At 43.5% G+C, this 144,179-nt stretch overlaps 1 protein-coding gene and 1 pseudogene across 2 annotated transcripts; one reads left to right on the top strand and one right to left on the bottom strand.

Moving 5' to 3' along the window:
* The first annotated feature begins 40,637 nt into the window (after window positions 1–40,637).
* Window positions 40,638–114,819, top strand: LOC147438878 (3-oxoacyl-[acyl-carrier-protein] reductase 4-like). 2 transcript variants are annotated; one of them, XM_086484844.1, is made up of 10 exons: window positions 40,641–40,940; window positions 87,258–87,400; window positions 112,111–112,164; window positions 112,720–112,800; window positions 112,883–113,023; window positions 113,123–113,155; window positions 113,224–113,358; window positions 113,883–113,976; window positions 114,079–114,161; window positions 114,237–114,819. In XM_086484844.1, exons 1-10 carry the CDS (start codon window positions 40,781–40,783, stop codon window positions 114,267–114,269), a joined length of 957 nt encoding a protein of 318 aa, XP_086340970.1. In that variant the 5' UTR covers window positions 40,641–40,780; the 3' UTR covers window positions 114,270–114,819. The 2 variants fall into 2 exon arrangements, with proteins under 2 accessions (XP_086340971.1, XP_086340970.1); XM_086484845.1 differs by lacking the exon at window positions 112,883–113,023 and having other exon boundaries at window positions 40,638–40,940.
* On the bottom strand, window positions 79,770–81,833 carry LOC147438879 (uncharacterized; annotated as a pseudogene).
* Window positions 114,820–144,179: the final 29,360 nt, after the last annotated feature.

The raw sequence follows: 144,179 nt of genomic DNA on the forward strand, positions 1-144,179 counted from the left end.
TTCTGCAGTCAATGCACCCCATGAGACGACATCCAGAGAAGATCAGTCCTCAAACCCTTTTTGCTTGCCCACTTTCTCAACTTTCACCCCTTCCTCCATGGTGTACAAACAAACATAAAACCCCCTATCACTCAAGCACGAGTCTGCAAGCTGAAATGTGGTGTCATGCAAGTCATCCCCTATCTTGTTCGAGAAGGGAACTTTATTGAAAAATCATCCCTCGACAGCCACGTTAGACGGAAAATCTGCAAATATGAGGTCTACGTACAAGTCTAGCTAAGTGCCCTTCACAGTGCCTCGGCTACAAACTACATTGAAGGCCTCTTAACACCTCAAGCCCCATTTTCTCTGCTTGTTGGGGATATTCAATAATATGAACAAGCTCTTCAATAAAAATGTTGAAATCGTAAATAGTGCCTTCAAATCAAAGAATTTAGATTTACGAAAATGTATCAACAATGAAAACACTCCATGGATCAGATCAGATAGACAAAGCAAAGGCATCAACACTACCTGTAGGCCCCAATGTTTCATTGATTATGTCATCATTTTCTCTTAGGCATCCACTGCTACTTGCACTTTGATGTTGCCCTTGCATCTTGCCATCCTCTATAGCCTTGTTTGCTTGTAATGCCCTATGCACAACTTCCCTACCAAGATTTATAGGAAGTGTCTTACAAAATGATGCTGATGTAGTGCATGCTACTACTTGAGAATTTGTTGTCATTTCCTCTTCCAAGACACTATTCATAGTAGTCATAAGTTAAAGGGCTGCTTTACATTTGCGAAACATTTCCAACTCTTCATCCGACACATGGTTCCGACAACCATGTCTAGCTACCACGGACACTTGGCTTTCTCTATGGTGGGCAAGGACTAAACACTCAACAACTATTATTTAGCATAAGGTCCTATGTGTTAAGGGCTAACCTAAAAAATGCAATGTAATGCATCACTTACCCTTCCAAGTTTCACATTAGAATACATGAACGTTGGGTTATCTGCATACGTCCACACACTTGCCAAGGGGGGCATCCCATCGAGCATATGTTGTGCAATCTCCTTGAGTAGCCATCTAAACACACACCAACTATTGAGTACTAGTTTAATGAGGAATTAAAAATTGAACCATACAAATTAACAAACCTGTAAACAACTCTATGGGCTGCATTGTGTAAGCTGGGATGCTCATTCATGGCATTGGTCAACTCAATGCCACCTTCCAAAACATGAAATGCTCTATTGAAGTACTTTCTTCAACAAAGCATGACAAAGTTGCTAAATCGATGTTCCAATGACAGCCTTACTTGATCAGCATTTTGAATGTCCAGTGAGAGACCTAGACCATATTGATTGACTTGCAACCAAAAGCAATACATGTGGAGACAGTCCCTAACTTTTGCTTTGTCATTGGGAAGGCACTCAAAGGATCAAATTTATACTTGTGAGCTATCTAGCAATTTCACAATTTGTGCCTTATCCACATCTGTTATGCAATAATTTCCAATCATGTTGAGTTTCTCTTTAGTCGCAATATGCGCACTCGGTTCATGCCAAGGCAAGGACAGAGTAGCACACCAAAACTTCTCTCCATTTGGATGATCTGCAATCCTTGCATACTTGGAGGTCTTTCCCCTGAAGGTAATTTCCATCTTCTTTATCAGCTTGGCCCTACCAACTTCATCCATTCCCTTAGCCAACTCTTCAATCTTCTATTCCATCTCATCCTTAAAGAGAAACCATGTCATTATTTTCATAGGGAGTGTAAACCAACTCCTTTTCCCCAAGATGATACAATTTGTGTTTCTTTCTCCACCCATGCTCTATCTTTGATAGCTAACCATCCAAGAGAGTAGTCGCGTTTGCCTCTCCTAGCCTTCTCACTTGGAACAACCTATCTCCAAATGTGGTTAGCACATATGCATAACAGTGCAGAATTAAAACAAAAAACAATATCAATTATTAAAAAACAACAATTAAAATTTTCAAGGAGAATAGTAGATGCCCAACATCATTCTTACTTGTTCAATCTTGCCAAGGAGAACATTAGTTCACCTACATCAATCTTTGCAAACTGCAAAAGTGGTACCATAGAGCAATGTCTAGACAGGTCATTCTCAAATCCTGTATTGCATAATTGTACAATTATATTGAAATAGCGCAATCAACAAAAGATTGCAACACAACAAAAGTTTTTAAAGGAGATTAAGTTAAAGATTACCTTGTCTAATGCATTCCATCCATGCATGTAGATGATTGTTGCCATCTAAGACATGGACCATCTTTCCTTTCAAGTAGGGCCCCCACTCTGTCTCTAAATCAAGGGACCTCTCAAATATTTCATTAGCTATTTTCCAGCAGTCATCCCAAGAATCTATCCTTTCTTGAGTGATTGGTGTCTCCTCCCCCTCTAGGTCAATAAGGGAGACAGTAAAGCCCCCTTACTCTCAAGATATCCTCCCATCTTAATAAAACTTCTTGTGACTGATCTTTTGGTGGAAGGGCTTGCTTTCCTAATGGATTTACTAGAAAATAATGTGCATAATGGGATCCTAGGGGATGGTCCAGAAAACATGACTCTGATTCTCTCAAGGAATGCTTGTGGTGTAGAGGTCTCAAGGATCTTAGCAAACACCTCTAATTTATTTTTTCTCCCCCTGCAAGATTGGACATATCCGGGTTTTCTGTCACCTCATCATCTCGTTGCCCCTCGGTCACCTCATTATCATGTTGCCCCTCGTCCTCATCATGTTGCCCCTCAGTCACGTTGTCATGTTGCTCAACTACCAGCTGAGTTGCTTGAGTATCAGCTCCCTGCTCCTCTCTCTCAATAGCAACTTGATCCACTACCTTCTCAAGGGTTTCTTGCTCCAAGTCATGAATAATACTATCCACCAGCTCCTCATCACCACCACCATCCTCATTGAAAATAACATCCTCATTGTCAATAACATCTTCAACATCCTTTTGAATTACTTGAGAATACTCTTGAGTACCTGCTCTTGCCATTGACCTATTGAAGTTGGCCTGGTTTGATGGTCTACCTCTTCTCTTGTATGTTGCTCTAGAATTCCCTGTACCCTACCTCAATTTTCCTTCTCTTAGGCATAGTTACCATACTCAAAATATATACCTCACACTTGCCATCCTCACAATTTGATCTTGTGAAGTGCATAAACACTTTGAAACAATAAAAATTTCCAATTATATGAAATTAAGATAAAAGCCCCTTGGATGACTGAACCGGACACATTGAAAAGGATAACATCGGCTTTCTAATTCACTAGATTATAGGCATTATGGTCAGTAATTGCCATTAACTAAATTGTGGGTAGTTGTGGTGTGTTAGAGTCATTATGGTGAGTTCAAATCATTACCACCGGCACATTTATCACTACAAATCTTGCTCCACCTCTATACTACCATTTATCATTTTGCTCTGCTCCATACTATTGGAGCTTTATGTCGAGAATCTATGTGTCTTGCAAGCCTTCTCCTACAAACAAGTAAGCTCTCTCTCTCTCTCTCTCTCTCTCTCTCTCTCTCTCTCTCTCTCTCTCTCTCTCTCTCTCTCTCTCTCTCTCTCTCTCCCTCTCTCTCTCTCTCTATGTGTGTGTGTGCGTGTGTGTTGCTACCACAACCCAGTACTGATGCATGCTTCAAAAAAGCATTGGTGTCTTCTCTCTCTCTCTCTCTCTCTCTCTTTCTCTCTCTCTCTCTCTCTCTCTCTCTCTCTCTCTCTCTCTCTCTCTCTCTCTCTCTCTCTCTCTCTATGTGTGTGTGTGTGTATTGCTACCACAACCCAGAAGTGATTCAAGCTTCAAGAGTTCATTGGTGCCTCACGTTTCTCTCACATGATGGGTTGTGGTTTGTGTGTGTGTGCGGAGTGTGCAAGAGAGGGGAGGAGAAGGGGGGAGGGGATGAAGCAGAAACTACATAGCACAGAGAGTTGGGTTAGTGGAGAGAAAAGTGAGAGAGTGAAGTCAACTCTCTACTTTCTCTCCCTATATTGATTAAAGGGAAAAAAGTAAGTAAAGGGGGGTTTCCCACGGCCACCTGGCCTACACTCCAACAACCTCCCATTTGAAGGTCATGGTGGCCAATAGTGGCATCAATTTAGTTAGTCCATACAAAGTTGATGAAGCATCACCTAGGCTTCATCCTACACCCATAAGTTCTATGCCATGTGTAATTTGTTCCGAGGCTAGGCTCTTTGTGAGAACATCTGCAAGGTTGTTGTTAGTGTGGACCTTGACAAGCTCGATGCGCTTGCCAGCCAATGCATCTTGTACGACATGGTATTAGACCTCTATGTGTTTCGACTTTGAGTGAAACACAGAATTCTTTGCCAAAGCAATGGCACTCTAACTATCACAATGCAGTACTGGAACCTCGTGAATGCCAGAATCTCCCACTAGACGAGCTAACCATATGGCTTCCTTGCTTGCGTCAGACGCATCAACATATTCTGTCTCAGTGGTAGATGAAGATGTGCAGTCTTGGAGAGACGATCTCTAAGAAATATTTGCTCCAGCGAAGATGGACACATAGCCAAATGTGGATCTTCTACGATCCACACAACCCGCATAATCCACATCCGTGTAACCTACAATAGATACGTCGTTGTTTTTGAAGCGTAAACACTTGCTAGTTGTACCCTTCAAATATCTGAAGATTTTCTTCACTGCTTCCCAATGCTTCTTGCCAAGGTTTGCCATGTACCTACTAACCACTCCTTCTACATATGCAATGTCTGGTCTTGTGGCTACCATAGCGTGCATCAAAGTGCCAACTGATGAAGAATATGGCACTTTCACCATTTCCTCTTTCTCAGCCTCTCTTTTGAGAGAATCTTCCTTGCTAAGTTTGGAGTATGCTTGCATTGGGATACTCAATGACTTCCCCCTTTGTTAACTAAGACAACGTCAGTTATTAACAGAAGCTACTTAAGACCAAAGACGTACGAATGCACATCAAAGATCAACATGGAGAAGCAGTAAAGATTGGAGTTACACATTTTCCACATTTTCCAAAATGGTCATGTATTGTAAATTCCCGATTTATTTAGCCACTGTGATAATTGTAACGTGTTACGGGCTCAATAAGAGTTCCAAGATGTAAAGCATAGGTTAGTTAGTGTACCTGGGTTGCAAATACAATAAGTGTGGAGTCTCAAAGGTCTTGAGCATTGGACATTACACATTTTAGACCTTGGCTAAAGTATAAAAGTCAACTTTGTAAAGTTTTAATTAAGTTTTTGGATAATAGAAACACGACATGAGCTAACGGCGCTCACTTCTCTCCTTCTCGCGCTTCCTACTCCCTTCCCGGTTGTCACATTGCAGTGCCGTCTGTTGCGTTGCAACCGCAGGTAAGAGCTCTACGCAGTGACGTAAGCATTTCATGGTAATCCGTAGCTTTTGGCGTCGCCGACCCGCGGTGACCCGCGGCTTAATTCATGATAAGTAAGAATATAAGCTTTAAAATCATAAACTAGGTATAGACGGAGTATTGGAGCATCATTGCTAAGCATTTAAATGCATTTTGAGTCGAAAAGGACTAGGTCAAAAACTCACTGCTGTAAATAATCACATTTTTTGCATTTGGCTCAAAACGGATCAAGGTTGATATCACAGACTCTATGCATGATTATAAACATCTTTTGTAAAGACTCATATAGTTTGGATCACAAAACATACCAAAAACTTGACAAAAATTGAAATCTGTACTAATTGTTGATAAATTGTGTCTGATTTGATAAATCTTGTCCAAATTAAGTTTTGACTTGACTGAAAGGCTTAAAACAAGTCATAAAAAGACTGTCTAGTGAAAAATTTGCAAAAAGCGTTCATTTTAGGTCAAATGTAAATAATCGCATTTTTTGCATCAGGCTCAAAATGGATCAAGGTTGATACGAGAGACTCTATGCATGATTAAAAAACATCTTTTTTAAAGGCTAATAGAGTTTGGATCACAAAACAGATAAAAAACATGGCAAAAACTGAAATCCGTACGAATTGTCGAGAAATTGTGTCTTACTTGATGAATCTTGTGCAAATCAAGTTTTGACTTGACTCAAAGTCTTAAAACAGACTGTGCAATGAAAAAATGACAAAAAGTGTTCATTTTAGCCCAAAAGTAAATAATCGCATTTTTGCATTTGGCTCATAATGAATCAAGGTTGATACCTGTTGGAATTAGGGTTGCAGAGAAACACACACAGCTTAGAGAAGACAGGAAGCCCAAGGCACACAATAGAGAGTGTGTTACTTAGTGTGCAATGGAAAGATAGATAGCCCTAGAGTGATGGGAGTATATACAATGCACGGGGGGGAAAACCTCCTAAAGAGGGAAAAAATGCCCCGGCAGTCCTAGTGTGTTCACACACATCACTACCACATGTATATGGTAACAAATCCCCCCTGGAGTGATGCGGTGAACGAGAGCTGGCACATGAGTAAAATGAAGTGCCATGCCCTGAGGACAGGATCAGTCCACATAGGGGAGTAAGCCCAAAGCTTTGCGGAAAGCTTCAAGCTTCTCACGAGACAATGCCTTTGTGAAAAGATCTGCAAGGTTGTCCTGTGTTGGCACATAAGCCAAGCTGATCTCTCCTGCTGAGAGCCTCTCCCTGACATAGTGGTAATGCACCACAATGTGCTTTGTGCGAGCATGAAAAACTGGGTTCCTCGCAACTGCCAATGCACTCTGACTGTCAGTGTAGATAGTGTTGGCAGTGTCCTGTCCAACACCCAAATCAACCATAAGGCGTCTGAGCCATACACACTCAACCGTAGCTGTGAAGACTGCCCTGTACTCAACCTCACAACTCGAAGTGGCCACAGTAGGTTGCTTCTTGCTCAACCATGATATACATGAACTACCAAGCATGAAACATAAACCACTTGTGGACTCTCACATGCCAAAACAACCAGCCCAATCCGAGTTCGAAAAAGCATGTAAATCTTGCAGCAATGATCCTCCCTTGGGATAAAACAAGCCAAGATGTAAAGTGCCACTAAGGTAGCGGAAAATCTCTTGACTGCCTGCCAATGCTTAGACCATGGGCTATGCATAAATATGCTAACCTGTGAGACTGCAAACTGAATATCCGGCCTCGTGTTGCATACATAAATGAGGCAGCCAACAAGAGTTTGGTAAAGAGTGACATTAGCAGGATCGCCAGCATCATGTAGACTCAACTTCAAACCTGTTTCCATGGGAGTGGCAATAGTTTTGCAATCCTCAAGTCCAAACTTACATAGCAATGTCTCTATGTAACTTTTCTGACACAAGGCAATACCACCATCACACTGCTTAAACTGTATACCCAAGTAATGCTGCAACAGGCCCAAATCTTTCATCTTGAAAGTAGCATTCAAATCAGCCTTAAATTCAGCAATATGTCTCTCATTTGGTCCAGTGATCAGTAAATGATCAACATAAAGAACCACAATCAGAAGTACATCACCCTCACACTTTACATACAATGTGCTTTCTGTTGGACTGTTACGAAACCCTTGTTTGACCAAATGAGTGTAACCTTTCTCATACCAAGCACGAGGAGATTGCTTCAACCCATACAAAGCCTTCTTACATCGGCACACTTTGTCCTCTTGTCCTTTTATAACAAAACCGCGAGGCTGTGTTACATAAACTTCCTCAAATATGTCATCATTCAAGAAAGCAGTAACAATGTATGATTGATGTACATCCCAACCAAAATGAGCTGCCAATGCACATAGAAAATGCACAGTAGTCATACGACAAGTGGGAGCAAAAGTCTCTTCATAATCTACGCCTTTTTGCTGTGCATAACCCTTTGCAACAAGTCGAGCCTTATGGCGATCGATCTCACCATCCGGCTTGCGTTTCAACTTGTAAACCCACTTCGTACCAATGGCCTTTTTGCCAGAGGCAAATCACATAAAGTCCATGTGTCATTTTCTATAAGTGCATCATATTCTGATTGCATGGCAGCCATCCAATTTTCTGAATTTTGTGCGTCATCAAAAGTCAGAGGCTCCTCAACATCATGTAAGCTAGACACAGCCAAAGCATAACAATCTGATGCATAAGATGCATGGAGAGAGCCTGAACGAGTACGACTAGACAAAGGTGCATCCAATTTACTGTCACGCAAAGTGTGCAGCCATTTTGGCATACCTCTAGCCTGCTCATTTTCAACCCTTTCCTCATCAAGTACATCATGTACATTTGCATCAGTAATAGGCTGATCTAGAACATTTTCAGAAACCCCCATAGGCTGTACATTTGCCTCATTGGAACTTACATTCGTATTTCCACCACTGAAAAGAGGCAACAAAGTGTCATAAATGTCCTGTGAGCATACATTACTGTCTCTAGTACATGACAGCAAGGGCTGAACAGAATCTTCCACAAACACTACATCCCGTGAAACTAGAATACGTTTTGTTTGCGGATGATACAACAGGTAACCTTTGCTTTCAGCACTATAACCCACAAAAATACATTTGACAGCCTTATCATCCAATTTTCTGTGCTACACTTGTGGCACCAAAGCATATGCCAAACAGCCAAAAACAAAAACACGCATGTGCTCAATAGAAGGCTTTCTATCATGCCATGCTTCATATGGAGTAATAGATTGCAAAGCTTTCGTAGAACACCTGTTAAGTACATAAGTGGCACACATAATGGCCTCAAGCCAAAAAGAATGCGGCAAAGCTTGACTTTTGACCATACATCGTGCCAATTTCTGTCAGTGACCTGTTTTTCCTCTCAGCAACACCATTTTGCTAAGGTGTATAAGGCACTGTACATTGGTGTTTTATCCCACGACTAGCCAGAAATGCATTAAATTCATGAGACATATACTCCCCCCCTCGATCAGAACGGAGGGTGCCCATAGTACATTTCGAGACATTTTCATCCATAGCCAGAAATTGTTTGAAGCACATAAAAACTTCGGACTTCGCTTTAAGCGGAAATACCCATGCATGCTTGGTGTAATCATCAATGAAAGTCACAAAGTACAGGTAATTGCCCAAGGACGGAGTTTGCATGGGCCCACAAACATCACTATGCACAAGCTGCAACCTGCATGTGGCCCGAACTGAACCATCCTTTGGAAACTTAGAACGCTGCATCTTACCCAAAATACAGCCTTCACAAACATGTTTGACAAGTGCTACAAGAGGTGGCAAGGAAGCAACCATATCAGATTTCTGCAAACGCAGCAAACTTGCAAAATTCAGATGACCAAAACGTGCATGCCAAAGTTTTGCATCTGAAATAGCCCTTGAATCTGCAACAGCATTTGCAAAATTTTGTCCACACTTGTCATACAAAGTGAGCTTATACAACCTATGGCACAAAAGCCCAGATGCAACAATTTCATCACCAAAACTGAGATCATGAACTGTACATCTGTCATCCACAAATTTGACTACAAGTCCAAGCCTAGCAAGTGCGGATACAGACAAGAGATTCTTCTTGATCCCAGGTACATAAAGTGCATCAACAAGTGTGAAGGAATTGCCATTAGCAGTAGTGAGCACAATCTTTCCAACTCCCTGAACTGGATCAGAGGCGTTGTTGGGACAAGTGACTGAATTCCCATGAGGGACACACTCAAGAGAGGTAAACAATTCACGATGTGAGGTAATGTGCTTTGTAGCACCACTGTCGAAATACCACACATGTGAATCTGTAGCAACTGACAAGCATGCATCATGGACAACAGGATTGTAAGTGCACTCTGCGCTAAAAGCCCATTCTGCATCAACATCAGCAACACAGTCTCCTTTCACAGAAGACTCAACAATGGCTGCATTTGTAGTGGAACCAGCATTTGTAGTGGAACCACCCTCTTTCTTCTTAGCCTCTTTGGCCTTCAACTTAGGACACGACTTGATCAAGTGATCATTGGATTTACAATAATGGCAACGCATCTTCTTTTTGCCCTTATCACCAGAATTACCAGATGCAGTACTGCCAACAGAAGCACTAGGAACAGAATTTTTGCCACTCGCAGCAGAACCATAAGAAGTGGCTGCATTACTGTTACCACCCTTTCTTTGAGAAGCAATAAAAGCCTGTTCAACTGCACGCTGCCTAGTCCTATTTTTTCTAGAAAAAGACTCTTGCAACAGCAATGTGCATAATGCATCAAACTTGACAACTTCAGAATTTCCTTGGGTCATCAGTCTCCAAGTACTAGCGAAAGTCTGGTAGGAATCTGGTAAGGCATCAAGAACAGTCTGCACAAGGGAATTGTCTGAAATGACTTCACCTGCAGAAATAAGCTGCTCATTGATATCCTTGACACTAGCAAGGAAAGTGTCCATATCATCTTCCTCATGCATAATCTTCGACTCCAGCTCTTTACGCAGCAAAGCAATTTTAGCCTCATTACGGCTTGCATAAAGACCTGCTAAAATATCCCAAGCCTGTTTTGCAGATTTTGCTGTACGGATGTGAGGAACAATGGTGCGCTTCACAGACAACGCAATCAATGCATGAGCCTGCGCATCCTTAACATCCCAACGAGCTTGTTCTGCCATAGGCAAAACAACTCTAACAGCTGCAATCCTTGCAGCAAGACCTGCAACATCCTCAACATCGCCTACATCCTCAGAACGAGGACGTACATCAATGCCCTGCACAATGTTCCAGACACCCTTTGACACAAGAACATGTTGCATCATATAAGCCCACATAGGGTAGTTGTCCCCATCCAACCTGTCCTGAGCAGCAAACATCTTGACACATCTGTGTTGTTGTTGTCAGCCATGGTAAATGCTGCACCTGATGTGAAAATTGCCCGAAAATAGGAGAAACGGAGGGGGAACAACCTGTGCTATATAGCACAAACCGTAGAAGACTATAAGGCACCTCTAATGCAGAAAACGGCACTGACAGAAATTCTGCACAAAATGAGGAAATAGCATGTGCAGTACTGCCTGTAGTGGAAACGGAGGCCGCCCAAATCAAAATTCTGAGCAGACCAAGCTCTTCGAGCTTTCCCAAAATTTTTCTCGACCTGCGAACGCTCGCCAAAGCTCACTGAAATCGGAGAAAATGAGGTGGCGTGAGCTGGAGCAGCTGGTGACTAAGCCCGGGAGGACGTGACCTGCTCTGATACCAATTGTTGGAATTAGGGTTGCAGAGAAACACACACAGCTTGGAGAAGACGAAGGAAGCTCAAGGCACACAATAGAGAGTGTGTTACTTAGTGTGCAATGGAAAGATAGATAGCCCTAGAGTGATGGGCGTATATACAATGCATGGGGGAAAAAACCTCCTAAAGAGGGAAAAAATGCCCCGGCGGTCCTAGTGTGTTCACACACATCACTACCACATGTATATGGTAACAATACCACAGACTCCATGCATGATTACAAACATCTTTTGTGAAGGCTCATAGAGTTTGGATCACAAAACAAACCAAAAACTGAAATCCGTACTAATTGTCGAGAAATTATGTCTGACTTGATGAATCTTGTTCAAACTAAGTTTTGACTTAACTCAAAGGCTTAAAAAAGATCATAAAAAGACTATCTTGTGAAAAAATTGCAAGAAGTGTTCATTTTAAGTCAAAAGTAAATAATTGTATTTTTTGCATTTGGCTCAAAATGGATCAAGGTTGATACCACAGAGTCTATGCATGATTATGAATATCTTTTGTGAAGGCTCATAGAGTTTGGATCACAAAACAGACCAAAAACTTGGCAAAAACTGAAATCCGTACTGATTGTCAAGAAATTGTGCCTGACTTAATGAATCTTGTTCAAATTAAGTTTTGACTTGACTCAAAGGATAAAACAGGTCATAAAAATACTTTCGAGTAAAAATTTGCAAAAAGTGTTCAGTTTAGGTCAAAAGTAAATAATCGCATTTTTTGAATTTGGCTCAAAATGGAGCAAGGTTGATACCACAGACTCTATGCATGATTACAAACATCTTTTGTGAAGGCTCATAAGAGTTTGGATCACAAAATAGACCAAAAACTTGGCAAAAATTGAAATCCATAATGATTGTCGAGAAATTATGTCTGACTTGATGAATCATGTTCAAATTAAGTTTTGACTTGACTCAAAGACTTAAAACAGGCCATAAAAAGACTGTCCAGTCAAAAAATTGCAAAAACTGTTCATTTTAGGTCAAACAAAATGGATCAAGGTTGATACCAGAGATTCTATGCATGATTACAAACATCTTTTGTGAAGGCTCATAGAGTTTGGATCACAAAACATACCAAAAACTGTTACCATATACATGTGGTAGCATTTTTTCCCTCTTTAGGAGGTTTTTTCCCCCGTGCATTGCATATACGCCCATCACTCTAGGGCTATCAATCTTTCCATTACACACCAAGCTCTCTATTGTGTGCCTTGAGCTTCCTTCATCCTCTCCAAGTTGTCTGTGTTTCTCTACAACCCTAATTCCAACAACTGGTATCAGAGCAGGTTGCGTCCTCCCGGGCTTAGTCGTCGGCTGCTCCAGCACACGCCCGCTCACTTTCTCCGATTATAGTGAGGTTTGGCGAGCGTTAGAAGGTCGACAAATATTTTGGGATAGCTCATGGAGCTAAGTCTGCTCAGATTTTTGATTCGGGCTCATTTCTGCCTCCGTTTCCAGTACATGTAGGTCTGCACAAGCAATTTTGTCATTTTGTACAAAATTTCTATCAGTGTCGTTTTTGCATAACAGGTTCCTTATAATCTTCTACGTTTTGTGCTTTATAGCACCTGTTGTTCCCGCTATGTTTCTACTATTGTCGGGCAGTTTTCACATCAGGTGCAGCATTTACCATCGCTGACAACAACACAGATGTCTTCAAGATGTTTGCTGCTGAGGACAGGTTGGATGGGGATAAGTACCCTATGTGGGCTTACATGATGCAACATGTTCTTGTGTCAAAGGGCGTCTAGAATATTGTGCAGGGCATTGATGCATGTCCTGCTTCTGAGGATGTAAGCGATGTTGAGGATGTTGCAGGGGTTGCTGCAAGGATTGCTGCTATTAGAGTTGTTTTGCCTACAGCAGAACAAGCTCGTTGGGATATAAAGGATGCGCAGGCTCATGCATTGATTGCGTTGTTTGTGAAGCACACCATTGTTCCTCACATCCGTTCAGCAAAATCTGCAAAATAGGCTTGGGATATTTTGGCTGGTCTTTCTGTAAGTTGCAATGAGGCTAAAATTGCTTTGCTGCGTAAAGAGCTCGAGTCGAAGATTATGCATGCGGAAGATGATATGGACACTTTCCTTGCTAGTGTCAAGGATATCAATGAGCAACTTATTTATGAAGGTGAAGTCATTTCAGACAGTTCCCTTGTGCAGACTGTTCTTGATGCCTTACCAAATTCTTACCAAACTTTTGCTAGTACTTGGAGACTTATGACCCAAGGAAATCCAGAAGTTGTCAAGCTTGATGCATTATGCACATTGTTGTTACAAGAGTCACTTTCCAAAAAAAACAGGATTAGAGAGTGTGGAATTGAACAGGCTTTTATTGCTTCTCAAAGAAAGGGTGGTAACAGCAATGTAGCCACTTCTAATGGCTCTGCTACGAGTGGCAAAAATTCTATTCCTAATGCTTCTACTGGTAGCAATTCTTTTGGAAATTTTGGTGATAAGGGCAAAAAGAAGATGCATTGCCATTATTGTAAAGCTAATGATCACTTGATCAAGCAGTGTCCTAAGTTGAAGGCCAAAGAAAGAGGGTGGTTCCATTGCAAATGCTGGTTCCCATACCAATGTAGCCATTGTTGAGTCTTCTGTGAAAGCAGACTATGATGCTGATGTTGATGTAGAATGGGCTTTTAGTGCAGAGTGCACTTGCAATCTTGTTGTCCATGATGCATGCTTGTCAGTTGCTGCAGATTCACATGTGTGGTATTTCAACAGTGGTGCTACAAAGCACATTACCTCACATCATGAATTGTTCACCTCTCTCGAGTTTGTCCCTCATGGGAATTCAGTCACTTGTCCCTCATGGGAGTTTGTCCCTCATGGGAATTCAGTCACTTGTGCCAACAATGCCTCTTATCCGGTTCAGGGTGTTGGAAAGATTGTTCTTACTACTGCTAATGGCAGTTCTTTCACACTTGTGATGCACTTTATGTACCTGGGATCAAAAAAAATCTTGTTTGTATCTGCACTTGCTAGACTTAGACTTGTAGTCAAATTTGTGGATGATAGATGTACAATTCATGATCTCAATTTTGGTGATGAAATTGTTGCATCTGGGCTTTTGTGTCGTGGATTGTATAAGCTCACTTTGTATGACAAGTGTGGACAAAATTTTGCAAATGCAGTTGTAGATTCAAGGGCTATTTTTGATGCAAAACTTTGTCATGCGCGTTTTGGTCATCTGAATTTTTCCAGTTTGGTGTGTTTGTAAAAATTTGATATGGTTGCTTCTTTGCCGCCTCTTGAAGCGCCTGTCAAACATAGTTGTGAAGGCTGTATTTTGGGTAAGATGTAGCGTTCTAAGTTTCCAAAGGATGGTTCAGTTCGGGCCACATGTAGGTTGCAGCTTGTGCATAGTGATGTTTGTGGGTCCATGCAAACTCCGTCCTTGGGCAATTACCTTTACTTCCTGACTTTCATTGATGATTACTCCAGGCATGCATCGGTATTTCGCTTAAAGCGAAGTCCGAAGTTTTTATGTGCTTCAGAAAATTTCTGGCTATGCTTGAAAATGTCTCGAAATGTACTATGGGCACCCTCCATTCCGATCGAGGGGGGGAGTATATGTCTCATGAATTCAATGCATTTTTGGCTAGTTGTGGGATAAAACACCAATGTACAGTGCCTTATACACCTCAGTAAGATGGTGTTGCTGAGAGGAAAAACAGGTCACTTACGAAAATGACACAATGTATGGTCAAAAGTCAAGCTTTGCCGCATTCTTTTTGGCTTGAGGCCATCATGTGTGCCACTTATGTACTAAAAAGGTGTCCTACGAAAGCTTTGCAATCTATTACTCCATATGAAGAATGGCATGATAGAGAGCCTTCTATTGAGCACATGCGTGTTTTTGGTCGTTTGGATATGCTTTAGTGCCACAAACACAGCATAGAAAATTGGATGATAAGGCTGCCAAATGTATTTTTATTGGTTATGGTGCTGAAAGCAAAGGTTACAGGTTGTATCATCCACAAACAAAATGTATTCTGGTTTCACGACATGTAGTGTTTGTGGAAGATTCTGTTCAGTCCTTGCTGTTATGTACTAGCGAAAGTAATGTAAGCTCACAGGACATTTATGACACTTTGTTGACTCTTTTCAATGGTGGAAATATGAATGTAAGTTCCAATGAGGAAAATGTATAGCCTATGTGGGTTTTTAACAATGTTACAGATCAGCTTATTACTGATGCAGATGTACATGATGTACTTGATGAGGAAAGGGTTGAAAATGAGAAGGCTAGAGGTATGCCAAAATGGCTGGTGCACACTTTGTGTGACAGTACATTGGATGTACCTTTGTGTAGTCGTACTCGTTCAGGCTCTCACCATGCATCTTATGCATCAGATTGTTATGCTTTGGCTGTGTCTAGCTTACATGATGTTGAGGAGCCTCTGTCTTTTGATGAAGCGCAAAATTCAAAAAATTGGATGGCTGCCATGCAATCAGAATATGATGCACTTATACAAAATGACACATGGACTTTATGTGATTTGCCTCCTGGCAAAAATGCCATTGGTATGAAGTGGGTTTACAAGTTGAAATGCAAGCCGGATGGTGCGATTGATCGCCATAAGGCTCGACTTGTTGCAAAGGGTTATGCATAGCAAAAAGGCATAGATTATGAAGAGACCTTTGCTCCTACTTGTCGTATGACTACTGTGCATTTTCTATGTGCATTGGCAGCTCATTTTGGTTGGGATGTACATCAATCAGACATTGTTAGTGCTTTCTTGAATGGTGACATATTTGAGGAAGTTTATGTAACGCAACCTCGCGGTTTTGTCAAGAAAGGACAAGAGGACAAAGTGTGCAAATGTAACAAGGCTTTGTATGGGTTGAAGCAATCTCCTCGTGCTTGGTATGAGAAAGCTGACACTCATTTGGTCAAACAAGGCTTTCATAATAGTCCAACAGAAAGCACATTGTATGTAAAGCGTGATGGTGATGTACTTCTGATTGTGGTTCTTCATGTAGATGATTTGCTGATCACTGGACCAAATGAGAGACATATGCTAAATTTAAGGCTGATTTGAATGCTACTTTCAAGATGAAAGATTTGGAGTTGTTGCATCATTATTCGGGCATACAGTTTAAGCAGTGTGATGGTGGTATTGCCTTGTGTCAGAAAAGTTACATAGAGACATTGCTATGTATGTTTGGACTTGAGGATTGCAAACCTATTGCCACTCCCATGGAAACAGGTTTGAAGTTGAGTCTACATGATGCTGGGGATCTTGCTGATGTCACCCTTTACCAAACTGTTGTTGGTTGCCTCATTCATGTATGCAACACAAGGCCAGATATTCAGTTTACAGTCTCATAAGTCAGCATATTTATGCATAGCCCATGGTCTAAGCATTGGCAGGCTGCCAAGAGGATTTTTTGCTACCTTAGTGGCACTTTACATCTTGGCTTGTTTTATCCCAAGGGAGGATCATTGCTGCAAGATTTACATGCTTTTTCGAACTCCGATTGGGCTGGTTGTTTTGGCATGTGAGAGTCCACAAGTGGTTTATGTTTCATGCTTGGTAGTTCATGTATATCATGGTTGAGCAAGAAGCAACCTACTATGTCCACTTTGAGTTGTGAGGTTGAGTATAGGGCAGTCTTCAAAACTACGGTTGAGTGTGTATGGCTTAGACGCCTTATGGTTGATTTGGGTGTTGGATAGGACACTACCGACACTATCTACACCGACAGTCAGAGCGCATTGGCAGTTGCAAGGAACCCAGTTTTTCATGCTCGCACAAAGCACATTGAGGTGCATTACAAGGGAGAGGCTCTCAGCAGGAGAGATCAGCTTGGCTTATGTGCCAACACAGCACAACCTTGCAGATCTTTTCACAAAGGCATTGTCTCATGAGAAGCTTGAAGCTTTCCACAAAGCTTTGGGCTTACTCCCCTTTGTGGACTGATCATGTCCTTAGGGCATGGCACTTCCCTTTACTCATGTGCCAACTCTTGTTCACCGCATCACTCCAGGGGGGATTTGTTACCATATACATGTGGTAGTGATGTGTGTGAACACACTAGGACCGTCGGGGCATTTTTTCCCTCTTTGGGAGGTTTTTTCCCCCGTGCATTTCATATACGCCCATCACTCTAGGGCTATCAATCTTTCCATTGCACACCAAGTAAAACACTCTCTATTGTGTGCCTTGAGCTTCTTCGTCCTCTCCAAGCTGTGTGTGTTTCTCTGCAACCCTAATTCCAACAAAAACTTGGCAAAAACTGAAATCGATACTAATTGTCGAGAACTTGAGTGTGACTTGGTAAATCTTGTTTAAATTCAGTGAAACTTGACTCAAAGGCTTAGATTGAAGTGTTAAACGTGTGTATTTGCTCAATTGACCAAAACATGCAAAAATTTACCAAAGTAAATAATCGTGATTATTTACTTTTTTTTGTTCAAATTTTTTGACCAACTAAGCATACCACCAGTGTTATCATGTTATATTGAGCACTCATATCAAATTTGGTCATATTTGGATCTCTTAAGTGGAAATTGTGCCTTGAACCTTGCTTGAGGCCATAGAGTGCCTTTTTAAGTCTACAAACCAATTCTGTCCTCGTTGGTTTTTGGGTTTCACATACGAATCCCTCTGGTTGTTTCATGTAGACATCATCATCTAGATCTCCGTGAAGAAATGCTGTGTTCACATCCATTTGGACAAGTTCCATGTCTTGGATAGCAACCAAGCCAAGCACGGTGCGAAGTGTAGTCATCTTGACTACTGGAGAGAAAATCTCATCAAAATCCACACCTTTTTGTTGCTTGAAACCCTTGGCAACTAGACGAGCCTTGTATCTAGGCTCGAGATCTTCCGCTGTATACTTCTTCTTGTATACCCACTTGCAAGGTAAAGCATTTTTGCCTTTTGGTAATTCAACCAAATCCCATATCTCATTAGCCACAATCAAATTGTATTCTGATTGCATAGCCTACTCCCACTTAACACTATCCTCCATTTGTATAGCTTCTTTGTAGCAGGTTGGCTCTCCATTGGATGCAGTCTCAGGGTTACATAAGAAGTCAAGAGGATCACTGCTTATACACAAAAAGATTGAACAATGGTTCTTTAATCATCTTGATCTTGTATGTAGATGATATGCTCGCAGGCAAATCAATTGATGAGATCAATCAATTGAAAAAGATGCTAAGCACTCATTTTTCCATGAAAGATTTGGGAGATGCCAATCACTTTCTTGGTATGCACATCAAGAGAGACAGACAACGTGGAATTCTTGAATTATCTCAAGAAAAGTACATTCACAAAGTCTTGCAACGTTTTAGTATGCAGGGGGGGGAAGTCATTAAGTACCCCAATGCAAGCATACTCCAAACTTAGCAAGGAAGACTCTCCCAAGACAGTGGCTGAGAAAGAGGAAATGGTGAAAGTACCATATTCTTCAGCAATTAGCAGTTTGATGTACGCTATGGTAGCCACAAGACCAGACATTGCACATGCAGTGGGAGTGGTTAGTAGGTATATGGCAAACCCTGGCAAGAAGCATTGGGAAGCAGTGAAGAAAATCCTCAGATATTTGAAAGGTACAGCTAGCAAGTGTTTACGCTTCGGAAACAGTGATGCATCTATTGTAGGTTACACGGATGCGGATTATGTGGGTCGCGTGGATCCTAGAAGATCCACATCTGGCTATGTGTTCATGTTTGCTGGAGAAGCTATCTCTTGGAGATCGTGTCTCCAAGATTTCACGTCTTCATCAACCACTGAGGCAAAATATGTTGCTGCGTCTGACGCCAGCAAGGAAGCCATATGGTTGGCTCGTTGAGTGGGAGATTTGGGCATTCACCAGGTTCCAGTACTACATTGTGATAGTCAGAGTGCCATTGGTTTGGCAAAGAATTCGGTGTTTCACTCAAAGTTGAAACACATAGAGGTCAGCTACCATGTCATACGAGATGCACTGGCTGGCAAGCGTATCGAGCTTGTCAAGGTTCACACTGACGACAACCCCGTAGATGCTTTCACAAAGAGCCTAGCCTCGGAGCGATTTACACATTGTATAGAACTTATGGGTGTAGGATGAAGCCTCGGCAATGCTTCATCAACTTTGTATAGACTAACTATACTAATGCCACTATTGGCCACCGTGACCTTCAAGTGGGAGGTTGTTGGGGTGTAGACCAGGTGGCCGTGGGAAACCGCCCATGTTTATACTTTCACCTAAATGAATATAGGGAGAGAAAGGGAGAGAGTTGACCACTCTCTCACTTTCCTCTCCACTAACCCAAACTCCCTGTTGTGCACTGTGCTTCATCCCCTTCCCCATTTTCTTCTTCCGCTCTCTTGCACACACTCCGTACACGCACTACACGCGCGCAACAACAGGGAGTTGGGTTAGTGGAGAGGAAAGTGAGAGAGTGAAGTCAATCTCTCTCACTCTCTCCCTCTATTGATTAAAGGGAAAAAAGGTAAGTAAAGAGAGGTTCCCATGGCCACCTGACCTACACCCCAACATCACACACAAATCTGCTCAATACACACACACCAACAAGAATCTCCCATTTCTCTCCCACCTACCCTCAACCCACGTGCTCGCATTTGTTGTCAAATTCACCTTCCCTTTTCTCGGATCTTTAAGCACGCTCAACTTGCTTAAAGATCTGAGAAAGATGGTCCTGAAACCAGAATGTTAGGCTTACCTTTGTTGTTTGGGGTGGAAGTATTTGGCTAGTGGCGACATTGCAAGAGCCTTGCCTTCCTCATGGTGTTGCAATGAATATGAACGATTAGAGATGAATAGTGTGATTTTTAAACGTTTGTAAACTCTGAAATAATTTACACCTAGCTTTGCAGGGTCTTGAGGAGAATAAAAATGTTTTGAAAAGTTGGAAGATAATTAAGAAAACCGAACTAACTTTTCTTCAACCATTTCTCCAGATTGACGTTTTTTTTACATTTCTCAAGATTAACATTTTTTAAACATTTCTCCAGATTATCATTTATTTTAAAGCTCATGAAAACTTGGATTGACATTGGTGTCTTTGAATGGATTGAGAGTAGTGTCTTTGAATGCCTTTGAACACACTGACACAAATCCTGCCTGTGAAATTATTAACTTTTAGAGAGTTGTTGGTACAAATTGACTTGCCCGTGTTCAATGTACTCAAAGTTATTAATTATGGATATGGTGTTGATTTGATTGAAAGTTTTCTTTTATGCAGGGAAGCTAAAATTTTCTTGCACTATGTGCTCGGACAGTCCATCAACATTCCCTTCATGGAAAATGCCTCCTTCCCCTCAAGCTCTTGCAAGACAAATTGTGTGGTACAACTAGGGTCATTGTGGAGGCTCTTGTTCATGGGGGACAAGAGTTTAAGGTTTTGGCACCTCTTCCCACCTATGCGGCGGTTGATATGGAGGCATAAGTCGTCTTGGAGGAATCATTATCAAAAAATTACATTGCAATACTAAAAGACATCTTTCAGACCCCTTAGTCATCTCCAATAGGTCCACTTGCACCAATGTAAGTCCAAGATCATTCTTGAAGGTTTGAACAATTCTTCACTATTTTTGTTGTTGTTATCTTGCAGACAAATTGATGATGACGAGGACAATGAAGATCATGTTGAATTTGATAAGATAGATGAAGAAACTCCAGATTTTGAGGCAACAGTTTTTGCATTCTAGATTATCCGTATACTCCCTCCCAATGATGTGCTTCACACTATTATGCAAGAGTGTGAATACAAGGGCAAGGTAAAAGATCTACCAAAAAGCTATGAGGAATTTTGCATCTATGAAATGATTGAGGGGAAAGGCAATGGAGGGTATGGAGCAAAAGTATGATGGAAATTTATGGACAAAACCACAAACTCAGACAAGAACTAATAAATCTTTTGTCCTTAGGAAGAGTTTTTGTGGAGGAGGTCCAATTTATGAATGAGCGGTGCTCATTTAGGAGCAGGACTAATCAAACTAACAAGCAGCATTGGAATGGTCAATTGTCCAAGCTCCCAAAGAATGGATGCCTAGCCATGGGAAGCTATGGAAATTTGGAGTGCCTTTTTTGCAAGCATGTTCCCATGTCTGTGAAAGACTATCCAACAATAGTTTATTACTTTATGCCTAGGGATTCTTGCCATAGTATGCTATTTATGCACCATGGCAAGCACAATCACATTGTCCCTAGGAAATGTCTAGACCATGAATTCATAACATAAAAGCCTTAGTAGCTAAGGCAGTGACAATGGACAATAGAGCAGGCCCTAGGAAGGTACAAATGATGTTGGCTAGGGACATGGCGCTCAAGGCCTTCACAGATGACAATATTACAAGTGGGGAGTTTATAAGTGAGAAGGAGGTCCATGAGATGTCCCAAGAATTACTTACCCTTGTCAACATAAAGAAGTAAGTTTTCAGCTTATAAGCACCAAAACACTTGTTTCCTTGAAAAATTGGTTCACCCATGATTATGTATGTTATAGGGTAAAGCAAATGGAGATGCAGTTTAGAAGGACCACTCGACCGATATGATGCAATTATTGAGCTAAAGAGAAATCGCCACTTTCACTTCTTCTATGGCTCTCATTTCCATTGCAAGCGTCAACATCACAAGAGTGGTCCTTCATATTCAAGATGTCTACTACTGGCCCAGGTTCAGGAGTAGATGTGATCAAACGGATGGATAGAGATGGACATGGAGACCTCTGACTATCATGGGTTTATTTTGACCATGTCCATCAACTAGAAGGAGGTTGGCACACAATGGGAGCACATGTTTATGATCACATGTAAGTAACAAATAAGAATAAGGATATAAATAAGTGGATGCAGATACTAATTATGTTAACTATTGTACACCTTGGCTCATGGCTTTGTAATAATATTAGTCTTGGAGAGCTTCTAAAAATTGCAACATGTGAGTTCAGAGAAGAGGATGAGGAATCACAAATAATGTTTTGGGAATCTATGAACCAGGTTATGATTGAGCACACAGGTAGGCCAGCCAATTTCCAAGGATTCATGTCAAATGAGGCAGGAGAAAATTGGAATGCAATGAGATATGTGTATGGGGAGAAGAAGGAAATGGTGGGTACGGGAAGGTCTTGTCTCTAGCACTAGGAGGATAATTTGAGGGTGCACACATAGAGGTATATCCACTCCCATTACCAATCAAAGCATAAAGAGATGTGTGAGAAGTGGAGATTGTCTGAGACAACAGATGCGCCACGAGAGAAATTCTGCATGCAAAACAACATATAAAAACATACCAAAGCTAGATAGTTGGTTGAGTTGGTGGCATTTCAGGGTTAGTCATTGGGGACATATGATGGTCAAGGATGGGGAGCCCATAATGAATGCATTGATTCCAAGGACCAACCTCTCTACGAGCAAACAAGCAAGTTGGTTGGCTAGAGAGGGGTACAAGTAAAAAAAAAGAGTCTTTGATGCATGTGTCATTGATCCAATTAATGCCTAACTTCAGTGTGCCCGCCACCTAGCCTTCTTGAATGATAAATATATTGGAAGGGGTCCAACATTGGAAATTTTAGTTGACAGAGTCATATCAAGGATGCATACCAGTCCATCACCAGCAGCCACCTCTAGGGCAGTGGATGATCCTGCCATGGGTACTCCAATGTTCAATAATAGAGTTAATTTCAGGGTGAGAAGAGGACAATGCATGCCAAGCAACCATTAATGGATATGGATACACAGGCCTGAGTATAATTATGTCACTCAAGATAAGATATCAAATGCAGCACATGAGCAACCATGCAATCAATTGTTGAAAGCTATAGAGGAAAACATCCATGACACAAAGTGGGCTATTTGTAGGATACCAACATCAAGTAGAGTGGAGTAACCAATAACCATGTGGTAAGAAGTGTGGGTTGAGGTAGAGACCGGCAGACCTAGCTCCATGTTTAGTTGATTGTCAATTATCTTCTTGGCGGAAAAAGAAGTTTTGCTACTTTTGCAACACATATGTGAGGCATACATGAAGAATGGTCACAAGCATCATACACCCACCAGAGTGCACTCCACATGTCTGGCCTATTGCAAAGGGCACCAAACTCAATATCCAAGAAGCTTGTGCACTTTTGAAGGCAGGATTTAAGATTGGAGCGTTAATGGAATCATTGATCTCCAAAGAAGTGCAGCAAAGAGAGCCCCATGCCAACAACAACGAAGATCAAAATTATCCCTATCGACTAAGGGTATCAAAGGCTACCTATGCTCAAATTAATGCATCATTGGAAATGCCAGCAGTTTGACTGGAAGCCATGTAGAAGTGGAAGGAGAGAAAGAGATTTTTGTTAAGTATGGAGCTTGATTTACCCCTTGTAATTTTTTGTGTTAAAAACGTACATTTTGTAAGGCCCCCATTATGAGGAGAAGCCATCGTGCGTGAAGAGAAATAACTCGCCGGAAAATAAAATCACTCGTCGGAAACCAAAATTTGCACGGCCAGTCTCAAGCGGAATATTCCTTTTTGTCGAAATATTATGGCCGTATGGCGGTCGGAAAGTGGTCGAAAAACGATCGATCGGTTGGCCGGTGGCCAGTAGTCAATGGCTGGTGGCCGATGGTCGGAAGTCAATGGCCGATGGCCGGTGATCGAATTCAAAGGAGGACTTGTCTTCTCAAGGGCGGCCACACATGGGTGGATTGGAGGGTCCGACTTGGACTTATCTACACAAGGACGGCTACACATGGCTCCCTCTCATGAGAGAGGGCAACCCTTTTGGCCTATAAAAGAAGACCATTTCTACACACATTTCACAATGTGAAGTTGATGCAACAAGGTGGTGTGAGGTGGTGAGAGTGAAGCAAGGCGGGAGCTCCAAAAGGGTATAATCCCTTTATAACCTACTTCTTGTTTTGAAGTACTAAAGCCATTGAGTGACTGCTTTCTCGTGGACGTAGCCCACATTGGGTGACCACGTATATCATGTGTACTCTCTCTCTCTCTACTCTATAATCTCTTGTGTGTGAGAATTATCTCTCTCCATTAAGTAATCTACTCAATTATCTACTTAGCTACGTCATATTTCCTAACAATTGGTATCCGAGCAAGGTTTGCTCGTAGCTAACTTATCTCAAGGAAAGGGTTCCTTGAGATGAGTAGGAGTACTGGCGGAGGAAGGGAAGCTCAATATTGAGAAGTTCAACGGCAAAAATTACCAACATTGAAAGATGCAGATTGAAGACTATCTCTACCAGAAGGACCTCTATTTGCCACTAGGCGGTTTTGCAAAGAAACCTGCAACGATGGAAAATGAAGCATGAATTGTCCTTGATCGAAAGGCACTGGGAACAATCCGGTTAAGCTTGGCGTCAACGGTGGCCTTCAACATTTCAGAGATGAAGACCACACAGGACTTGATGAAGTCACTTGATGACTTCTACGAGAAACCATCGGCATCCAATAAGGTATTTCTCATGAAGCGCTTATTCAATCTAAAGATGGCAAAGAATGGTTCAGTTGCAGAACACCTAAATGAATTTTGACACAAACATAAGTCAGGTTCAATCGGTGAAAATAAATTTTGATGATGAAGTGCGAGCTCTCCTTGTACTATCATCTCTATCGGATAGTTGGGACAGCCTTGTGATGGCTGTAAGTAATTCTATTTCTGGCACAAATACTCTTAAGTTTGATGATGTTGTGGGTGTTCTCCTAAGCGAGGAAATGCGAAGGAGAAGCATAGGTGAATCATCAAGTGTTGCACTGTCAGTGGAAACAAGAGGAAGGCCTAAGGAGAGGTTCAAAAACCAAAAGGGTCATGATCACTCAAGACGGAGCAAGTCACGCACAAAGTCAGTTCTTGAATGTTGGAACTACGGCAAGAAGGGCCACGTCAAGAAGGATTGTTGGTCCAAGAAGAAGAAGGAGTCGAAGGTTCAAGCCAACAAGCCAACATTGGAGGCCAATGTGGCAGGTAAAGTAGAGCAAGATGCTCTAATTCTCTCATTAGACAATGTGTCTAATTCTTGGATAGTAGATTCCGGGGCTTCATTCCATGCGACACCACACAAGCAACATTTCCAAGATTACACCAAAGGTCATTTTGGATATGTATACTTGGGAGATGATGAAGCTTGTGAGATTGTCGGCAAAGGTACAGTTTCTGTCAAAACTGCTAACGGAAATGAATGGAAGCTTAAAGATGTTAGGCATGTTCCTTCTCTTCGCAAAAATTTGATCTCTACAGGACAATTGGACGATGAAGGTCAAAACATTGCATTCGGAAGCAAATGGTGGAAGATCTCAAAGGGATCTTTGGTGGTTGCCAAGGGAGAAAAGGTTGGTACACTTTACTTGTGTATTGTTAGCACGCAACCTTCAGCTTGTGCAGCAACTACAGAAGTCGACAGTGCGGTGTGGCACTATCGGCTTGGACATATGAGTGCCAAAGGAATGCAAATCCTTCAAACAAAGAAGCTTCTAACAGGTTTGAAAGAAGTGGACTTAGAGTTATGTGAAGATTGTGTTTATGGTAAACAAAAGAGGGTAAAATTTCAAAAATCAGGAAATGAAAGAAAAAATAAAAAACTTGAGTTGGTTCATCCTGAGGTTTGGGGTCCTACAAGTACACCATCAGTTGGTGGCTCATTGTACTGTGTAACATTTATAGACGATGCCACTAGGAAAACATGGGTTTATGTAATGAAGAATAAATCCAATGTGTTTTCCATATTTCAAAGATGGAAAGCCTTTGTGCAGAATGAAATGGGTACTAAGATTAAATGGCTCAGATCCGACAATGGAGGTGAATATTGCAACCAAGCTTTTGTGCTAGCAATGGCATTCGGAGGCAAAGAACAACCCCAAGGACACCTCAACAAAGTGGAATTTTTGAAAGAAGGAACAGAACAATCATGGAGCAAGCACAAAGCATGCGGCTACATGCAGGCCTACCGCTTGAGCTTTGGGTGGAAGTTGTAAGTACGTCTATGTACTTAATCAATCGTTCCTCAACGGCATTGGATGGGGGAGTTCTAGAAGAGGCATGGACAGGTAAACCGGTGAATTATGCATTTTTCAAAGTGTTTGGGTGTGAGGCTTTCATGCACATAGATAGAGGCCTAAGATCAAAACTAGATGCAAAGTCCAAAAAGTGTTTCTTCATTGGCTATGGAGAAGGTGACTTTGGGTATCACCTATGGAATCCTGAAGATGGTCAAATCTTAAGGAGTAGGGATGTAATTTTTAATGAACAAAATATGTACAAAGATTACTTGGAAAGAAAACAAACAAAAGAAACAGGTGATGAGTACATGGAGCTTGAGGACGATGAAGACTCAAGGACTGCAAATGGTGATAATGTGCAACAACGTCAACCAAATGAGGGGCCTCAGCCTATTCCCCGAAGATCTACAAGAGCAAGTAGACCTCCAAAAAGGTTCGTTCCATCCTTCAACCATCTCTTGATCTCAGATTCTAAAGAGCCAGATCATACGAAGAAGCTATGCATCACGAATCCAAAGAAGAATGGATGAAGAGTATGCAAGTGGAGATGGACTACAACAACGGACATTTTTGAAGCTATGCATCACGAATCCAAAGAAGAATGGATGAAGAGTATGACTACAACAATGGACATTTTTTCTCATTGCATCTATGCTCAAGGTGCAGCTAATACAAATGATGCTTTCTGTGGGTAGCAAGTAGGCATGGCCTTGCTATCAAGCAACTAGTTCATGGTACATCATGAATCGACTAAGAGAGCCTCAAAGCAGGTAATCTCTTGTTTTAAAAATTTAAAAAAAATTAGTATGACTACCTTCTTTTAGGTGTCGGGAATTTTTCTCTTCTTTTCATGGGGAGATATGATTATTTCAAGATCTAGTTGTGAATAAGATTCCAACTTGAGAGAATCTGTTGTTAAATTTATAGCACCGATTGTGCCTATAGGAGTGATATTTTTAGGGGTATGACCCAGCTAGTGCCAAATCCCATGAGTGTTGCTGGTCATTGATTGATCTTTTCACTCCATATGGTTGAGGGTCACAAATTGGCCTCTTCACAATTGTACTTTCAAGGAAAGATAGTCGAGAGAAAGTCTGCCAAGGGGTAGTGGATAAGTTCAACTTCACAACTTGATTATGATCACTAATGGGGACATGATAGATTGTGTTGGTCATTGTTCACTAATAGTTTAAGTAGTTTTCATGCCAACTCTAACTAAGGGGTTTGAAATTGTAGAATCTAACCAAGGGGTTTGGATTGCCAAGGAAACACCCAAGGCTACAATTCCAAAATTACTGGTTTAACAAGTTAAAGACATACTAGGCCTTTTGAGGCTGGATTTTTGGTAATGTATCTTTCAAGTTTGGAAAGTGCACTTGACTCTGGGTAAGTGAGCTATTTTTAACCTATAGGTAAGAATATTCTGGTTTCTTTTAATTTTTCAAGTAGGATGCATATGCTCAAATGCTTTCATCCATTTCAATCTTTAGACACATGACAAGGTAGGAGAAAAGAATTTTTGGCCCATAGTGCCCTATATACATTTTTGTAGCCTGAGGTTATAAACCTACATGGTAGGGTTTTTTTTGGCACATGTTGATAGTCACAAAGGTGAAACATGGTCTAGGAGCTCATGGAGTTTGGTTTAGCTAGTGTGGAGCAAGATTTTTGAGGGTCCCTCTCACTCATAGCATTGAGTGTTTACAGTACCTCCACATACAAGCTCATCTTGTACTTGATGGATGTCATATTTCTTGATATCATTACATGAGACATATTCCACATGTGGAGAATATGAGTCACCATTTTGAACACATAGTATCAGGAAAATTTTTGTAGCCTGAAATTGAGAGGTACTTAAAAAGACTTGCTAACAGATGGTTGTTTATGCATATATTAAGTTTCTTGCATAAAGTTATTTATCCTCATGTTTCATGTGTGCTATGAGCATAACATCCGTCGAGCATTGGTAATTCTATTTATGAAATGCAAGGTTTAAATTAGTTTTTGCTAAATGCATGCACACTAGGTGTTATGGGCCCTAGTGTTTAGCAAAGAATGATTTAGAGCAACATGAAAATTCATGAAATTCATGGCTTATGAAGCATTTTACACTCTATGTGTAGCACCTCTATGAGATTAATAGTAGGTCTACCAATCATCATCAAAGGTCATGGCTCACTTTTGATGCTTGTAGATAAGTTGACTAAACTTTGTATAGTTTATTCAGCTCACTATTCAATGTTTAAAGTTAGCCAAGTTGGTTGTTCATAATTTGTATGGATTATGTAGCTTACTTAGAAATATTGGTAGACATTATCACCCACATTTACTAGGCCTTTTTGGAGGATTGTGTATTAATGGTTGGGGAGAAACAACTCAATACTAGTAATGATAGTCATCTAAAGACGGATAGGTAGTCTACAAGTGTTAATCTTGTGCTAAAGAATATGCTTAGCATGCACATTAGCACAAGCAATCCAATGGAAACATTATCTCTCTAGTTGTAGTTTGCTTACCATAATGCAAAGCATGTTGAAACTATATTTAATTCCTTCATGTTTAAGTCAGATCCTCAACCTCAATCACCAGTTATGGTGGGGTTGTTTACTAATGAGCAATGATAGAGCAAGTCAAGGACTTATACTCACTACTGCTGAGTTATGTCAATATGTCTCTTTCATGGAAAGTTAGGAAGAGGTGCTCTTTTAGATACCTCTTAGTTGTTGTAACTCATTTACAATACTCTAGTGAGTTGTAAATAGAGTTTACACACAATATTGGATATAGGATGGTTACACAAAACGGTTGCAAAGGGACAACGATATGGAAAATCAAGATGTTCTTCTTGATTTAATTGAACCTCCTACTCCCCTCCTACTTAACCATGTTCCAACCAAATGGACAATTGGATCCGTGAGGGATGCCAGTGTGGAAAGCATCAGTGTTCTTAAGAAGATATCACCACTTTTGTTTTTGAGGAAAAAAATGATTCTCCAAGGCGGGAGTAATGTGAGGCCTAGGGTAAGTCAGGCCAAGCCAAGGGCTACGAGACACATGCGGTGCAGGGAACCTATATTTAGCAGGCAAAGGGATTATATACGGCATGGCTAGGTGGAGATGTGCATGTGCTAGTCCTGAGTCCACAAGCATTTATGAAGGGGCCCTTGAGAGCAATGTTCGGTAAAAGCCGATATTTAGTGTATTTTTATCCGGCTAAAATTGTAAAATCAGGGGTTAGTTTCCAACCTTTCCTTGAAAAAAGCCAAAAAAATTTAAGAAGTTTTAGTGTAACTCTCTCCCTCGCTCTCTCTCTCTCTCTCTCTCTCTCTCTCTCTCTCTCTCTCTCTCTCTCTCTCTCTCTCTCTCTCTCTCTCTCTCTCTCTCTCTCTCTCTCACACACACACACACACACACACACACACACACACACACACATGCATCATAAGAAGAAGAATTAGGGTTTTTGAGGGGGGCTCGCGTCTGCTTTGCTTTGCCCACCCCTGGTTGCAGATCCAATCTTGGGATTAGGCAAACTCTGTGGAGGGGGGAGGTCATCCCAATGTGGGGGACTCCTGGCTGCCTACCCCATCGCTTTGTAGGATCTTCTTCACCTCAACTCATTGTTTTTGGATAGCAGGATACAACATCACTCCTACCTCCACTAGAAGTGAATCGTTGCCATGGCTGTACGGGGGTTTCCAACCAAAAAGCGGGGCTTCTCCTTAGTGGTAATGGGACTTGACCTGATGGCTCTCTTAGAAGGCTGTAGGCAGGACATCAAACTAGCCCCCTTTCTCAGCCAGGTGTCGTGACATGCATTTGACAGGTAGGAATTATGTGCATACTGGTTTGACTTGTCCTTGCTAGGTGCGATTTCTCGACTTCATTGCTAGTGACAATTACGAACTTGCTCTCCCCTTCTTAAATGTGTTGTGGGCACGCAAGGGTGGGGTGACAACTCCCCTTGTGTGGTGGATCCCCCTCACATGTTGATTTTCTTGTTCTCTTTGGCATTATATGCTTTGTGTTTGTTTTGTATCAGGTGGCTCCCTCTAAAGCGAGAGAATATTGACCTTGTGATTCCATGACTTGATGAAATCATAATACCATGTGTAATTCCTTTTGGCTATTTTTCTCATTGATAGATGCAGCTACAGTCAGTTGACACTCTTTACACGTTTGTTTATGGTTTTGATACCACTTTTGCCTCATTTCAATTCGATATTTTGCTCCAGTTTTACAGGGGAAACTCTACCAAAATTTCCTCAGATTCTCCCCACAGTTTTGGTTTTCTTGTCATGGTTTTGATACTTGGAAATTGGTTTTGAAAAGGATATTTTTTAAACCTGGAAGCAAATTCAAGATGTTTTGCTCCAAAAACGTCAATTTGAGCCATTGTTTGAATGCCAAGAGGACAATGATTACACGGGTACCTAGTGGAAAAAAGCTAAATCCACTATTTATTTACATCATGTGCATATTTTTAAAAAAAAATTCTAGTGTAATTACAAAGATGCTTCAAAATTTGACCTAAACACGGAAGAGTTTTAAATGTTCCCTTATTGGCACTGTCGTAAGGCAAGGTCTATATGGAGGAAATTTGCTAGCATGGTCATAGGGGCTTTGGCCAATGAAAATTTGTTGTGGGAGGGTGTTTTGTTTAGGTGGAGGACATGTATGCACATGCTTTTCTTTTTTTGGGAAATGTAAGGTGTCCAATGTCGAGTTGGTTGTCGTATCAACTACAATGATGAGGTTGTCGATTCTCGATTGATGGGGTGCAGGTGTGTGTGTGTGTGTGTGTGTGTGTGTGTGTGTGTGTGTGTGTGTGTGTGTGTGTGTGTGTGTGTGTTGGGTCTGAGTCCGGACTTTGAAGTGTGTTTGACGAAATGTCAGTTTCATCTGTGAGACAGTAGCTACCCTCCAGCCTCAGGCTCCATGTGCGCTTTCTTCGATCCAACTACTTTCTTCAAACCCCCTTTGCCCATGGCGATCATCTTTTTATAGGGATAATTTTGGAGCAATTGGGTAAGAACCTTGGGTGAACAACAATGGCACTTTTTTGGAACATCCTTAGATAAGCTACTCAAGGGCCATCAGAGCTGTTCTCAAAAATCATGTAAGGCCTTGAGTTTTTCTCTAGTTAGAGGCACTGGTTTCTCTCTTTGTCACTTCTTGAATGAAAAATTTCATTCTTGGACATTAGCTTGATTGAGGTCTCCAACTTTCATGATTCTTTTAGAGCCATGGGCTCCTTCTTTTGAGTTTTGTTATAAAGTTCTATGGTGATCTCCGCTTGTTTGTGTTCTTTGTGTCCTCAAGTCTTTGGAGAGGTGGATTTCTCTTTGTATGTTTTTAAACTTTTACCTGATTTCTTGCCTAAGAGAATGGAGTTCTCTTTCTATGCTTTGTTTTCTTTTACATTGTTGTAGCCAAGGGGAGTTTTAGCCTCAACACCTACATTGGCCCCACTTCACCAACGTGGTGAAGAAACTGCATAGTCAGATGATGATGTAGATGGAAACATGGATATCCCTATCCATGAGGGCTTCCTCCATTTTTGATGTGGCAAGAAATCTTCTTTCAGAGGCAACTCAAGATGGCCCCTCAACATATATGTTACAAGAAATTCAACTATGATCACTTCAACCCATCTCCAAATACAAATATGAAGAGCTTCCTCCAACTTTGGTAGTATGCAAGCACTTGCAAGTCTTCGTGAGCATAGCACTTAAAGTGCCATTGTGCCAGAATTATTCCAAGGTGCTTCTTTAGTATGTGATATGAACGGAGACAGGGGGGCCTTTTTATCTGCCCTTTCCAGGTTTCAGCAAATTGAACCCATCTTTGTTCTCACGAGGAGAGGGTATTTCACTTGGCTAGTCTAGTTCCAAAGAAGTGTGTAGAGACCTTGATTCTGGTCAACTGCATTATTCTAGTTTGTATGTTCTTCAAACTATTATTCAAAATCGGGTGGGATAAGTTATAGGTAATGATAGGGTTGGATTTGTCGCTGGGTAGCATTATTGACACCTCTAACTTCATTGCATTTTGAGGCACTTCAATCACAGCAGCAAGTTAGTTTTCTTTGTAGTCAATTTCTACTTGATTTTCATGGCCTAATTCTTATGATGCATACTTTAGATATAGGATTCCGTTACAGATCTTCAGTTGAACAGGGGGTATGAAAATATCTTAATTGGCATCCCACATGTTTGTCAAGATCTTGCACACCCATAATTGCATGTCTTGGAGATTTCATCAACTGTACCGAATGAGGAAGAGAAGCCCACACCTGACCAGGTTTGATGTTGTAGATTCTCTTGTCACAGATTCTTAGAATTGTTGATTGTAATTCAATTGCAACATATGTAGGGGCACCCTGATAAAGAAATGCTTAGGGAGGCAGCTGAAATGTACTCAACAGACATCTCTAGATGTGGGGGTCAAATTGTGCGCTTAGAGATGTTTCATTCTTGTGAAACATCCACAAACCCTCAGCTACAGAGACTATGGAAGATGGAAAGAATTTTGGTGCGTATCAAAGGAGGTGGAGGGTGCTTCTTTAGTTTGTTGTCTCTTGTTTGCTCTTGTGCTTTGCTGCTCTCGCCGTGGTGAAATGACTCTTTGTGGGCTATATTTGCTCTTTGAATAAGGACCAATTTACATCATTCAAGAGAAACTGAGAGTTTGTGTCTGCATCACATTATGTTCTTAAGGCTGTGGTAGACTCCGCAAACTATTTTCCCTCCCTCCCATTCCCCTCTTATTTGAAAATTTAAGACGGAAAAGTAATCCTTCCTAGATAGCTTATCATGCTGATTTGTCCTTGATGTTAAGGACACAAAAGTTGAGTTCTTGCATTGTCTGTTTTTGCTCATCTGCTTTGTCAAGGTCATGTTTGAAGTAGCTATCGCTTGGTTTTATATTTCCAATCTAATAATAAAGTAAATTAAATTGGTCTTGCATTGTCACTTTCTTTTTCCTTGTAGGTTCATGGGCTTGATTTGTTCTATATGCAAGTTTGTGTTGGCCTTATGATGAAGGTATCTAGATGTTTGAGCTCATATGCATGCTTAATGGAGACTTTTTTTGTTTGTATTTGTTCATACATCACATGTCCGTGTTTCATATAGTCATTGAACTGATTTGTGTTGTACCCTAGAGGCTCTTTTACAATTGTGATGTTGATCTATCCTCACCTAACTTCCTTTGCGCACAGGACATCATTTGTCATGTGCAAAACGACTGTCTGTATGCAGCCGGAGGTCAAGTTGAATTGGATGTTTATGCATCCTTTTCTTAGCAATTTTTAAGTGGTGTGTCCGTTCGCACATCCTACTACATCCCTTATCTTTAGGGGACCTTTAGGTGCGAGGACGTTGGTCTTTTGCAGGAAAAGACAAATCATCCTCTTCCAAGTCACCTTCCTGTTTGTCACTAGTAATTGCAATGACTCTTTTGAACATTGAGGCCCGCAACAAGAATGATGCCTTTTATAGGTATAAGATGCCTCGACTCATTACAAAGGTCGGGGCAATGGAATAAAGAAAAACCTTGTCAATATGGTTGATGTTTCCAAGGCTCTTGCTAGGCCTCCATCTTATACAACCAAATTTTTCGGCCGTGATCTTGGCCGTGGGCACTCCATGTTTGATGAGAAGGATGGAAGGCCATTATAACTAGCAACAGTAGATGTATTTATAAGTAATGTGGAGCACATGAGGGAACCTTCAACTTTTACTGCAAATATAGTTTTATTTATCGTGGCTGTCAACTATCTGTTGGATATACAAGCCCTTGTGCGTCTCGCCTATGGGAAACTCCCTTTATGGAGCATGCAGGTGGCTTCACTTGGAGTCCAAGTTATGCATGGCAAGTTTGCCTTTTATATTGTAGGTTTTCAATACAAGCAAAGAATATAGCGTGTTATTTTCAACAGTAGATGTATTTATAAGTAATGTGGACCACATGAGGGAACCTCCAACTTTTACTGCAAATATAGTTTTATTTATCGTGGCTGTCAACTATCTGTTGGATATACAAGCCCTTGTGCGTCTCGCCTATGGGAAACTCCCTTTATGGAGCATGCAGGTGGCTTCACTTGGAGTCCAAGTTATGCATGGCAAGTTTGCCTTTTATATTGTAGGTTTTCAATACAAGCAAAGAATATAGCGTGTTATTTTCAAGCTGTCTCTCTCTCTCTCTATCTCTCTCTCTCTCTCTCTCTCTCTCTCTCTCTCTCTCTCCTCGCTTCTGCTGCACCTTCTCCTAGCCATGGCAACCCCTGGTACCACCCCCCATAGCCATAAACCCATCATATGGTATCAGAGCTTGGCATCGGCTTTGGCTCGATTTAGCGCGTGGGAACCCTGTCTGCAGAGGGGAACACGAAGCTGTCGACCTGCATCAAAATGAGCAAGCTCTACATCAACATGAACGCCCTGGCTTGAGAAGCATTTGTCGACATTGTAGCACCCGCCAATTCAGCCTCTTGAGCCCGCTGTGAAGCAAACCGCCAATCGATGCTACCATCCGCAGAATCGCCATCAACATCTTCGTTGTTTTTTTGTCCTTTCCACACTTTATTAAATTTAGGTCTTTTTTTTCTGGTCTTTGGTTTTTAAGCAAGCACGTAGTCACACAAAGTTAGAGTACTTTTCCGGTCTAAGTACATTCAAAGCGTCAACCTCTCAAAATCTATTAAGGTTGTTGGGGGTATAGCAAAGCAAGTCTTATCAAGGCGAAGGTGTCATCTTGCACACCTTCTCAAAGGGAAATCTGCAACAAGTAGTTGGAGAGAGTGCAACCAATAATCTGAAACACCGTTTAAAGGTAGATCCCAACAAATGATCCAAGAATCGATGGAGGTATTTAGCATCGTGATTGTGGTAATAAGTAGTCAAGATGACATGTGGAAGAATGGTAGATCTTGTACAATGTTTACAATATTTGCGTGCAAGCACTTTACCATGAAAACTTTGAAGTTGAAGATTCAAATATGGATTCCAAGCCTCCCAAAGCTTTCGACATTCCAATGTATTTCCGACCACTACAAATACACAGAAGATTTGCTTTGAGAATGTGGTACAAGACTTCACAGATTGTTTCTACTAGTCAAGTGTCATAGGTTTGTTATATTTTTACTTGGTGAGCCAAAGGAACTTTTTTCTCTATCTGGTCGTAGAACTGACCACGTGGCAGAGCTCAAATTAAAGTAAAAAGACAAGGTCGTGAAAAGTTGTTAATAAAAAACGTTGTTGTCAAAATAAAAGCAGGATCGCAGGTTCGCAGAGGCAGCAGTTCGAGAGCAGTTCCAGAAAGGCAGCAGTTTGAAGACAGAGGTTCACAGAGGCGCAACAGTTCGGAGATGGATCCAAGTAGGCAATGCTATATATCGTGGCTGTGTGGGCTTCTGGACTCTTAGTGAGCACCCACCTACGCAACCTCTTGTTGTGCCCCCACCTGCTGACGGCCCTTGGCATCTTCCAACTGCGCGCTCAACAAACAAGAGATAGACAGCGTGAGTGGAGGAGAGAGTCTATAGGCCAAGCTCCTCCCTATTCATTCCAGCAGTACAAGGGTCGACAATGTCACTGTTTGCCTCATCGGCATATTGAGTCGGCCTTCTTTTGCAGTGAAGCCTCAATACCTAATTATAAGCCTACCTGCACCTTCCCCGCATAGCGATCATAGCAGCTTTGTATGCAACAAGACCCACTGGCCACCTGAACAGTATGTCCAGCTTCAACTACGCCTTACTCAGCTCGTTTCTGCAGGCGCAACTAGTTATGGCCAGCATTATGCCGCTCCAATTATAGCTCATGCAGATTCAACAACCTTGTGCCCTCGGCCATCCTTCAATGTTCATGGAAATGATATGCAGCAGGTCCCATGCCTAATTCTCAAGATTCACACCAATTGTTTTCCGCGCAGTTTGCCCATGCAGCATGCACAGCAAGCCGGGTAGAACCAGATTAAAGGAGTACCGGAGACCTTTCAAAGTCTGGTTATATTATTTCGCAGATCAAGCTGGAGGTTACTTCGGATGCTTGCAAACTGCATGATGAGCACTCTCAAAGATCAGATATTTCGTTCGATAACCAGGATCAAAAGAATAGTCAGAGCAGAAGCGGAAGCTAATCCCTTTTTAATCCACATAATGAGATTTGATGCTGGAGAAGCCGAAGAACAAGGCCTGCGGAGTATTGGCATTTTTGGAGACAGGTATACCCCTATTAGCATCCAACAGTAGTTCAAATTGTTGACCATTCAACACCTGGGTGGGATAGCAGAAAATTTACAGACAATATGGCCACTATTGCTGCTTGTAAAGAGCTTCTCTTGCTAAACCACATGTAGGCGGCAGCCAATGCGGGCGTAGTTGAGATTAGCAACAACAATATACTGCAGTGTTGCTCTTCAGCAGCTGCATACGAAGCAGGGAATGCTGGTGGTGTGGGTTTGAACACACATTAGTTACTGCTTCGGAGCTCCCTTCTTTCCAATAACCACGATTCATTTCCATGTACGCAGCAGCTCTCGGATCAAGTTCAGATGGCTGCAGATAGCAGACATAAGTTTGGTATGCTATTCCAGGGTGGAGTGTGAAAATCTATTCACATCTTCTCAAAGGTCTTTTGTGCAGTAGGCGGTCAAGGTAGAAACTCCATATAGCAGCTATAGTATACCGAACGGACCGAGTGAAATTATTGCCAACAACGACTTAACATTCCATAGTGGCGCAGGGCATGCTACTCTTAATATATTGTCTGAGTACGGAACCAATTTTAGCAGCAAGAAGACAAAGTTTGTCTATTGTTGAATGCATTTTGCAACCTCAAGATTCAAAAACTATTTTATTCAGTTATACACTCAATATATCATACATGTTGCGTGCCAAGCGGCCTCTTGTGCAAATGCATTCCTCATAATGCTGCATCTTATCTCAGTTTCTTGTAGAGATGAGACAACTTTCTTTGCATCTCTTACTGGCTTAGCATATAAGATCCATTACATCGACAAAAATTTGAGGAGGGTTGGCTGGGATGCTGTGGATTAGAGGGCTGCCAGGGCTTGAGAAGGAGAGTTGGCCGCATGGGGTGGTGCAGGCGGGTGACATCGATGGGACTGAACATATGGAATCTAGTGGTATGCAAAAAAGGGCTAGATTTCTCGCAGGCTTCATGCCGCCACCTCAATTGTATCATTAACAAAACTACTAATACCTTTGTCATAAGCACTGACTTCTTCATCTTTTGGAGAGATCGCACCTAAACAACCTTCAAGTTGCATCCTTTGATTAGAGATGGGGACACTGACCTCTAGGAAGCATGATATGTAACGCAGGTTAGTCAACAAGGAGGCAATAAGACATAATAGCTGACCGAAATAGCTTACATAGAGAGAGAGAGAGAGAGAGAGAGAGAGAGAGAGAGAGAGAGAGAGAGAGAGAGAGAGAGAGAGAGAGAGAGAGAGAGAAGGTAATATCGATCAGAGGACATAGAACATAAAGTTACATCTACGTGTTTTGTGTATGGCAGAGAGGACATATATTCACAACACTGCACGTTCGAATTACACAAGTGCAACTCCAGCTCAACAACATTGCAAGGTTCGTTATCTGCATCCAGTTTTTCATGAGCATGCGTTTGCTTGGCGCAACACATAAACGCTATGGGGCAGGGCACGGCTTCCGTTTCTTATAATTTTTTGGAGAGACCACGGTGCCAACTCTCCACCATACCTTTGTATGGCACTTCTGTATGACGTGCACTATATACTTTGCACTTTCAGTCTGTGATGTTTCATTGCAAGATGATATGTTTAACTATTCACATTGCTTTTTTGTAGCTTGACTCAAATATCAGCCTATAGATTTGACAATCGAAAAGCAGCAATACAACATTACAGGTCAGTAAAGCACCTCATTTTTTGTTGCGGTTCATTCATGCTTTATTTATTTGCTTGTTTTAGTATTTTTTGCATTACTTCCTTTGCTTCGGTTTATTTGGATCTCGTTTTCAAAACTATACACTCGATGTCGATCGACATCTGCACATGTTAGTTACACACACAACTCTTTGCAAACGATTGCTAGCCAATGCATCTTATGTATTACAATAGTGAATACACAAGTAGTGAATGCATGTGGTGTATCATACTAGTGAATTCACCTTGTGCATCTTTACTTAAGCTCTAAATAATTGATATCATATAGCTAGGTGTCTAAATAATTGATGCCATACTATATATTTACTTGTTTCTCCAACACTAGGTGTCAGTATGAAGTTCTGAAGACCTAGAAGATTATGGTCCAAGTGTCAATAAGCTAGGGAGAAAATTGCAGCCAACTTGAAACTAGCTTGTCGTCCAAATGCTAGGTCATGATTTGAAATTACTGTATTGTATAAAGATTGGAGCATTCTATATGACATCTTTGCTCACAATCTAGAAATATGTCCTTCCTACATGACAGCGTACCTCACACATATAGAGATAACTGAGATCGACAGACAAATGAAATAGACACTCCTGTTGCCCCCACTTTTGTATTATTGTTGGATGCTTTGCCATCAGAACAGCAACAATAAGACTTAGCAGCATTGCATCTACAGTCCATTACCAGTTCAAGATACCAATCATGAATCAATAGTATCCCCTCTCTATTCATGAGACCGATGAGCAATATTTGGACATGAAAGAGGCAGATATTATAATTATAGACGAGCTACTCATGTTAACCCAAATGACTTTTGACCTTATCGTAAGAAAAAATGTCAACGTAACAAGCGGTACATTGGCAGATCCCTTCAGCAACAAATGTGTTCTCTTGCTCGGTAATCTTGCCCAACTATCCCCAGTTTGTAGTCACGCACGGGAGCTTTGTAACACATGCCATATCACGAGCTCGGTTCATTGGCTACATACAATTTTGTACAAGATGTCATGCTCTGTAAGGCATGCAAGAGACCCTGAATTGCTTCAGTTCTTGACCATTATTCGTGAAAGAAAACCAACCGTAGATGAAATCAATTGTACCTTGGGTGCATGTATTATAGATGAAGCTCATGTGCAAGACTGCATCAACAATTCTACTACGATAATTAATCTCTACTCACAAATGAGACGTCCAACACTATAACAACCTTGCCTTGAATAAGTTGTACAATCAAACTGACATTGCAAAAGTTGAAATGAAGACGAACGCGGGTAACAATATAAATGTCCTTAGTAGTGGCTTCTAATGTTCTTCAGTACTGGCTTCTAGACCCTAAGTTCAATGAGGTGGATTCGATCGCAATTGGCAGGTGCTGCATGATTATTCTATAGATGTTATATAGCAAGGCCCACCAAGCAGGACTAGTTATCTGTTGTCAAAGCTTTGTGAGCGTTTCAATTGTCAATTATTGCCATGCAATAAAAAATAAACATAAAAATTGTACGGGTTATAGACACTGCCACATAAAAAGTGGTAAGACCACCCTTTTGTTGTTTGGTCGGGTTCTGGTATGTCTCACACTGATGGTTGTTTGCGGGAAGTACACACACACACCTATGCTATAGTCAAGGGGGGGGACTTCTACTCATGGTTTCAGGTGATTGAACTCTACCATGGTATGTTTCGAGTCCATTGTCAGTAGTTTGGGCTTGAGGGGGGGGTTGTTGGATATGCAAGCCCTTGTGTGTCTAGCCTATGGGAAACTCCCTTTATGGAGCATGCAGGTGGCTTCACTTGGAGTCCAAGTTATGCATGGCAAGTTTTCCTTTTATATTGTAGGTTTTCAATACAAGCAAAGACTATAGCGTGTTATTTTCAAGCTGTCGAGCTCTCTCTCTCTCTCTCTCTCTCTCTCTCTCTCTCTCTCTTTTCTCGCTTATGTTGCACCTTCTCCTAACCATGGCAACCCCTCGGTACCACCCCCCATAGCGATAAACCCATCACTATCCAGTTGACAAGGTTGCCTGCTATCTCTATGATGATGGAGCTGCAATGCTGACATTTGAGGCAATGTCAAAGACCTCCGAGTTTGCTAGGAAGTGGATTCCATTTTGGAAGAAGTTTACGTTTGAACCTAGAGCTCTTGAGATGTACTTTGTATAAAAAATTGACTACTTGAAAGACAAAGTTCATCCCTCTTTTGTCAAAGAGCATAGGGCAATGAAGGTTTGTTGTGTTTGAGATCTACATTTCATCAGTTGGAAAATATGGAGAGCATTATTTGATTAAATATGGAGAGCATTATTTGATTTATCTCTAGCCTTACTACTTGTTTTTTGGGATAGAAGCATAAGAATCTTTCTATATTCTTACGCTTGTTTTCTGGGATAGAAGCATAAAAGTCATTATAAATTCTTAGAACACACAACTATCAATATTCCGCTATCCAATTACTTTTGTTGGTGAGTTTATTCTTTTCCCATACCACAACTTATATTATTTGTCACCACAGGCATAAATTACATCTATATGATTTCACGCACATATAGGAGAAATGTCTCTTCGTATTGTCCGCCTCCGTCTTTCAGATGCGCATCCACTGTAGTTGCATGCAAAGGCATTGTCGCTTCAGGCCAACCACTTTGCGCACACTCACTGGGAGTGTGGCACCTGTTGACAGAGAGAGAGAGAGAGGGAGAGAGAAACGATGGCAGCCGTAGCTTCGCCCTCCTCCGCTGCTCTCCTGCAGGCAGCGGCATCTTCTGTGTCGAGACTGAACGCATCAGCTGGATTCTCGGCCCGGACCACTCTTTCTTCCTCCCGATCTCTCCAGCTTTCCCTGAGACGCCCTCCCTGCTCCCTCATCAGTAAGGCGCATTTTCAACGTTCTCTCTCCGCACACACACACACACATGCACGCTCTTAAAAATTAACCATATTGGTTGGAGCTTGGTCCTCTCTGTTCAATGAAAAATGTCATATACAATTGTTCCCAAGTCTAGGTTTAGTTTTCAACGTGAAACATCATTTAGCAGCCCGATAACGCCTAAGGGCTAGATTTGTCCAGCATTGTGAGAACCCCTCAGCATTGACCGGCTTTGTTTAAAAATCTACCTAACTTGCTGCTATGAAGGCCAGCTCCAACTCAGTCTCCATTGCAGCCCTCCAAGAATTTGATCCTACACTAGTTAGTGCCTCATCCATAGAGAGGGTTATATCATCAGGCAGAGTGTCACAACTTGGTGACGTAGCATAGCTGTGGACCTGAAGAGGAAGAGTAAAGTGGCGCCATCAAACCGGCACGACCACAGCTGAGCATGTCAGCCTGCGAAATGCGGCGTGTTGGGGGGTGCTGATGTGGCATCTTTGTACATTGAGCTGCTTTTTGGACCGAGTTATGGAAAGTGTTGACTGTGTGGGAGCTTTTGGAGTCAACCAGTTTTATGAAACCAGTTGATATTTGCGTTTTTGAGCACCTTGTGAAGCAAGGCTTGTGAAGCAAGGGTCGGCTGCCTATAAAGGCACTATAAATATGTGCCCAGGGAGAGTAAATTTCACTTGTGAGTTGCAGAGTGGGCTCTCCCTTGCAGTTGTACACTCAACGTAACTTAATAAAAACAAGTACCGCAACGGGTGCTTACGTTAGGAGCCAAGGCATTTGATCAGGGAATTGTGTCTCACTATGTCTCGTTCTTTAGTGCCCTTTTGGTAGAGTATTTTGAAGTGTTAGAAAGTATTTCCGTCACAAAGTGATGACGTGGCAACCAACTTTTGGTAGAAGAGAAAAGAGAGCCTAACTGCTGACATGCCAATTGGTACAATGCTGATGTGGTAGGTCTCATAATTGCGACGAAAAATTCAGAAGGTGCTGACGTGGTAGTATATGCAATGTGAATGCTTTTGGGTGCCAGAAATCTTTAGCAAATGCTTTTGGATAGCGCTGGCCTTTTGTATCAGTTGCTTTTGGGCCCAGGGCCTTTATAAGTAAGGCGTAGGGAGCACTATGGCAGATTAGTGCATGGTTGTACATTTGCAGAGTGACTCCTCGATTGTTGTACTTTGTGGATTATTCAATATAAAAGAATTACTGAGAGGTGCGCCAAGCTTTGGGGCCAACGCATCTGGTAGTGGAACTTCGCCATTTAGTGTTGCAACTACTGTTTGAAGTTAAAGTATTAAAGTTTTCAGTTTGTTCGTGTGCTGCTATGAGATTACCACCTTGTCAGTGCCAAGACGATCATAGTGATATCAAAGCTTCAGTTGATTCTTCTTCTACGTCGGATCCGTTCCGACCTTTTTGCAGCACAGTCCAAGGATTGTGACAGAGAATGTGATCAGGATCCCATCTACACTTTTGTGGGATGAAGAACTTAGAGCTTAGACAATTGTTTTTCTCAGAGCAATCGGGTTCAGAACAGCAGCAATCGACTGCTGAAGAAAAATCTTTTTACCTTTTGAAGAGGAAGCTTTCTACAAAAATTGCCTTTGAAGAAGAATTTTTTTTTACAAAAAGTTGCTTTTGAGAAGTTTTTCTTTTAGAGAAAGTTGTTTTTTGGAACAAGTTTCTTTTCAAAGCTGCCTTTTGGCAGAACATGCTTTTGGAAGAAAGTGTTTTTAGAAGACGCTATTTTTGAAAGTGCTTTTTGGAACAAGTTGCTTTTTGAAGCTGCCTGTTGGTAGAACATGCTTTGGAAGGAAGTGTTTTTTGAAGACGCTATTTTTGGAAGAGGAACCTCTTGAATAAAGTTGCTCAAATTGACAAGGAGGACATTGCGGTGAAAGCGGTTTCAAACTCAGTAGCTAGAGGTTGTTGATAATGCGAGCTCCGGTGCAAATTTGTCCTCGTCGCTGAGTAATGAAATGACCCCAGGCTTGGGCGACCCTGTAGCTACAGATTTTATGCCTGTTGGTTGATGTCGACTGAGACGCTATTGTGTGTGTAAGCCCCTCTTCACACGGTTTGTCAAGCCGAAAGAGTTAAGTTATGAAATTTGTGTAAGATTCTTTGCACATGGTGTCAAGCCGAGAGGGTGAGATTTATAAACCCCTTCTTGAGTTCGAGTGTTGAGCTCGTAATTCGACTGACTTGAACAATCTCTTATGCTAAGCTGTGTGTGCAGAAATTGTGTCTCCATCTTCTTCTCATACATGCTATTACTATCATATCTATTCTCTTGTGTGTGTGTGTGTGTGTGGTGTCCTTGTTGCTTTGTGTGTACTTGGTAAAAGAGAGAGATGGTGAGAGGTTTGATGGGGATGTGTGTGAGGAAAATTGAATAATTTTAGCATCCGTTCTCCTGATCATCCAATATATAGTGTGTACTTGGTAAAAGGGAGAGACGGTGAGAGGTTTGATGGGGGTGTGGGGAAAATTGAATAATTTTAGCATCTGTTCTCTTGATCATCCTATAGCATCTGTTCTCTTGATCATCCTATATATATATATATATATATATATATATATATATATATATATAAGGTTGGTCCCCCTCCGTTCTCTTGATCATCCTATAACACACACACACACACACACACACACACACACACACACACACACACACACACACACACACACACACACAGAGAGAGAGAGAGAGAGAGAGAGAGAGAGAGAGAGAGAGTAGTGGGCCAGAAGATAGGTTGGTCCCCCCCCCCCCAAAGAGTATCTTTATTACTGGGGAGAAGTCTTTATACGAGCACTTGAATCGAACATATTACCATATTCGTTCTAGATTTGACTCGATGGTACTCGGAAACCTGAGCTTCCCAATCTTAAGACAAAACCCTATTCCTAGCAACCTCTGTTCCGTACTTAGAAATCCTCAAGAACCAAGGTTCGCACCTCTAGAACTCACCTTCCAATCTCAGGGCATGGCATCCCAACTCTATTCAGACTCTATATTCAAAGTCCTCTTTCGTAGAGATCTTAGCATCAAGTGTGCTATCCTAGACATGAAGTCCCTCTAGAATCTCTACTCCGTGATCCCAACTCGAGAGTATCACTCTCCGATCTGTAGATGCACTCCTGAAACTATGGTGCGAAACCCTTGGGATGATCGGGCTTTGTTTACACAAAGCACTTTTCTCGTATAGAGGCTCATGCCTTCCTCTGCTCTCACTTCCTCGTTCAAGGGAAATGCACCTGCAAGAAACACTCGAGATTGAAACATGAAAAGCATCACTTGTGAAGACTCGGAAACTCAAAACGCAACTTGGTTCTCGGAAAGCAACTCCCCGGAAGAGATCTCTTTGGAGAGAATCCTCTCTTCCAATCCTACACACAAAAGAGGTGTGCTCTTGGGCTCCTTCTCGTGAATCAGCCCCATCTATGATGTTTATGGGTTGAGAACAGACACAATGGAAATAATCTCGGAGGGCACTTTTTCGAGATGGAGTTTGTCTACCGGTCTCGGCGTCAATTGATGCACTCAGGGCAGCCATAGGGGTCATCCGCAACTTCATCGTAGCGGCTGAAAGCTGCAGCAGCATATACATGTCTTTTGCGTCTTGATTTCCTCCTGCTAGCCCTCCGGCTGGGGCGCTAGTAGTTGCTTTTATAGGCATAGGGGCCGGCAAGAATTGAGAGAGATCTGCTGCCCAGAATAGGGGCACAAGGGGCACCTAGGGCTAGAGAGAGAGAGAGAGAGAGAGAGAGAGAGAGAGAGAGAGAGAGAGAGAGAGAGAGAGAGAGAGAGAGAGAGAGAGGATTAAGTGGCCGGACACTTTTAAAAAGGGTATGACCTGCCAAAAACTCAGAAGAAACTTATGAGCTGAAAACAATGCTTACACAATCACAACCCACGTGTCCCTGGATGCAATCTCATGCACAGATGCAATGCAAACATAGACGCCTTTACAAGAAAGCATTTTCTTTCCCGAAAAGAAACTCGTTTTTCAGAAAGCAACTGCATTTCCTTAAAGCTTACTCTGAACCCATCTTTGTTCAAGTGCTTGTCTCATTCTTGTGCACAACTCTACTCAGTTTGGAATCCCTCTTGACTATGAAATATTCCCTTTTCGATGCTCCCGTCACCCACCATGTGATGCATCAGGAATACCCATCACTTAGTCCTTTCTCACCGAACTTACTGAACAACTCCTTCGTGATGCTTTATGTCACTCATCCCATGAAGCATCAAAAATGTTCATTTTGGACGTTGAATACTTCTTCTTGATGCTCTCTGTTACCCATCTGATGTGACACATCAAAAGTATCCATTCTTGGTGGCCTACAGATATTCTCGTCCATAGTGCTCTCGTCATTCCTCTAAATGATGCACTAGAAATATCTGTACTCAGATGTCTGAAGCGAGAAAACCCTCTCACTTATAAATTTAGTTGTTTCGAATAATTCATTTGTAGAATTATATATGTTTTAGATAAAGGTAATTTAGCAACAAGTGCTAGCATGGATCCAGCTAAACTGGCGGCTATTCGAGATTAGCTCCTTCAAAGAATGTACATGATGTAAGGAGTCTTTTGGGATTATGCTTTTACTATAGGTGGTTCATCATACTGATTGCGGAGATTTCTTTGCTATTGTAGAGCTTACTCAAAAAGGGGTACCATTCACTTGGGGACCTTCACGTATTGCAGCTTTTGAGAGACTCAAGCAAAAGTTGACTACTCGGCCAATGTTGAAGTTTTAAACTTGTCGAACTCTTTTGAGGTCAAGCATCGTTGTTTGAGAGCAATCATAATGCAAGAGGGCCATATTATAGCTTATGAAAGTTGGATGTTGTCCAAGCTTGAGAGCGTTGCAGAGATTTAAGAAACGAAGCTCTTAGAAATTCATGCTTTGACTCAGTGGGGGCATTGCTTGCTCGGTGCGAACTTCATATTGTACACGAATCATCAGAGTTTGAGGTATTTCTTGTCTCGGGACAAGTTGTTATAGGCTTGGACACTCCAAGCAAGAAATCAATAGCAACACGAAGAGGAACTGCAAAATCGTTGAACTTGGAGAGAGAGAGAGAGAGAGAGAGAGAGAGAGAGAGAGAGAGAGAGAGAGATCACATCACGACGAAGTTCTGAGCCAAGACGCACTGGCCCCAAAGACCGGTGCCCCTTTCGGTATTTCTTTATTATTGCTCTTCGCAAAGTACAACTCCCAAGGGTCCAACTCTCTCCGAGACCGTGCATCCAACTCCTCTCTTGAGGAGTGGTCCTTTGGGCACTTACAAGGGATCCCCAAAAGCAGAGCCCAAAAAGCATTAGATCCAAAAGCACTTGATCCCAAAAGCATATATGCTCTCAAAAGCTCGCGCAAAAAGCTGCATAAAATAACCAACGCAAAATCGCGAGAATTCGTACAACGTGCCATGTCATCAATTAGCGCAATTTACGAAAATCAGCGCGAAATGTCAAGCTTTTGATAATTTAGGTTTTAGGCCCCTTGATCGGTTCTCCATATGTTGGGTAGGGTTAAGTTTTTATCAAAACCCTAACCCCTTTTGTTTAGGCCCCTCGGCCACACTTTCTGGGTTCTCCTGGGTTCAATTTGTCTTGTACTCTCGACCACTTCTTTCAAGTTGGGCACGCATGTCATCGCTTTGTGACATTCCTTCCTCTTGAAAGAATTGTAATCACCCTCGATTACGCCTGCAAAACAACGAAAGGACAGAAATTTTATTCTATGTTCCCATGCACCAGACTCCTTCAATTTAGCACTTTTACAAAGACCTAGTCACTGATCAATCACAGTTTTGTTGAGGGTCCCAGATACAAGTCATGATCATTGTAGCCATTTGGCAATCACATCCAAACCGCGCTAATCTTTTCACAGATGTCTTGATCTACTAAATCTTGTTACTATTAGATTTACATCCTTTCAGTTCACATTTCAATCAAGCAAGCTATGCCCATGACTATCCCCATAAGATAGTACATCCACAGAGCATGCAATTCACAAATCACACACTTAGTTCACACTGAACACCATGTTTCAATCATTCAATCCAGCCATCTCATTCCGTCTAGAACTCTTGATGCACCTAGATCACTGTGCAGCCATCTCATCCTTCCAAAACTCTTGATACACTCACAACAATATCCAGTCATCTCATCCATAGACATCTTGATGCACTAGAATCTCATTTAGTTCACATTCACTTAGCCATCACATCTAGATCACGCCCATCTCTTACGGATGTCTAGATGCACTAAATTCCAATCATTCATAAAACAAAATCCTATGGACATTTCATTTTTCTCTATACGTCTCTAACAAAACACATATAAAAGAGCACATGTCTTGAGTTCAATTAAGGAAACTTCCAATTCAATGTACATCTGTTCATAAAATATTCGGCAAAACTTTGTTAGCCTATCAGTATCCCTAAAATCTCAAAGAGAAATTAGTGACTTTATTCAATCTAGGCAATCCGTGATGGAGTGGCTTCTCTCTTGTAAATTCGCACCACACGAGATTCAACCTGTTGATCAGTAACTTTTGGCATAAACACTACTAATATTCCAAAAGCTTCGACACAACTCTCTGTGAAGAGGATTTGCAATGTTCTCCTCCTCTATTTACTTTGCATCGAGGGCCAAAAAGTACTCTTAACCAAATTATCTGGTGAACCTAGCTTATCTTTCTATTCTTTTCTTGTGCCCTATGACTTGGTGGTAGCCCAGCTGGCCTCCCTTGTCCATTGGCACCTCAATTTGAATCGTCAGAAGTGTGTGATGAACCATGAGCTGATTCCTTTTCTTCGTCGGAACCCTCAGATGCACTAAATGAGACAAAACACAGTGGAAATGCCTCAAAGGCAAATCACAGTGGAAATGCTGATGCTTGGTGCTCAATCCTTCTTGTGCTCTTTCGGATACTGTGTCACACCAAGGAAGAGACCTGGAATGGGACTCGACCTGGAATGTGACTCCCTTGAATGCAAACATTTCATCTTTTCATGAGTAATCCGCATACATCCGTGCTCATTCATGAGTGAATCGTGTTCATCGTGCAATATCATGCCTATGAAAAGGGATCACATAAGGACGGTGACTAAAATACAGGAAAGCATCACGAATGAAACTAGCTTATGCCCTGTAAGACACCAGCGGTGAAGACGGGAGCGCGCTCGATGCACGATGAAGTAAGGGTGGGAGTGGCTAATAATTGCGGGGTCAGGACCCAAAGATACTTCAAATAAGTTTCCAATAGACTTTGGAAGCGCCGGTTTGCTCCGTCTGCTCATTTGTAGGACCGATATGCTTTCATAAAAGCACACGTCTGATGGTCTGATACCACTGTCACAAGACGGGCACCACATGCTGGGAGAAAAGAATAAACTGAATAACTATAAGCACTTCAAATAACAATTGAACTAAAAGAGATGCACGACACGAAAGGGGGAGTGGCGATGTTCCACCCCAAGAGAGAGGGGGAGTGGCGATGTTCCACTCCAAGAGAGCACTGGCCCCAAACGTTGCCGCCCCTTTCGGTTTATTATTAGTGATTTGCAAAGTACAACAGTCGGGGAGCACCTCCTCTGCAATCTGCGCGTTGAAGAGTTCTAGAGAGAGGGCCCTCAAGGCTCATATTTAAAGGCCCAAAGCCTAAAAGCATCAAATATGAAAAGTTGACCCCAAAAAAACGCTTTTCTAAAATTTCGGAATTTTCCTAAAAATCCGCCGCGAATTGCGGAACATCCGTACATGTGTCACATCATCATATTTTACTGTCTTATTTTTAATGCCTTTATGTCAATTGGGCCTCATCGAACGGGATCTCGTATGTTGGTGGGAACTCTTCTCAAAAAATAGGCCACTCGTCAAGACTTTGTAATACTGTAAAACTTCTTCTTCTGCTTCTTCTTAGGGTTTTGGCCCCTTGGCCGGGATCTGAGGGTTGGCTCCGTTCTTGAGTGGCTTGACATGCCAGCAGTTTGTGACAATAGCTACCGAGCTGCACACTCCAAGGACTTCGCAAGCTTTCAAGACAATTTTTGCCCGAAGTTATATGCTTTCTAACATCTTCCTTCGGAGTGCAGCTTCTGGCAGAGTGGGGTATCTTGAAATGCTTGTCACGGAAACCCTAGCAAATTACAACTTGCAGTCTTTGGACATCTTTCAATAGGTGTCTCTTCCCGAGCTGATAACCTTGGAGATCTAGTGTGATTGCTATCTCTTGAGACTACCATCACCAGTACAGGAACACTGTTTGTTCAAGAGCTTGTGGACCATATTGTGGTCGGCTACAACATTATTGGAGGAATCTAACCCTAATTTTTGGTGCAGGTTTCAAAACGAAAGGCCTCTCGACTTTCGAGCTCAATTGACGCCGAAAATACTTTTTTAGTTCGATTTAGCAGTGTTTTGAATTTTGTTTGAGAACTTGTTTGGTGATCCTTCTTGGAATTTGTTTCAAATGGATGGTATCTTTCTAAACTTGTCTTGGTGCCCATTTGAATTGTTGACTCTGGTTTTAATACTGGTTCCAATGATTGGTGATTTATTCCCGGGAGGAGTACCAAAGAAAATTGATGTTTGAGAATGCTTGGATATACTCATGGGCCGGTTATTTGCGGGGGGAGTATTGAATAATTGAAAAGAGTTGTTTCTACTGATGGCCCGGACCCTTGTGGTTATTTATGGGGAGGGGGGGGGGGGGGGGGGGGCGTATTGTTGTTATTTACGGGGGGAGTATTGTTGTTACTCATGGCCTGGTTATTGACCCGGGGGGGGGGGGATTAAAACGTCTGGGTAGTGATTACTCTCAGCACCTCCAAGCGACATAGGCTGTAGTCTGGGGAGCGTTTTGTTGTAAAAGGCCTCTATATCTCATGGCCTGGACCTTTTTAGGTTATTTGCGGGAGGAGTGATGAGGGAGTCGTTGAACAACTCATGGTCAAGATGGTTATTTGCGGGGGGAGTGTTAATTGGCGGTTTTATGCTTCTATGTCTTGTAACATGCATATGTGAGCATTTGTGTTGCATTGTGATGTGCCAACCACTGAAAATATTCCTGATTGATTGAGATTGCCTGGGTATGTGATTTAATGCATCGAGACACCAGTTCAAGATCAGCGCGGTTTGGGTGTGATGGCTAGAATTTTTACGCCAGAATATCAAGATCTGCGATTTGGAATGAGAATATACTCCTTATTGGATGAGATTTTTTTGGGAAGCCAATGACCCAGGATAGCAAGAGCTTTGATCTAGAATGAGAAAATTGAGTGCCCCTCGGAATGTCCCTTGGAATGACTCTTGGAAATTTTTGAGCTAACTTGAGTTGTTTTGTAGATATACGGTAATTACGAGCGATTACTCTTCTTTCAAGAAGGGGGGGGGGGGTGTCACAAACTGCTGACATGTCAAGCCATAAAGACTCGAGACGACTTGTAGATCCTGACCGAGGGTCCTAAACCCTAGAAGAATTAGAAGAAGCACAAGCTCTCACCAACTTACAGATCCTCGCCAAGTGGGACCAATTATTAAAGAGTTACCAACTTATGGGACCCGCGTCCGACGTGGCCCAGGTGACCCAAAGACGATTAAAACAAAGCCGGACCGACCCACACACACAAAAACAGTAAATTGCGTATGAAGTTGATGACGTGGCAGGCTTGTACGGACATCCTGCAGTTCACGTTGACATGCTGATGTGGCATTGAACGGACTGCCGCAATCCACCCTGACAGGTTGCTGACGAGGTAGTCAGGATTTTTGTGAAACGCGTTGATAGCTTTTGGACTCCTGGCTTTTGGGACCAGATGCTTTTAGAACTTGAATGCTTTTCATATAAACTACTTTTAGAGGCCAAGGGCCTTTAAGTATGACCCATGGGCTCTCACTCTTGCAGTTTACTTGTGGGAGATGCAGAGCAGAGCCATGGGAGTTGTACCACGTTGAAGCAATAAAAAAATTATGGAAGGGGCGCCAGGGTTTGGGACCATGGTGCCCCTCCCGTCACAAAAGGGTCCCGCCAAAACCACTCTCCAACGTCCCATTGCACTCGCGCCAAACGATGACTCTCCCAAGCCTAAAGCCTCCAATGTCCAGTCTCAAGATCTGTCGAGTCAAGATCAAGCACATAGATCCTCCCTTTGATGCCCACAACTTGAATTTGTTGGAAAGAGCACTCTTGCTACCTCTGGTGCCTCAGTAGTAACTTTGTGGAGATGACCCTCTCGCTGAACCTCAAAGAACATGCAAAGGCCTGATCTGAGCAAGCCCCAACTGCAATGAGGACCTCAAGGAGAGTGAAGGCCCCCATCCAGCTGGGAGCAACTAGATCAAGAGGCGTGTGCCACTCTGCTGGTATATCCTGACACATGCTTTGTACCCTCCTCCTACCGCGCAGCTGGATGCTTTGACTCTCCTTAGGAAGTGCTGTAAATTGCAACCAGTCTCCTGGAAATTGCAACCAGTCTCCCAAGGTGCGTGCTGGACTCTTTGCCATGGATGGGGTCCACTGTCAACGATGTGACCTTGCTGTGTACTGACCAATAAGTTCCATTTAAGAGGCTGCCTCAAGCGCTCCTCAATGTAGGTGGGCTGATACTGCTCAGGTCTCCCCCTTAGCTACTCCCAAGACCGAAGTAAGCTCAACGGGAAACGGTCCTCCCATCTCCAGCTCACGCCCACTCTGCGCATCTCTGTGAAAATCAATCGAGTGGAGGGGCTCCAAGTGCCACCCGTCTGTGGAACTCGGCCTCTAATTTGGTGTAGCAAAAGCTCTTTCGAGGGCTTCTGCCCTGGAAGAAGACCTCTGACAATTATCTTCTGAAGAAGGGCTCTAAGGATTGACCATCTCAAAAAACTCTCTAGTAACTTTGTCGCCCACTTGGTCCACTGAGATGCCTGACGGTGGTAGGCAAACTCATGGCGTCGCTCCTCAATGGTGATCAACTCTTGTCTAGCCTGCTGCATCTGGTCCTCCATCCACTACCTGGGTGCCGCTCCTTCATCCTCTATAAGGAGGCAATGCCCTAATGTAGCCGCTTCTCCTTCTCTCAGGTCGTAGTCAATCGCGCTGTCGACTCCTCGAGAAAGAAGCGACTAAGCTCCTCGAGGCCATTGGCCACTCTAACAGCAACGTCCCCGTGTGTATCTAGACTCTCGGTCCAAAGCGCAACAACGTGCTATCTGAGCTTTGTATCTAGCAAAATCCTCTTAGGGATGTGTAACATATCAGTACCACTCCTCTGTCTATTGAAGAGAGTAAGGATCACTGGTGTGTGATCAGAGAAAGTAGTCCGTGCCAAACTACATACTGTACCACCCAAGTCACATAAGTGATCACTAGCTTAGAAACGATCTAGCCTAGATAGAATCTAGATTCACTCCTACTTCGCGGTTAGATCGGAAAAATGAGAGGCTGTTTGAGGGCCGTGCAAAGCCAACATGCTGCCATACATCCAAGATCCTTAAAGTCATACATAGCCGTTCCCAAGCAACCAACTAAGCCTCATGTACAATAGCATGGTTGTCCCCAGTCTTGTTCGAAGGGTCCTCAAGCATGTTGAAATTCCCCCGAAATGCACCACTGCTCTGCATTAGGTAGGGAGTCCACCAAATCTGACCAAAACAGTCCGGGCACTCGCATGGTTGGGTGTATAAATGTTCAGAAAACCCACAAGGCAGCCATGTACCTGCATAGTGACCCACTGGGCCTTGCCTGGCACACTGATGCCTTTGCCCACAATGGTCTGCTGCCATGAATCTGCAATAGTCATACATACACCTCCTTGAATGACACCAAACCCAAAAGCAGCTGACCAAAAGGTCTCATAGCGACCATGCAAGATCTGTTCACAGCGCCTGATACGGCTCTTGCACAAGTGATGCTCCTAAAGCATAAGCGTATCGATCGCTCCACCCACAAGGAATCTCTGGAGCTCCTGTCTGAGTCGACCCCTCTGACGTAGAAACTGAGGTCCACCTAGCTCCTGGACATTCCATGAGACAACCCTCATGGGGTCATTGAGAGAAAGCCGATGTTGCCATCGCAGCCAATCTCGCAATCTTTGAGGCAGGCTTGGATGGGGAGTAATTTGCATCCGAGCGACCTCGAGAAAGCTGTGTCTGGAGTGTCTATCGGACCCAGACCCAAGCAAGACGTGCAGCCCGTAGAACTACATTCTCTGTCCAAGAGTCCTCATGAACATCTACATAGCATGGTGCACTTCGATTGTTTGCAAAAAAGTATATCACAATGTGTCTACATCTTGCTGCATCTGGTGGTGTCATAGAGAACTTGACCAACGGCCACCGAGTCTGTATCAAGTCTGTCACTCCTGAGTCTCCTGTGTGGCGAGAGAACTCGAGAGCCTGAACATGGAGTTGTCCAGCATTGTATGCATAGTCCATTTGGCTACCAGAAACAAAACATGTACATTGAAACAAGCCGCCAGGAGGTTAGGAGAAGTCGCCAAGAAAATGTGTAAAGCCGTAGTCGAAGAAGTCCTAACGGTGACGGATGGTAGGTTGGGGGGGGGGGGGGGGGGGGGGGGGGCGCTAGAGGGAGGGGCTGAAGCTGAAGTGGAAGTGACATCCGCTGGCTCATCCTGCTAAAGAGGGTCAAAACGGTTCCCTGTGGAAACCTACTGTTGTTGGCATGGTGCAGGCCGACCACCCGGGGCGCCAGACTGACGCACTTGTCCCTGACGGCGTCGACCACAAACCTGTTGCCAACCCTTATCTGCTTGGGCACCCGTCTTAGAAGACATACCTGTCTGTGTTCCCTGCGGCTCTGCTTGCTGAGCCTGGCCAGCCTTGGTAGGCTGGGTCTGTGTCGAGGGTCGAGACGTCCTCCGTGGGGAGGCCTCCGCAAGATGGCCCATCTATTTGCAAATAAACACTAGTTCGGGAGGCCCAAGTACTCCACACTCTGAACCACCACTCACCCGAGGCAGTAGAACCACCTTCGAGAGTGTGTGTCCCCCGAAAAAGAACATGCATAGTGGGTAACTGTAACAGACTTGGACACTCCAAGTCAAGAATCAATCACAACAGCACCAAATAACCACTTCAAAACAATTCACAGATTACAATAGATTTGCAATGGCCCGGCAGAGCTCTGTGCCTAGAGATATTGGCTGCAAAGATTGGTGCCCCTTTCGGTATTTCTTTATGTATCAATCAATCTTCAAAGTACAAGAGAGCGGTTAGGGTTTCACTCTCACTCTGCGTCCAGATGCTCTGCAGAGTGAGCCCTAAACCGCTTATTTAAAGATTACAAGGGATGCCCAAAAGCAGAGCCCCAAAAGCTTCAGACCAAAAGCAAACTTGTTCTCTCTCACAAGCTCTCTCTCTGGCTTTAGAAAAAAATAAAGTAGAGTATTCCCTCTCTCTCTCTATATCCAATGCGTAGAGAAAAGCATCCAGTTTGCGTCGCTAGAACTGCTTTTTTTTTAGCCCGAAAAATCCGGAAATCCGTACTGCTTGCCACTTGGCATTTCAGTCGCCAAAATTAGGATTTCCACTACATTTAGGGTTTCAGCCAGCACTTAGGGTTAGGGTTTTTGCAAATTAGGGTCTCTGCAAATTAGGATTTTTGGCAGAAATTAGGGTTTGCAAGAATTAGGGTTTTTGCTCTCGGTAGCCACGTCATCACTTTGTGACATACCTCCCTCTTGAAAGCATTGTAATCGCCCTCGATTACGCCTGCAAAACAGACAGAGGCCATAAACCGTCTTAGCAGACACTGACTGTTAGTACCTACGTACTAGGAACGCACATCTAGCACATGTACAAAATCGACAGTCACATCACACGACATCACAGGACATCACCAGACATCACAGGACATCACATGACATTCAACATTCATTCGGATCTTAGACCATGATTTATCGGCAATGTAGCTAGTAATCGCATCTAGGTCCAATCGGGACCTCATTGTTGTCCGATTGACTAACCCCTATTGCAACCATGTCTATTCGAGATCAATGAGACCAAAATGCTGCAGTCATTTCGTCTATCAGTTCCTGCACTTCAAAGAAGTCGAGAATAAATCAGTATCATAATCAGGAATTCCATTTCATAAAGTCATACAGTAGAATACTGTCAGCTTTCAGTACCCCTGAAGCTCAAAGAGACATCAGTGACTCTAGTATCTAAATGAAGGCATCTGTTGAAAAAGGAGCGGAGTAACTCCCCTCTTGTGGATCCCACTGCACCAGATCTCCGGCCAAGCTGAATTTTGGGTTCCATTTGGAGTAGACTATGCTAAACCAAAAGCATCGAGGTAAAGTTTCAGAATCTGAGGAGTATTTGCTAGGTCCTCCTCCTCCATCCACTTCGCATCCAATGCAGGATAGTTCTTGAACTTAACCTAGAACCGCCTTCGGACTTTACCTTTATTCTTCGTATCCTTATGTGCCAAAATCTGTTCAAGAACAAGGATCCCTCATTTTCTTCCACTTCGGGTTGCTCATCAAGCTCCCCATCATCAGACACATTACCCTTAAAAGGTTTCAAGAGACTCACATGAAATGCATTGTGAATCCTCCAAGTGACTGGCAGTTTCAATCGGAAGGAGACATCATTTATCTCTTCAGTGATCTAGAAAGGTCCGTAGTATCGCATACTAAGCTTTGGAAAAAGCCTCTCCTTTCCCTTTTTCTTTCTTAGGCGTGCCTTCTCAAAAGTAAGAGCACCCAATCATCCTCCTTCAGTTTCCAGTCGCGACGATGGCGATCCGCTGCCTTTTTCTGTCATTCTTGAGACTCCTGCAAAGTCTCGCGAACCTTGGCAAAAGCCGTATCCAAGTCTCGCGAATATTCATCCGCTTCAAATATCTAATCTTTCGTGCTCAGGAAGGATGGAACCTTCGCAACACTTTCAACAATCTCACATGGCGTCTTCCCCGTCGAAGAGTGTATCCTGTTACTATAGGCAAATTCCACCAAAGGTAAGTTCTTTTCCCATTGAGTCTTCTGATCCGAGATACAAGACTTCAATAAATCTAAAATCACTGAATTGGCAATCTCAAATTGCCCGTCAGTCTGCAAGTTGAACGATGACGAGAACTGCAACTGCGTGCCAATGTTCTCCCAAATTGCCTTCCAAAACCAACTCATAAATCTGGGGTCTCTGTCGGAGAGAATCGTCTCAGATGTGCCATGTAATCGGAAAATCATCGTGATCATTCTGTATTCTCGAGAGATAAAAAAAAATGAAATCCATTTCAATATTTTCCCAGGGGCGGGTGGGTATGGGTAAAGGCTGTAACAATCCCTGTGCTTTATGCCTGTCAAACTTGACCTTCTGGCATACCAAGCAACTGCGCACAAACTCTTCCACATCCTTCTTGAGTCTCCGCCAAAAGAAATATCTCTCTACCCCTATCATGGTGGTAGCAATGCCGCGGTGACCCGTAAAAGGTGGACAGTGGCAATCAGTCATAACCTTTTCCCTCAACGGCTGTGTAACGCACAACATAGTCTTTTTCAGCAAGTAGCCTTCCCGAAGGGAGTATCCAGCTACTGTCTCCCCATCCCGTATCCGTGTGAAAATATCTGCAAAATTTGTATCTGTGGCATACTGATCGACCATATCCTCGAAGCTCCTATGATGTATCGCGGAAATAGCCAGAACCAACGGTTTTCGAGACAAAGCATCTGCCACCACATTCTTCTGTCCCTGCACATGGACAATCTGGAAGTGGAACTATGACAAGATGTTCGTCCACCGCATCTGCTTTTCCGAAAGTTGCTTCTATGACAAGAAGTAGTAGCGCCAACTCTGATGGTCTGTAAAGACAGTGAAATCCGCTCCGAGTAGGTAATGCCGCCATTGAGCAAGAGCGTGGATAACCGCCAAAAGCTCTTTCCCATAGATCTGTGCTCTCATCTCCGGCCTAGAGAACAAACGGCTCTCGTAAGCTATGACATGGCCTTCTTGCATCAAGACCGCACCCAGACTACGACCACAAGCATCACAATATACTTCAAATGACTTCTGCAAGTCCGGCAAAGTCAAAATAGGTCCCGTAGTCAATTTCTCTTTCAATGTCCGAAAGGCAGTCACCTCTGTGGGTCCCCACGAAAAAGGTACTCCTTTCTGTGTCAAGGTATGCAAAGGGGAAGCAACCTCTGCAAACTTTCGTATGAACCGCCTGTAGTACGAACACAGTCCCAAGAAGCTTCCAACTTTATGGACATTCCTCAAATCGGGCCAATCACGGATAGTCTCTATCTTGGCCGGGTCCATTTGCACTCTTGTTGCTGACACAATGTGTCCCAAAAAGTGTATCTCTGGTAGGAAAAAATTCACTTTTTTTTTTGCATTAATCACTAGCGTGTGATCTCGTAATGCCTGAAAGACTTGAAGCAGATGATCTCTGTGTTTTGCCTCATTCTTCAAGAAAACAATGATGTCGTCAAAGAAAGTGCCAACAAATAGCCTGTACTCTCGAAAAATCCTATCCATCATCCGGTTAAATGTCGCAGGAGCATTGGTTAAGCCAAAAGGCATCACCAAAAACTCAAATAACCCAAAAGTCGTCCGAAAAGCTGTCTTGTAGACATCTCCTGGCGCTATCCTGATGTGATGATATCCACTCTTCAAGTCAATCCTGCTAAAGCACGAGGATCCCTGTAACTTGTCGAGTATATCATCGATCCTAGGAATCGGAAATCTGTTCTTGATGGTGATTTCGTTGAGAGTGCTATAATCGATGCACATTCTCCAAGATCCGTCTTTCTTCAAAAACCAACAACACTGGAGAGCAATACGGTGAAGTACTAGGCTGGACAAGACCCTTTTCCAAGAGGTCTTTCACTGGGTTCATAATCTTTTCATTCTGTACTCGGCTCACACGATAAGGTGGCCGATTCGGTGGCGTGCTTCCAGATATCAGATCAATGGTATGATCTTCAGGCCCTCTCAAAAGCAATCGGCATGAGCGTGGAGAAAAAAAATCTTGGCGTTCTTTTCTTCAGGTCAAAACATATTCAACCTTTATCCATCGTTCAGTTCTCCCAAAAGAATGAGTAAGAAAACTGAAGTTCATCAAGTACAATCTCTAAGCCCTTCATTTATCAAAGTCGCTTTCTCGGCCCGGTAGTCAACCACGGCGTAGTTCTTGTGGTACCAAGGGATCCCGAGTAGAACGTCACTCGCGTGCCCTGAACACCCCTGTCATTGCAAACAAAGTTTGCCAATGCTCGGTGTAATGGCAACATCCCATCTGGGTGCCAGTCGAACTACCTCCGCCTGTGGCGTCAGTCTGTCGGGCGTAGTTCCAAATCGAGCCGCCAATTCCAAGTGAAAAGAAGTTGGCCTTGGATCCTTCAAAAGAGCTTCCTGATCCTTCACTTTGCCCCGAAAGTGGCAAAGTTTGTACTTTCATTCATTAGATTCGGTGCAGGTCCCACACCATGTGGTACCAATTCTGCTTTTCTATCTGCCTTTTCTTCCACATTCCTCAGCTGATCTCGAACTCTCAGACCTGTCGTTGTCTTTATCATTCTGTTCTTTCTGTGCCTTATCAGGGCACTTCGCGGAAATATGTCCATGTTCCCCGTATCCAAAGCACTTCCCCTCTCTGATGAAGCGAGCTCTCTCCTCAGGAGTAAGCTTGGGTCGTGCATCCTTTTTTTTCTCTGGGTTGCTCTTTTTCGTTCTACTTTCATTCCCAGAAGTCTGTTCGGCTCGTTGTGTCATGGCCTCATCTGTGGGGTAGGTCAGACTGCCAGAGTGAATGACAAAGCCCCGCTTCGCATGACTCATCAACTCCTGAATAGAAGCTGACTTCTGTTCCAAGCAGCGATCTCGGATCTCTGTAGGTAGACCCAAGGTAAACCGCTCAATCTGTTCTCTGAACGAGATCTTCTTGAATGAAGAGGCGGGTAGAAAAGAGTTCCAGAATCTTTCACAATAACCATTGATTGTATCTTTCTTGGTCATCCGAAGATGGTTCCAAGCAGCTTGTACATCTCGTTCATATTCTTGCGTCAACCAAGAAGAAATAAAAAGCTTCTTAAATTTCAGCCATTTAACTGGCGCACTCTTGTTAAAAGAAGCGTGGACCACCAAGTACGAGCATTCCCCTTAAGGTAAGAGGTAGCTCTCTGAATCTTGGAGTGCTCTGAATAGCGTCCTTCCGCGAAAGCGATGTCAAACTGCTGAATAAAAGACAAAGCCTTCGAAGCATCTGAGTATCCTGAAAAGTATCAAACTTGATCGAGTGGCCACCTTCCTTAAACTCTTGGACTTTCTTGCTTTTTTTCTTCGAGAAAGTCATACTGGTTGGCTTTGTAAAAATTCTTCTTGTTCGCATAAAACTTTCCGTCATCGGAATCTGAGCTGTCTGTAGACGAGTCCTCAGAAGAACTGTCAGTCTCTGGGCGAGATGTAGCCTTCTTCTTGCCCTTTCCGAAGCTTTGTTTCTTGCTTCGCTTTTTACCTTTTCTGTCTTCTTCGCTCGAATCTGAAGAGCTAGAAGAACTGTCAGAAGAAGAAGAAGAAGAAGAAGAACTGGGTACTCCTTCAAATCGAACACGCTTCTTCTGTTTCTTTGCCTTGTCAAATGTCGACCGACGACCCAAATATCCCGGGAAGTAGTACCTTTCTTCTGCTTTTTGCCGTGCTTTTTGTCTTTCTTTTGCACGTCGAAAAGCTGAGCAATCCGTGCATCAACCACGTTCTCCAGTTCCTTCTCCGTATATTTCTTGGAGGCAAAAGGTTTCTTGAGAGCGGGTTTCGGGAGTGGTGTTGTGGTTCTCTGCCACTCCATCTGTACCTCTTTCAAAGAGGTCTGGTTTATATATTTTGCCATCTTCGGGTCCTTGGCAAAATTGAGCATCATCTTTGTTGCATCGCCAATCAATTGACGACGCTCCATCTCTCTTTGCTCCGCCTGAGTAGGCCGAGGCGGGCCATACTCTCTGTCTGAATCTTCGTTGTGATCCCAGCCTGCATCTCCAGATGCAGAGGGAGTCGACTGATCATTGCTTGAAGCCATAGGTGCCGCGGAAAAAAAATTCGGGCATCGGATTTCCCGTAGAAGAGAAATCGGCCGTGCTCTGATACCACTGTAACAGACTTGGACACTCCAAGTCAAGAATCAACCGCGACAGCACCAAATAACCACTTCAAAACAATTCACAGATCACAATAGATTTGCACTGGCCCGGCGGAGTTCCGTGCCTAGAGATATTGGCCCCAAAGACTGGCGCCCCTTTCGGTATTTCTTTTTATATTAATCAATCATCAAAGTACAAGAGAGCGGTTAGGGTTTCACTCTCAGACTCTGCGTCCAGATGCCCTGAGAAGTGAGGCCCTCACCACTAATTTAAAGGTTACAAGGGATGCCCAAAAGCAAAGCCCCAAAAGCTTTTAAAATCAAAAGCATCAGTTCTCTCTCTCTCTTAGAGAGTCTTTTCTCTTTTTTTTTTAAAAAAAAAGCAAAAGCAAAATTCGCGTCGCTCATCATTTTCCAAAAAAAAAAAAAAAAAAAAAAACCGCCTCCGCGATTTCCGGAATTTAGGGTTTCTGGCAAAAATTAGGGTTTGCAGGAATTTTAGGGTTTCTAGCAAATATTAGGATTTCTGCTGTACGCCACGTCATCACTTTGTGACATGGGGTGTAGATGCAAACGCCAAGAATGGGTGAAGATGCAAAAACGCCAGGGATGGTCTGAGAGGGTACTGCTGAGAAGTTGCCTGTTGAGCGGGAAGCTCCTGCTGCCTCTTCTGCCAAAAAGTGCTAACTTGGGTTTGCTTATATATTAACTTAGCAAAATTGCCCTACCTACTTTTGTTGGAAAGTCACTTAAAAATAATAAGTGAAAATAACCAAAAATAGGAAAATAGGCTAAATGCACTGGAAAATTCCCCTAACTGATGCTAATGGATTTTGATGGGAATTCCGATGATCATGCTGTGTGCAACCGGAGGATATGCATCTATGCTAAGTGATTGGGCATGCACGGTCTTCGAATAGACTCACAAAAGTGCTAGATCATTGCTAATCTAAACTGACTTGACTGACGGGAACCCTGCTATGGTGTAGCTTGTCCACGGACACATAGGGTTGGGATGTGTCACGTGACAGGGAAGCTTCTCTGCAAACATTTGAATGAACCGCCTATAGTACGAACACAATCCCAAGAAGCTTCTAACTTCATGGACATTCTTCAAATCGGGCCAATCACGTATAGTCTCTATCTTGGCCGGATCCATTTGCACTCCTGCTGCTAAGACAAATGTGTCCTAAAAAGTGTATCTCTGGTAGGATAAATTCACTTTTCTTTGCATTAATCACTAACTTGTGATCTCGTAATGCGTGAAAGACCTGAAGCAGGTGATCTCTGTGTTCTGCCTCATTCTTGGAGAAAACAATGATGTCGTCAAAGAAAGTGCCAACAAATAGCCTATACTCTCGAAAAATCGTGTCCATCATCCGGTTAAATGTCGCAGGAGCATTGGTTAAGCCAAAAGGCATCACCAAAAACTCAAATAACCCAAAAGTAGCTCGAAAGGCTGTCTTGTAGACGTCTGCCGACGCGATTCGGATATGATGATATCCACTCTTTAGGTCAATCCTGCTAAAGCACAAGGATCGCTGTAACCTATCGAGTATATCATCGATCCTAGGAATCGGAAATCTGTTCTTGATGGTGATTTTGTTGAGAGCTCTATAATCGATGCACATTCTCCAAGATCCGTCTTTCTTCAAAACCAACAACATTGGAGAGCAATACGGTGAAGTACTAGGCTGGACAAGACCCTTTTCCAAGAGGTCTTTCACTTGGTTCATAATCGCTTCATTCTGTGCTCGGCTCACACGGTAAGGTGGCCGGTTCGGTGGTGTGCTTCTAGGTATCAGATCAATGGTATGATCTTCAAGACGAGCAGGTGGTAACTCGCGTGGTAGGCCCTCTGAGAAGCAATCGGCGTGAGAGTGGAGAAAATCTTGGTGTTCTTTATCAAGTTTAGACATATTTGTCCTATCCTTATCACTCAATTCTTTCATAAAGATCGAGTAAACAAACAGACTGGATTTCATTAATTTTGAAATGGCCGAAGCCGATACAATAGGGACAGACTCGCCCTTCAGTTTAATGTCAAGTACAATGGTTCTGCCCTTCTCTGTAGTCAAAGTCGCTTTACTTGCTTGATAATCGACCACGGCGTTGTTCTTGTGGTACCATGGAATCCCTAAGAGAACATCACAATCCTCCAAAGGCATTATGAAGAAGTCCTCATGTCCCAAATACCCCTGACAATGCAACCGAAGTTTGCCAATGACAGGTGTAATGGCTACGTCCCTGCTGGGTGCCGCTAGAACTGCCTCCGCAAGTGGTCCCATCCGATCGGGAGTGATCTCGAGCTGCGCCGCCAATTCCGGTGAAATGAAGTTGGCCTTGGCTCCTCCATCAAAGAAGATCAGGGCCTCTTGATCTTTCACTTTGCCCCAAGCTTGGCAAAGTTCTGTACTCTCGTCCATGGTGTTGGGATCGGTACCCACACAATCTGGAACCAGTCCTGTTTTCATCTTGCCTTTTCGTCCACGTTCCTCAGCTGCTCTTGAACTCTCAGGCCTATCGTCGTCCTTATCATTCTATCCTTTTTGTGCCTTTTTAGGGCACTTCGCGGAGATATGTCCATGTTCCCTACATCCAAAGCACTTCCCCTCCTTGATGAAGCGAGCTTGCTCCTGACTAGTAAGCTTGGGTTGTGCATCCTTTTTCTCTGGGTTGCTCTTTTTCTTTCTACTTTCATTCCCAGAGGTCTGTTTGGTTCGTTGTGTCATGGCCTCATCTATGGGGTAGGTCAAACTGCCAGAGTGAATGGCAAAGCCCCGCTTCGCATGACTCATCAACTCCTGAATAGAAGCTGACTTCTGTTCCAAGCAGTGATCTTAGATCTTTGTAGGTAGACCCAAGGTAAACCGCTCAATTTGTTCTCTGAACGAGATCTTCTTGAATGAAGAGGCGGGTAGAAAAGAGCTCCAGAATCTCTCACAGTAAGCATTTATTGTATCTTTCTTGGTCATCCGAAGATGGTTCCAAGCAGCTCGTACATCTCGTTCATACTCTTGCGTCAACCAAGAAGAAATAAAAAGCTTCTTAAATTTCAGCCATTTAACTCGCGCAGTCTTGTTTAAAAGAAGCGTGGACCACCAAGTGCGAGCATTCCCCTTAAAGTAAGAGGCAGCTCTCCGAATCTTGGAGTGCTCTGAGTATCGTCTTCCCGCGAAAGCGATGTCAAACTGCAGTATAAAAGACAAAGCCTTCGAAGCATCTGAGTATCCTTAAAAAGTGTCGAATTTGATCGACTGTCCACCTTCCTTAAACTCTCGGACTTTCTTGCTTTTATCTTTCAGAAAGTCATACTGGTTGGCTTTATAAAAATTCTTCTTTTGCATAAAAGTTTCCGTCATCTGAGTCTGAACTGTCTGTAGACGAGTCCTCAGTAGAACTGTCAGTCACTGGGCGAGGTTTAGACTTCTTTGCCTTTTTCTTGCCCTTTCCGAAGCGTTGTTTCTTGCTTCTCTTTTTGCCTTTTCTGTCTTCTTCGCTTGAATCTGAAGAGCTAGAAGAACTGTCAGAAGAAGAAGAAGAGGAAGAATTGGGTACTCCCTAAAAGTGAACACACTTCTTCTGTTTCTTTGCTTTGTCAAATGTCGACTGACGACCCAAATAACCCAGGAAGTCAGTGCCTTTCTTCTGCTTTTTGCCGTGCTTTTTGGCTTTCTTTTGCGCGTCAAAAAGCTGAGCAATCCGTGCATCAACCACCTCTTCTAATTCCTTCTCGGAATATTTCTTGTGAGCAGAAGGTTTCTTGAGAGCGGGTTTCGGGGGTGGTGTTGTGGTTTTCTGCCACTGCTCGTGCACTTCCTGAAAAGAAGTCTCGACTCTCGCTCATATATTTTGCAAATTTTGGGTCCTTGCAAAATTGAGCATCATCTTTGTCGCATCGCCGATCAATTGACGACGCTCCATCTCTCGTTGCTCCGCCTGAGTAGGCCGAGGCGGGCCATACTCTCTGCCGGAATCTTCGTTGTGATCCCTGCCCGCATCTCCAGATGCAGAGGGAGTCGACTGATCCTTGCGTGAAGCCATAGGTGCAGCGGAAAAAAAATTGTGGATCGGATTTCCCGTAGAAGAGAAATCAGCCGTGCTCTGATACCACTGTAACAGACTTGGACACTCCAAGTCAAGAATCAATCACAACAACACCAAATAACCACTTCAAAACAATTCACAGATCACAATTGATTTGCACTGGCCTGGCGGAGCTCTGTGCCTAGAGATATTGGCCCCAAAGATTGGCGCCCCTTTCGGTATTTCTTTATGTATTAATCAATCTTCAAAGTACAAGAGAGCGGTTAGGGTTTCACTCTCAGACTCTGTGTCCAGATGCTCTGCAGAGTGAGCCCTAAACCGCTTATTTAAAGATTACAAGGGATGCCCAAAAGCAAAGCCCCAAAAGCTTTAGATCAAAAGCAAACTTGTTCTCTCTCACAAGCTCTCTCTCTGGCTTTAGAAAAAAATAAAGCAGAGTATTCCCGCTCTCTCTCTATCTCCAATGCATAGAGTAAAGCATCCAGTTTGCGTCACTAGAACTGCTTTTTTTCAGCCCGAAAAATCCGGAAATCCATACTGCTTGCCATGTGGCATTTCAGCCGCCAAAATTAGGGTTTCCACCACATTTAGGGTTTCAGCCAGCAGTCAAGGGTTAGGGTTTCCAGAAATTAGGGGTTCTGCAAATTAGGGTTTCTGGCAGAAATTAGGGTTTGAAGGAATTAGGGTTTTTGCTCTCGGTAGCCACGTCATCACCTTGTGACAGTAACCCTACGGCCTTGGCCGCAACTGAAGCTGAAGTGCGAGGGATCTCCAGGACTGTCCCAAACATGGAACCAATTCTTGAGAGTAGGGGGAGGTACTCCCGTCCCAAGCTTGGGAAGAAAACTGAGATAGGAAGATCTACCTCCTCCTCTATCATGTCTGATGTTGGGTCGAAGCCGTGGTGCCTCTTGTCTGAAATAAGCTCGAGCCGCCCGGATGCTGAGTGGGCTCGCTGAAATCACTTTGGCTGTCATCTCCGGAGACTCAAACTTTATCTTATCCTCTCTCGAGAATCTGCACATTAATGATCTTGCCCACTTCGGTGAGGAGTTGGGTGTGGAGCAAGTCTCGAACCTCGCCTCTAGTGGGAGTGTGCCAACGATCTTGCAGACGAGGGGGCTTCAGTAGAGTTCCTCTGCGGTGAAGTAGGGGCCGCATTCTGGGTCTTTTGCTGAAAAAACAAGGCGAAATCGTCGGCGAAGACCATGAATTCAGTCCACAGATAGCGTGAGGGTGAAGGGAGGAGGGGCCCATAGGAGCGATGCGGGGAGGGGCGAAGCAAAACAAGGAAGGAGTGGGATGGGCAGGCAGCATGCAAAGAAAGAAGGAAGGGGGGGGGGGGGGGGGGGGTTTGGCAAATGTGAGGGGGATGGGGCAGCGATGGCGGGGAGGGAGCGAGCAGCAGCGAGCTTCCATCTTTGATGCTTTGTACCCTACAAAATTAGATACAACATACCAAAAAATAAATAAAGAAAAAATCACAAGAAATGAAGTTATATATATGAAACGTATCGAGTAGTGTTTACCTTTGCCGGGATAGACTAGTGCGAGCATTGAGCGCCTCCCCAATTTTGTCTATAAACTGAAAGAGCAAGCCTATGGTACTCCAGTCTCCCCTCCATATCGGTGAGGTGAAGGAAACTGTACATTGGATTTAATGCTTCGACCACCTCCACCCATCATTTCGTGTTCATGACTAGATGAGAAAATGTGTGAGAATTTGGTTTATCCCTTCCATCCCATGGTGCCGACTTTCTAGACACTATTGTGCATAGCAAGCCATGACATTCGCACAAGCCTCTAGAGCGCTATGAGGATGTAAGAAAAATGAGTCTCCAATGGCTTGAGAAGTTGTAAGTCACTATTTGCTGTGAATATGCTCTTGATCTTTGGCCTCTTTGTCAAGGGAGTCTTCCCACATCCTCCAGCATCAAATCAAAGCTGTGACTGGCACATGGAGTACCACACAATTTGAGGAAACTCCTCCAACATCCTGCCCACGGACACACAATTTGACCCATTATCAGTCACAACTTGGACTACATTCTCTGGTCCAATCTCCAAAATAGCCTCACGGATATGGCGCCATATAAATTCACCAATGATCACTATGCCTGGCTGAGAAGCATCCACAGCTCGCAAAAACATTGTCCCTTTGCAGCTAGAGACAAGAATGTTGTAGACATTTCGTTTGCGTACATCTGTCCATAGATCACATAAAAGTGTGCAACCATACTTTGACCATGTGGCCTTAAGAGGCTCTAATTCAACGTCACAAGCCTCCTTTTCCTTGCAAAGTTGGGTAGTTCGCAAGGCCTCATATGAAGGACCCTCCCACTCAAATCCAATGCGAATACAACACGCATTGCCTTCCTCCACGTGGGAGCGTGCACAACGTGAAAGGCAAGCCCACACTGAATAAACTTCTTCATGATCTCCCTCTCCCTTGTAGCTTCCTCGACATGCTTCTTTTGGATGCCTGATTTGATACTCCCTTCCCTGAAGACACCAAGGGGTGCTCGTTTTGCACATAGAGCGCCAAGTTGGGCATCTCTCAAATCATCTTCATGAGGCCCTTTATCAGCTCAACCTCTCCCAACCACCTGTTCTTGTCCTACTAACTCAAGCCACTTGCTCTATGGAAATGGATAGTTGTTCAACCTTTCAAGATTTGAGGCTGTTGTAAACCTCTGCAGAACAGCTTCACATGGCCCCATACCAAATCCAGGAGTATGACTGAAGTGGGCCTTCAATCTTGTAAGCCCACTGGTACAGGACACATAGGTATCACCGGAGGGAGATCTTGAGGATACTAGCTCTACACCATCAGTATCTAGAGCAGAGTCATGTACCAGCACCAGGGGATCCAGCATTCCAGAGATACCTGAGCAGGCCACCACTGATGTACCACATTCTCTACCCTACATATGTTACTTTTTTTTAGATACCCTCCCTATCATCTCATGGTTGTATCACCTTGCAGCCCCTAGTTGAGCCTGATGATGTGTGAGCACACCTCGACACGAGGACCCACACTATACATTGTACACCACATGCACCACCCTACCACACCCTTTTGCATAGTATAGGCTCATTTCAATTTGTATTTTTTTAATTTTCCGATGCCTAGAGCATCAACACATTTATATGATATTGTCTCATAGGTCGAGTTCGGCCTTTCGAAAACGTTAATAAAGCTCTCTCTCTCTCTCTCTCTCTCTCTCTCTCTCTCTCTCTCTCTCTCTCTCTCTCTCTTTTTTTGGAAAAATCAGGGCTGTATATTACTGAGTACAATAAATTCCCTAACAGATGCCAAAATAGCCTGTCACGTGGGGTGTACAAGCTGAATGTAAGGATGATAGCCACTAGAGTGACAACTCGACTAGTACAATCTCATGGTGGTCTGTGTGATGAGTGGAGGAGAAACCACTGAGGGGGGGCATAATGCCAGATAATCTGACCACCTATAAGTGTGAAAAAGAGTGGAGCTCGGGCCCAACGCCGAAGAAAGGCAAATTGTCGAACCTCGGCTGCTCGAGATGTACCTGAGGAAGAATCCCACTGCCAAATCAGGGTGTTAATGATGTCCAGCCAAATGGCAGTAAGGGTATCCTGAAGGAGCTGTGGAGCCGCACTGAGAATGTGAAGACAACGAGCTCTCCAAATATTCCATAGTGTAATGCTAGTGATGACAGAAAAAACTTCATCACGTGTCTGAGGATCTCCCTGCCATGCGATCTGTGGTAACATAGCCAAAGTCCCTTGCCGATAACCAGTCGAGGTAAGCATAAGAGCTGGATCTGTGTCTGAGCCCTCGTAGAAAAGATGCGGTCCAGGCATCGGCATCAACCATGAGACAGAGCCCCAAGTGAGAAATCCATCCTGAACACCTGCTCTGCTAAGTAAAAAGAAAACTGGTAGCCACACTATATGAGAAGAGGAGCATGACCAAAGACAGTGTGCAGGTGACTCATGTAGTCGCAAAGGACATCGAGCGCATAACGGATCATGACCCATAGTAGCAAGCCAAGTCCCAACTGGAAGTCCTGCATGTGCAATCATCCACATGAAAAAAGAAATACGACGAGCCGCATGTAAATCCCAGATGGCTGACCAAAACTGCTGTAGATAGGCATGGGAGAGACCTGAATGTAACCAGAAACGCATACGAGTGGGCTGCTCTGGGTGTTGTCTCATCAATGCGAATCTTCCAATTATGACAGTGTACTCAAAAAATGATACATGTGCACCGGTGGGGTTAGAGTGAGGCCAGTGCCACTCTCCTGGGTCCCAATAAAGCTGTGATGAGGCACGACCCTCCCACACCCAAAGCCTCCAAAGGGCGGCATCAGCGGATGCGAAACGAGGGTCAACACAACGACGCTTCCCGCGAGAGCCAACTACTCGTATGGCCTCCCATCGAGCGCCAGGGTAGACAAGGTGCGGAGAGGTGGTAGCATATGTCAAGCTAGCATGAATCCCCTGAGAGGAGTCTGAATCAACTGTGAACAGCATGGTGTCGAAACGAACTAATAAGAGAGTGCTATGAGCAAAGAGACCTTCCCAGCCACTATGTGGAGGCATCTCAACCGTGCCTCGCATGACTGCATCCCACTGGGAAGGAATGGCGGAGTCAATCTCAAGAAGTCTATCTGTCACCCCGCGACCAATGTCATAATGTTCTGCTATGAAATCTGCATCCAACATACGCGTCTCATGAAATAACCGCATAGAGGCAGCAGGGCCAGTGTCCCAAGCAGCCCAGTCAATGTGAGTCCTCTCTCCAAGCTGACGGGGTGGGTTAACCGAAGAATCAAGAACTGCATCATTCCAAATGAGAGGCTAGCGCTCAATCTCCTCACGACATGAGGGAGGTGAGCGTATGAGAGCTCGTCGCATGGAAACCCAAATCTGAAGGAGTGATCGGATGAAGGGTGAGAGAGTGCGGGTGGTTAAGGGGGCATCCGTAAATAGAAAACGAAACCCTGTATGCCAAGTATGACCATCTCTAGTGCCGAGGCATGGAGTTGCTGTGCAAAGAGCGGCCTGAAGAAGCATCTTCCAAGGTTCTTGGCCGGGAAAAAGACCCCGAACAATAAGCTTGGTAAGAAGGGCGCGACTCTGTAATTCTAGATCAATAATGCCAAGGCCTCCCTCTGACCTAGGTCGAATAATCGTGGACCAGCGAACTCGAGCACGAGTATCAGTAGTCCCATCTGTGCCACTCCATAAAAAGTTCCGCACTAATCTGCGGAGCTGAGCCATCACTCCAGAATGTAGCATCCAACAAGAGGCCGTATACCATACTATAGCCAGAATGACCTGGTTGACGACCAATGCACGGCCAGCCAACGACAGATGACGTGAAGACCAATGACATAGCTTCCGGCGAATAGACTGTAGTACGGGTGCAAACTGCTGCTGTAAGGAAACATCAAATCCAACCTAAAAGCCCAGATATCTGCATGTCTGGCCCGGCTGCAGCCATGTGAAACCATCAGCTACTCCCCAAGTAGGTATGTCATCTGTGGGGGAGCAGGAGAGAGAGCCCACTTGCTGTCCTATGCCATGAGAGTGAAGGAGAAGAGGAGATTGGCGCAGAAAGAGCACACGCAGAGAAAACGTGAGAGAGAGAGAGAGCTCGTTGAATTTGGGAGAAGTCACGCTATTATTCTTTTGGGCTTCACATTTGAGTATATGAGTAAGTGACTAGGGGGCCATTCACACTTGGGCCCCCTCACTTATAAGTCTTTTTAACTTATAAGTTATAAGTACAAGGCACTTAGGCCTTTATTCCCTAACAACCTCCCACCTAAAGGCAATGTACCTTGGGAGATCAAAGAATCAGCTAACTATGATACAACAGCTGATCATGCACTTACTCATCCAACACCCATCATCTGACGGCAATATGCAAACCGCTCTGCTGGAAGACTCTTGGTCAAAAGATCTGCAGGATTGTCATCTGTGTGCACCTTGACAAGTGTAATGCTCTTGTCATCAAGCACACTCCTGATAAAATGATACTTCACCTCTATGTGCTTTGTCTTGGCATGAAAAACAGGATTCCTTGCAAGCATAATAGCACTTTGACTATCACAGTGTAGCACAGGAACCGGTGACTTAATGCCAAGCTCTTCTACCAAACGCATGAGCCACAAAGCTTCTTTGCATGCCTCAGTGGCAGCCACATACTCAGCCTCAGTGGTAGACAAAGCAACACATTTTTGCAGTCTAGAAATCCAAGAAACTGCACCTCCTGTGAATGTAAACACATATCCAGAGGTAGACTTCCTGCAATCTGGATGTCCAGCAAAATCTGCATCTGTAAAGCCATGCACAGATGTCTCACTCTTCCCAAAACAAATGCACAAGTCTTTAGTGCCTTTCAAGTATCTCAAGATACACTTCACTGCTTCCCAATGCTTTTTGCGAGGATTGCTCATGTACCTGCTTACTACTCCCACCGCAAATGCAATGTTCGGACGTGTAGCAACCATAGCATACATCAAACTGCCAACGGCTGATGCATAAGGAATCTTGGCCATTTCAGCCCGCATATCATCTGTGTTTGGGCAGTCATGTGCAGTCAGTTTTACATATAGAGGCAGCGGAGTACCAAGTGCCTTTCCCCCATCCATATGAAAACGATGTAGCACCTTATTAACATAATCTCGTTGAGATAGATACAAACGCCTGTTGAGTCTATCTCGAGAGATACGCATGCCCAAAATATGATTAGCATTACCAAGATCCTTCATGTCAAAGCGATTCTTTAAGCTTTGCTGTAGTGGATCCAACTCCGTGACATTGTTACCCGCAGTAAGCATGTCATCAACATACAAAATCAGCAATAGAAGAGATCCATCACTTGCCGTTTTGATATACAAACAGTGATCAGAATTACTTCTTTTGTAACCTTGAGACCTCATGAATGTATCAAACTTGTGATACCATGCACGGGGAGACTGTTTCAAACCATACAAGCTCTTCAAGAGTTTACATACTTTCTTCTCTTGCCCCTTTGACAAAAAACCTTCTGGCTGCATCATATAGATCATCTCAAGCAAATCGCCATGCAAAAACGCTGTTTTGACATCCATTTGCTTTAACTCCATATCTTCAGAAGCAACCAGGCCTAAAACAAGACGTAATGTGGCAAGCTTTACAACAGGAGAAAAAATCTCATCAAAATCCACACCATGCTTTTGCTTGTACCCTTTAGCAACCAAACGTGCCTTGTACTTAGAAGAAGCATCAGATGTGACCTTGGTCTTGTAAACCCATTTACATGGCAGAGCCTTATGCCCTTTAGGCAAATCAACCAAGTCCCATGTATGGTTTTTCTCCAAAGACTGCATTTCCGAAACCATTGCTTTGAACCATTTCTTACTGTCTTCCCGTTGCATAGCCTCTTTATAGCAAGACGGCTCACCACAATCGGTAAGCATGACATAGTCCAAAGACGGTTCATATCTATCGGGGGGCCTTGTCACCCGAGTAGACCTACGCACCCAATGATCCATAACAGGTGGATTTTCAGCCTGTAAACCATCAAAAACAGCAGGCTGTTCAGCCGGTTGCATCGCAACAACGGGCGGTCTAGGAGCATCAACCTGTTCCCCTACCTGTGGTGCATCAATGGCAACTTGTTGGGGCTGATTTTCAGCAGCTAATGGCTGATTTTCAGCACCATTTTCAGCATGTAAAGGCTGCTGAACATTGGGCCTTCTTGGCTGTCCATATGTAACATCTTCACGAAAAACAACCCGGCGCACTTCCTCGACCTTTGTGGGCTGTTTGTGCATGCAATTCTCATTGAAGATGACATCATTGCTGCGTATGATTTTCCGTAATGCGGGATCCCATAATCTATACCCCATTTCACCATCCTCACCATATCCTAGGAAAATGCATTTATGAGACTTTGGTTCTAGTTTGGTGCGCAGTTCACTCCGGATGTGAACATAGGCCTCACAACCAAACACTCTTAAATGTGCATATGAGGGTGGCTTGCCAGACCACACCTCCTCAGGCACCTTTCCACCCAAAGCCTTGCTAGGTGAGCGATTAATCAAGTGAATAGCTGTTTGCACAGCTTCTGCCCAAAAACCATGAGGTAATGCAGCATGTGACAGCATACTCCGAACTTTCTCTTGGATAGTCCGGTTCAATCTTTCTGCAACTCCATTCTGAGAGGGATTAAAAGGAGCCGTGAGCTCTCTTTTAATACCTTTAGTAGCACAAAAGTTAATAAATGCTTTTGATACATACTCCCCCCCATTGTCTGAGCGCAAAGACCTAAGCTTCTTGTCAGTTTGATTCTCAACAAACGCAAGAAACTTCTTGAAAGTATCCAAAACATCGCTTTTAGCACGTATTGGATACACCCACACCTTACGTGTAGCATCATCGATAAACGAGACAAAATATTTCTTTCCCCCTAAGGACAACTGTGGCATTTCACATACATCGGAATGCACTAAGTCTAACCTGTCAGACTTCAAAGAAAGTGACCTTTTGTGCGGTGTTTGACTGTGCTTACCATAAATACAGTGCTCACAATGAGAAAAATCAGCATACCTCAAACACGGCAAATAACCACAACGAGACAGAGTTTCCATTCCTCTTTTACTCATGTGTCCCAATCGGCCATGCCACAAAGAGACACTTGGCTGCTCGGTTACGGCGACAACATGGTCACGCACACTAGATACATGCAAAGGATACAAAGTGTCCGATTTACAACCCTTGGCTACAATCCGGGCCCCTTTACAAATTTTCCACTTACTATCACCAAAAGTGGTGTGATAGCCTGCATCATCTAGCTGCCCTGTACTAATCAAACTCTTCTTGAGTTGTGGCACATGACGCACTTTGTGCAAAACAAAAGTCATACCATCAGCAAAAGAAAACTGGACACTGCCAATACCTGCAATGTCACATGCATAGTTGTCTCCCAAATAAACAGTGCCCTGCACCTCACCTGAGTACTGTGTAAACCAATCCCTATGAGGTGTTACATGAAAGGACGCACCTGAATCAAGAATCCAAGTATGCATGTCCACATCAGAACCCATAGCAAGGGTATGTGCATCCACAGAAGAGGCATTGAGTACATCAGTGCTGCTGTCACTGTCACAACTACTAGCAACATTGATTTCCTCAATCAACACAGTGCTCTTCTTGGCATTTCCCTTGTCCTTTGCATCAGTTTCAGCACCCTTGTTCTTCTCTTTCTTCCACTCATAGCATTCCCGTTTATAATGCCCTTTCTTTCCACAATGATGACACAACATCTTTCCTACGAGATTTGCTGCGTGCCCTGTCCTTACTGTCAGATTTCTCCCTGTGTTGAGACCTGCCTCTCAAGTGCAATGCATTAGAAGACCCACCTGTGGTGTTCTTCCTGTTCATCTCTTCCATCAAGAGAGAACTCTCTACATCTGCATACTTAAGTGACGCACTTGAGTTACTAAGAGCTGTCCGGAATACATCCCAACTCTCGGGCAATGTGCATAGCAGAAAAGTAGCTTTGAACTCCTCATCAATCGTGAATTTCAGCTCTGTCAGTTGGCTGAAAATAGAATTGAATTCATTGAGGTGCACTGACATGTGCGTGCCCTCTTTCATGCGGAGATCCATAAGCTTCTTAAGCCAATACACTTTAGTGGCAGCACTCTGCTGTGCATACAACTCGTTTAAACGCTTCCACATGCCCCATGCTGTCTGCTCATTCTCTACATTGAAGAGTAAATTGTTAGACACCGAAAGCATGATCGTGGAGCGAGCCAACTCGTCCACTTCTTCCCATTCTTCAACCTCCATATCAACCGGTTTCACACCCTGTAACTTAATAGGTTTCGCCTGTTTCTTCTGCAACATCACATTATAACATTGCTTCTTCCATATAGCAAAGTTATGGGCACCTTCAAGCTTGCGAATGTGCAACAAATTGCCACTTTCACTGCTAGAAGCCATTCTGAGTGATTGCAAACACTGAAACCCTGTTTTGCCGACCTAAACACGCCCAAATGTGCGCAATCGGGCAAAAAACAGCTTGCTGTTACAGAAAAACAGCGAGTAAATTTCACGCGAAATCACCCCAAAATGGCGTACATTCACTGCCAAACCCTTACCAAAGGTTTCCACAAGGTGTATACATCATTTGCTTGCTGAAATTCCCTGTTTTAGGGCAAAAATCAGACCTGTAAACACCTGTTTTGCTGAATTTTCAGAACCTCGTTGGTGGAAACACCTGTAAAATTGACCTGTGAGACTTGCCCTAATGAAATTGCATCAAATTGACCCCGAAATTGGTCAATTTCAGCAGAAATAGGTTGCTGTTCGCCAGTTTTTGAAACCCTAATTTTGGGGAAACTGTCACCGGAGGTCGATTCTACACGGTGAGAGGATCCCTTCGCGACAGAGTTGATCGAAAACGGTTGAATATCCTTCCCGCAGCGAGCAAGAACAGAATTCTGATCTGTGTTGCGAAGATGGCTCTCTTGGAAACCCTAAAGCTCTGATACCATGTGTGGGGGAGCAGGAGAGAGAGCCCACTTGCTGTCCTATGCCATGAGAGTGAAGGAGAAGAGGAGATTGGCGCAGAAAGAGCACACGCAGAGAAAACGTGAGAGAGAGAGAGAGAGCTCGTTGAATTTGGGAGAAGTCACGCTATTATTCTTTTGGGCTTCACATTTGAGTATATGAGTAAGTGACTAGGGGGCCATTCACACTTGGGCCCCCTCACTTATAAGTCTTTTTAACTTATAAGTTATAAGTACAAGGCACTTAGGCCTTTATTCCCTAACATCATCACTGCCAACCAGTAACCCATAGGATTTATGCCAGTTAATACGTGCACCACTGGCAATGCAAAAAACCCCCAAGGCCTCCCGCATGGCATCAAGCACTGCTAGCAGATAGTGCAACATCAGCATAGTGTCATCAGCGAACTCCTGATCGATAAGGTCCGGAGCTGAAGGTACGGGCATGGTCAAGCCACGAAATGCATGACTCTGAGCACGAAGAAAATCTGACATAGTCTCTCCAACAAACAGATACAGATATGCTGCTAAAGGACATCCTTGTCGTACAGATCGAGAGAGCTCAAAACTGCGACTGACACGACCACCAATAGTAATAGCACTGCTGGCAGTCCTGAAGAGAGCAGAAATGCCTACTATCCATCGCGAGGGGAAACCCATCCTGGCTAGTGATCCTTCGAGAAAGTCCCACTCAACACGATCGTATGCTTTCTCGAAGTCAAGAATGAAAAAAGCGAGAGGTTCAGAAGATGATCTGGCCCACTCTATTGCCTCATAAAAAGTGAAGATATTATCCAGTATGCAACGATCCATGACAAAGCCTGTCTGAGAAGTATGAATAATATCTTGTAAGAACGGTCGCAAGCGATGGCTGATCAATAACGCTAATATCTTATAGACCGAAGGGAGTAGGATAATAGGTCTCCACTGGCGGAGTTGAGTGGTATCACCCCCTTTCGGAATAAGAGATATTAGACCTGAGCAAAGATCCGGATGCATATATCCTGATGCAAAGATGTCCTGACAACCGCGAAGCAGTGGTATATGCAATACATCCCAATAAGTCAAAAAGAAAGCTCTAGTGAGGCCATCCTCTCCTGGACAGGAGGATGGATCGAGACTCTCGATAGCAGCATGAAGCTCTGCAAGTGTGAAGGGTGCCAACAAGATGTCGGCCATAGTATCTGTACAACGGCGTCGGGTGTGATGCCAGATCTGCTCACGGGCAAGTAAAACCTCAGTAGTGCATACATCAGCAGTGAACAATGCCTCAAAATAATCTGCAGACATATCAAGAATAACATCAGGATGCATATGAAGTGTCCCCTAAGCATCGCACAAAGTCCGGAGGGTGGTGCCAGGAGGGCGCTCTTTGTGCGCGGCGAGGAAGGCTTTATTTATTCGATCAGCTTTAGCTATCCAATGAGATACCGAAGCATGATGACTCTCTCTCTCTCTCTCTCTCTCTCTCTCTCTCTCTCTCATGCCATGTGTGAGGGATTACCTGAGACTTGGAGGTTGTCTAATATTGTGCCCATCTTCAAGGCTGGTGACCCTACAGAGCCTGGGAACTACCGCACTATTATGGTTGGACACACATTGGCACGGTTGTATGCATCTATACTGGAGCAACACTTGAGTAATTGGGCATAGGGCGAGGGTGTACGAGCAAAGGGTCAAGCCGGCTTCAGGAGGGGTTTCTCCACTCTTAATCATATTCTGACACTCAGGGCCATCATTGAGGAGGGCAGAGCACATGGGAGACGGATCTATTGTAGCTTTGTGGATTTTAATTTTTCGCAAAGCATTTGACATGGTACCAAGAGCTCGATTGATGTGCAAACTACAGGAGATGGGGGTGCCCATAGAGGTGATTTGGGGGATTATGGCTTTGTACAGATCAGTGGTGGGACATGTACGCACTCCGGAAGGGGTATCTGATTTAGTTCACTCTACTATTGGAGTGAAACAGGGCTGCCCATTGTCTCCCACTCTATTTGGTATGTATGTTGATGAGGTGTCTGATTACATTGACAGAGAGGGTGACAGGGGTGCCCAGCTGGAAGGGACGTGGATCCCATTGTTGCTATATGCTGATGATATTGTGCTGATATCTGACTCACCAGAAGGTATGCAACGACATTTGGATGCACTACGCAGTTTTGCAGAGGATAGTAGACTATGTGTAAACCTAGGTAAAACCAAGGTTATGGTGTTTAACACCACACCGTAATGGGTCAGGAGATTAGTACCTACTTTCAAATATGGTTAGGAGATTGTGGAGTATATAGATGCATACACTTACCTGGGGGTAGTCTTTACTGGGCCGAGATTTTCTTTGAGAAGAGCAGCAAAGACTAGACCATCTAGAGCTGGTGCGGCTCTGGGAGGAATGGAGAGGATGTGTTCGCAGGTTCAGTTCCACGAACCTAGGACAAAGTTATGGCTCTTTGATACTTTGGTTGCCTCTACTATGTTATATGAGGTGCAGGTTTGGTGACCTTCTATAGGCCAGGATGGCTGGAGGCGTATGGAGAAGCCCCTGGTATCTATGATCTCTCGGCTGATTAGAGCCAAGGCTTCCGTATCGCATGATATCATTCGAGCGGAATTAGCTGCCCCCCCTATGGAGATTGAGGCGCTTACTAGATCAGTCTCCTTTGTACACAGTCTGTGGCATACTACCAGAGACAGATATGCCAGGGTGGCTCTAGAGTCCTCCAGACAATTAGCTCTTAATGGGGATACATCATGTTGGTATGCACAGATGGCATCATGGTTTCAAACACATGGTTTCACCATGGACAAGTTGCCTCCTTTTCAATACTCTCTACATGCACCCTTGAGGTCTCTGCCACGGGTAGAGATTAATAGACTTATTCGTCAGGATCTGATCCAGTTGGACACGAGGACATGGATAGAGCCGTTACAGGAGTTGGGCACAAAGATGGCTTTCTATAGAGAGCATCTTCTCCACCTCACGGGGGATGGGTTTGTGATTCGACCTAGCTATATGGACACGCATCTTTCTCATGGTTTGCGTTGTGCCATTGGCCAGATACGCACGTCCTCACATCAGCTCGAGATTGAGACTGGCAGATTCAGAGGGACACCAGCAAATAGCAGGATATGTCGCTTATGCCATCTAGAGCCAGAGACAGAAGTACATTACATATGTCATTGCACAGTGTACTATGAGATACGAGGCTATTTTCATTGTCTATTCAGAGAAGGTTTTGGGCCTCTATCTAGGGTCATGAGTTATGAGGATCAAAGATGTCTTGGGCTATATCTACTTGAGTTACACAGGCATAGAGAAACTTTAATGAGGAGAGCTGAAGAGAGAGACCCCAGAGACAGATCACAGATTTCTTTACACTAGATATTGTACACCCAGAAGAACAGACAAAGGAGCAGCCAACTGTGGAGAGGTCTACCCGCACTAATGGCATTCTCATAGACCGAGCATTGGAGCTAGGGAGATCTAGACGACCCCGATGGAGAAGAGGAGCTACACAGTTTCGAAGGAGGCTACAACAAAGGACTCGAGCCATATTCTTTCGTCGTCCAGAGTGCAGATGAAGATGGATCTCTACTCCCCTCCCATACTGTCTTCACATTGTACTGCTTAGTTTAGGATCCCGCAGTATTTATATTCTGTTATCCTAGTTTAATTTATTTTGTTAATCTGACTTTGTATCAGATACACCGCATTGTAACTTTTTGGTCTCATAGGTCACTTTGGCCTTTTGAAGACGTTAATATAACATTTCATTTCATTTCATCTCTCTCTCTCTCTCTCTCTCTCTCTCTCTCTCTATATATATATATATATATATATATATATATATATATATATATATATATATATATATATGGTTTGTGGGATACAAATAATTGCCGATTGGCCCTCGAATCCTCTCGACAATTAGCAATGAAAGGAGATACATCATGCTGGTATGAGCAACTGTCCTCGTGGTTTCAGAGACACGGGTTCAGTATGGAAAGATTACCCGCCTTCCAATACTCTCTTAAGGCTCCATCACTAGCAATCACACGAACGGAGATTAATAAAATCATCCGCTAGGATCTTATACAGTTGGACACTAAGAGGACATGGGTAGACCCTACACAAGAATTGGGCACGAAGATGGCCGACTACAAAGAAAACTTCCTACAGCTATCTGAAGATGGTTTTGTGATTCGCCCGAGCTACATGGATACCCACCTGTCTCATGGTTTGAGATGTGCTATTGGTCAGATTCGTACGTGCTCACACCAGCTGGAAATTGAATTTGGCAGATTTAGGGGAATCCCACCTGAGAGCAGAATTTGCAAGTTATGCGGAATGGAGCCGGAGACAGAATTACACTACATATGCCATTGCACCGTATACTATGAGATACGTGGGCGTTTCCATTGCCTATTTAAAGAAGGCTTTGGACCTCTAGATAGAGTCATGCAATACCAGGATCAAAGATGCTTAGGCCTGTACCTACTGGAACATCGGCATAGGGATAATCTAATGAGAAGACAAAGAGCACTACAGCCTCAGAGGCAGATCACAGATTTCTTCGGATCGAGAGAAGCAGGAATGGAAAGAGAAGCAAGAGGCCAGCAGCGAGCACAAAGGAGTACCCACATTCATACCAAAGGCACCCTCATTGACAGGGCGATTGAGCTTAGGAAATCGAGACGACCACGACCGAGATGCAGAAGCACACTTCATCCGAGGAGACTACAACAAAGGATTAGAAGCATTCTAGCCAGACACCCAGAATGCTCCTAAGAAGTTTATCTAATACTTTGTATTTAGTTTTTCGCATTTATTCACACACTTTCACACTTTTCACACTTAGTACTTTAGTACTAAGGTACCCAGACATTGTAACAGATTCACCACTTTTGTATTAGTTTGGTCTCATAGGTCACTCTAGCCTTTTGAAGACGTTAATATAACATTTCATTTCATTTCATCTCTCTCTCTCTCTCTCTCTCTCTCTCTCTCTCTCTCTCTCTCTCTCTCTACAGTGCATACCCGTCAATGATGGCTTGAAATTCTATTGGTTTAGTACAATGTAATGCAAAATCCTTATGCGAATTTTAGCCTTGCAGATTTATCACACTTTGTGAAAATGCCTCCAAAACCAGGGACTTTGTGGAAGGGTAAGCCCTCTACTCTGTGTAGGTAGTGTGGGGGGGTCTGGACCTGCTCGTCGGAAAAACTGTGTGATGGTAGTCTGTGTCCTCCTATCCTGACTTTGGCGTGGCTGTAACAACTGCTCTCGAACCTCTAAAGCCGCAACCGGGAACTGGCCAAACCTCCTCTGCTCTCGGCCTATCATATGTTGCTGTAATGAGTCTCCAATGCCATATCTCTCTCTCAGCTCTGTATATGCTGGGCATCTCATGACAAAATGCTCCTCACTCTCCACCTCTGTCTGGCAGATCCGGCATGTACGCTCCTCTTGTGGTATGCCTCTGGCTCTGTAATGAGTCTCCAATGCAATATCTTTCTCTCAGCTCTGTATATGCTGGGCATCTCATGACAAAATGCTCCTCACTCTCCACCTCTGTCTGGCAGATCCGGCATGTACGCTCCTCTCGTGGTATGCCTCTGGCTTTGCCACTCTCAATCTCTAGCTGATGTGATGACACTCGTAGCTGGCCAATGCTGACCCGAAGTCGGTGTGGCATGTACTCCTGCATGTATAATGGAATCTCAATGAGTCCCTGCTCTGAAAACCTCAGAAAATGCTCATAGTAATATAGCATTTTCGGAGGTAGGGTGTCTGTGGGCCTGCGCCATGTCCTCTGAATATATGTATGCCATATCTCCTGTCTGATGACCCTATTCCTCTCAGAGCGTGAGAGAGAATAGGTCGGGGCCTAGGTGTCATACTGGAGTGGTGGTAGTCTATCGATATCAAAACCGTGCTGAGCTAGCCAATCTCCTGTCTGGGCATACCATGAGCTAGTGTCCCCTGCGTGTGCCATCTCTCTAGATGCAATGAAGGCTCTATGAGAGATCCTATCTGGATCCATATCTTCGAATCTGTGAAGAAGGCAAACAGTTTGAAAGAGTGCCTCTACTAACATCGGTGGTGCAGCCAGCTCAGCTCTAATAATGTCGTGTGGAACTGATGGCTTGCTGCGAATCATCCTGGAGATCATAATAATCTGTGGCCTCTCTATCTATGTCCATATTGAGTCTGCGAGTCCTGGGCCCCAAATGGCCGAGGCATACATGAGTGCAGGTGTGACCAGTGTGTCAAAGAGCCACCCCTTCGTCCGGGGCTCCTGGAAGTGGACTTGGTGGCACTGTCTCTCCATCATAGCTAGTGATGCGTATCCTCTGGTAAGTCTATCTCTGGCTGCCCGTGTCATGGAGAAGGTCCCTGATGCTGCGGTGAGTGTAACCCCCAGATATACATATGAGCCTGTCACCTCTATATCCCCTCCAGCTACTGTGAATCTACTCTGTCGGGAATCTGAGCCGATGTATGAAATATGAGAACCTTGGACTTGCCAAGGTTCACCGTGAGTCCTCTCTGTGAGCAGAAATCATCCAGGGCCTGCAAATGTAGCTGTAGTCCCTCTGCCGTCTCTGACATCAGGACAATATCATCTGCATATAAGAGTATGTGTACAATAGTCCCTGCAAATCCACACCCTCTCCACCCCTATGCAAGATGAAGTCTACAATCTCGTCAATGTATAGACCAAAGAGTGTAGGTGATAGAGGGCAACCTTGTTCCACACCAATAGTGCTCACAAGGGTGTCAGATAATCCACCCGGGCATCTCACTCTGCCAGATACATGCTCATACAATGCATAGATCCCCCATGTCATCTCCTCTCCAATCCCAAGCGTAGCCAGGCGTCTGAAAAGTCTCTCTCTAGGTACTGTGTCAAATGCTTTGCGGAAGTCCACGAAGCAGCAATATAATCTCCTCTTCCTCACCTGTGTCTGGTCGATCAGACAACGAAGGGTGAAGATATGATCAATAGTAGAGAAAGCTCGGCGGAAGCCTGCTTGTCCTGGTGTCCTCATGCCCTCTCCTCCCTCTGCTAGAGAACTGAGCTCCTCCTCTAAAACCGCGCCATATAGTTTGGCCAGTATAGGACCAATCATGATAGTGCGATATGTGCTAGGATCCATGGCATCCCCAGATTTGTGGATAGGCACGATGGTGTGCTCTGTCCACGACTTTGGGAATCCCTCTGAAAGCGCGCGATTGAAGAGGTGGGCAATGAGTGGTGCCAATGCGTCACAGCCATATATAAGATGCTTTGTCTCTAGCCCTCCCATGCTGTAGGTGGGATATAGCTTTCTTCACCATGTGGGTGGTGAAGAAAGTAGATGATGTGGGTCGGGTAGCCGATGGCGTAGGTATGGGTGGCTGTCCTGGGATCTCGTATAAGCTCTCAGCATATCTGTGCCATGTTGCTGGGTCCTGAATAGGAGTGGATGGCCTGGGAGGTCTGATCCGGCGCCATGCCTCAGCACTATCCTGGCTCATGAGTAAATGATAGATGTCCCAATACTGGTGCTCCTCCCACTCCCGTCTTTTACGACTGGTAAGTGTCTGCATCTTGTGCTGAGCATGGCGATGTGTAATCTCCCCTCTGATCTCCAATATACGTAGGTGTCTGTGTAGATCTCGACATTCGTCGTCGTACCACCTGTTTTGTGGCATAGTGCTAGTGTGTGGAGGGTGTGTGTGTATGCGATGTGGGAAACTTTGAGTGGCTGACTCGTGTAAGATGGATGTAATGTGTGTGGTGAGTGTGTCCAGAGGTGCTGTTGGGTCTAAGTGTATAAAGTGCTCATGCATGTGATGTATATAAACAAGAGTGAGCTCATGAGTGAAAGAAATGGTAGTGTAAGTGTGAGGGGGGGGGGGGGGGGGGGGGGGGGGGGGGGTCAGCAAGCTGTGTAGCAAGAAGGGAGAATGTAGTATGATCCGCCCCTATCGGTGTGCGTGCAACGTTGAAGGAGTGTATAAGCTCTGCTGTCTGGGTATAGCCCATCAAATAGTCCACTGTGCTCTCTCCGCCACTGTGTGGGAAGCAAGTGAATCCCCCAGAATCTGGCCACCTCGCCATCTCGCTATAAATAACGAGACGGTGCCTGCTGCCAAGCTCAAGAAGGTGTCTGCCATATCCAGTGTTGTCCTGTCCCCCATCTGCAGACACTCTACTCACCCCCATGTCCTCTGCATCAAGTGCCCTCATGATCTCCGGCTTCTCCATATCTAAGATCTCACACTGTCGGCTCTGTGTCCTTTGGTTGAAGTCCCCCATGAGGAGGACTTCCCCGAGTGATGTGTAGTGAGAAATGTCCTCCGACAGTCGAGAGTAGGGGTCCTGGATAGCATATCGTGATCCATGTGGTGAAAAGTAGCTTATGGCAATGTATAGCCCTCTCTCGTGGGTGAGCTCTAGCCGTACCCACATATAGCATGCCTCCTCGTCTCTACTCATCACCTATATCCGGTTGTGTAAGCTCTGTCTGAATAGTATGGGCACCCCTCCTGACCCCCGAGCTGTACTCTGTCTGGTGATGGTCTTGTAAGTCGACTCCCACTGAAATCCTGTGACTATAGGTAGTCCTCTCTCTGGGCTCTCATGGGTCTCCGTAAAACATACAAAGTCATCCTCACTGATGATCTCTTCTAGGCGCTCCGGATGTGTCCATATAGAACCATTGCAGTTCCAGACTGCCCCTCTGAGTGGTGTCTCCTGTGCTAGTGTATGTGTCTCATGGGTCCCGAATCCCTATGAGATTGGGCGGCCGTCGATGAAGATTCTACCATCTCGAAAGAAGGCCTTTTTACCTTCTTTCCGTCCTTGAAGGACCCTGGGCATGCATGATTTCCTGTGCTCGATTTGCATCCTAGTGAGGTCCTCGTCCATAAAGATATGGCCGCCCTGGACGCCTCGTAAGAGCACCCTTTTGCGAAAAAAGGTGGTGCGGTCCTCATCTCCTCGTAACTGCATGATCAACGGGCGAGCTCGAGTGGTGTCACGGCCAGCTCGCCATGCCTTTGTAAAAGGCATAGTCTCTTTGTAGCCTAGTTGGCTACAAAGCTCTTGTGCATCCTCCTCTGCTGAAGGTCCCTCTTTAAGGCCAGCGATCCTAACATTGTGTTTCCTCATATGGCGCAATCGCTCCTCCTCGAGAGTAAGCTGAACCCTCAAGTGCTCTCCCATGTGAACCTCCTCGCATACCTCCTTCTTGATATTCTTTTTAACTACTTCCACCCATCCCGATTGTTTGGCCTCCATTTTTGTCTGGATCTCTTCTTTGATGTCTGCTTTCCATTTATTTTTGATCTCTACTTCTATATCTTCGAAGCTCGAGATTTCCCCCTCTTCCCTGGAGATCCGGAGGTGGTTGATGCTTTCTTGTATACGGTGTATCTCCGTGTTGGAGGTGTCACGGAGTTCTTCGAATGCTTTCTTCCAGGCCTTCTTTTCTTCTGTGAGGCCTTTGATGTTATCCTCCATCTGCTTCATCTTTTCCGTCATCCTCCTTACTTCGGCGTTCATTGCCTTGTCCGCATCTTTCTTTGCCTGTGTGATAGCTTTGGCTATCATGTCCTCCACTTCTTTCCTGTCAAGAGGTGCCATGGTCGAGCTCGAGGAGGCGAGGCTGAGCACACGGGAAGCCTAGTCTTTACAGCCCATCCCCTTGAATGTTGAGCTGCTAATGGATATGGGGGTGGCCTAGGCTTCCCGTCTCTGGGCTGCTGTGATGGTGGAGTTGTAGCACAATGCAGCACAAGGCGAGAGGTGTGCAGGGGCGAGAGGTGGGCTGAAGGCGAGGGGTGGTCTGGAGGCACGTGGTGCATTGCTGAGGAGGCGAGTGGTACGAATGGTGCAAGGTGGGCGATGGCTGGCGGGAGGTGCTGCGCGAGCAGAGAGAGAGAGAGAGAGAGAGAGAGAGAGAGAGAGAGAGAGAGAGAGAGAGAGAGTTTTAAGTATAAATCACTTCCGCTGCACATTACACAAAATCATCAGCCCTCTCCATTGTGTAGGAGAACTTGGGCATGTGAATAGGCTAGGTTGAGGTGGATGACGGGAAACCTTTCAAATCAGCTCACTACAGCCGAAATCAATCCCAAATGAATGAAAAACAGCAAATCGTCTCTTTTCGTCCTGAAATTTCAGCACCAAACAACTTGCATAGGTCACCAATCTGACTCGAGAGCACGCCTTCCTTGCAGGAAATCTCTCTAAATTGTTCTGTACAAGCACCCAATGCTTTCTTGAGGCTCCCTTGACAAATAAACGATCCGAATGTTTTCACCTAACCCTCATCAAACTGTCCAAACCTGTCCATGGGCTGTAATTGCAGGTTTTTGACCCAATTTCGCCAGCATAATTGCGCAAAAATCCCTGTAGGTCAAAAGTACACGTTAAGGACACTTTCCCTTGTGTTATGGAAGCTTTCTAGTGAGTTGCAGGCCAATTTCAGCATGCTGTAATTTTCTGTTTTGCCACTGTTAGGTGCCTATTGCCCTGTACACACATCCCAAAGCCTTTCCCAGGCTTCCCTGGCGATTCCTGCAGTTTAGGTGCGAAACCCTAAAAAGCAGGTGCAGAAAAACATAGCAGGCTGGAATTCTCTGTTTTGGACCGTTTTGAGCGGAGCGAGCTCGCCTACGCATGTCTCAGGTGCTCCCGCACGCAATGGGACATCTCCCTTGTAAATCGGACGAGTTTTCACGCGAGAAAACTCTCCGTTTTCGCATTCCTTCGCGATGGAACTGGGTGTACTTGAAGGGGATTAACAGTTAGCTAATCCGGTTCTTGTACAAAAGGCTCTTGCCTTGGCAAACGTGCATAAAACCCCCAGAACTGTACATAGTCATATGAGAAGCCCAACTAGTGGGGCATTACCATATGTGCAAAGGGGAGAGAGAGATGCGCGAGAGTAAATAGTCCCGCTACATAGAGCAAGGGAGAAGGCAAGATTTCCATTAACACCTACTGCTCACACACTGTAGCACTCTTATGAGTTGAAATCAGCCCCCTCTTGAAACGGGCGGCCCCTCTTGTTGATGCTTTTGGCAAATGCATCTAGAGCCGCCATGTGTCACTTATGCCTCTTTTGAGTTAATTTCCTAGTACCCACCGACTTATAAGTGTCGCGAGGGGCCTAAATGACTTTGAACTGAGCCTAGACACCCTTTTATTGCTCGGATTCCAGTGCCGACTGGCCCGACCATCTCGTGGCGACCTGCCCTTCCCGACTGCGAGTGAAACTGTCAGTCGTTGGCCGTTCCACACTCGCCGCGCAATGTCCGGCCATTTGCAACTTCAAAAAGAGGGTCCCAAAAATTAAATAAAAATCATTGGAAAGAAACCAACAACTAAGGTTAGCAATTGCCACGTCCTCGTGACAGTCCATGCTCATGTGTCATTGTCTCCATAAAGTTGGATCCAAATTATACCTACAGTCCACAAAAAACACTATATGAGGGCTGAATGCATAATAAAGTTGGAAGTAGAGGGGGAGAGATTGAGATGATCAAACCCTCTCAAATTCGACTTATCCGACTCTCAAGCAGGTGCGGTAGATAGGTTGTGTGTGACATGTAGACAACTAAGCTTGTGTTACTTCAATGTCTTGATAATCAAGCTTATCAAGTTTTGCCTATAGAGCAGTTCAATTGAAGATATAGCCGAAATATTCTTCGAGTTTGCAGTCAATAAACTACAAGCTGTATTTCCTTGGTAACTTTGCAAGACCATCAAACTGGAGAGCTTGTGTGATTCAAGAAGAAGTAGACAAGGTGTTTCAACGATAATCTTGATAAAATGGGCTTGTATATTTGAGTATGTCCCTTCAAGGCTGAAGTCGTCTAAGTTTTTAAATGTATCATAAAACTTGAATTATGACACCATTTTCTTTTATATTTGGAATTAGGATAGCCTAGATAAACATGAATCAGAACCCTTCATTTTATGATTCCCTAAAGTAGGAAATTGCCTAACATGAGATAAGTGAATTGTTTGCCCCTTAACTTTGTTAGCATGAAATAGGTGACTTGTTTGCCGCTGTTTGGGTCATATCCACGGTAAGACTAGAGCAAGAACCCTCCTCATAAACCGATGACATTGGATTGAGGTGGATGGTTAAGAATTTGTATAGAGGAGATTCTTTATCTTGGTGTGTATCTCTAGAGTGTTGCATTTCAGAATTTTCTAGGACAAAAATGTATTGCATTGAAGAATTGGTGTATGCATGTAGTCATATGCAATGTGCAAAAGAGTAACAAACAAAGACAGATAGCCTGACCGTAGCATGGTTTGATTCCAAATTTTGGGAGCAATTTATCTTTCTCAGTAGATGGTTTGGATGGGTGTTGCAAAGCTTGTTTCAGTTCAAAGTATTTCTCACATCCTTACCCCAAGCCCCCCCCCCCCCCCCCCCCCCCCCCCCCCCACACACACGCACACACACACACACACACACACACACACCCTTAAAAAAAGAAGAAGGTTCATACCCTATTTTGCCAAGATGAAACTAGAAGCTTGTGTGCTACTGTTCTTTATGTTGATGTTGCCTAGTAGCTAACAAGTATATAATGCAGATGTTCGGTCTATGGTGGCTACGACAGAGGAGGTCACTCTTGAAACTTCTAAGGCACTTGAAGCTCCAGTTGTTGTGGTGACTGGAGCTTCTCGAGGTATTGGGAAAGCAATTGCCCTTGCCTTAGGGAGTGCTGGTTGCAAGGTTGGTTGTTTCTTTAGTTTGAAGTCGATTCTTTGAGAGAAGTGTGTGTGTGTGTGTGTGTGTGTGTGAGAGAGAGAGAGAGAGAGAGAGAGAGAGAGAGAGAGAGAGAGAGAGAGAGAGAGAGAAGCAAAAGTTTGAACTATGAATTCTAACCCTACAACACGGAAACCCTAACTACAAACCTTGCGCGCAACTCCTCACGCTCTTGCTCGCGACTTGCATACCATCTCGTACGAGCAACCAGCATGCAGAGCCGCTGTGCCGCTAACACCGCCTGCATCTGTTGCACTGCTTGAAGCTGGTGCTGCCGCTGTTAAACCATAGTTACTAGGAACGGAATATCGGAATGAGGAAAACAAGCTTGAATTGCCATTCCCTGTTACGGATACTCACGTCTAAAACACAGAATGGGGATTTGGAATGGGTAGTTGGAATGGGAATGGGGAACGGAAGATTGAAAATGGCCATTCCTTGCATCTATGCCTTAAACACTGCCGGTGTTCGTTGTTGAAACCCTAAATCCAGTCTCTTCCCTCTTGCATTTCATCCTGCTTGTTGCCACCCTATCATCCTGTTGCTGGCCTTTTCATCCTCCCGCTTTTTTGTTTGCTGCAACCCGTATCACCCTCCTACACACACATACCCAGCAACCATTTCACTCGCATTCACATCCACACACACATTCAGGCACATTCATCTTTCTTGCCATCATTCACACACATTCGTTTGCATTCACTCACAATTACACGCACGCACTATCACCAACACTACTCAAACTCACACACACACTTTTCTTCCATGGGGTAGTAGTAGTCCTCTCATGGGTTTCGAGGGGTAAGGTGGGGAAGAGTGTGGTTTGAGGTGTGGGTAAAATTTGTCATCTCTCTCTCTCTCTCTCTCTCTCTCTCTCTCTCTCTCTCGTATGATGGTGTAACAAACTTGGACACCCCAAGTCTGTAATCTGTCCCGACACGAGAGAGAGATTCACTTTAATCACTTCACAACTTCAAGTCTCAGTTCAATTGAGTCAACACGGCCCGACGTAGCTCCGTCGTGCCCAGAGAGATTGGCCCCAAAGACTGGCGCCCCTTTCAGTATTTCTTTTTGTATTAATAATTGAGCAAGTACAGGTGCCCTTGGGTCTCCTTTGCTCACCGGCTCGTCAGCATCGAATGGGCCAGAGAGAGCCCTAGGGTCTTATTGAAAGGCCCTTGGCCTTGGAAAAGCAGTTTACATGAAAAGCGTCAGTTTCAAAAGCATCAGGTACCAAAAGCTTGCGCTAAAACAACCCAACGCAAATCGCAGAATTCCGTACAGTCTGCCATGTTAGCAGCACAATTCGCGGGCGTCTGTACAGCCAGCCACGTTAGCAGATTCTTCGCAATTTTTTAATTGTGTCACTTAGGCCCCGTCGACACTTATCCATAAGTTGGAACAACTTATATTAGGAAATCCTGTAATTCATGATTCATAGGTCATGCCACGTCATCAATTTGTGACATACCTCCCTCTTGAAAGAGTTGTAATCGTCCTTGATGAAGCCTGCAAAACAGACAGAGGCCATAAACCAGTTGAGTAGACACTGACTCTAAGTACCGACGCACTAGAGAACACAGATCTAGCACTTGCACAAAGACGACACAATCAGTGCACATTCACGTCAGATCAATCACATAAAAATTGGTTCCAAATCTAAGACCATGATTCTTGGCAACGTATTTAGCAATCGCATCTAGATTCATCCCAGACCTCACTGATGTTGGATTAGCTAATTCTTATTGCGATCATGTCTATAGATTCTCAAGACCGAAATGTTGCAGTCATTTCGTCTTTCAGTTCCTGCACTCAAACAAAACACATGAGAGAGTACACATCAATCGGATTCTAGTTCGGGAATTCCCATTTTCAATATTTATAAAGTCATACAAAAAAATACTGTCAACACAGCAGTATCCGTGAAATCCAAAGGGAAATCAGTGAGTCTATTTCATTCCAGGTAATCTGTGATAAAGGAGCGGAGTGACTCCCCTCTTGTGCAGTCCCGTCTGCACTAGATTCAACCATACTGATCTGCGGGATCTTTTGGACTACACGCAGTTAATCCAAAAGCCTCAAGGTAAAGTTCCAAAATATGAGGAGTATATGGTAGGTCCTCCTCTTCCATCCACTTCGCATCCAATGCCGGATAGTTCTCAAATTTTATTAATAACCGTCGAATCACTTTACCTTTCACTTTTCTTTCCTTATGTGCTAGAATCTGTTCTGGAAGGAGTATCTCCTCGCTCGCTCCCCATCAACTGGCACCTCACCCTTGAAGGGTTTCAACAAACTCACATGAAATGCATTGTGAATCTTCCAAGTATCTGGCAACTTGAGTCTAAAGGATACATCATTTATCTTTTCTTTAATATGGAAAGGGCCGTAATACCTCATGCTAAGCTTAGGAAAACGCTGCTCCTTTCCCTTTCGTTTCCTTAGGCATGCCTTCTCAAAACGTAAGAGCACCCAATCATCCTTCTTCAACTTCAAGTTACGTCGATGTCGATGTCGATCTGTTGCCTTCTTGTGCCGTGCTTGAGACTTCTCTAGAGCCTCACGAACCTTGGCAAAAGCAGTGTCCAAGTCCCTCGTATACTGGTCGGCTTCAAAAATCTTGTCTTTGGTGCTTAGAAAGGGAGGGCCCTTCTTAGCACCTTCGATTACCTCAAATGGTGCCTTCCCTATCGAGGAGCGAACCGTGTTATTGTAGGCAAATTCCACCAAAGGCAAATATTATCCCATTGAGTCTTCTGATCTGAGATGTAAGACTTTAATAAATCCAAAACCACTGAATTGGCTATCTCGGATCGCCCATCTATCTGCGGGTGGAATGATGACGAGAACTGCAACCACGTGCCAATGTTCTCCCAAAACGAACTCATGAATCGGGGATCTCCCTAATTGATCATTCCATTTCAAATTGATAGAAACTAAGGCTGGGCAATAACGGACTTGAACCGCTGACTATCTCGGTGTAAACGTCGGAGACTATGGTCTCATGCATGCCATGTAACTGAAATATTTGAGCAATGAACAGTCTTGCTAAATGATCATGCTTGACTGTTTTCTTTACTTAAATGAAGTGAGCTTGCTTTCTAAATCTGTCAATGATAGTCCAAATGCCATCCTGCCCATTTTGAGTCTTGGGGAGATCAAAGATGAAATCCATAGCAATGCTTTCCCAGGGGCGGATGGGAATGGGTAAAGGTTGTAGGTGTCCCTGTGCCTTATGTCTGTCAAACTTGACCTTTTGGCATACTAAACAATTGCGAACAAAGTCGTCCACATCCTTTTTGAGTCTCGACGAAAGGAAATAACGCTCCACACCCTTCAAAGTGGTGTCTATACCGCGGTGACCCGTAAAAGGTGGACAATGGCACTCTGTCAAGACCTTTTCTCTCAAAGTCTGTGTAACACACAACATCATTTTCATCATCAAGTAGCCATCCTGTATGGAATACCTTGAAATTGTCTTTTTGTATCCGAGTAAAAAATGTCCGCAAAGTCACGACCTGTGGCATACTGGTCAACTATATCCTTGAAGCTTCTGTGATGAATGGCGGAAATAGCCAGATCTAAGGGCTTCTGAGACAATGCATCTGCCACTAAATTTTTTTGTCCTTGAACATGGACAATCTAGAAGTGAAACTGTGACAAGATGTTAGAGGCCATCTCATCTGCTTTTCCGAAATCTGCTTCTGTGACAAGAAGTAGCGTAAACTATGGTGATCTGAAAAGACTGTGAAATCGGCTCTGAGTAAGTAGTGTTGCCACTGTGTAAGAGCATGGATCACTGCCAATAGCTCTTTCTCATATATCCGTGCTACAAATATTGGCCGTGAAAACATCCTGCTTTCATAAGCAATGACATGGCCATCTTGCATTAAAACCGCTCCCAGACTACGACCACAAGCATCACAATAAACTTCGAACGGCTTTTGCAAATCTGGCAAAGCCAACACTGGTCTGGTAGTCAACTTTCTTGTAAGCGTTTGAAAAACAGTCACCTCGGTCGGTCCCCACGTAAAAGGGACTCCTTTTTGAGTCAGTAAATGCAAAGGTGAAGCTATCTCTGCAAACTTCCGAATGAACCGCCGATAATAAGAGCACAAGCCCAAAAAGCTTCGAACTCTGTGAACACTCTTTAGGTCAAGCCAATTGCGAATAGTCTTGATTTTGGCCGGGTCCATTTGTACTCCTTTTGCTGAGACAATGTGTCCCAAGAAATGTATCTCCGGTAAGAAAAACTTGCTCTTTTTGGCATTGATAACCAATCTATGCTTGCGCAATGCCTGAAAGACCTGTAGCAGATGATGCCTGTGTTCTGCTTCATTCTTGGAGAAAACAATAATGTTGTCAAAGAAAGTGCGGACAAATGTTTGATACACTTGGAAAATCCTATCCATCATTCGTTTAAGTGAAACACTAAACTAAAAGATTAAATTAGAGAGAGAGAGAGAGAGAGAGAGAGAGAGAGAGAGAGAGAGAGAGAGAGAGAGAGAGAGAGAGAGAGAGAGAGAGAGAGAGAGAGAGAGAGAGAGAGAGAGAGAGAGAGAGAGAGAGAGAGAGAGAGAGAGAGAGAGAATATGAAATGAAATGAAATGCTATATTAACATCTTCAAAAGGCCAGAGTGACCTATGAGACCAAACTGATACAAAAGTGGTGAATCTGTTGCAATGTCTGGGTACCTTAGTACTAAAGTACTAAGTGTGAAAATAAATGCGAAAAAACTAAATACAAAGTATTTAGTAAACTTCTTAGGAGCATTCTGGGTGTCTGGCTAGAATTCTTCAATCCTTTGTTGTAGTCTCCTCCGGTGAAGTGTGCTTCTGCATCTCGGTCGTGGTCGTCTCGATTTCCCAAGCTCAATCGCCCTGGCAATGAGGGTGCCTTTGGTATGAATGTGGGTACTCCTTTGTGCTCGCTGCTGGCCTCTTGCTTCTCCTTCCCTTCCTGCTACTCTCGATCCGACGAAATCTGTGATCTGCCTCTGAGGCTGTAGTGCTGTTTGTCTTCTCATTAGATTATCCCTGTGCCGATGTAGTTCGAGTAGGTACAGGCCTAAGCATCTTTGATCCTGGTATTGCATGACTCTATTTAGAGGTCCAAAGCCTTCTTTAAATAGGCAATGGAAACGCCCACGTATTTCATAGTATACGGTGCAATGGCATATGTAGTGTAATTCTATCTCCGGCTCCATTCCCCATAACTTGCAAATTCTGCTCTCAGGTGGGATTCCCCTAAATCTGCCAAATTCAATTTCCAGCTGGTGTGAGGATGTAGGAATCTGACCAATAGCACATCTCAAACCATGAGACAGGTGGGTATCCATGTAGCTCGGGCGAATCACAAAACCATCTTCAGATAGTTGTAGGAAGTTTTCTTTGTAGTTGGCCATCTTCGTGCCCAATTCTTGTGTAGGGTCTACCCATGTCCTCTTAGTGTCCAACTGTATAAGATCCTAGCGGATGATTTTATTAATCTCCGTTCGTGTGACTGCCAGTGATGGAGCCTCAAGAGAGTATTGGAAGGGGGGTAATATTTCCATACTGAACCCGTGTCTCTGAAACCACGAGGACAGTTGCGCATACCAGCATGATGTATCTCCTTTCATTGCTAATTGTCGAGAGGATTCGAGGGCCAATCTAGTATATCGACAATTATTTGTATCCCACAAACCATGCATAAAGGACACTGATCTGGTAAGAGCTTCAATTTCTATCGGAGGGGCAGCTAGTTCCGCTTGGGTAATCGCGTGTGGTACGGAGGCCTTGGCTCTAATCATTCGGGAAATCATAGATACCAAAGGTCTCTCCATTGACTTCCAATTATCCTGATCCACAGATGGTCCCCAAATTTGGACCTCATAAAGCATAGCCGAAGCCGCCACAGTATCAAAGAGCCAAAGTTTTGTTCGTGGTTCCTGAAATTGCACTTGAGAATACATCCTCTCCAACCCTCCCAAGGCCGCAGAGGCTCTGGACAATCTAGCATCCGCCGCTTTCTTAAGAGTAAACTTCGGTCTTGTAAATACCACACCAAGGTATGTGTATGCATCTGTGTACTCTACTGTATCCTGGCCATATGCAAATGTAGGTGCCGATCTCCTAACCCACGGCGGTGTGGTGTAAACACCATAACTTTGGTTTTACCCAAATTTACCGACAGTCCGCTGTCCTCTGCGAATTTATGTAATGCATCTAACTGCCTCTGCATTCCATCTGGTGATTCTGCTATCAATACAATATCATCTGCATACAACAACAAAGGGATCCATGACCCTGCAAGTTGAGCACCTCTGTCACCCTCTCTATCAATGTAATCTGATACCTCATCCATACCAAATAAAGTAGGGGACAGTGGGCATCCCTGCGTTACTCCAACGGTGAAATGAACAATGTCGGAATCCCCTTTTGGAGTACGTACATAACCAGTTACTGACCCGTATAAGGCCACGATCCCCCGGATAATCTCTTTGGGGACCCCTAACTCTTGCATTCTGCGCATCAATCTGGCCCTTGGTATCGTATCAAAAGCTTTCCGAAAATCCACAAAGCAACAATACATCCTTTTCCCGCTTGCTCTTCCTTCCTCAATAATGGCTCTGAGCGTAAGAATATGATCTAAAGTGGAATAACCCCTCCTGAATCCAGCTTGTCCTGTTGCCCTTATGCCCTCATTCTCTGCCCATCTGCTCAATTTTTGTTCCAGAATGGATGCGTACAGTCGGGTCAGTGTGTGACCCACCATAATGGTACGGTAGTTCCCGGGTATCATAGGATCCCCTGACTTGAAAATAGGTACGATAGTAGATAATTTCCAAGATTGAGGTAATCCTTCACACATGACCCGATTAAACAGACGAGCAAGGACTTCTGAAAGTAGATCCCTTGCGTGGATCAGATGTTCTGCTACTAAACCCTCATGACCATACGCTCTTCTTGTCTTCATCTTGTCAATGGATTTTTTCACCATTTCCGTAGTAAAGAAAGTGCTAGTAGCGGGGCATGGCTCTAGCGGATCTGGTAATGGAGGCTGTCCAGATACCATATATAATGATGTTACATATTGACCCCAAATCTCAGGAGAAGTAATTGTCGGAGGCGATGAGTGCTCGTGAAATAAACTCAAGGCCTCATGTGAGTCCTGACTCAGGAAGAGCTGATATAAATCCTTCTCCAGTTTGGCTAAAAATGCCCTTTTCTTGCGACGTACTATACGCCGAAGAGCAATCCGAGACTGCTTATATGTGATGATCCTAAGTGTAAGCTCTTTCTGGACCTGGGTTCTCGTCTCTCTGCTTTCCTCGTCGTACCAACTGTTTTGAGGCATGTTCCCAAATCCTCTCTTTTGATCAGGCTGAGTATGTGGGTATGCCTCTTGTGCTGCTCCATGTAGTATCTCTGTTAGCTGAGAAGTAATCTCCTCTACAGTATATACTGGCTCGGCTGCCCACATCCTATTATAGATCTTTTCCACATAGACTGAATCAGTCTCTGGCGTGAAAGTATATCTTGTGTGTGTCTTCTTCCTTTGTACTTGAGAGGCATTGTATTGGAAGGAGATTGATAAGGTCAAGAGAGCATGATCCACTACAATCCCAACCGGTCTGGGTCCCACCTTAAAGTCCTCGATACTAGAAATAAAGCTTGGTGAAGTCATGACATAATCCACTGTACTGGCCCCATGCCTGTGCGGGAAGCATGTGAATCCCCCAGATAAAGGGAAATTCTCTAGACCATTAAGTATGGCCAAACCATGTGTAGTTGCCATCTCCATGAGATGTCTCCCATATTGAGTGTGTTCTTTAGCCTATGAGTTTCTAGTAAGCCCCTCCTGTGATAAATCCACTTCTCTGAGCATTTCCTCTGAAGTATCATAGAATACTGCTTGAGAGTTGGCCGTTCTGGCATTAAAGTCTCCTAAGAGAACGATGTCTCCATCTCTAGAGAACTCCCATATGTCATTATTCAATATGGAGAAAGGGGACTTTCCTTTAGGTGAGGAGTAGACTGACGTACTTGGAGGGAAGTAGCATATAGCGATATATAGAAATCTACATGTCTCGGCTCTCATTCTCACCCACATATACCTTGCTTGTTCATCTTTCCTGATAATCTGTAGTAGTGGTTTCAGCTCCTCTTTAAATAAGACTGCTACTCCTCCTGAACCCCGGCTACCTCGTAGAGATCTCTTGTCTGTTCGACCAGCTGTTTCCCATAAATACCCCTTCACATGTGGCATAAGCTGTCCCAGTATTTGGTGTGTCTCTGAGTAGAAAACTATCTCTGTCCCTAAAGCTGTCTTCAAAGGCACCTACATCTAGCCTATATGATCCATTACAATTCCACGTCGCTATCCGGATCGTTGCCCCATAGGTCTCGCACTGTCATGATGAGCGCTTTTCCAGAACCACTACTTTCCCTCCTCTATAAAAGGCGATTTTCCCCTTTTCTCTTGTTGCCCTGATCTCTGGCATCAACTCTTGCATATGTGCCACTTGTGCCAATGTAAGGTCATCTCCCAGGAAAATACCGGTTTTCTTAAGAGTTGGCCTCTTCTTTAGAAATTCTTTCCTTATTTCTATATTCGGGAAGCGGAGAATAAGTACCCTATCCTTTACGTTTCCCTTCTCATCGATTCCTTTCTTGCCCACTCTCCATGCACTTGTGTGAGTAGGTTCTGTGATGCCCATGCGTTGTAGCAGTTCCCTCACTTCTTCATCTACATTCTCTTTGTCTTTGACTCCTGTGACCCGCACATGCAGAGCTCGATTCTTCCTTTTCTGCTCTTCCTCAATGGTCATATTAATAATGGTGGAGGTAGGTGTGGTCTCAGGCATCTGGGCCTTCCCTTTCTTCGCATCCTCAATCCATTTCTCCGCTTCATCAACCTTTTCTTGTGTCTTACAAAGACGTTCCGCCCATGAAGATGCCATTTTCGATTTCTGTTCACCTCCTTCCCGTAGAGATTTCATCTGATCCTTCATGTCCTCCAGCTCCTTCAGCACCGAAGGTTGGTCATCTCCCTTCTCCTTAGTTGCAGATTTGCAAGCCGCAAGTTCTCCTTTTAGCTCCTCGATTATTGCATCTTTTTCCCCCATGTGCTTTTCCATATTTGTTCTCCATGCTTCAAAACTTGCTATTGCCTCATCGAGTTTCTTTTGCATAACGCATTCTGTCACATTTACTTCGGCCTTGATTAGGTTTCGTAATTCCGTTTTCACGATCTGAATTTCCTCAATGTGTATCCCCCGGATCTCTCTCCTTAGTTCTCTCATCATGTCTCCATACATGGAGTTCTTGTAGCTCTCAGCGTTCGCGTGCATTTCCTTCCTGATGTCATCCCTCATATAGTTTAGCTTTGATTTGAGCATCACCTGGACCTTCTCCATCATTAGCTCATCATGTATCCTGGAGGTTTTCCCAACTCGTAAGGATCTTGGTAATAGTAAAGTATCTCTGTTTCTCCGTTTGAAAGTAGCCGTTGTTTTTTTTGGGGTGGTGTAGCTATCTACACCTGGCCCTTCCTCTTCGGTAGGCGGATCCATCGAACCCAGGCCCCAAATGTGGGGTAGGATACTAGGGTGGGGGACTGAGAATAGGGCAAGACTTAAACTTTAACTTAAACTTAAAAAGGCTTTATCCTGCCCTAGCCTCGTGTGCCTTGGTTTCTGCCCTGCGTTGCCTATGTTGCCTGGGCCTCACCAGCCCTACGAGCGTTACTGCTCACGCTGCTTGCCTTACATGCTTCACTTGCAGATTTTGGTACCCTGCGGCCTGCAGCAGACCTTGCGGGACGCGTAGGAGACCAGCTTGCATAGGAGGACCTGCTCGCGCGATGCGTAGGAGGACCAGCTCGCATAGGAGATGCTCGCGTAGGGGGGGGGGGGAGAGAGAGAGAGAGAGAGAGAGAGAGAGAGAGAGAGAGAGAGAGAGAGAAAAGAAAGAAAGATTTTTAACGTCTATGTCAGGCCGAAATCGGCCTATGAGACAAATCAAATGTACATGGTGTGTATGTCATCCGTCTATCGGAAAGACAAATGAAACAAAACTGATACAAAACTGAACTGAATGTAGGTAGTGGGGTATCTGAGGAGGGATGGAGCTCTATCTCTAGGGGTATATGCATGTCTATATGCTCAAGGTAGTACAATCATGAGAATGCATCAAGCTATCTAGCTCCATCCTGTACTAATGGGGGGATGTAAGATGTGGTATATGGGCGGGTCTGGTGCCAAGGCTGCCCGGATGAAAGCTGTCGGGTCGGCCCTCATCTGGGCCACTCGCTCCTCAGTGGCACGGCGCTCCCGGGCTCGGATCTCCTCGATCTGTCGGTGGTGGGAGCGCGCGCCCCTGTAGCCTGTGACTCGTGGTCGTCGTCTAGCTCGGCTCACCTCCGCCTGTGGGAGTGTCACTCCCCTCTGAGTGTCTGGTGGGGGAGGGGCGGTAATCCTCTGAAAGAAGTCTGTGAGCTGCGACTTGTCTCCCCTCTGTCTGTGTAGCTGTGTGTGGCTGTAGTAGTGTGTCCCGATGGCTCTGTATCTCTAGTAAGAACCGTCCGAGCTGTCTCTGATCCCGAGAGTCCATGATCTCTCGGAGAGTGGGCTGTCCTCTGAATAGGGCCTCATACCTGCCTCTGATCTCAGTGTATGCTCTGCATCTACATACAAAGTGCTCCTCACTCTCCACCTCCTCTGTGCAGGCTCTGCAGACGCGCTCCTCCCTGGGGACACCAGTATGTCTCCCGATCTCAATCTCTAACCTGTGTGAAGCCACTCTCAGCTGACCAATCGCCACCCGTGAGCTATGTGGCATATATGTGTCCATGTAGCATGGTCTCTATATGAACCCCCCAGACAATATGGTGAGAAACTGGTCTCTGTAATCTGACATCCTCGTCCCCAAGCCAGGTGACTCCCAGACTCTCCTAGTGTATAGCTGCCACAGATCCTGTCTCAGTACCAAGTTCCTCTCACTGCGAGAGAGGTGAACATATGGTGAGTGGGGGTCGTATTGGAAAGGTGGTAGGCTCTCCATGTCAAGACCGTGTCCCTCAAACCATGCTCTGACCTGTGAGTACCATGCTCTCTCATGCCCACTCTCTGATAGCTGTATAGCTGCCTCAAATGCTCTACGAGTAAGTCTGTCAGGAGGTAGCTCTCTCATCCTCTGGATGAAGCAGACTGTCTGGAATAGTGCCTCTACCACCATGGGTGGTGTGGCGAGCTCGGCTCTAATAATGTCATGTGGCACTGTCTTCTTGCTGCGGAGCAAGCGTGAGATCATACATATCTGTGGCCTCTCAAGCTGTGTCCACTGGTCAGCTGTCAATTCTGGTGCCCATACTGCCGCCGAGTACATCAAGGCCGGGGTGACTAAGGTGTCGAAAAGCCACCCCTTCGTGCGGGGTTCCTGAAAGTGTGCCTGGTGGCATCTCCGCTCTAGCATGGCCAGAGCTGCATATCCTCGGGTGAGCCTGTCAGCAGCAGCCTGCCTCATAGTGAAGGGTCCTGGTAGGCTGGTGAATGTGATGCCAAGGTAGACATAGGAGGTGACTACATCAACCTGTCCTCCTGCTGCTGTGAAGGTGGCAGCGCTCCTCACTGCACTGGATGTGTGAAAGATCATAACCTTGGTTTTGCCAAGGTTCACAGTCAACCCCCTGTGTGTGCTGAATTCGTCCAAGGCCTCAAGATGGCGTTGCAAGCCCTCGGGTGACTCTGAAATCAACACAATATCATCAGCATATAACATGATGTGGACCGGAGTACCTGCCAAGTCGCTCCCCTCTCCCCCTGCTCGCAGTATGTAGTCGGAGATCTCGTCGATGTAGAGCCCAAAGAGTGTCGGGGAGAGTGGGCATCCTTGCTTAACACCAATGGTGCTAGCAATGGTCTTTGAAAAACCGCCTGGGCAACGAACTCGACCCGTCACCTTCTCGTAGAGAGCATATATGGCCCAAATCATCTCTGTTGGTACCCCAATGCTGTGAAGGCGCTGGAAGAGTCTCTCGCGTGGGACTGTGTCAAAGGCCTTGCGGAAATCCACAAAGCAGCAGTAAAGCCTCTTCTTCCGCGCCTTTGCCCCATCAATGAGGCAGCGCAGAACGAAGATGTGATCAGTGGTGGAGAAAGCTCGTCTGAAACCTGCCTGGCCTGGAGCTCGTAAACCCTCGATCTCTGCGTAGTAGCTGAGCTGTGCCTCAAGTACTGCTCCATATAGCTTGGCCATCGTGTGGCCAATCATGATAGTCCTGTAGTTCCCTGGATCCAGGGTGTCGCCAGATTTGTGGATAGGCACTATGGTGTGCTGTGTCCACTCCTCTGGGAAGCCCTCCCCTATAGCCCGGTTGAAGACATGTGCAATCAACGGGGCTATAGTGGAGGCCGCATAAATGATGTGCTCACTCTGTAATCCAGTATGGTCAGCTGATCGTCTGTGCTGCATGCGGCGTATGGCCCTCTCTACCATCTGTGCTGTAAAGAAGGAGGAGCACGTGGGGCGTGGCTCGTGTGGCTGTGGCACAGGAGCTTGAGCTATACCGCCTATTCATGAGCATGGATAGCGCGACGGCATGGCGCACCCTGCGCGAGCCACGTCCGACTACAGCTATTGAGGATCCACAGATATGGCATGATTATGCAGAGCGACTTTACGAGGTGCCAGGACGCGAGCACCTGCACAGAGTCTACGCGCTTTTTCAGAATCTGCCCTGCCTGCGCTGCTCAGAATCTGCAGTCTCTACAGATTCCAGGCCTGCAGTGCTAACCACCTTGCAGCCCTGCACCTCTTGCGCGAAGAGTGACAGCTGCAGGACTGAAGCGCGAGAGAGACTGTTGACCTTTGCAGCGTGAGAGAGAGCCGACCTTTGCCTGAGGTTAAGAGAGAGAGAGAGAGAGAGAGAGAGAGAGAGAGAGAGAGAGAGAGAGAGAGAGAGAGAGAGAGAGAGAGAGAGAGCTCTCGCGCGCTCTCTGAGCTTTCAGCCTCTGCACGTTGTGTGCCCCCTCTGCCTCTTCGAGCCCTGTGCGACCGCGTGAATTGCCTGCTCTCAGCGTCCTGTCCTTCCGTTTGTTATAGTCAGCTCTCAACACAGAAGGCTGCCCTTGCGCAGTGGACCAGGAGAGCTCTATTCAGATTGCGCTCTGAATTGGTGCATGTGTGTGTGAAGGCTGGTCTTCAATGTCAGCACTGTGTGTGTGGTGGGGGATTTGGGTGTGTGGTAAGTCCTTCTGCCACTCGTCTGTCGCGCGACTTTGTTCTGCACAACATCTACCCTGTGCAGGCCCGTCACAGCGCGCCGGTGGTTGAAGTTTAACTTCGCCTGCACGCGGTCCTTCTGTCGTTTTGTGTGAGAGGTGACCTGCCTTTAAGATATATTGCATGTGCCTTGGCTATGGCTGGCCAAAAACCTTGCATAACAAAAGCCAAAATGAAATGAAATGAAATATTAACGTCTTCAAAAGGCCAAAATGACCTATGAGACCAAAAGGTTACATGTGGTGAATCTAATACCAGGTCTGGGTACAAAAAGTACAAAGAACTGAAAAGAAAATAGTGGGTAGGGGTGGGGTGAAAGTTGATAGAAAGGGAATACAAAGGGTGAGCTGATACAATGGAGCTCTCTGACAGTCGAGGCATCATATACATATCCAAAAGACTATAGAGATTCAATGTCCTCCAAGGTAGGCACTTTGTCGGGACGGCTCCTATGTCGTGCCAGTATGGTATGGATTCTCTGTCACAATCTGCGTCGATGTCGAGAGGGCCCTTTCATCCGTGGGCGACGGGACCGCCCCAACTCTATCGACCGATCAAGCAGTATGCCCTTGGTGCCTCTAGTGTTGTTATGCTGTTGAGGCTGCTCGGACTCCTCTGTCTGTGACTGAAAGAAATATGTAATCTTTCGCTATTGCTGGATCTCTCTCATTGTGCCCCTCTTCAAGGGGTCCTCTCTGTGTTTGCGAATCTCCAGTAAGTATAATCCGAGGCATCTTTGATCCTGGTATCTCATGACTCTAGAAAGTGGCCCAAAACCCTCTCTGAATAGACAGTGAAAGTGGTCTCGTATCTCATAGTATACTGGGCAGTGACATGTAATGTAGCTCTGTCTTTGGCTCTATCTGGCACACCTAACAAAGCCTGGACTCAGCGGGTACTCCTCTAAATCTGCCTGTCTCGATCTCTAGCTGATTTGAGGATGTGCGTATCTGACCAATAGCACATCGTACCCCGTGGGATAGGTGAGTGTCCATGTATCCTTGTCTGATCACAAAACCATCCTCGTGAGTTGGAGAAAATGCTCTCTATAGAAAGTCGTCTTCGTACCTAGCTCATGTGTAGGTTGTATCCATGTCCTCTTCGTATCCAGCTGAATCAAGTCCTGTTTGATGAGCCTGGTAATCTCTACCCTAGTAAGGGAGATGGAGGGTGCATCCAGAGAGTACTGAAATGGGGGTAGCCGATCTATACTAAAGCCATGTAACTGAAACCAAGATGCTATCTCTGCATACCAACATGATCTATCTCCCCGTAATGCTAGATGTCGCGAAGACTCTAGTGCTAATCGAGTATATTTGTTTGTAGGGAGAGCCCAAGTGCTATGCATAAATGAAACTGATCGAGGAGTGCCTCCACTACCAATGGAGGAGCAGCGAGCTCCGCCCTAATAATGTCATGTGGTACTAAGGCCTTGGGCCTAATCATCCGAGAAATCATAGACACCAAGGGCTTCTCCATACATCTCCATCCATCAGTACTGCCAGCTCTCCTATGATGATCAACTGAGGGGCCCCATATCTCCACTCCGTACAGCATGGCCGAAGTGACCAAAGTGTGAAAGAGCCAGAGCTTTGTCCGAGGTTCCTGGAACTAAACTTGTGAACATATCCTCTCAAGTCTCCCCAATGCTGCATAGGCTCTGGTCAATCGCGTATTTGCTGCACGCCTCAGGGAAAATTGTAAGGTGCAGCGGAAGTGAATGTTGAACTTTGCTCAAGATGAGTGCTCCGAACTGTGCTTAAGGTTCCTTTTACTTACGGAAGGAAGAGCGTCCCGTTCTTTAAAGAGAGAGTGAGAGTGATCACAAACAAAGTGGATAAACACTGTGAATGAAGATGCTGAGAGATAGAAAGAGAAGAATACGACACCAAAATGTTGTCAAACCCTCCTCCGAAGGCCCCACTCTCTATGGCGAGAGCGGTCTACTATTGATTGCACAAATTTCACAATGCTTGGACTTGCCGACGATGTCGACGACGATGAGGACGACGACGAGACGAGCTGAAATTTGAAATCGCTAAGGGCTGAAATCTGCATATCTTTATCTGCTGAATTCTGACTCTATTCGGTGACGACGGCGATGGCGATGATGCGACGACGACGCGCTGAAAATGCAGATGCTGAAATCTGCGTTTTCCGGGCTGAAACTGCAAACTACGGTGGATCTGACCGTGCGGCGAGGATCTGCTGCAGGAAGGTGAGATCTGCGTGGTTTGGGGGTTCTATTGCGGTGTCTTGATGCTGAAAACTGAAAATGCTAGTGTTCTTTGGGTTCTGTCGTGAAAGATCTGCAAGACGCTAGGCCTCTTGCTGATAAAAAACGCTAGGGTTGATCTGTGTTGCTGAGAAAGTCTGCTAACGCTAGGGCTGATCTGCTGTGTCTTGTTGCTGCTGGGCTGATCTGCAATCCAAATCGCTAGGGCTGATCTGGGTGAAAAACGCTAGGCCTTGCAATGCAAAAACGCTAGGTCTTCTGTCTTGGGGGGTCTTGTTGAGAAGTTGCCTGATGAACACAGGGTTCCTGCTGTCTCTTCTGCCAGAAAGTGCTAGCGCTTCTTTATATACTTGCTTGCTAAAATTGCCCTACCTAGCTCCCAACAAAAGTCACTTAAAAATAATAAGTGAAAAATGTCAAAAATAGAGAAAATAGGTCTATGCACTGTAAAAATGCTCTTGATGGGTTTGGACTGAAATCTGATGCTCATGCTGTGTGCAACCGGAGGATATGCATCTATTCTAAGTGTCTGGACATGCACGGTCTGCGAACAGACTCATAAAAGTGCCAGAACACTTCCTAATCTAACTGAACTGAACCCATGTCATGAAGTAGCTTGTCCACGTATACATAGGGTTAGATGTGCACGTGACATCCCCTCCTTTTCAAAGTGAGGTACTGGTACCGAATTGTATGGCGTCGAGGGAGATCGCCATTAACTTCTGGAATCTTGGAAAGGACTCTTCGCCGGCCCACTCTGATGCGTGGGTCATGCGATACTTGAACTTCATAAAGGTCTGCAACGCTTGCTTCTTTGGGCCGCGCCGAAAGCGACAAAAAATCATCTGTGGCTCCTTCAATGCTTCAACTTCGTTGATAGTCATGCGTCTACCTTCTTCAAGAATCTCTGAGGATGAAAATTCCTGAAACCACTTCCAACACAAAAACATGAACATACCCATTCCATGTAAAGTGACTCGAAAAATACTATTCCTTTGAAAAAACTGTGCATGCAATGCAGATGAAGAAAGTGACGGAGTGCGAAACCATTCATCAAACACACGCAAACAATGGGGTCGAATCTTGACTTTCTGATCTAAATCAATCAACTGTGGCAAATCACAATGGAAATGCCCATGCTTGATGCTCAATCCTTCTTGTGCTCTTTCGTATCCCGTGTCATACCAAGGAAGAGACATGGAATGTGAATTCCTTGAATGCAAACATTTCATCTTTTCATGAGAAATCCGCATACATCTGTGCTTATTCATGAGTGAATCGTGTTCATCGTACAATATGTCATGCCTGTGAAAAGGGATCACATAAGGACGGTGAGTAAGATATAGGTAAGCATCACGAATGGAACACTCGACAATGCATGCTGACTAATCATTCGAACACAGAATACTTCATGTGGGGGTTCTTTGGACCTCGACTCGAGAGCCAAGATCGGTTCTTCGTGATTGATCGAATCTTCTTGTGGGGGTTCTCTGGACCTCGACTCGAAAGCCAAGATCGGTTCTTTGTGATTGATCAAATCTGTAACGAGGTTAGCTTCACTAGAAAAAGTATCAACTAAACCATCATTCTTGTGAACAATCACATCGTGATCATACAAATCATCATGCTCGTGAGAAGTCACATCTTGATCATGCAAATCATCATGCTTATCCTTATCATGCAAATCATCATGCTTATCATTATCATTCAAATCATCATGCAATTCTTCATGTGTGTCATGCTTTGGAGAAGAAGAGACGGAGAGAGTCTCCTTCTCTTGATTTTGTTCAAATTGCGCCTGCACAATAGAAAAGTGTCGCAAGAATTCTTTTATGTGTTGGTCGCTCTTTTCTTTTCTTGCTTTGTTCTTGCGATCAAATTCTGCTTGTCTTGCTTTGTTCTCGAGATCAAATTTGGCTTGTCTTTCTTTGGCTTCCAAGCGTGCTTGCTTGTGCTCACGCTCTATGGCTGCCCTTCCTTCTTTGGCCGCCAAGCGCGCGTGCTCATGCTCACACTCAATAGCTGCCTTCTTTCTTCGTGTTCTAACTTCCTTGCTTCGCGTTCTAACTTCCTGTCCATAAACAACTGCTTCAACTCCTCCATAGGAGTTAGTGCAATCCTTGGCGTAGATGGGGAAGAGGGAGGGTCGGAAAAACCTCCTGGTGGGGAAAACTCTTCTTCACCACTCCCATGCTCACCACCTCCATGCGAAGTATCCAATCCGCTTCGGGTGATGACCATCCACTGAAGTCGTTGGTTCTTAAGTTCACGAGGAACTTGGATTCTTGTGGGTTTTGGTTCTTGAGGTTTTGGAGTCTTGAGGTTCTTGAGGGACTTGAGGGTCTTGAGGTTCTTCTTTAGCTTGCAATCTGTGTTAGAGAAGGATCTTCTCTTACCCGAGCTCTACTCTTTTCCGCGGGCGCACCCCTTGGCGCCTTGCGCTCACACCAAGGTTGCTTTTTCCTCACCTCACGTCGATTTATCGGCCGCTAGTGCACGGTCTGCTCTCAATGAGTGAAAAGAGGCACAAGGGGAGGGTGGACAAGCCCTTCTTTCTTGGGTTTCCTGTCACTCTTCAAAACACGATTAGGAATCGACACGCCCAAGAGGACTTGGGTTACGTGCGACCGCAACAAGCAAAAAAATTATGTGGTTCTTGTGGTTTTTTCCTTGAGTGATACAGAATACTGCCAAAGCTCTGATACCAATGTCAGGTGCAGCGGAAGTGAATGTTGAACTTTGCTCAAGATGAGTGCTCCGAACTGTGCTTAAGGTTCCTTTTACTTACGGAAGGGAGAGCCTTCGGTTCTTTAAAGAGAGAGTGCGAGTGATCACAAACAAAGTGGATAAACACTGTGAATGAAGATGCTGAGACTGAGAGATAGAAAGAGAAGAATACGACACCAAAATGTTGTCAAACCTTCCTCCGAAGATCCCACTCTCTATGGCGAGAGCGGTCTACTATTGATTGCACAAATCTCTACAATGCTTGGACTTGCTGACGATGACGACGACGACGACGAGACGGGCTGAAATCTGCAAATCTTTATCTGTTGAATTCTGATTCTATTCGGTGACGACGGTGAGGACGACAATGCGACCACGACGCGCTGAAAACGCAGATGCTGAAATCTGCGTTTTCCGGGCTAAAACTGCAAACTACGCTGGATCTGACCGTGCGCCAAGGATCTACTGCAGGAAGGTGAGATCTGCGAGGTTTGAGGGTTCTATTGCGGTGTTTTGATGCTGAAAACTGAAAACGCTGGTGTTTTTCTGGATTCTGTCGCGAAAGATCTGCAAAACGCTAGGCCTCTTGCTGATAAAAAATGCTACGGCTGATTTGTGTTGCTGAGGAAATCTGCTAACGCTAGGGCTGATTTGCTGTGTCTTGCTGCTGCCGGGCTGATTTGCAATTCAAATAGCCAGGGCTGATCTGGGTGAAAAACGCTAGGCCTTGGCAATGCAAAAACGCTAGGTCTTCTGTCTTGGGGGGTCTTGCTGAGAAGTTGCCTGATGAACACACGGTTCCTGCTGTCTCTTTTGCCAAAAAGTGCTAGCGCTAGGTTTCTTTATATACTTGCTTGCTAAAGTTGCCCTACCTAGTTCCCAACAAAAGTCACTTAAAAATAATAAGTAAAGAATGTCAAAAATAGGAAAAATAGGTCTATGCACTGTAAAAATGCTCTTGATGAGTTTTGACTGAAATCTGATGCTCATGCTGTGTGCAACCAGAGGATATGCATCTATTCTAAGTATCTGGACATGCACGGTCTGCGAACAGACTCACAAAAGGGCCAGAACATTTCCTAATCTAACTGAACTGAACCCATGCCATGAAGTAGCTTGTCCACGTACACATAGGGTTAGATGTGCACGTGACAAAAATTCTGGGCCACTGAAAACCGCCCCAAGATAAGTGAATGTACTGCATAATTACAGTCTCTCGACCATATGTAAAAGTGGGAGCGGACCTCCTTACCCACTGCACCGTGGTGTTAAACACCATTACCTTGGTCTTACCAAGGTTCACAGACAATCCACTGTCCCGTGCAAATACATGCAATGCATCCAAATGACGTTGTATCCCCTCTGGAGAATCCGAGATCAACACAATATCATCAGCATATAATAGCAACGGAATCCATGTCCCTGCAAGCTGAGCACCTCTATCACCCTCTGCCTATACATAATCTGAAAACTCATCTACGTATATTCCGAAGAGAGTCGGAGATAGGGGACAACCCTGCTTCACCTCAATGGTGGAGTGAACCATGTCGGACATGCCTTGAGTAGTGCGTACCTGTCCTACCATTGTCCTGTATAAAGCTAAGATCCCCCCGATCAGCTCTGTGGGCACCCCCATGTCTTGCAATCTACGTATGAGTCTGACTCGTGGCACTGTATCAAAGGCTTTGTGGAAATCCACAAAGCTATAATATATCCTCCTGCCATGGTGTCTACCCTCCTCAATAATGGCTCTGAATGTCAAAATCTGGTCAAGAGTGGAGAAACCTCTCCTGAACCCTGCGTGTCCTGTTGCCCGTATGCCCTCTCTCTCTGCCCATCCACTCAACTCATGCTCAAGAATTGATGCATATAGCCTAGCCAGAGTGTGACCAATCATGATGGTTCGGAAATTCCCGGGAAGCATAGGATCTCCTGACTTGAAGATATGCACAATAGTGGACATACTCCAAGTCTCAGGGAAACCCTCGTACATGGCTCTATGTCACACAAGGGGCATGTCCTTGTCTCTGTTGGTACTCCACTGTATCTCCAAGTCTCAATCCGCAGCTGGTGAGAAGATGTGCGTAACTGGCCAATAGCACATAGTATCCCATGAGACAAGTGGGTGTTGTCCATGTATCTAGGTCTCGTCACAAAACCATCCTCCGTAAGCTGGAGAAGATGCTCTTTGTAGAAAGCCGTCTTCATGCCCAGCTCCTGTGCTGGCTGTATCCATGTCCTCCGTCTAGTTGGGTCAGGTCTTGGCGGATGAGCCTGGTGATCTCGGACTGTGTAAGAGTGAGAGATGGTGCATCCAATGAGTACTGGAAGGGTGGCAACCTGTCTATGCTGAACCCATGCGCTTGAAACCATGATGTCATCTTCCCATACCAGCATGCTGTATCTCCCTGCATGGCTAACTGTCGAGAGGACTCAAGTGCAAGGCGGGCATATCTGTCTCTAGGAAGTTCCCACATGTGGTACTGAGGCCTTGGCTCTAATGAGCCGCGAGATCATAGAGACGAGAGGTTTCTCCATGCTCCCCCATCCATCAGTGCGACCCGACCTCCCGTGAAGATTCAATGAAGGTCCCCATATCTCAGCTCTATAGAGCAATGCAGAAGCCACGAAAGTGTCAAAGAGCCAGAGCTTCATCCAAGGCTCCTGAAACTAAACCTGCGAACACATCCTCTCCAATCTTTCCAATGCTGCACGGGCTCTAGTCAATCTGGTCTCTGCTGCTCTCCTTAGTGAGAATGCAGGTCCGCTAAAAACCACTCCAAGGTAAGTGTAGGCATCTGTATACTCCACAGTCTCCTGGCCGTATGTGAATGTAGGTGCTGACCTCTTGATCCACTGTGGGTGGTATTAAACACCATGACCTTGGTTTTACCAAGGTTGACAGACAAACTACTTTCGTGGGCAAACCTATGCAAAGCATCCAAGTGACGTTGCATCCCCTCCGGAGATTCGGAGATCAACACAATATCATCAGCATATAACAAAAGTGGAATCCATGTCCCTGCCAGCTGTGCACCTCTATCACCATCGCTCTCAATGTAATCAGAAACCTCATCCACATGCATACCGAATAAGTAGGAGAGAGCGGGCAGCCTTGCTTCACCCCAATAGTGGAGTGAACCGGTGTAGATAGTCCCTCAGAGGTGCGTACATGCCCTATTACTGATCTGTACAATGCCATGATCCCCAAATGAGCTCTGTGGGTACTCCCATCTCCTGTAATTTGCGCATCAATCTAGCTCTGGGTACTGTGTAAAAGGCTTTGCGGAAGTCCACAAAGCTACAATAGATCCGTCTCCCATGAGATCTGCCCTCCTCGATGATGGCCCAGAGTGTCAAGATATAGTCAAGAGTAGAAAAGCCTCTCCTAAACCCTGCCTGCCCCAACTGCACGCATTCCTTCCCTCTCTGCCCATCTACTCAATTGTTGCTCAAGAATGGATGTGTACAACCGTGCCAGTGTGTGTCCAATCATGATAGTGTGATAATTCCTAGGCTCCATAGGGGCTCCTGACTTGAAGATAGGTACAATCGTAGATAGGCTCCAAGTATCAGGCAAGCCCTCACACATGGCACGGTTAAACATAACTACTAGAAGCTCTGCTAGTAGATCTTTTGGCATGCATGAAATGCTCAGCCACTAAGCCATCATGATCATATGCTCTCCCAGTCCTCATCTTGTCAATGGCTTTCTTCACCATCTCAGCGGTGAAAAAAGCACATGTGTGGGCATGGATCGGGGGGGTCGGGAAGGGGCGACTGTCCAGGTACTGTGTACAAAGATGATGCGTACTGACCCCAGGTCTCTATAGAGGTAACAGGAGGCGGGGGGGATTGCTCATGGAAGAGCCGCCATGCCTCACGCGAGTCCTGACTCAAGAATAGCTGGTATAGATCTTGCTCTAGTCGAGCCAAAAATGCCCTCTTCTTCCGCCACACCAGGCGACGGAAGTCAATCTGTGAATGTCTGTGAGTGATGTCCCCCAAAAGCACCTCCCCCTGAAGTCTACTAGCTCTAGTCTTGCGGCATTCCTCATCATACCAACTGTTCTGAGGCATGCTCCCAGAACGGCGTCTCTGCTCAGGCTGGACGTGTGGATATGCCTTTGCTGTTGCATCATGTAATATCTGTGTCAGTATAGTAGAAGCTCCTCCAGAGGTCGCCCCTGGTTCCTCAGTGCATAGGCGTCTGTAGATCCCGTCTATGTATACAAAATCCGTCTCCCGCGTGAAGGTGTAGCGAGTAGGCGCTGCTACCCGTGGCCTGTGTGCTACATTAACCTGGAAGGAGATGGTCATCGACACAAGAGTATGATCCACTGCCACCCCAACCAGTCTGGGCCAAACTTTGAGATCTTGGATACTAGAGATGAGACTCGGGTGTGCCATGACATAATCCACTGTGTTGGCTCCATGTCTGTATAGGAAGCATGTGAAACCTCCCGCAGTAGGAAATCTCTGTAGGCCATTCAAGTTGGCCAGTCCATGTGCAGTGCCCATGTCTATCAGGTGTCGCCCATACTCAGTATACTCCACATCCTGTGATAGTCTGGACAGGCTCGTCTCTACAACTTCTAGCTCTCTCAGCATCTCCTCTGAAGTATCATAAAACACTGTCTGGTGATGGGCAGTCCTACCATTGAAGTCCCCTAGAATGATAATGTCACCATCTCTAGAGAACTCCCATATGTCATCATCCAAAATAGAAAAGGGGGACTGTCCTCTGGGTGATGCATAGACTGACGTACTCGGGGGAAAGTAGCAAATAGCAATGTAAAGATATCTGCCTGTCTTTGCTCTCAATCTCACCCACATGTACCTAGCCTGCTCATCCCTGCGGGCTATATGTATCAATGGCTGCAAATCCTCTATAAATAACACTGCCACTCCCCCTGAGCCCCGTCCTCTAGGCTCTGATCGTGTCTCTTGTCTGTGAGTTGTCTCCCATCTGTATCCACTGATGTGAGGCATGGATTGCCCAGGGGCCTGATGTGTCTCAGAGTAGAAGATGATGTCTCTTCCAGTAAAACTATCCTCAAAAGCAGCCACATCAAGACGCATAGATCCATTACAATTCCAGGCAGCAACTTTGAGTGTGGTCCCATAAGTCTCGCACCGTCATGTGGAGCGTCGCTCCAGTATTACCACTCTTTTATCTCGGTAAAAGGCAATCTTGCCTTTTCCCCTTGCCGCTCTAATCTCCGGCATTACGTCCTGCCTATGAGCGATCTGCGAGAGGGTAAGATCATCCCCGAGAAAGATGCCCGTCTCTTTAAGAGTTGGTCTTTTCTTCAAGGTCTTCTTTGCTTCCATGGAGGGAAAACGGAGGATGAGTGCCCTTTCTTTTGAGGTTTCCCCACTGCTTCGATTTTTCTTTTATGTTGCCCACTCTCCAAGCTCTTGTGTGCGTCTGCTCATGAACCCCCATCAAGGCCATGTGTTCTTTTACCTCTTCGTCCACATTGTCTTTGTCTTTAAGACCACAAATTCTCACATGTAAAGCGCGCACACGTCTTCTTTGCTCCTCTAGTGTCAAATTAATGATAGTGGGCGTGGACGTGGACGTTATCTCCTTGCCTTTTCCTTTCTTGGCAACCTCGATCCATTTCTCGGCTCCATCCGCCTTCTGTTGAGTTTTTGTAAGAACATCTACCCAAGAAGTCGTCATCTCTTTGTGTTGCTCTTCTCCCTCTTTGATGGCTCGTACTTGCTCCTTGATCGTGTTGGTTTCTTCGATTACTGAGGGTTGCAATTCGCCCTCTTCCAGTGTTTTTCTTGATCGTGCTTCGGCGAGATCCTTCTTGAGTGACGCAATCTCTTCATCCTGAGTCGTCACCCGATCTTCCAATGCATTTATCTTGCTTTCTTTGATCAACACGCGTCCTTCGAGCATTTTTATTGTGCCCAATAGATTGCGGTTCATCTTGGTAATGGTCTCCGTCATTTCCTCTTTGCACTTTTGAATGGCATCCTCTAAGGGGTCGGCTTTATCATTCTGCTTCCTCATGCTTAATCACCGCCCGGAAAACGAGAGCCACTAAGCGCACATATGTTTCCACACTATGCATGCATTGTCTCCCGTATCAAGCATACATTTTGCGTACCCTTGCAATTTCTGCAAAATCTGCAAAAAAGTATGCTATCTGAATTTCTGAATTTTCTTGGGTTTTTTGTATTTCTGAAATTCTGTTTGTAGACTCTGAGGATTTCTGAAAATTCCTAAAAATTGCTGGAATTCAAAACCTGTAGTGTGAATTCCTTTCTGGAAAATTGCTGGCCCTGTACCTGCTCCGGGGGGGGGTGGGGGCAGCACGAGGGAGTAGCGAGAGAGGGCAGCGCGAGGGGGCTGGCTGGGCGAGGAGGGGGGCATGAGAGAGAGAGAGAGAGAGAGAGAGAGAGAGAGAGAGAGACCTTGTTTTATTAATAGGTTCTTGTAAACTATGCTCGGTCTTCCAAAGAGGCAGAGGATGTTGCAAAGCAAGTAAGGCCCTTGAACTCATATGCCATTACAATTGTATGCAATCTTAAGAGCTGATATGTGTTATTTTTGTCGTAACATTCTTTTGTCATCAATTGTTGGATGTTTTTGTATCGGTCATCAAGGTAGGGTTATCAAAGCCCAATGAGCAGTAATCCCTGTTCAGTTATTACTGAGAGTGCGCATTGCGTGTAATATAGGTGCCATATAATCAATTGCTTATTACCAAACTAGCATGTATTGGAACATGGTTGATATCAAAAAACGAATGGATGGCAGTAAGTAGTTGGTGGTTAATTTGATAAACTGGCCCTCTAGCTTCTGATAGTATTGATTGAAGGCTCTGCCAAATGTTGCCAAAAGTACAATTTCTAAAATTCCTGCACAAGGCATTGCATATGGAACATCGTGTAGCAAATTCAAGAGGTTACTTAAATAACAACATACATTAATCGTAAACTTACCTGTTCCTCAACAAGGGCTGCTAGTAGAGCAACAATCTTTTCAGCTTCCAGTAAATACCAACATTGTATGATCAGCTGGAGTGGAATCTTGCAGATTGAAGAATCAGGTGGGGAAGCTATTGTGTGGGGAGGAGATGTTTCAAAGGAAGAGGATGTCAATGCAATCATGAAAGCTGTGAGTTATCAAAGTGTCGCCAAAATGGTCAGTTTTTATGTCCAGGAGCAACTTTCATGACTAGCATGGACAATTATGGCAGGCTGTCGACAAGTGGAGCACAATAGATATTTTGGTGAATAATGCAGGAATCACTAGGGACACTCTAATGATGAGAATGAAGAAGTCTCAATGGCAAGAAGTTCTTGATTTGAATTTAACTGGTGTCTTTATGTGCACGCAGGTTGAAAAGAGATTTGTTAATTTTTGTTTTTTGTTTTTTTTTTCCAGCATCGTAATGTCTCTGAATTTTATAGATGTTTTTATTTTGTGCTGTAAACAGGCAGCTGCAAAATTGATGATGAAGAAGCGAAAGGTGGAGTAATATTCTTAGATTGAATAATTTGAGGTCTTGGTTAAATTTAAATGATAAAGTGGTTGCAGGGAAGGATCATCAATATCTCTTCGGTAGTAGGTTTAACAGGAAATGTTGGTCAAGCGAACTACAGTGCTGCGAAGGCAGGAGTTATTGGCCTCACCAAAACTGTCGCTCGAGAGTATGCATCTCGGAATATCACTGTAAGTAATGGTTGGCAGGGCTAGACATAGGCCAAATTCCCCTTCCAATATCTTTTCTGTTTGATTAGATACAGACTCTAATGAAAATATTTTCTGTCATTATGCCTCCCCTAATTTATATCCTTGACACTGCATACGTGTATGGTGCCGAAGGAAGGGACCTGCTGCAAGTTTCTGAGGTTTGAAAAAACCAAAAGGATGTTTATGCGTGGCCTTCGATGCATGAATGTTTTGAGAGTAAAGGAATTATCTGTGGAGAATGTTGTGGAACTATTCTCGACGCATCGACAGAACTTAGATCTTCTTGATTTCTCCCTCCTTAAGTTGTTTTGAGGATCATCCTATGGGAAAGGGATGCAAATACTGAATGCGTAATATACTTACCCTCGATCACGGAACATGCGGGTGTTTTTCATGATGGCTTGGCTCAGAACTACATTTTTATGATAGTTTACTCATCATGAAAGAGCATTCATATATCTAGATTTACCGTACTGTTTTTTAAGTCTTGTGGTTTTTAACAGGCAAATGCTATTGCACCTGGCTTCATAGCATCAGACATGACAGCCAAGCTCAGTGCTGACATTGAAAAGAAGATTCTCGAGACTATACCATTAGGTACTCTAAAATTACATCAATTAAATTGCTGTCAATCGGATCGTAAACCTAGTGATAGTGCAACTGGTCATACTTCATTGGGACCTTTTCTTTGTGGTGCAGGTAGATATGGTACACCAGAAGAGGTTGCTGGCCTTGTGAAGGTTTTGGCTCTAGATCCAGCTGCTGCATACATAACTGGCCAGGTGTTATGTGGCACTCGGTTATAATTTGGATAAAATTATGGTTTCTCATTTGTCTTATCTCTTTCCTTTTAACAGGTGCTGACAATCGATGGTGGCATGGTTATGTGAGTTGATGCGATAGCTGTTTCTTTCATCTGGACAATCTATATATAGACAGGTGTAAGGGCAAGATTAGAGTTAAATGGTCCCCCTACTTGGTTTAAATTAGGGTTGTGTCTTCAGGAATTTTGTAATAGTACATGCGATATGATCATATAGGCCGTGCAAAAAACTTGAGAAAGCGAACAACGGAGTCCAAGATAGGCGTAGGCTTTTCAAGGAAAAAGCCATATCAAATCTTTTAACTGAAGTAGAGAGATGGTGCAAGAGGTGGTTTTAGGGAATGGTCCTTGGAGTCATGAGATACTACTATATGTTTTCGGCATGCTAAAACATGCCTCGAGGAGAAGAGAGAAAGGCGTACAAATGTTTGTGTGCCTTTGTTTGCTTAGTGACTTTCTTTGCACCATCATTAAGGGTGGAGATCCACAGCCTAATTTCACTAAATAGAAATTTGTAGTTTTTTATAATTTGGCCACTGGCCTTGTAATTGCCTAGGAGTGTCCTTGTAACAATTTTCACTTCTACAGTAATCAAACTAGGCCAGGTCTGTGGGGAAGTTTGGCTAACTCCTCTTAGACTTAACAGAGGCAGACAATTCAACCCTTTTAACTGATACTTAAACAGCTGGACTAAAGAAGTGCTAAGAGGGCCTTCTGGTAGGCCCTCCAAAAATGCCTATGCTACTGCCCATGAAAGGCTGCCTGCGAGATCTGCATGACTGTGACAGTGGACTGGCGCACCCCTCGGCATGATCATGAGCCAAATGTACCAAAAGCTGAATTGATGGATATGTTTGCAGGTGACTTGACTAGTCAACAGAGACTCCAGGAGGGCGAGAAGCAGAGGCAGATCTCTCTCTCTCTCTCTCTCTCTCTCTCTCTCTCTCTCTCTCTCTCTCTCTCTCTCGTTGCGCGAGCAAAGTTTGGAAGAGGGGGGCACGCTGCAGGACAGAGGTAATAATGTCAGTCGTCTTCCAATTGGAACGGACGATTCCTCAAGCCTGTGAAGAAGTTATTCGTTTTGAACGCCTACGTTCACTGCGGCGGGAATGTCTCTTAAATGGTGTGATTGCTCTGCAAATAACCTGTACAAGCTCTGCCAGAATCTGCACCCTATGTCAGCAAGCTCGCGAATGATCCAGTCTTCATGTGCGCAGGAAACCATTCGTTTGTTGACGTTCATGGAGAGGGAATGTGTGTGCATGCAGCAGTATGTCTCTTTCTATTGCGGGCAGGGCATTTGGCTGACTCTCCCTCCCCTCCTGCCCTCCCCCCTCAATTAGGCAGTATGTCTTTGGAATGGTAAGCCCATAAAGATAGAGAAAGATTATTATAACACATAACAATATAATGCAGAGATGTGGAGGGCACTTGACATATGTAAGCCATGGGAAAGAATGCAAGCTTGGTGGCATTGCCCTAGCAAAAGAGCAATGCTATTTTTTTTTATTGTTGTTGAGTCACCCACAACAAAGCTCAAAGACAGTATTTTGCAAATGCAAGTCTCTCATGCATATTTCTCTATCTCACGTTGTTTTTACACCGAACATGTATGCAATGCAATGTTCGGTACAATGAGTGTATTCAACATTCAAACTTCCCCTCTCATCCTTTTTGTTCCCAAGATGCATGTGGCATGTGCATAAGCCTCCTTGATAAAAACCTCTTTCTTGAAGCTCACAATAACAAGGGGAGGAGCCGAGTGAAATTGAGCTTCCCATTTAGCATCCATCATTTAAACGTACAAGGTTTTCTTACCTAGAATCCCTAGAATTAGGGGAGCCACAAACAATCTATGGTGCTTCAATCAGTGGTTTAGAAAACCCTTTCCTCAAAATGAGGCATCTTACATAAGCTTCAATTACTAGTCGTTTATAACAAATAAAAGCAAAGTTTTCCATGATCATCCCAAACTTGAAGGCTTTGAAAAACAAGGTGATAGAAAGATACAATGGTGGGCAATGATGACTTTTTCATTAGTACCACTAGCTTTTGCTTTAGAGAGGATCACGAGCTTTGGAGATGGAGGAAAGTCCATAAAGGCAACTTGCACAACAGCTAGAGAATCAGAGTGAAATTAACCTTCACTTTCAACACCCACCATCAAAGCTTATGATTTCAAGTACAACTTCCTCGATCACATCCCATCCCTCCCATATTCATTGTTCAAAAGAGCATGTGGATTTCAGAGTCTTGTTGAAGCAAATATGAATGGGACAAGTGAAACAAAGTCTTCATCATCCGCTATCTCTGTTCTTATATCCCATTCTTTGTCTCCAAAAGCATGAGTGTTAGTATTGGTATGCTTACAAAAAAATGCATTTGTTCCTTGAGTTATGTGTTGGAATTAGAGTTGTAGGGATGCACACACAGCTTGGAGAAGATGACGAACCACAAGAAACACAATAGAGAGGGTATTGCTTTGTGCACAGATAGAAAGATAAGTTAGCCCTAGAGTGAATGATTGTATATACAATGCATGGGAAAAAAACCTCCTAGCGAGAAAAAAAGTGCTCCAATGGTTCCAAGTGCGTTCACACACATCACTACCACATATATGGTAACAAATACCCCTAGAGAGTGATGCGGTCAACGAGAGTTGGCACATATTGTATAGGGAAGTGCCATGCCCTAATGACATGATCAATCCACAAAGGGAAGCAAGCCCAAAGCTTTGCGAAAACCTTCGAACTTACCACAAGACAATGCCTTTGTAAATAGATTTGCAAGATGTTTTTGTGTCGGCACATAAGCCAAGCTGATCTCTCATGCTAAGAATCTCTCCCTTATATAATAATAATGCACTTCAATGTGCTTTGTGCGAGCTTGAAAAAGTGGGTCTCTCTCAAGTGCCAATATGCTTCGATTGTCAATGTAGATGATGTTGGCAATGTCTTGTCTAATACCCAAATTAGCCATAAGGCGTTTTAGCCAGACTCACTCAACCGTAGTTGTGAAGACTATCATGTACTCAACCTCACAATTGGAAGTGGCCACAGTAGATTGCTTCTTGCTCAGTTGTGATATGCATGAATTATCGAACATGAAATAAAAACCACTTTTGGACACTTGTGTCACAGCAACCAACTCAATCTTAGTCCGAGTAGTCATGAAAATGTAGCAGCAATGGATCCCCCTTGGGATAAAACAACCCAAATCCATGGGAACCCGCCCTAACCCCCCTCTCTCTCTCACTGGCCATGCAGGCGTTGGCCACCATTGCATGGCCATGCGAGCCACGCAGATATGCATGCGTGTCCCAGTGGTGTCGTCCATGTGGGAAGTCATGTGGACTGCCACGTGGTCGACAATTGGTCCATGTGGCATGCCATGCATGCATCGCATTTATGTGGTGCCTATATGGCATGCCACGTTGACCACGTGGTAGTCCTTGTGGCTCGCCATGTGGACGGTGCCCTCGAGGCCCACGCACGCACCCACGTGGTCACCTTGTGAACACCTCGTATCCCATAGTCCATGTAGGTGTCATGTCAAGTGTCACTCTAGTAGTAAGAGATTCTTTTAATAATCTACCAATGCTTAAACCCTAGGCTATGCAAAAATCTACTAATGTGTGAGACTGCAAACTAAATATGTGGCCTCCTATTTCATACATAAATAGAGCATCCAACAACAACCCGATAAAGAGTGACATCCGTAAGACCTCTAGCATCATGAAGACTCAATTTCAAACATGTTTCTATCAGGGTGGCAATAGGTTTGCAGCTCTCAAGTCCAAACTTACATAGTAATGTCTCCATGTATCACATTACTGAAGTTGTATACCCAAGTAATGATGCAAAAGCCTCAAGTCTTTCATCTTGAAAGTAGCATTCGATTCAACCTTGAATTCAACAATGTGTGTCTCATCTGAACCAATAATTAAAAAAATCATCTATATACAAAACGACGATGAGATATAAATTACCTTCAGGTTTGACATACAAAATGCTTTCAATTGGACGGGTACAAAAGCCTTGTTTAACCAAGGGAGTGTCAACTTTCTTATACCAAGCACGAGGAGACTTCTTCAACCCATACAAAGCTTTTGTGCATTTTCACACTTTATTTTCTTGTCCTTTCTTGACAAAACCACAAGGTTGCGTTACATATACTTCCTCAAATATACCACCATTCAAGAGAATAAGAATGTTTGATTGATGTTATCCTTTCCCCCCCCAAAGGGAGTTGCCAATGCACATAGAAAACGAGTCATATTCATACGGCAAGTGGGAGAAAAAGTCTCTTCACAGTCAATGTCTTTCCGTTGTGCATAACCTTTTGCAACAAGTCTAGCCATACGGCTTACATTTCAGCTCTTGAACCCACTTCGTAAAAATGGCCTTTTTGCCTGAAGACGAATCACATAAAGTACATATTTCATTTTCTATGACTGCATCATGTTTTGATTGCATTGCAACCATCGAGTTTTTTGAATTATATCTTCATAAGAAAAAAGAGGTTCCTTTGTATCACATAAACTAGAAACAACCAAAGTATAATAGTGTAATGCACGTGATGCATGGCGAGAACCTCAACGAGTACTACTAGACATAGGTGCATCCAATTTATTGTCACACAAAGTATGCACTAACCATTTTGGCATACCCCTAGCCTCTTCATTCTCATCCGTTTCCACATTAAGTACATCATGTACATTTGCATCAGTAATATATTGATCTATAAGATTTTTGAGAATCCACATGTATTAGAAAAGTGTGTCGTGCTCTCTATTGTGCATATGCTCCTCAATGCAATGTGCAAGAAACCTCACTCCAACAGAATGTAAACACTGTAGAGTAACGAACCAGAGAAAGCTCAAAGACACAACAATAGAATCCAAACTCAATGGAGCTTGACCAACTCATGTAACCAATATAGACTTCTGGCTGGCAACACACTCAACTCCAAACCCAGGACTCTGAGGTACAATGAGGGTGTAGAGGCTCCAACTGTGCAAGGAGAGTGTAGATGTGTGGCGTTAAACTAAACACACGACTCAAGACTCAAGACTCATAGAAGGTCTAGGAAGCATACCACGACTAAAACAAATTTAGCATATGCACAACTATAACGGGAAGCCAACGGCTATCTCAAAAATCTCTAACAGTCTCAGCTGTATGTATGTCCAAAACTGTGGCGGGAATGAACTGGCCACGGTGTCCTCTAGACCACCACTCCATGTGTCTACCCAGCCACTGTCCAAGCGTGAGTCCACCTAGCCTATCCCGTGCAAGCAACATTGTAGGACGCTACAGGTTGACTGCCACAACACCACTCACAATCCCAGAAAGTGGTGGTATAGCTATCTGTAGACTCTGCAAAAGCACTACTGATGATATGTACATTGGAGAAGATGAAGAAGCTGCTATCTACTTGTGCTCCGATGATGGTGGGGGTGGACAGAATGGCGACTATGGGGATGGAGGCCATGCATATGGTGGAGGATAGTGGCCATACCCTGAATGAGGGTACATTGGATGTGGCGTGGTGTTCCCCTGAGTAGCAAGAGGAGGAGAGGCAAAGTGAGAGCATGTGTAGCAGATGGTGGATAGCCTAGAAAACCCCCATAACAAAAAGCATAATGGGACAAGGGTGGCTGGCAAAATGAGGCTACCAATGGTCCCTCAAACTGAGATGAAGACAAAGGGGGATGTGGAGACTATGTGGTCACATGCTTCTTTGCACCCTCGGAAACCAAGTGATTATCTATCAAGGCTTACTCTTGGACCACCATGGGAGCAACACTAAAAGTAATAGTGATAGTGATAGTAGTTGATAAAGCAACTCGTTGCGAAACCCCATGGAATTGCGTGAGCGCATGAGGGACACACTTCTAAGCTGCATATGTAAAGTTCTGACCACTTTTTTGAGATCTTGTACTTGTCTATTCAGAAAATCCTTCAACTTACTTGACAATTTAGACCCGCTGGACTAGACTCGACTTGACTAGAATAGACTCGACCAATTGGACAAATTATACTTACCTAGGCTAGATTTGTTGACTAGGATAGACTCGACTCGACTAGAACAAATAGACCAATGGGACAAATTATACTTACCTAGGCTAGACCAATACACTAGAATAGGGCGAGAGAGTATGCCCAATCAGCTAAACCAACAAAACAAACCAGGGTGAGAGACTAGGCCAAGCCAGTTAGACCAACAAACTAGACCGGTTGGACAAAGGTGAAGACTAGCTAGACCAAATTGGACAAAGGCAAAGGTATACTAGACTAGGCGAGAGACTAACCAATTAGCTCCTTGACAAGGTACACTCAACAAAGTGAGACTTCAATCGAGATTCCACCTAGCATGCCAAAATGAGAGCATGTGTAGCTAAAAAAGTGTGTCGTGCTCTCTACTATGGGTTCTCTTAGTCATCGTGTAAGAAATCTCACTCCAACAGACTGTAAACATTATAGATCAATGGAGCAAAGAAAACTCAAAGACACAAAGTAGACTCCAAACTCGATGAAGCTCGACTAACTTATGGAATCAATATATACTTCTGGCTGGCAGCATGCTCAGCTCCAAGCCCAAGACTCACATGTACAATGGGGGTATTGAAGCTGCAGCTATACAGGGAGAGTGTAGATGTGCAATGCTAGATGGAACACATGAGTGAAGACTAGAATCATAGAAAGTCTAGGAAGCATACCACGATTCGAACAAATTGAGCATATGTACAACCATAAAGGGTAGCCAATGGCTAACTCAAATATCTCGTTACTCCCCCGGGCGAGAGTCAACCCAGTGTAACCCAAGAACAACTGTAACTTCACATCCCGTGCAAGTGACATTGTAGCACGATACAACCCCATAAGATGTACATTTGTGTCATTGAAACTTATAATCAAGTTTCCACCATTAAAAAGAGGCAACAAAGTGTCTTAAATGTTTTGTGAGCTTACATTACTATCTCTGGTACATGATAACAAAGACTGAAAACAATCTTCAACAAATACAATAATTTGTGAAACCAAGATACATTTTGTTTACATATGGTATAACATGTAACCTTTGCTTTCAAGATTGTAACAAATAAAAATGCATTTGACAACCTTATCATTCAATTTTTTGTGTTTCTTTTGTGGCACCAAAGGGTAAGCTAACAACCAAAAACATGCAAGTGATCAACAGATGGCTTGTTATCATGCCATGCTTCATAAGGAGTCTTAGACTACAAAGCTTTAGTAGGACACTTATTAATTGTGCCATCCTTGTAAGCAACTTGTTTTCCCTTTGAGCAACACCATTCTGTTGAGGTGTATACGGTACTGGACATGGGTGTTTTGTTCCACGACTAGCCAAAAATGCAATAAACTCATGAGGTACATACTCTCCCCCTCGATGTGAATGGAGGGTGTCCATAGTACATTTTGAGGCATTTTTTTCCATTACCAAAAATTTCTTGAAGCACATGATCACTTCTAATTTAGCTCTTATTGGATACACCCATGCATGCCTAGAGTAAACATCAATGGAAGTCACAAAGTATAGGTAATTATCCAAGGATGGAGTTTGCATAGTCCCACAAACATCACTATCACCAAGTTGTAACATATATGTAGCTCTTACTGAACCATCACTTTGGAAACTTTGAACCTTACATCTTACCCAAATTATACACTTCACAAACATGCTTAGAAGGTTCTTCAAGAGGTGGCAAAGAAGCAACCATATCAGATTTTTGCAAATGCAACAAAATGAAAAAAATCAAATGTCCAAAACATGCATGCCAAATTTTTGCATCTAAAATTCACAATTTCATTTGCAAACATTTTATCACACTTATTATACAAAGTGAGCTTATATAGGGCACATAACAAAATGCATATGAAACAGTTTCATCACCAAAATTGAAATCATGAACTATATAGTTGTCATCCACAAATTTGACAACAAGATCAAGTCTTCCAACTACAGATATAAACAAAAGTTTCTTTCTGATCCCTTATACATCAAGTGCATCAACAACTGTGAAAGAACTGCCATTCGCAGTAGTTAGCACAATCTTTCCAACGCTCTTGACTAGATAAGAGGCGTCTTGACACACGTAATTGTATTCTTGATAGGAGCAGCCTCAAGAGAGGTGAATAAGTCACAATGTGAAGTAATGTGCTTTGTAGCGCCACTATCAACGTACCAAACATGTGACTGCAGAAACTGATATACATGCATCACGTACATAAGGAGCATAAGTACACTCTGTACTAAATTCCCATTCTACATCTACATCAACACCACAATCTTCATTTACAAGACATTCTATACATAGGTACACTCGTAGAAGATCCGACCTCTTTCTTCTTGGATTCTTTGGCCTTCAACTTAGGACATTTCTTTATCAAGTGATCATTAGCCTTGCAATAATGGAAACTCCTCTTTTTCTTGCCTTTTTCAAGAGTTCCTAAACAAGTTTCTGCTATCAGAAGCACTAGACAATGTGCCTTGCTACTCATGGAAGAACCTCAAGAAGTGGTTTCAGTACTATTATCACTTCCTCTTTGAGCAACAACAAAAGCCTGTTCAACTACACTTTGTTTAGCCCTACTCTTTCTTGAAAGTGAGTAATGTTCTTAATGCATAAAACTTGATAGCTTGAGGGTTTCCTTGGGTCATAAGTCTCCAAGTACCAGCAAAGTCTAGTAAGATTCTTGCAATACATCAAAAAATAGTCTGCACAAGTGAACTATCACAAATAACTTCACCTACAGAAATGAGTTTTTCATTGATATCCATGATACTAGCAAGAAAAGTGCCCATGCCATCTTCCTTTTGCATAATCTTTTGACTTTAGCTCTTACGCATCAATGCAATTTTTGTCTCATTGTGACTTGCATAAAGACACTATCTACCACTCCTCGCAATGACTCTCTAACTTCTTGAACTCCAAATCTAAGCAACTCTACAAGAATGAAATATAAGACTTATGAAATGATTTCCCAAGGAGGCGAGTAAGCGAAGCAAAAGACCAGCCATATTATCCCAATCCAGTTTTGCTCATTTTGGTGAGTGAATGTGAGGAGTAATAGTGTGATTCATAGATAATGCAATAAATGCATGAGCGTTTGCATCTCTAACATCCCAATGAGATTGCTAAGCTGTAGGCAAAACAAATGTAGAAACAATATATATGCTAGAACGTGCAACATTCTCAACAGACACTTATGTGGATGTACATCAATGTCTTGCATAACATTTTAGACACCCTTTGACACAAGAACATGCATCATCATGTAAGCCCACATTGGGTAGTTATCCCTGTTCAATTTGTCATCAACAAACATCCTAAAAACATCTGTATAGGTGTCAATCATGGCAAGTGACTACACCTGATGTGAAAACTATCACAAAAGAGGAAAAACAAAGAAGGACTAACACGTTCTAAATAGCACAACTTGAAGAGGAAGGGACCTGCTTTGCACTAATAGAAATTGCACACAAAGTAAGAAATTGCATGTGCAATACTATATGTAGTGGAAACAAAGGCCGAAATGAGCCCGAATAAAAAATCTGAGTACCCCTAGATCTATGAGCTACCTTGTCTTGTTGGGCCTCACCAAAGCTCACATAAGTATGAAACCATGAGTAGAGGGTTTTGGTGACAGTACCAACACCCTCCTTTGCTTGTACCACAAAGACATGACCTCATGGTACCAGTGCCAGAAGGACATGACCATTGTTGATAACAATTGTTGGAATTAGGGTTGCAGGGATGCACACACAACTTGGAGAAGATGAATAATCTCAAGGCATACAATAGAGAATGTATTGCTTAGTGCACAAATAGAAAGACAAGTTAGCCCTAGAGTGATAGAATATATACAATGCACATGGGGAAAAACTTCTTAGTGAGGGAAAAAGTACCCCAACAATCTTAAGTGTGTTCACACACATCACTACCCCATATATGGTAAAAATACCACTTTAATAGGTGTAATAAATATGTCTCCCATCTCTTGATTGTCACTGCCTTTGATGCAAGCAGAGTTTGGTTTTTGGATCTAAAGTTGTATCGATGGACATTCGTCTTGAATACTACTACATTTGTGCATATTACAAGAACAACATTGCAATGAATGCATGAGGAGATAACTTTTCAATTTTAAAACTCCATTTTTTCATAACCAATCTTGCTCTAAAATGGTGTCAAGCTTTTTTATACTAATCCTTGCGTAATTTTTGGTAAAACTCTCCTTATTAATGCTCAAACCAAGCTAGGAATCTCTCATATTTGCTTGAGGAAAAGCCACTCAAGTTGCCCTATGTCGTTTGGGTTTTGTGTATGTCCTCAATTTTTTTGATTTTGATTTATGTGAACACTATTTACATGGTATGCATGCTAAATCAACTCGTACCAGTATATTAGCAAAAAAACCTTAAGAAGTTAGAAGCTGCACATTTGGATATGTGTGGGCCTATGCCTACAAGTCACTCAATGATATTGCTTACTTTATTACTATCATATCTCTTAAAGCATAAGGATGATGCAATATGTACTAATCTGAAAGCAGTTTCATACGTTCAAAATTAGTCGTGCAAGAAGTATAAGTGCTTGAGGATTAAATATAGTGGAGAACATGTCTCCTACAAATTTCATCATTATTGTGAATCACATGGCATTAAGACATCATACTACCCATACATTTGCCCAAAATGGAGTTGCTGAGAGGATGAATCTCACAATTTGAGAGAGAGTTTACCATATTTTTTCTCATGCTAAGTTGTATAATTGGTTTTGGGTTGAAGCTACAAAAATCATAGTCTTGTGATTCATTGATCAACGAGGCACTACATGGTGGTGTGCCACAAGAAACTCAGTGATTGTAAAAGTTCATATGAACAATTGGGAGTCCTTGGTTGTGAAGCCTCTGTGCATGTGCCAAAGAAACATAGATGGAAGCTCAAATCAAAGTCATGGAAAAGATGGTGAATGGGATATCGTTTGTGGACCTCATGAATAATAGAGAGTAGTGATGTCATATTCAATGAAAAGAAAATGACAAGATCCCTCCCAAAGCAATTGACATGAGGAATGTTGCCTTTCAAGATGTTACGCCACCTGATCCTGTGGAGAGAGAATGGGGAGGGTCCGTGTGTATTGGATAAATAAGAATGAGACATTTCGTTTCTCATGCATGCATGACCAATTTCATCGATAAGGTCAATTCAAGTCTCTAGCACACCTGAATGGTTTGTGTCAAGTGTAGACTACACTATGTTGCCAAACTATGGAGACCCCTCCTATGATCAGGCTATGTTACAAGATTACAAGCTTGATCGTGACTATTAGAGATGGATTCTTTGCAGAAGAGTTAGACTTGGGACTTAGTACCTTTGCCCATAGGATGATGTTGTGCTGTATAAATGGGGCTACAAGTTGAAGATCACAATCGATGATGCTAAGCCTAAGTATGAGACTAGATTGGTTGTTAATGGTTTGAAGCAAAACTAGGATCAAGATTGTGATAAAATCATTTTGTCGATCGTCAAAATAAATACTCTATGGGAAATTCTTACGTTAATCGCCATAGAGGACATGAAACACGTCCAAATAAATGTTAAGATATTATTCACACATGGTGACCTTTGTTGAAATATGAAGAGAAGTCAATGTATAAGCTAAATAGAAGCTTTTTTGGTATGAAGCAGGCACCAAAGGAACGTTATCATAATTTTGATGCTTCTATGAAGCATGAAGGGTATTGACAAACCAAATTTGATCATTACCTCACACAAAAGGAAATATAAATGGTAGTCTTTTGATTTTGATCCTTTATATGGATGATATGCTCATAAGTAGGAATAATATTTTTGAAATAGATGCATTGAGCTCAAAGTTACATGACAACTTTTGCATAAAAGAAGCAAACCATATTGTTGGGATGTGCAATATGTGGCACAAGTCAAAGAATATTCTTCACTTGTCGCAGGGCGAGTACATTGTGTATGGAAGTGTTGCAATATTGGAGAGATGTAAGTTAATACCTACTCCCTTGCCTCCATGTGTAAAAATTAGCCTAGAAAATTGTTCCAAATTAGATGAGGAAAGGGCTAAGATGGCCAATATTTCTTATCCATATGTTCTTGATTCTCTGATATACACAAGGATTGGGACTCACGTAGACATTGCATTTGCACTGGGAGTGGTTAGCAAATCTTTCCGTATCAATTCACAAAGAATTGGGAGGCAATGATGACATGTGATGAGATATTTGAATGCTACAAAAGGGTTCTACACTTTCTTTGAAGGAAAATATACATGTGTCATTGGTTGCATAGATGCAGATTATGTGGGGAATCTGAACAACATAATGTCTATGTCATGCTACATATTTACATTCCTACTGGTGGAATAATAGGGAAATATTGTTTGCAAGATATTACATTGCAATCTACTACAAAAGCAAAGTTTGTTGCATCAAATGCCCCCAAGTTTGACCTCAAATTAGAAGTTTCAAATTTGCGTTGTGTTAGTTACAATGCTATCTAGAACAAAATCTAGTCAAGGTATCAATTCATTCAAGGTGCTTAATATCAAACAAGATCATGGAGATTGTCAAGATACAAATGTATGGCAACCATGTCAATCTACTAGCCAAACTTATACCCTCCAAGAATTTTGCACATTGTGAGTGCTAATGGGCATGGGGAAGATATTCTTTGGTTTGATGAAAAATATATTGGCCTAACACGGAGGTTATTGGGTCTAAGTTCATTGTGTTGTGCATGTTTCCAAATTTTCCCAACTCTTTAACTCACTAGCCATAATTCTTTCTTTCCAACTCTTGTGAAGGTTGGAGGCCATTTAACTCTTGGCCAACATATCAAAAAATGTTGCTTCCTACCAAAAAAACCATAAGAAGGTGCCATTTACTATTTCAAGTTCTGCATATGCCACATACACATCGTCTACTATTACATCTATTATTGAATCTCCTATTGTATCTACCTCTAATTAATAACTTAGATGGATCCCTTCTTTTTGCTGGATGCCTTTGACGCTTTTTTCTTCATCTTGATTTTTGACACAAGCCGATCCTCTTTACTACCAAGAAATTGTATTCATATGTTTTGCATCATGTGGATCTTGTGAGAAAGTGTTCCATGATATATTCGAATTCCTTCTACCTTGCTCTTTTTTAAGCCTTTGCAAGATTAAGTTGTGGCTCAAAATCTTGTGCATGACTGCCCTCGTCACCATCCCCTTCCTATGTGATCTTCCCATCCTCAAATCCTCATCATCATCCCCTTCTTATGTGAAGTCCTCATCCTCAACTTTGTTTTGCATTAGATTGCTATGCTTTGGCTGTTTCTAGTTTATGTGATGTTGAGAAACCTCTGTCTTGATGAAGTACAGAATTCAAAAAATTGGATGGCTACCATGCAATCCGAATATGATGACACATGGACTTTATGTGATTTTCCTCCTGGCAAAAAGGCCATTGGTACAAAGTGGGTTTACAAGTTGAAGCATAAGCCGGATGGTGAAATTGATCGCTATAAGGCTCGACTTTTCCAAAGGCTATGCACAGTAGAAAGGCATAGATTATGAAGAGACTTTTTCTCCCACTTGTCGTATGACTACAGTGAATTTTCTATGTGCATTGGTAGCTCATGATGGTTTGGATGTATATCAATCAAACATTGTTACTACTTTCTTGAACGGTGACATATTTGAGGAAGTTTATGTAACACAGCCTGGTAATTTTGTCAAGAAATGATAAGAGGATAAAGTGTGAAAATGTAAGAAACATTTGTATAGGTTGAAGCAGTCTCATCGTGCTTGGTATAAGAAAGCTAACACTCATTTGGTCAAACGAGGCTTTCATAACAATCCAACAGAAAGCACTTTGCTTGTGAAACATGAGGGTTAAGTACTTCTCATCATTGTTCTATATGTGGATGATTTGTTGATCACTTGTCTATCATTACTTGGGCATATAGTGTAAGCAGTGTGATGGTGGTATTTTGTTGTGTCAGACAAGTTACATAAAGACATTGCTATGTAAGTTTGGACTTGAGGATTGTATACCTATTGCCACTCCTATGGAAACGGGTTTGAAATTGAGTCTTCATGATGCTGGTGATCCTATCGATGTTGCTCTTTATCAAACTACTTGGATGTCTGACTTATGTATGCAATACGAGGTCGGATATTCAGTTTTCAGTCTCACAAGTTAACAGATTTATGCATAGCCTAGCGTCTAAGCGTTGGCAAGTTGTGAAGCGGATCTTTCGCTACTCAAGTGGCACTTTACATCTTGGGTTGTTTTATCCCAAGGGGGGATCATTGCCGCCAGATTTCCATGCTTTTTTGCACTCATATTGGGCTGGTTTTTTTGACACGCAAGTGGCCATGAGTGGTTTTTGTTTCATGCTCAACAATTCATGCATATCATGGTTGAGCAAGAAGCAACCTAATGTGGACACTCCTAGCTGTGAGGCTGAGTACAGGGTAGTCTTCACAGCTACGGTTGAGTGTGTATGGTTCAGATGTCTTATGGCTGACTTGGGTGTTGGACAGAACACTGCCAACATCATCTACACTGACAGTCAGAGCGCATTGGCAGTTGCAAGGAACCTGCTCGCACAAAGCACATTGAGGTGCATTATCACTATGTTAGGGAGAGAATCTTAGTAAGAGAGATCAACTTGGCTTATGTGTCAACACAAAACAACCTTGCATATCTTTTCACAAAGGCATTGTCTCATGAGAAGTTCGAAGCTTTTTGCAAAGCTTTGGGCTTTCTCCCCTTTGTGGACTGATTTTGTCCTCAGGGCATGGAACTTCTCTACACTCTATGTGCCAACTCTTGTTCACTGCATCACTCCCAGGGGAGATTTGTTACCATATACATGTGGTAGAGATGTGTGTGAACACACTTAGGACTGTCGGGGCATTTTTTTCCCTCACTAGGAGTTCCCCCCCCCCCCCCCGTGCGTTGTATATACGTCCATCACTCTAGAGCTATCTTATCTTTCCATTTCACACTAAGTAACACACTCTCTGTTGTGTGCCTTGAGCTTCCTTCGTCTTCTCCAAGCTGTGTGCATTTCCCTACAACCCTATTTTCAACACAATATATATGTGTGTCAACTATTAGCAACATAGGTTTTGTAAATTCTTTTTAATCTCAAGCGGTTCACTTAAAATTTGAAATTTACCAAATAAATTATTCCTTATATTGAACTTCTGTGCTATAATTTTTTTTAGGAGAAACCTTAAAAATGTGTCTTACTCATGAAGTTGTCTAAAGGTTAGCTGAAGAGATTGCAAAGAAGGTTCGGGCTGAAAGTCCATCTAATGTGTTGACTCTAGAGGAGAGAAGCCGAGAAAGGAAAACATATGGCGGATCTACTTGACATCTTCTCTCTCTCTCTCTCTCTCTCTCTCTCTCTCTCTCTCTCTCTCTCTCTCTCTCTCTCTCTCTATGTGCCACACTAAGAGTGTTTTGTATTGGGGAGTACGAGTGAGGAAATGGAGAGAGTTCAATGGAGCGGGTTCAATGGAGTAACTTTTGAGGGAATTTTTTCTCTTCTATTGCTTTACCAAGTTTCCACAAACTTACACATTCTCCCCTCTCTCCACCACGAGCCAACCACTCCTTTGACCTCCGCAAGATTGGGTTGTGGCTCAAACTAATGTGCATGGACGCCCTCATCACCACCCCCTTCCTATTTGAACTCCTCATCCTCAAATCCTCATCACCATCCCCTTTTTATGTGAAGTCCTCATCATCAACTTCCTTTTCCACATACTTTGTATTCTTTCGTTGACTTGTGATGTGATATGTCCTTTGTGGCAAACTCGCAAATGTTTTCACAGTAGGTTGGGACCATTGATGTAAAAATTTGGGAGAGGTTGGGGGTAATTCCATCACGAGGGTTGTTTAATGATATTTCATGTGTGAATAAGCACCTGCCCCCCCTGGTGTGTCAAAAAATAATTACCTCCCCCTGTGGGCCCTCTGGCGTGTCAAAAAAAATAGTTATAATATTCATGTGTGAACCTGAGGTTTGGGAACAAATGAATATTAAGATGTTTTAAGTTGAATTGACGAGTTAGTGCTACAATCTATACGTGATTACTATATATGTGTGTCAACTGGTTTTGTGAATTCTTTTTAATCTCTAGCAGTTCGCTTATAGGAACCAGCTATATCACATGCGTTCAAAGGGTAGCAAATGAAGCCTACAATTATATGCTAGAGTTTTAACCTCAAAGAAAATTGTATGACTAACTACGCTACAACTTAAAGTTTGATGCCATCCTTCCTTTCTCAAGGCTTGAACTTAAGTTCGAGCCACCCATGCAACTACTTTGAGGCCTCACCTTCTTGTAAGCTCAACTCTTTAGATAGTGCATTCTTGGAAACTTAGGTTTGAAATAAATCTCATCATAACTTTGGCTCCACCTTACAACTCTTTAGATATGCATTGCAGCTCAAACTTCAATTTCAACCTCCTACCAGATTCAAGGCTACTTCAACATAGCTTGGGTTTTTTCTCACACCTCTTGCTAATTTTAGATTTCTAGCACTTGAAAGTAGATCAAGGCTCAAACTTGACTTTGAGCCTTCTATGTGTGCCTCAATGTAACTTGGGATCCATCTTGCAACTCTTGTCAACTATAGATTTTTGGCACTTAGATGTACATCTAGGCTCAAACTTGAGTGAAGAAATTGACGATTTTTTTCCAATCTCAATAAAAACGACTTTTTGTAAATGTTAAACCTATTGAAATTTAAAATTTTACCAAAGAAAGTATCCCTTATATTGAACCCTATACTATTAAGTTTTTTAGGAGAAACCCCACGCCCCCACATTTCTAATCTACTATGTACGGTTTGCCATAAGTGTAACAATCTCCTCCTTTAAAGAGTAGCCATGAACATAATCTGGCAATTCCTCCAACACTTACATTCCCAAATTTTAAGATCAACATAGGATGGGTGATTTTTAAGTACATGCACATATGTGTGTGTGTGTGTGTGTGTGTGAGAGAGAGAGAGAGAGAGAGAGAGAGAGAGAGAGAGAGAGAGAGTATGTGGTAAAAATGTGGCTTACTCCTAAGGTTGTCTCAAGAATAGCTGGAGAAATTGCAATGAAGGTTCGGGTCAAAAGTCCATCTAATGTGTTGACTCTAGAGGAGAGAAGCCGAGCAGGGAAATAATATGGGGGATCTACTTGCCATCTTTGCTCTCTCTCTCTCTCTCTCTCTCTCTCTCTCACACACACACACACACACACACACACACACACACACACACACACACACACACACACACACACACACACACACACACACACACACACACACACACACACACACACACACATATATATATATATCTATATATATATCTCTATATATGTAATAGATATATATATATATATAGATATATATCTGTGTGTGTGTGTGCACGCGCACCACACTAAGAGTGTCTTGTAGTGGGGAGTAGGAGTGCATAAATGGAGCGAGTTCAATGGAGTAACTTTTGAGGGAACTTTTTCTCTTCTATTGCTTTACAAAGTTGCACAAACTTCCACATCCTCTTGTTCCCTCTACCCACCACGAGCCAACCACTCATTTGACCTCCTCTCTCCCCCTCCCACCCCTCCCCACCACCTCCTTCCACCCCCTCTCACCAAGCAGCCCCCCCCCCCCCTTTGCCCTCTTTCTCTCTCTAATTTTTCTGTAAGGATAGTTCCCCCCTATGCCTCCCTGCCAATTGCAATATTTCTAGTACATATGTCCAATATTTAATACAATGTCCCTGCTCTCTCTACTTTTGTCTTAAGAATAGTCCCCCCATGCCTCCCTACCAATTGCAATATTTCTAGTACATATGTCAATATTTAATACAATGTCCCTATTACCCCTCCACATGTGCACATGCCTCTCTCTCTCTCTCTCTCTCTCACACACACACTCACACACACACACACACACACACACACACACTATTCCTCCACACCCCACCCCTCTCCTCTTTCTTTGGTCTCCCCCCTCCAAAATCTCTGAGGCAGCCTTGCCCACCTCCTATCCTTCTTCCTCACCTCTCCCTTCCCTTCTTACCTCTCAACCAAATTACATGTATCCCCCAAATTTCCTCTAATGCTAGGCCACTGTGCTCTCAAGAAGACACTTGAGATGCAAACAACACGTTTGATGCAACTTGAAGAGGAAGTCAAGAAATGTAAACGCGCTTTTGTGGACTTGAATGCTTTGAAGGAGCGCATGAGCAAAGTAGAGCATGACCATGTATTGAAAGAGGAGAAATTTGACACTATGAGACGGGATGTATGCGACATGAAAAATGTATGCACAAACAAGTCTTGGACTGATGTATGTGGTAAAAATGTGGTTCTTAATTCCTCACTTATGCAAGCTATGGTTCAAACAAAGAATGTTGAGAATGTGGATGTGGAGGAGTTGAAGGAACGGGAGCAGAACATTGTTATTTGTGAAATTCCCAAAGAGAAGTTAGAGACACCTCCTTCTCTTGCCATTGTTATCAAAGATTTCTTCAAAACCCACTTTGACATGTCCGGAGTTATGGTCTATGGAGCACATAGAGTGGGTAAGCAAGGAGCTCCTCGCTTGGGAGAACGGCCAACTGTATGCACCATGCCGGATGAGACCAAACAAAAGATTATCCTTAATAATAGTTGGATCTATTTGAGAGATACAAAATGTTTTGTATGTGAAGATCGCACTATTAAGTAGAAAAATATGCGTCGCAAGGCATATGAGGAAAAGAATAAGAAAAACAGGGAGATCCCTCACGAAGAAAATGTGCCCAAGGAGGAGGCAATTCCCTTGAGCAAATAGGGATGCATGACCTATGAGATCGAATTACAATTGAAAATATGAATTGGAAATTGTAATGGATGCCCATGGAATGCTGGGGTTGGCATTGATGAAATAACAAGCAAAGTCGATGTTGTACTTCTTGTTGAAACTTGGGAGCATGATACACAAAGGAATAACAGCTGGAGGATTACATTGTACATTCATTGATATGGTCAAAAAATCTCAAGCAACAAAGAGGGCAAGGAGGGGTAACATGTATGGTTAAGAAAGGATTGGAAGATTTTGTATCAATTGTGAAAGATGACAAGCACAAACGTTATGTATGGCTAAAAATTATGACACCAAAAAGAGCACCCATTTTTGCAGCCGGTTGCTACATTCCTCATCATGATTCCCTCTTTTATGCTTGCATGGATAGAGATCATCCATTTTTTGATTTAGAAGAGAACAGTGCTTATTTCAAAGGCAAAGGTGATGTTATTGTATTTGGGGATATGAATGCTCGCACAAAAACATGCAACATGATACTCAACAATTTGATATGCCATACATTTCAAGGGAGTTGGAGGAAGTTCACTTGTATAATCATACTTCAATGGATGAGAAAGAGCCGGATCACTATGAAAAGTTACTTTTACACATGTGTAATAGCACGGGTATGCTCATTGCCAATGGTGTATCTTTGTGGAGTGGAACCAATGGATTTACATGTAAGAAACATAATGGGGATAGTGTGATTGGCTATATGCTACTCTCCGAAGACATCATGTATCGCATAAAGAGTTTAATGTTTGGCCAATGGACCCCAAAATCAGACCATAGGACCTTATGTTTTGATCTTTCATGTGGAGAAGCAACTAAGCATGATAATTTCAGCCAAAGGAAAGAGAAATTATCACTATGTATGTATCTCAATCGGGCACCAATGTACATTGAAATGGTTGAGCAAAAGTTATGGATGGCAAAGCTTCAATACGACGCACCATTGGAAACTAAATGGAAAGCTTTCAAGAAAGCCATTTGTTCTTATGCCGAAGAATGCTTTTCCATAAAGCATCTCCATGGTATCAACAAAGATAGATCACGCAAAAGGTGGTTTGATAAAGAATATCAAGATGCTTGAAAGTCCTTGATAAAGCTTGATACAACTATAGACAAAGACAACTATCAAAGTCATTTGCATACATACAAGGCATTGATTCAAAAGAAGAGAAGAAGATGGGAAGTAAAGCAACAAGTTTTTCAAGTCCAAGAAAAGGCACATGCATGTGGAAGATTTTGGAGAAACTTGAGGGGCAAGCAGGTTGAGAATTTTGGTAACTTGAGTCTTGTGGATATGTACACACATTGTAGGCAATTATATGAGAAAGTAAATGCTGAAAAAATACCATTTTATGGTTCACTCCATGTATGTCCTCTTTTTTTACTATTGAGGATGTATGCAGTGGGCTTGAAAAGTTGGTGTTAGCAGCAAGCTAACACGGATACCATTTTTCAGAGTTCTCATTGTAAAACACTTATTATTTTGATAAATTGAGAATATTGTAACCCCTATTTTCTTGGATAAACTCTGTAATTAATGAGCTGGGGCTACAAGCTTCCAGATTGTAACAACCTGTCATTACCCATCTTTGGTAGAAATCACAAATAATTAGTTTTGACCACCAAAAACCTTGGCTAAGGTATAAAAGCCAATTTTGATAGTAGAGGACATATATGAAGAGCAGGATAGAGGAATGTGTATACGGAAAGCATTGACTGGGAAATTTGGCTCAACATCTACAAGTAAAGCTGTCAAAGAAGGAGACTATATGGACTTGGGATTGATGGTAGCAAGTGATGAGGCTCAGTATGCTTTGTGGGATAGGATATGCAAGCAAATTTGTATGAGTTTCTTTGCAGCAGGTTATGTGGTAGGTACAATGCTACTTGACAAAGAAAGAGTTCGGGGTTGCCGACCATTTTAGGAAAAACTGGCATGGCTGCATGGGATATAGGGGTTCCTCTCATGGGCGGTCCCATTTATGATGTGCATATTGAAGATTGTTGGATACAGGTGAAGCGGAGGAATCTTGTGAAGAGCTTTTACATGCTCTATGTGTAGGTTTACAGATGTATCACATGCACATGTTACATATGTTTCATAGATGCATGGCTTCGACCAACAATTTCTTTTTGATCCAAGTGGAGTTCCAACCATAGTTGGGAGAGCTTATGCCATCCCGTGACCTTGGGGGATTGGGCAATTGTTGAATTCTTCTTTATATATCTGTATATTATATACAATTCCTATGTATCATCTTTTCTTCTGTGATCTCACTATTTAGATATTATCTATACCACTTCATGGTAAGCAGTCTTAGTTTACTCAAATAATGTCGTGGTTGAATATAAATGCTCAACTAGGGGGTGCACAATGATGGTGTAGCCAAATCTGGTCGACCGAGGGACACGCCAAAAGTAGGTGTATCAAGCTTTGTAGGAGGACATTAGAGTGCTTGGGCAACTACTAGATGCAAGGGGGCAACAGGCATTATCAAGGTGTGTATGCCAAATGTGGCTTTTAGCAGACCAAAGATGGTTTTCAAGCTTCTTCAACTAGTGTCATGATATGTATGTTGAATACTTGTGCTATTTTGGGCGAATTTTGAGCGTTTGAGGATGCTTCGAGATTGGTGGATAGTAGTTTTTCGATTGACACTTGTGGCAAGCAATTTCAACTTCAAGATAGTAGCAATTGTGAGGCCATCAGCACGAAAAAATGGTTCTTTTTGTGGAGTTTTATGGCATACAAACTTTGAAGCAGGTTGATGCTCCTATTTATGACCGTTTGCTTAAGGCTTGAAGGGCAATTGTCCTTTCATAGAAGCGTGAAAGGGAGCTAGGCATGATTTTTCTTTAAAGAGATGGAGCTTGTGAGTAAATTAGCCATGCCATGCCGGGTAGGATGGTGTGAAATGGAGTGACGGTGGTTTTTTTAAAGGTGAGCTCAAGTGGAGGTTGTGAGCATGGGACAGGTCACCAAACAAAATTATTTTTTAAGGTAAGCTACAAATAGCTTTGAGCTATAAAAAAACCCGTGGGAGCCTGGCTAGTCTTCATGGAGATAGTAGCGTCAATGGAAGCAAAAGGCAAGGAATTCGAGAACGATAGCTGGATGCATGGAGAGAGGAAACATGAGTTTTGTGAAAAGTTGGAGTCATTAGAGGTTGAGGGGCAGCATTGTAGATTATAGAGGAAGTTTTGACGCATTGAATTGCATGCAAAGGAAAGAGCACCAATGGCTGAGGAAAGTGAGTTTGAGAGGTGCAACTAAAGGGGCTCGCATGAGGCACTTTAGGGGAGGACGACTTGTGTAGATTGGGGAGGCCAAGTATAGGATTTGGGGTTAATTTGCAAAGTTATCAGGTGCATGAGACGAGTTCTAGGGGAATTAGGAGCCACAGTTAGCCATGGATAATGAAAACCAGTGAAGGGAGAAGCACATGGTGCACATGTATGCCATATGTAGACCAAAGGGGCCGCCAATTTGGAGCACGTGGGCGATTTTTCAAGGGTTGAGGGTGCCATCTAGGGGAGCTCGGGCTTACAGAGAGCAAAGCTACAGAATGGTCCTAAAGGAGGATGGCATTGTAGAGAGGATGAGCTAACTGACTCTGCGAAATTTGGGAAGAGGTTGTTGCAGAGAGTTGGTCATGGAGAGTGCGTGTTAAAGACCGCCAAGGGACATTGAGAGAACAGCACAGTAGGAGAAGGCCTTTAAAGGCTAAAGGCCAACCATTGGTGCAAGTTGAAAGGTGGCCTCAAAGGGCACACATGGGTGGCCATGAGAAAGGTGGAGACGTTGCACGTACTAAACTAACAGGGCAACAAAAAAGATAAGGACGCTACTGCAAAAACCATAAAGGAAAAGAGAAATTGCATGATCTGAAAGCAAGATGGAGATCAAGATAGTCATGCTCGAAGTATCATTTGAAGTACCATCACTGTAAAACCTTTTTTGAAACATATTTCCTTGATATTAGTTCAATCTTGTCTCAAGTCACTGCTAGTTTCCTCTCTTAATTTTGTGTCCAATTGTATGTTGGGCATATGTGTGCCTATGGTATGTGTTAAGTGAGTGGGTGCTCCCTACATGGGCGTGGTGCATTTGGGTAGGGGTGTGAGTATTGATTGATTTTGAGGTACTTATATGTGAAAATGTGGTGCAAGGGTTATAGAACAGGGTCAAAATTGTTTGCTTTGTGGTGGCTGGGTATATGCAGTTAGGGTTGGTCGGGTATGGGCTTGGGCAATGGTCGTTTGCAAATCGGGTTGTTTGAGTGTGTGCTAAATAGGGTATATGGGTGTTGTGGAATCACTGGGCTATAGGGAGGCAATCAGATTGTGTGCAGGGTGTTTTCTCATTTCCCCCTTTCCAACGTGCTATACAAGATCTCTACAAAGTGACTCCCCTGAGTGGAGCGATCGATATGCTTATGCTTTAGGAGTATCACTTGTGTAAGAGCCGTATCAAGTAATGTGGACAGATCTTGCATGGTCGCTATGAGATTTTTGGGTCAACTACTTTTGAGCGTGTTTGCCATTCTAGGAGGTTTATGTATGACTATTGCAGATTCATGGTAGTAGGCCATTGTGGGCAGAGGCATCCGTGTGTCAGGTAGGGCCCATTGGGTCACTATGTATGGATATGACTGCCATGTGGGTTTTTGAGCATCTATATGCCTAGCCATGCAAATTCACGGGCTGAGTTTTTGTCACATTTGGTGGAGCCCCTACCTCATGCAGAGCAGTGGTGCATTGGGGATGATTTCAACATGCTTAAGGACCCTTCGAACAGGATTGGAGGCAGCCATGCTACTATACATGGGACTCAGTTGGCTACTTGGGAACACTATGTATGGCTTTGAGGATATTGGATGTATGGTAGCATGCTTGCTTTGCACGGCCCTCAGACAACCTCTTGTTTTCTTGGTCTGCTGACCGTGGATTAGGAGGAGTGAATCTATCTAGGATAGATCATTTCTATATCACATATGTGACTTGGGTGGTACATTATGCATTTGGGCAGGGACTACTTTCTTTGATCACACGCCAATGATTCTTACTCTATCCTCGATAGGGAGAGGATTGGAAATGTTATGTTATGCAACCTTGAGAGGATTTTACTAAAGAAAGAGCTCACAGAGCAGGTTGTTGCACTTTGGATCTAGATTCTAGATACACAGGGGACCTTGATGCTAGAGAGACCAATGGCCTCTTGGAGCTTAGTCCCATTTTTCTCCACAATTCGACAATGCAATTGGTTGTGGCATGAGAGGAGGAGAAGCGACTATGTCAGGGAATTGCCTTCTTATATAGGATGCAAGAGAGGCACCCAAGTAGTCCCTGGATAGAGGACTAGATGCCACAAGATTGACATAAGAGAGTTGATCACCATTGAGGAGCAGGACCATGAGTTTACCTACCGCCTTTCAGGTATCTTAGTGGACCTAGGTGGGAGATTAGTTATTGGAGATTTTCTTGAGATGGTGGGTGCCCACCATTCTCATATCTGTGTTTGCCAGTTGAGGATATAGGATTGGTCAATTGCCACAGAGCTTGAGGACATACAAGTAGTAGCTACTCACTTTTACCATGAGATGATCTCAACAACGGAGCCGCAATCAAAGTGTAGGGATGCATGCAGATAGTAGGTGTGGGCATAGATGCCTTGCCTCATCACTGAGGAGATGTGACAGATGCTTGAGAGCCCTTTCTTACCACAAGAGCTTCAAGAGACTCTCTTGGCATTCCCTCATGGTAGTCTAGGAGAGGATGGTTTGACTCCCAAATGTTTCTTAGAGTATTGGAAAGGTGCTTGGAAAAGACCTATGTAGTTCATACCAGTACATTTTTCACACTAGGAAGATGCTTGATAGAATGATCTAGGGTTCATCTACCTCATCCCCAAGGAGGGGAATCTCCAAATGAGATCCAGCAGTTGCAACCCATTACCATTCTCAAATCAAACTACAAAATTCTTGCAAAGGCTTTGAGTTTGAGAATCCAGCCACCACTTGTGAGCATCATACATGAGACTCAGATGGGCTTTGTCAAGGAGGGCGGTATCCTTGACAACATCTTCACCTTTTGGGAGGCAACTGCCCTCGCTTGCCTGCAAGGAGAGGATCTTGTGGTGCTTCTTCTTAACTTTGAGAAGGCCTACAATAGAGTTGAACGGGACTTCCTAGAGGGTACTATGCGCATGATGGGTTTCTTAGATGCATAGATGAGAGGGGTGTCTGCTCATTATAGGTGTGCTCACAATGAGTTGTTGTTAGCAGGAGGTTGAGGGGAATACTTCATGCTTACATACTTAGTACGATAGGGCTTCCCTCTTGCCTCCTTTCTGTTTCTTTTTTATGCAACCCCCTTCCTATTTCTTTTCTAAGTAGAGGGAATCTTGAGGCAATGTCAGATTTTTGGCCTCATAAGAGGTTGATTTGCATGGCCTACAATTATCCATTTGGGGAGAGGATCTCTTGGATGCTAAATTTGCTAATAACTGAGGTATGTTTTTGGAGGGTTGTGAGGCCAATTTACATAGTGTGAGCAAGCCCTGGAGGTGTTTTATTGAGAGGATCTCTTGGATGCTAAGTTTGTTGATGATTGAGGCATGTTTTTGGTTGGCTGTGAGGCCAATTTGCATTGGTGCGAGCAAACCGTGGAGGTGTTTTTTTTTGGGTCGGGAGCATCAATCAATTGGAAAAAGACAGTGGCTTTTTGGGTTGCTGATGCTGCCACGCCTAACTAGATGCCTAGAGAGAGCTTTTGTTGGATCCCTCTAGGGATGCCCATTCACTACTTGGGCTAGGGCTACTTGGGTGGCTTGGACTGAGTAGTAGACTACTCCCCTCCTCCTAGCCATCAGGAGGAAGCTATTGCATTGGAGCTTGGCGCGGCTTTCTCTTCCTGGTAGGGCTGTTGTGGCCAACCATGTGCTCTTGGCCACCATGTGGTACATCACATCTTGCTGGATTTTCTTGAGTTCTTGCATCACCCAGCTTGAGAGGCTAATCAAGAACTTTTCATGGATAGGGAGAGACATATAATCAGTTCATGCCGAGTATGCCTGAAATAGTGTCTGTTTTAAAGGGATATTGCAATTTGCTAGATTATTTGGTCACATTTGGTGTGCAAATATTAATTGTCTCATTCTATAGAGCATCATGAAATGATAATGAAACTTAATGTAAGAGAAGCTTATCTCCTTCTCCATCAAGTGGATTGGTTCATGTAGAGTATGAAAAACTCTCATGTGTGCGCATCACAACCAGATGATAGAGTGTGTGAGTACTTGTCTTGGTGTGATTTATGATTGCATTTCAATAGACAAATTCTCTTCTACAAGGTGCACAATTTATTTAGGCTACCATAATCACCCTATTTGGGAGGTACAAAGCAAAGAAACTGAACCTATTGATGCTACACAAAATGAGCTTATAAGTTTGAATTTTCACAATAACTTTGTTGGTGATGATGAATTTGACGATTTTCTTGATATTGTTAATCCTCTTTCAAATAAGAAACATGTTTGAAATGTGCAAAAAGATCTAAGAGTATTACATCAAAGGGTCTTGAGGCTATTCTTGACCTAAAAATCAAGTGCATATACCCATTTGTTCAGAGTGTTTTATCTTCGACCATGGGAGATAAGTAAGAAGGGAAATATACTTCTTTCCTTGCTTGTGCCACAAAACAAAGTGGTGAATATTGATGTCTACCTCGATCCCCTCATTGAGGAGTTGGAGAAGTTATATAAGGGCATTTGTGTTGTCAATGTTTCACTTCCAAAGGAGAGGAGAGAGGCCATTGTGGAAGGGTATTGTTATGTGGACCATACACAACTATCCTGGTCTTGGAGATATGTTACGTTCATTCTTATCTCTCTTTAACATTTGAAATTGAAAGCTTTTCTCTAATGAAATGAGCGATTGGTTGTCCACATCGTGCAACAATGCTTGTCCTAGTTGTGGGCCATCATTGGTGATGAAGCAACCAGATGCCTTGCACAAGGTAATCTATTCAAACAACCATCATTTGTTGCCCCAAATTCATAGCAAATACGAGGCTCCAAAAAATGTCCAATTGTCAGCACCCTCATGTCTTTAAGATGTCCATTAAAGGTCCAAGTAGTGGTTTAGATTTGGTTAATCGAATGTGACCTAGTCAAAATATGCTAGACACGTGGTTTCAATTCTTATGAGGAGAATATTGTTTCCTATTACTAGTTTAGTGACACCTTTGGGACTTGATTTATCTTTAGGGAAATTCATATGTTTTGCTGTGCAAAAAATAAGCCATGATAACTCTAGTGGTCTCAGTCAATAATTGGATCGCTCAAAAAGTTTTGATTGGACATGAGAATTCCTCAAAGAGGGAAATATAGGAGGTAAGTTGTCAATGAGCTAAGACATATAGCCTTCAAACATAGAATTATTCAAAAAGATACGTTACTAAACTTCAATGGAGCTTGTCCATGCAAGGTTTTAAGCATAACCATAGGTAGCGACAACATTTGAGAATCTTGGGGAAAGTCGTTCAAGAGAACATGTCAACATCCCACAATCATAGAACTTAAGTCAGAAACTATCATCATGTATGACATACATTCTATCCAATCAACACTAATTAGTGGAATCTAAGGCTAATTGGATGTATGGCATCGGCGATCATGACATAACCAAGACCACAACTCATGCTTTAGCATAAAGAGGTCGACCAAGCCCTACACTCAAGTTTGTTTATTACTACTTGTGGAGAAGAATATTACAAAAACAAGAAATGCATTAAAGATCCCCATGAAATCCCTTGGCCTTCCTATTGCCAATCATCAGTCAGATTAGCCCATAAAGGCATTCTAAGATGACACATGCTAAAGACATGTTAGCATTCGATTGCTTACATTTTGCAATGAAATGACCCAACTCACCACATTGAAAGCAACGATTAACACCCCATTTCAGCTTGAAGTGCATTCCAAGCAAGCCTATTGGTGTAATACGCAACCAATAAGGCCTCTTTTTGGAATTGTCCAATACATGCATTATCAAATCAATTTGTTGTTCCTAGGGGAGGTGGCATGAGCACCTTACAAAAAAACACTATAGTGGGATGGATTATGTTCCTAGACATACCCACCTCAATTTGCACTTCTACAAATGTGTCACTTTATTCTCTTGAAGATCATTCACATTCAGACAGAGGATGCCATGCAAGTGTATGTAGTAATTGCCCCTTATAAAAAATAGGTATGTGTCGCAACATAGTTTCACAAGATTGTGCAATTTGGAAAAGCATTTCATAAAAACCCTTGGGCCCATTGAAGATTTTTTCCACAAGGTCACTGTTGAGAAATCATTAAGCCGCCATCATATGAGGACGACGAGGAGCATCGTTCCCGTGAAGAAGATGATGCAAGCCTTGTTACGAAAGCTTGCAAATGCACAAGGGGCATGTTTTGTAACGATAGAAGTGTGTAGCGCATCATCTGCTTCAAATCGATCAATTTTCAAATGGCTTTTATCATAGTCCTGTATCAAGGAGTTAACAAACTCCAAATAGATTCCTTGTCTTTGTCTAACTCACCTTTACCATTATTATCAACTTAGAAGGGGCCTCCATAGGATCCATAGGAGAGGGTAAATCTTTTTGAGTTTACCCCCTCCTTTCAAATAACTTTATCTCAAAGAGGTAAAGTTAGCATTACCCCTTCCCTCCTTATGTGTGTCCATGATAAAATTTAAATCACATCAATCCGATCATGTCTTGTCTTACAATTTCAAGCACATCAATCACATCATGTCTTGTCTTACAAGTTGCATTATACGTTATACGGAATACGTATAATATGCCATATACGGGCGTATTATATGATACCCCATATTATACGAGCGTATTATACGGTGCCGCTTCAGTAAAAAGGGTAACCGTATTATTTCTTTGTTTGTTCGATTGAAGATTTTTTTGATCGAAAGATCTTTTGATATAAAGATCTTTAGATCTAAAAACTCTCTATATAAGAACAATGTTGTGTGATCACATAGCATCTCTCACGTAAACAAGAGATGAGTAAGAAAATATAAATACTAATTTTTTTAAAATGAAAAATAAAAATAAAAATTGAAGTTTTAATAATATTATATATAGCTAAAAATTAAGCATAAAAGTTGAAACTTAAAAATAAAAAATTAACAACTGTTTAGTAATGCAACAAAAAGAAGATAAAAATAAAAAGAGTTAAATCTAGTTTGGTAACATGGGAAAAATTAAATCTATCTATCAAGCTATTTATATGTCCACCTATCTTTTATCCTTCTCATTTTATTATCACATTTTCTTATGTATCTATTACACTATCTTTAATTTATCTATTTGTGTGTCTATTTATCTATTTATTAATATATTTTTTCTTTAATCTATAAATCTATCTAACTTTCTTGCTATCTATCTATTTATCTACCAACATCATATAGGAGAGTTTGGGAATTTTCTAATTCCCAGAAAACATTTCAAAGAAAAACTTGAACACAGAATATCTAGATGCTTTTTTATACTTATATTATGAGATGCTAGTGTGCCACTCATAATGCTAGTGATTCGTGTTAAATCTAAATATATGTGCACTCATGTTGCTTCAATTTTGCATATGATTGTTCATTTCAATAGACACACAAAGCTACAATCTTTAGGTGCATGGAGATAATGTCAAGATAGAACATTATTTTAAGATTTTTGCAAGCTCGCTTGAAGCTTTTTCAGATTAAATAAAAATAAGGAGTGTCAAACTTGACGTTTAAATGTGAGCTTACATTCTCTCAATAGATCGAGTTGTATCACAATGAATAATGTGACTAGCATCAAACCGATATTGGTTTACACATAGGCCGATACCTGGACATATACCATTGTTTTGAAACTTGAATTCTCAAAAGTTTATTGTCTGCTTTAATGACTAAGAGATGTTAAACATGCCATATTTTTATACCTATTGTTACTTTCCCATCAAAAAGACCCCTTGTTGTCTTCTCCACAAATATATAATCACCA

This window comes from Adiantum capillus-veneris, chromosome 16 (genome assembly GCF_014529385.1).
Source record: "Adiantum capillus-veneris isolate H3 chromosome 16, ASM1452938v2, whole genome shotgun sequence".
NCBI lineage: Eukaryota > Viridiplantae > Streptophyta > Polypodiopsida > Polypodiales > Pteridaceae > Adiantum > Adiantum capillus-veneris.

Excerpts from the sequence above, each read along its gene's own strand:
- LOC147438878 (XM_086484844.1), top strand. The coding sequence starts at position 40,781 with ATGGCAGCCGTAGCTTCGCCCTCCTCCGCTGCTCTCCTGCAGGCAGCG. Across the intron at positions 112,165-112,719 it reads CAGAGGATGTTGCAAAGCAA|ATTGAAGAATCAGGTGGGGA; the intron begins GTAAGGCCCTTG and ends GGAATCTTGCAG. Across the intron at positions 113,977-114,078 it reads TCTCGAGACTATACCATTAG|GTAGATATGGTACACCAGAA; the intron begins GTACTCTAAAAT and ends TTTGTGGTGCAG.